This window comes from Corythoichthys intestinalis, chromosome 19 (genome assembly GCF_030265065.1).
Source record: "Corythoichthys intestinalis isolate RoL2023-P3 chromosome 19, ASM3026506v1, whole genome shotgun sequence".
NCBI classification, from domain to species: domain Eukaryota; kingdom Metazoa; phylum Chordata; class Actinopteri; order Syngnathiformes; family Syngnathidae; genus Corythoichthys; species Corythoichthys intestinalis.
The window spans coordinates 4,366,637-4,483,763 of NC_080413.1; the positions used below are offsets into that span (position 1 = coordinate 4,366,637).

Below are 117,127 nucleotides of genomic sequence, written 5' to 3' on the forward strand. Positions count from 1 at the left end.
AATGACTGTCAACAATTTTTCTCTCCAAAAACTTTGAACAGTCATAACTCGGCAGATATACAACATATCTGCGCCAAACTTCCCGTGCTTGTTGAGAGTCATACCCTGAAGGGCCTTGTAGAGATCATTTGCATCAACCCTACAGCGCCAACTAGTGGCAATAGAAAGTCACTCGTTTTTCCAATACATGTCCAGTTCTTTTCAGGTTGGTCATTGTAATTTGAAGACCTATTGTAATACTTATTTACAGCCCATGTCCACGTGTCTCTGTCTGTTGCCGTGACGACCCTTTATTCGCCATTTAAAGGAAATATTTTTTTTCAAAGACTCAGGCAGCTTATATAGCCACAATATTTGGCACACTTCGTCGAATTGGCCCAGTTAGAAGATTAATTTTGGTTTTGAATAAGGGCTTGGCTGCACAGCTCAGTAGTGGCTCCTTTTTTGTAGTACTCTCTCCAATAGGGGTTTTTATCTCTTGGGTGTGGGAATGTAAATAGGCGACTTTCGAGCATGTTATGTTCTAATGAGATGATTAGAGAGGAGCATCTGCCAACACCCTGACCTGCACACAGTCCGAGTTGCGTGACGTCCGAGTTGCGCTAGATTGCGAGGGCCCGTTCAGTCCTGCTTGCAGGCCTAGTTAAGTATTGTTTTAGCATTAACTAGTGGCCAATAAGAGTACTACCATATTCATTTTCAAACGATACATTTACAGTGCAATTTCTGCAACAACCTTTCCATGTCAGTTCCACATTCTACATGTAAACTTCCTAACTTACCTCCATATTAACATCATGTACAACCGTTGTTGCATAATTGTCCGTATTTGTGTGTAAAACTTTGGCAAGACAATCATCTCTGTAGGATGAATACACGTATAAACTTGGATCAACGAGTAAGATCCAAAGTGAATGTTAAAATGTAATACTCTGGTTTAAAAAATGAACGGCGCTAACTGGCAAGTGTGGCTCACTTGAGCAGAAATCCGTCTTTCAGCTGGTCCTCCGTCTCCTGCACAAAACAGGACGCTCCCGTGTAAAAAGCTCTGCCGGCCACCTCCACCACTACCGCTTTAAACTCTCCGCAAGTGGTCTCCTTAAAAGGTAAGAAAACAAACTTTTAAGTCGATCTCTTCCATAGACGCAGCCGATAATATACACAAAGCCGATACCTCCACAGCTTTCCCGGTAAACTTTGACCCTGTGGCGCCGCTCTCGAACGTCCTGGACTGGTTCAAGTGGATCTGCCCTTTGTGGTACTGGAGGGCCACTCGCGCCGTCACGCCGGATCCTGTCGGGCTGCGGTCCACCTGTAAGTTTCATTTCACGTTAAAGTCTGAACAAGCGTGACGCTAAATATTCGAGGCGACCTGGGCTTCGGCGAACACGCAGACGTTAGCGGTAGCGTCTGAGGAGAATTGCTCTTTGCCGTCGGTGAGGATGGTTCCGTACAGGAAGGCCAGGTCGTCACTCACAGGGTGACGCAGCTTTACCTTAGAGGTACAGTTGCTTTTAATGAATGACATCGGGGTTTGCGTACTCGTTAGTACTTATAATTGATGGATAGATCATTGTTTAAGAGACATTGTCAAGCTAAAAATTGTCGAAATCCTCTTTATTTTAGCCTCTTTGTAGAAAATATTCTATTATCATTTATATTTTATCATTAAAAAAAACTAGAAAGGCAAAACTATTTAGTTAAAGCAACACTAGGTAACTTTTCAACCTTTATAAAATATTGTCATAACATTTGTGATATGTCGACTGACAACTAGTTGAATGACAACTCTTCTATATCTTGAAAAGGGTCTGTATCGCTTTCACCATCATTAATTAACTTTGAGGAGGGTGGCAGGAACCCTGCCACACACAAAAAAAAAAACTACAAATGTGCTGACTGCTTTACGGCATACGCCACTACCCCTTTTCCCCATTCCAGCTCGTCTTTCACTTGCTGGCGTGATGCCTCCAACCTTAACCGAAGTCGTCAGCTCTGACGAGTTCAGGTGGGGTGGTGCGGGTGGATTAGCCACACGGTCGCTAAGCGTCATATGCTATTGTTGGGCCAAAACTGGATTTATTACCTTATCACTATTCATCTTACACACAGCCGCTGGGAACTGAAATGTTATTTAATCCATTTGCCGACGACCAGGAGATTGCTTTTTGATTGACTGATGATTTTACGACACGGTCCTCATCGGAAACGGTCTTCCTTAATGCAAAACACTACCACGTTTGTCCACCGGCGTGGCCAAAATTAACCAAAACTGAAACGTTACCAAGTGTTGCTTTAACTCTTGAAAAATAATTAATTCATTTTCTAAAAAATGGTTAAAACAAGTATTTTTATATTTGTAATGTTTTGATTTAAAAAAATAAAAACGGAATTAAAACAGTATTTTCTTTTATGATTAAAAAGTGGTTAAAAAAATTCCGTTAATTTCTATAAAAACTTTTATTGTCTTTAATATAAACAAAAAGAAAAAAATTGCTTTTTTATATTTAAATAAAAAAATAATAATTTATAATCTTAAAAGTCACAGTTTTCTCTTTATATTCTGAAAGCTTTTTATTTACTTTAAAAATACTCAGTTAGCTTAAATGCAACATAATGCTAATGTTTACAACAATTTGCTCATTTGCATCGCAAACGTCCGCTCGCTTAAATGCTATATAATGCTAATGTTTACCAGATGGTTTCTGGTGCGCACTAGAAACAATCTGCTAAACATTAGCATTAAATAGTATTTACGGTAGCTGACTTTTGCGACGCAAGTTAGCCAATAGTTGCATTGTTGCAATTTGCTAACTTGCATAGCAAAACTGCACTAGTCTAAATGCTACATAATGCTGATGTTTACAACAATTGGCTAACTTGGATAGCAAAAGTGTGCTGGCTTAAATGCTATATGATGCTAATGTTTACCAGATAGTTGCTGGTGCGCACTAGAAACAATCTGCAAAACATTAGCATTATATAGCATTTACGCTAGCGAACTTTTGAGATGCAAGTTAGCCAATTGTTGCATTTTTGCAATTGGCTAACTTGCATAGCAAAAGTCCACTAGTTTAAATGCTATATAATTCTAATGTTTACCAGATTGTTTCTGTTTCGCACCGGATTGCTAAAATTTTATTTCTGTCGATGTCCCTTTAGGGGCTTTATAAAAAGCAGTATTTTTTTAATTTTATTTTTTTATATATATATAAAGAAAAAAAGAAACACAATCAAATGTTCTATTTTTATTTTTTTAAATTTATTGTCTAGTGAAAAATGAAGTAAATACTCTTAACAATTTTTTTCTAGCAACACTGTAGTAAGAATTATTTTGTTATTGTTAACCTTTTTTTGATTAAAAAAAAAAACGTTTTTTTTCAAAATTTTAATTGTAATTTTTTTTTTGTGGAAAAAATAACCCAAAAATGTCAATGTTCTCCTTTCATTTCTATTACTTTAAAATTTTATAAAAAATTTAAATGACAAATTACCATAATTTCTACATCAAGCGTACCTGCAATTTGACAGCTTTGGTGACAGCGGTCGCCGCATCTACCAGATCTCTCGTCTTGGACTTCCTAACGTCCAAACCGAATCGTTGCACATCCACGAAGGCGTAAAACGCTCCACCGTAGCTTATGTCCACCACCACGTCTCCGAAGCCTTCAACTGCCACCGTCACATCTGCGAGAAAACACAGGAAGCCGTTCAAATCAACTGTTTTTTTCCAGCTGACGCCAGCGGAAATGACGTCACACACCTGTCGCGAACACAAACGCCGGCACGCTGAGGAACCTGACCGCCCCTGTCTTCCCGTCGGCGTACTCCACGAACGCCCGCACCAGCCCGCACGGGCAGTGAATATTGACGGGCGTCTCTGGCGAACGCGGCGCCCTCACCAGGCCGTAATCGACGGCGAAGCGTCCCAGTGCTACAACGGCGTGGCCACACATGGTGCTGTAGCCTTCATTGTGCATGAACAGGACGCCTAAATCGGCGTCAGGAAGTTCACTAGGCGTCAGCAAAGCGCCGTACATGTCGTAATGCCCGCGCGGCTCTAGCATCAGCGTCCGCCGAAGGTGGTCCAGGTGCTCCCTCGCGTACCGCCGCTTGGACAACAACGTGTGGCCTTTGACCTCTGGGTATCCGCTCACGATGATGCGGAGGGGCTCCCCGCCCGTGTGCATGTCAACCACTGACAGCGTGGCGCCCTCGTGCGGTGGTAGCTTCACATCCATCACTGAACTAATGACGAAAGCTCACATTTAGCTTATGACTGCCGTTTCAATTAGAGCTTATTATTATTTGCATAATTTATAGTACTAATATTTTTTTCTTAAATGTAGCAGAACCTCGTTTTTGTCATAAACAATCTACAAAGTGACTAATAATGAATCATACAAAATTCAAAGCGATATTTCCCATAAAAAATATCTACCGTACCTGTTTTAGGAGTAATTACATTAAAATAACATGAACAACATACCTATTAAAGAATTTAATTTTTTTTAAATATCGTTTTGGAGGGTTTGTTAATTAAGAAAAACGTTTATTTAATACCCAACTTTATCTCCATTCAAGACTTGCTTTACTTAATGTACGTAATAACGTGTTAATTTGCTCTAACGTCTCGTTTTTGCATATATTTCACACTAAATGACGCTTTTACACCTAACAAAACCAGCCTAACTGAGTCTTTGTCAATAATTCGAACATAAAAACGTCAAATATTAAAGTTCACTTGCCCGTTTAACTTTTTGTCGGAGTGCTTTTTCTTCTTCGTCTGTTTTTTTTTTTTCCACCTCGCCGCTTACCAAGTCACTTTAAACGAACTTTACTGCCCTCTGCGGCGCTAGCGTGGTATTACAAAATGTCAAAAGTATGACACAATACAACGTTTTGTATATACATGTAATTGACGTTTCTTGTAATTTTACACATTAAAATTAAATAAATACTATAGGATTGACTTAATTAAATCAACTAAAAAATAAAAAGACAGAACAGCAGTTAATGGACAGGCATCATTGTTTAGCTTTTTACTCCCCGTTTTTCACATCCATGTAGAAAGCTCTGGATACATGCGAGGCCTTTTCCAAATCTACAATATGTACAATGGCGTAACAGAGAGGTCGCATGCTTATAAATAAATTGATTGTCACGCACAGAAAAAAAAAAAAAAAAACAGGAATCTGTACATAATCACTCTGATTTGCATATTATTATTACTTCCTGACGTCCATTCTCGTACTACACAAAAAAATAGATTGGAATTAAATCCACAATTCAAAACTACCTGAGCATTAATTACACTGCATTGCTGCCTCGTGAATAATTAGAATCATAAAAATAACAGCATTCACTTTATTACATCCATATCTCTGGTTTGCATGCATATGGCAACTAATAAGCTTTCTATGAGGTACATCAGGGAAACACTTTATTGCAACATTATTATCGTAGTGCCAGCCCGGGAGCGGGGTTTTCAAAGTTAATGAAAACAATTGAAAAAAATGATTATTGCTAAAACCTTCTTTGTCAGTTTCTTTTTCTCAAGCGTAAGCTTTTTGGTTTTTGTATTAATCTCACATCTGAAAAATACTCAAATAACACAAAAATGTGATAAAACTAACTTAAAAAATCATTTTAAAATATACACGTTCATCAAACCGTGATGAAAAAATAAAAGACTTAAAGCAACACTAGGTAATTTTTCCGTTTTGGACCACTTTAGTGACGCCGCTGGACAAAAGCGGTAGTGTTTTGCCTTAAGGAACACTGTGCTTCCCATGAGGACCAGCGCACACCCGCACAGTGTTGTAAAATCATGATCTAGAATCTAGTTGTGGCTAAGCAATAGCACAGGAGTGCCCAATCCCGGTCCTTGGGAGCCCCCTATCCAGCTTGTTTTCCGTGTCTCCCTCCTTTATCACACCTGAATAAAATGACCAGCTCATCAGCAAGCTCTGATAACGATCCTGATTAGTTGATTCAGGTGTGTTAGAGGAGGGAGACATGGAAAACAAGCTGGATAGGGGCTCTCGACGACCGGGATTGGGCACCCCTGCAATAGCATATGACAGTTAGCAACCGTGTGGCTTAGTGTGGCTAACCCCCCCAACCCCCACCCGAACTCGTCAGCGCCCACTCAGTGTCGTAAAATCCTGATCTTCCGGTCGCCTGCAGATGGATTAAACGACATTTTGGTTTCTAGCGGATGTGTGAAGGGTGAATAGTAATGAGGTATTGAATCCACTTGTGTCTAAACAATAGCATATGATGGTTAGCAACCGTGTGGCTTATTGTGGCTAAACCCCCAACCCCAACTCGTCAGCGCTGATGTGTCACGCCAACGAGTGAAAGCTAGGCCGATGTTTATTCTTGAGTAATCTAGTAGCCTCCCTTTTATTCCACCACGGACAAAACTTTTTGTCTCTTATGTTGCTCTGCCATCTTTGCAGAATTTGCACAAAAGCGTTCACATCGACTTCCGTCTTTATAATAAATGGGGAAAGGGGAAGGTGATGTATGCCGTAAAGCCGACAGCACATTTATGTTTTTTGTATGGCAGGGTTCCTGCCACCCTCCTCAAAGTTAATTAGTGCCGGTGAAAGCGATACAGACCCCCGTAAGATATAAAAAAGGTGTCATTCAGCTAGTTGTCAGTCAACATGTCATCACAAATGTTATGAAAATATTGTATTAAGTTTGAAAAGTTACCTGGTGTTGCTTTAAATTAGCTTAAAGCTCCAAAATATAACATCTTTGGACTGCACACATGGTAATATACTGTATTAATAAGGGTGCTTTAACAAATCATCACTGAGGTGTTAGTAAAGTGTAAGGCACCAATGTTGACTCCAAAGGGAGTTCCAGTTTCTTGTGATGTTTGCGTTTCATTAATAAGCCTGGAAGCGGCAGAGGTAATGCTGCCCTCACAAAATTCCCATCAGGCTCTCAGGTTGTCGAAAACCTTCATAAGCGTATCGTGAGATTGGCTGAGGATGTACACTTCATTGCGAAAAATCTTGGTTTTGGCAAGGATCCAAAAAAATGTTTTCACTTCTATATGGTGGAAGTCCAGCATAACATTTTGCGTGGTTTAGTAACATCAGTTTGTTTGTTTTTTAAACTCTACTTTTTACATTTTGAATTGCGCCAAAATTTGGGGAGTCCCATCTATCTCTTCAGGGCCACGAAAGTCATAACTCATTCACTGCCATTGACAGCCATAGACATTTTAACTAGTGTTTTTAAGTACTGTATCTGCAATGTAAACAAAAGAAACTAGAATTAGCAGCTCTGAATGACTGATTACTCTGCCTCTCGCAAACAGTCCTTTGTGAATATAACTTGTTTTTGGTATGCCTGAGAGTTTTATTTCTTGTCCATGAATATAACCGAGGTGTTTGTAAACAAATGCTAATCTTAATATGCAAGTGAATGGCCTCGTCCATTGTATATTAGCTTTAAGCTAGCAGGCGTTCGTTAAAGAAACTGGTTAGCTTTGCAGTTCAGTTCACCTGGAGTGTAATAAACTGCTTGAATACTCATTTTTGAGGGACTGTTAGCTATGCTGGTCAGCAGTGTTGTTTTTCGCAGCACTTTTAACTTTCCTCTTCATTTTGGTCTTTTGGACGAAAATACTTATTACAGTAATTTTCGCACTATTAGTCGCACCTGACTATAAGTCGCCACCCACCAAATGTGACACGAAAACGGCATTTGTCCATAGATAAGCCAGTGTGGCTTATCTATGGACTATAAACTGCAGCTGTACTCACTGTATTATGGGATCTTTTCAACAAAAGATACAAACCGGTAACGCTTTATTTCACAGTGGCATCATACGATTGTCATAAGACCAAATGAACCACCATGAAGCTTTGAACCAATTGGCTGCAAAGCGTTATTGCTTCAAGAGGCTTCATTTGGCCATCACTGCTCCCTTGGGGGAGACAGGCAACCTCTTCTGCCACCTGCTGTCAACGCTATTTTTGTCCAACATGCCTCCGAGCATGCATTACGGCGCTACAGATGAAAATGAATCAAAATTCATGTTTTGTGCCAATTATTTATTCAATTGCTGTTCCAGTTGTTTCATTAATTGCTAGTTATGGCATTTGGTAACACTTTATTTGACAGTGTCGCCATGACACTGTCATTAGACAATCATAACTATGGCATGACACTATCATGAGCATTAATGAATGCTTATAACAGATGTCATTTAGCATTATTCGGCAAATTATCTCACTTTTGAATGGATGTAAAAGATCCAAACTGGACTTTAATAGAGTTAGTAACATAATTTGCCAGATGACACATAATGCCATCTGTCATAAACATTCAGTAATGTCCATGATAGTGTCATGTCATAGTTATGATGGTCTAATGACAGTCTTATGGTGCCACTGTTAAATGAAGTGTTACCAAATACCATAACTAGCAATTAATGAAACAACTGGAACAGTAACTGAATAAATAATTGGCACAGAACATGAATTTTGATTGTTTTTTACATCTGTAGCACTGCAATACATACAAGGAGGCATGTGTTGCCTATTTACCCAAATAAATCCAGAAATAAGCCCAAAATGAAGGAAAAAAGTAGCGGTTTATAGTCCAAAAATTACGGTAGTCTTAGTCATATTTTAGTCATTTCAAACTGTGTCTTCGTCTCGTTTTAATGATGAAAAGTCATCTAGTTTTAGTCGACTATTACTGAAAATGTCTGTAAAATCAAGAAAATTAACTCCCAAAATAGTTTCCAACTATTTCAAATGAATATTGACAGATATTGTAACATCTACAAGGACAACGCCAACGGCATTAATTTCAATTTATTATGCCCACCTGGACGCCACTAAGTGTATGTAAGAAAAAAAAAAGGTAGCCGTTAGCATTAGTCTAACGCGAATGTGAATGCTATGCTACAGTATGCATCATTTAGTGTGATGATCAGTCAGCACAGACCTTTTAAGGCTAAAGCAACATTGCATATTCTCTCTGGCCAAGATAAGAAAACAAATCTTACCGTGTGCGCAAGCCTGGAGACTGAAGGGCAGCAGCACATCACATGAGTAACACAACCAGACACTACTATGATACAGGCGAACTACACATAAAATGTCACCCGTTGTGAATATGTGACGGAAAATATTGCGCATTTTCGTTTCGTTCTCGTCTCTTCAGAGAAAAACTAGCATTCACCTCGTTAGGTTTTAGTCTCCCAAAACATGTTTTTAGCTCGTTATCGTCTCGTCATCGTAATGAAAAAAAGTTGTTCGTTGACGAAATATTTTCGTTATAGTCATCGTTGAGGAAAACAACACTGCTAGTCAGCTAGCTAGTCAGTTTCCATCTGCAATGGCAGGCAATGTCAATTTGTGACATGACTTTAAAGCCGTTATAACTGTAGAGTGTTTTGATATGCTTCCTGAGTTTTAGCATCGTAAATGGTAATATGACAAAGTTACTCTGTGGTAGGTGTAAAAATGGTTTGTTTGTTTTTTTTGTTCATCAATCACCGTCAATAGCAGCCAATGAGTTGAGTCAAAGGTGGTAAAGTTGTAGTGTCGTCTTTTTTTCATGCAGTGTTTTTGAACATTTCTTTGGCAGGCAAGCTAGCTACTAGCTAACTAGTGTTTGTCTCCAGTTCCATTTCAAAAGGGCCCGTCGTCTTTTCTGGGTCTAACTGAAGCGGCGACAGCATCTTGACTTTTGAACCTGGGCCTCGGTGAAGACGTGGGAGGCAGTGAGAGTCTTCTTTTGACAGTTAGCAACCGGAGAATCTCGCCCACTTGAGCCTCGAGAACAGCAAGCCGGCTGCCGAGCGCCCGAATATCAGCTGTCAGCTCCACCTTGGCGTCGTAAAGCGACGCTTGCAGCAGGTCCCGCTCCTGGCCGAAGGGGTTCCGCTCCATGGGGCTTCGTTCCATGGGGCTGCGTTCGAAGGAGCTCCTGGAGTCTCCGACCCTGTCAATGCGCAAGTCACTTTTAGTGATGCCGCTGTCGCAGGAGTCTGTTTTATGCAGAGCGGTTGCTTCTCCTGCATTCCCAACCTCCCCTTGGTCCTTCTGATTCTTGTCAGTCGCTATCTGCTCGGACGACAGAGATCCTTTTGTCCGAGGCTCCGCCTTCTCTGGTGGCTTTTCTTGCTCGGTCGGAGGTGCGGTCGAGGTAGCGTTTTTAAACTTTGCCCAACCTCTAGCCCCTCCTCTTCGGGCAGCCACGCTCCCGGCTCCCTCTCTGTTGACCCCTAGTCTTGGCGGCTTCTCTACGCAAGCCGTCGGTTGGGAAGCGACGACATCCGCGGTGCAGTTTTGCTCCGACTTCTCCGCTTGGCCATGAGTCGCGTTGGCGTGCGGCGACTCTTCCTGCACGCAGTTGCCGTCGAGATACTCTCCCGCTGTCTGGCCGTCCCTTTGCTGCCGGAATCTCTGGAAAAGCTTCCGGACTGGATGGTCGTCTGGAATGGATAGCGCCACCTCGGTCCGTTGACGCTCTTGCTCTCGCTTCACGTCAGCGATCTTTCGAAAGATTACCTGCCGTGAAAATCAGGGAAAAAGATTAGATTTTTAAAATGTATTTAAGTACAGTATTAACCATTTGGATTTTGTGGCCTCAGTATTGCATCTCTATAGTTGGAACACACCCTCCGATCCCCCTTATTAAAAAGGGGGACCACCAACCCGGTCTGCCATTTCAGAGGCACTGTCCCCGATGTCCATGTGATGTTGTAGAGACGTGTCAGCCACGACAACCCTCAACATCCAGAGCCTTTAGGAATTCCAGGCAGATCTCATCCATCCCCAGGGCATGGCCACCGAGGACCTTTCCAACCACCTCAGTGACTTCGACCCCAGAGATAGGACAGCCCACCTTGGAGTCCCCAGACTCTGTATGCTTAAAGGAAGGCGCGTCGGGGGAATTGAGGAGGTCTTCGAAGTATTCTCCCCACCGACTCACGACGTCCCGAGTCGAGGTCAGCAGTGTATCCCATCTCCACTATACACAGTGTTAATGGTGCACTGCTTTCCTCTCCTCAGATGTCAGATAGTGGACCAGAATTTCTTCGAAGCTGTCCAGAAGTTGTTTTCCATGGCCTTGCCAAACTCTTCCCATGTCAGACTTTTTGCCTCGCCGACCGCTGAAGCTGCATTCCGCTTGGCCAGAAAGTACCTGTTAGCCACCTCCGGAGTCCCACAGGCCAAAAAGGCCCGGTATGCCTCCTTCTTCAGCTTGACGGCATCCCTTACCGCTGTCAGGGATTGCTGCCCTGAAAGGCACCAATCACCTTACGTCCACTGCTCCAATTGGCCTGATCTCTTGATCACACTCCTTAGCCTCCCCAATAAAATCTATTCAGGGGTGCTGGAGAGGAGTTTCTGTCGGGAAGTCGAATCTCGGATTCAGGAGGAGCAGTGCGGTTTTCGTCCCGGCTGTGGAACAGTGGACAAGCTCTTCACCAGGGGTGCCAAGTCCGGTCCTCGACAGCCCCTATCCAGCTTGTTTTCCATGTTGCTCTCCTTCAACACACCTGAATCAAATAATCCGGATCATTCTCAGGCTCCTGCAGCGCTTGCTGATGAGCTGATCATTTGATTCAGTTGTGTTAAAGGAGGGAGACATGGAAACCAAGCCGGATGGGGGCTCTCGAGGACTGGACTTGGGCACCCCTGCTCTACACACTTGGCAGGGTCCTTGAGGGTGCCTGGGAGTTTGCCCAACCAATCTACATGCGTTTTGTAGATTTCGAGAACGCGTTCGACCGTGTGCCCCGGGTAGTCCTGTGGGGGGTGCTCCAGGAGTACGGGGTACAGAGCCCCTTAGTAAGGGCAGTTCGGTTCCTGTATGACCAGTGTCAGAGTTTGGTCTGCATTGCCAGCAGTAAGTCGAATTCATTCCCAGTGAGGGTTGGACTGTTAGTAATTTTTATGGACAGAATTTCTAGGAGTAGCCGAAGCGTTGAGGGGTTCCGGTTTAGTGGCCTCAGCATTGCATCTCTGCTTTTTGCTGATAATGTGGTGCTGTTGGCTTCATCAAGCCGTGATCCCAAACTCCCACTAGAGCAGTTCACAGCCGAGTATGAAGCTTTCGGGATGAAGATCAGCACCTCGAAATCCGAGACCATGGTCCTGAGTTGGAAAAGGGTGACGTGCCCTCTCCGGGTCAGGGATGAGATCTGGCCCCAAGTAGAGGAGTTCAAGTATTTTGGAGTCTTGATCACGAGTGAGGGTAGGAGAGAGTGGGAGATCAAAAGTCGGATTGATGCAGACTCTATACCAGTCCGTTGTGGTGAAGGAGCTGAGCCAAAAGGCCAGTCGATCTACGTTTCTATCCTCACTTATGGTCACGAGCCGCGGGTCGGGTTACGTCGCCAGCCTAGGAAGGGAACTCCTTCATAACCGGGCGACAACCTGTATAATTATTCACTGATACATTGATTGACAAGTACCCCAATTGTCATTTTGTAAAAATAGACCACAAAACCTAAAAAAACAGGAGTCGGCAGAATTCACGGCTACTGTTTGGTGCGTGCTCTCATTTCAGTAATGTGTTTTGAACCAGCACAGCACTTTTGAGCGGGAATGTAGAATTTTTCTGTTGTTGTTGTTAAAAAGCATTAAAGCTAAGCTCAGCATTTGCATTTAGTTGAAATATTAAAGAGCTGAAAGCAGCAATGCCCTGGGGGAGGCCCTAATGGAACAGTGATGCAATCACTGCACAGCTACGCTAGTCTGAAGCCGGAGCCAAAACGTTATTATTTTTATTTTTGGCGCAAAGTCAAATGTTATCGCTAGTTGCTTGTGAATAAATGTTGGCAGTAATTGTACTCTAGAAGGTCATTACGCTAATTAATCAACTTGTCGGATTCTTACACTGCAGGACATTAGTTTAACTCTTTGTCATTAACTTAAGAATACTCAAAACAACCAAAATGTGTTTTTCTTTACCCGTTTGCGTAGGTTGCAAGTGAGGATAAGGTTGCGCGAGAAGGAGTGCGCGAAAGCCGTGTAGAACTCTAGAACCCGCATCAGTGGATCCCGCCGGATCACGTGCAGGTCGCAGTAGGTAAGCGCTCGCACGTTAGCGCAGGCTCGCGCCATGGTGCTCTCTTTCCAGAAGACATCACCGAAAACGTCGCCTTTGCCTGCGTGACAACGCTACTGTCATTACAGTTAGCAAGTGGTACCAACAAAATATGGTTTACCCAATATGGCGATGACTTCGTCGTCCTGGATGACTTCGAGAGAGCCGGAAACGACGAAGCAGAGCGTGTCGACGCTCTCGCCGATGTGGAAGATGAGGTCGCCGGGCGCGCAGTGGGTGGTCTGGAATTCCACGGCTAGCGAACGCAGGCAGCCGTCGCTAGCCAAGCGAAAGGCTGGGTGGTCGTTGAACACCTGACGGTTCAGGTGGACGCAGATGTCCGCCCGCATGTCTTTGGGGCAGATCGACAAAACCTGAAAAAACAGCATATAAATCGCAAAAACAAAGTTGCTAAGTTTTTATGTGCTAGCTAGCATCACACGTCCTTGTTTCATTCCTTTCATTGACTCTTCCATTATTAAGTTTTACAGTATTAATTACTGTATTTTCATTACATGTAAGGGGACTTACATTTACCCCTTTTTCACTTGCTGAATGTGCCGGTCCATTTTTTCCCCCTCAAACGCACGTTTGATTGGCTGATGACTAGAACAAACAAACACGCACACTCACACAACCCAACAGAAATATATATCAACATGCCGCCTCCTCCACCCCCTTTAAAGATGAGGTGTATTAGAATTTTTTTTCGGCCAGCAGTAGCCACTGTAAGTAGAATTTTGCTACTGCAAGTCCGACCTGCATCACAGTTAGCATAACATTAAACTGTGTGAACTTGCTAACCTGCAAAATTCGAGGAGGAAGCAGTTTAAGTGTCCTCCTGTACTGTATGTGTTTTCTACCGTTTAACGTTAATTCAACTGTGCATTTATTCATTAATTAAAATTAGGGCTGTCAAACGATTAAGATTTTTAATCGAGTTAATTACAGCTTAAAAATTAATTAATCGTAATTAATCTCAATTAATCGCAATTCAAACCATCTATAAAATATGCCATATTTTTCTGTAAATTATTGTTGGAATGGAAAGATAAGACACAAGACTGCATACATTCAACATATGGTACATAAGGATTGTATTTGTTTATTATAACAATAAATCAACAAGATGGCATTAACATTATTAACATTCTGTTAAAGCGATCCATGGATAGAGGGACTTGTAGTTCTTAAAATAAAAATGTTAGTACAAGTTAGAGAAATTTTATATTAACACCCCTCTTAATGTTTTCGTTTTGATAAAATTTGTAAAATTTTCAATCAAAAAATAAATTAGTAGCCCGCCATTGTTGATGTCAATAATTACTTACACAATGCTCATAGGTGCCTATAAAATCAGTCGTACCCAAGCGCCAGCAGAGGGCGGCAAAACTCCATAAAACACAACAAGTGAGCGTTTCACGGTACTGTCATTTAAATCTGTCTGAGCAGGGCATCTGCGTTAATTGCGTCAAATATTTTAACGTGATTAATTTAAAAAATTAATTAACGCCCGTTAACGCGATAATTTTGACAGCCCTAATTAAAATATATTTATTTATTTTCTCCAGCATTCATTTAAAAATTATCTTTGCAACCTATACAGATATTTCTTTAACCCCCCCCAAAAAAAACACACACACAAAAACACAACCACTGTAAATTTCGTTTATACGAAGAAAGGGGGATTTCTCCCATTTTCTTACTTGAAAATAACAATTTTACCTTATTTCATTTTTACGTAGACAGCACATCAGCATATTTGTGAGAAACGTAGCCCTGACCGCCGTTCACCCAATCTGTTTAATCTTATTAATGTCACGTCCACAGCAAAAAGTGTCTATGCAGATTATGCTGTTATAGCATCCCTACCAATGTTGAGACCAAACCTACGCCCTTGATTGAATTTAAGTTCAAGTTCAGCTTTACTGTCAAATATGACTATACGTAGAACAAGGGAAAGATCAGAATTTTCCACATAATGCTTCATCTTCGAGTTGGCGGTTAACAAAATTTGCCGGAAGTTACACGTAAGAACACCAAAATTACGATGAATTGACGTGAAATTAACTAATTGCCTGCCATTGACAGCCAGAGGCGTAGCGTCCCATTAGGCATACGCAGGCAATTGCCTAAGGCCCCCACCCAGCAGGGGCCCCCAGAGGGCCAACAGATTTGGCACACAAAGATTTAGCACACTCAGCTTCACCGCACTGTCGTAGCTACAAGTATTGGGAGTGATTCAATACCATGGAATCATTTGGCAGATTATCTAACAATTCTGTTATCAGTCCCAATTGGCATACATCTTTAAGCAAGTCCAATCAGTTTTAACACTGCATGTATGTGCAAAGAGTGATTCACCAAAAACTTTATGATAAGTCCTTGCTATAATATTTTATGTTGGTTTTCACAGGCCACCTCATTATTCATGTGACTACTTAAAGAAATGGTGATTTTTCCAAGAAAGTCTATTAATGGGTCTATCGTATTCCTCGTTGAATACTCTATAAGAAAAATATAACATATATGCATCTAAAGTAATTCTAAACGATTTTATAAGCAATTTTAATACTCCTTTTAGCAAGGGTCCTTGGGTATGCGGTATGCCGCTGCGTACGTTTCCTTGGCAACCAGTCCTGTTATTGTCCTACGTCACAAGCGCTGCATATTCTGAGAACGAGAATAGGCGTAAGCGTAAGGTGCGCATTTCGAGCAGAGGACAGCCACCCCACCTGTTAGATGATTAATCTGTGCGTCCATGAACGAATGTAAGTATTTCCTCTTCATGCCATAAAGTTCTTATGATGAGTTAGAGCCGTTATCAGCGCGACCGTTTCGTGGTTTTCCTGTTACGTCGGCTGGTTGATCCCACTCGTTCTCGCTGCGTCGAGGAGAGCGTTCTTTACATTATTTTCGTATTACATTTGCTTTAAGAGGGAAGGTGTTAGTTTAGCATCTTAAAATGATGTTGTACATCCATATGAGTGTAAAGTGCTTAGTTTTCGCCAATTTTATGGCCAAGATGACCATATGCAGCGCGCACTTGAACCCCCCCACCTTCGTGTTCATTTTACTGCGCAAATATGTATGTATTAATGCAATGGGGGGGGGGGGCACTTTGAGTGTCCTAAAAAGCGCTCTATGAGAGCGAGGCGTTATTAGACTTTTATTAAATATGCTATTGCTCCAAGTCCAACTGTTCCCCTTACTTGCACATGCTCAAAGGGCCCCATGTTGCCTGTTGCCTGGGGCACCCGGGGACCTTTGCTACGCCTCTGCTGACAGTAATAGATGTCCAGTTCGATGAAACTGGCTGTTAATGCTTATTTTCCAGTGCCAATGACACCGTTTGACACCAATTTGACTCCCAGTCAAAATTGACTGGATGTGGACAGCCGTCAATGGCAGCCAGTGAGTTTGACACCCGTGCTATAGATGGCAATGTTACCTTATCTGTGTCTATGCCCTTCGACATGGCCCAAGTGGAGACGATGAAGTCCATGACACGTTCGCTGAGACCTTTAGGGACCTGGTAAAGCTTCAGAAAGTCGCGGACATTGTTCAGCATCTCGTGGTAGCGGTTGGTGTTGGTGTACATCTGCTGGAAGATGGTGGTCACGTTTCCGAAGATGGTGGCGTACAGCAACGCTGCAAAGGTATGCGGACAAATGACATGACATTCTTTAAGTGCACAAGATGCATTGTACTGTATATTATTATTTATAATGCATAGCCGCCATGTGAGCAGCGGTGGCCGCCTGCTTTGACCTCAAAGAGTCAGTCAGCGTCTCTAATGGAGCCAGTGGAGGGGAAAAAGGTTCGGACGCAGATGCGGCGAGATGCGACGCTCCCTTTGTCCGACTTCGCGTAATCAGCGTATCCATAGCAGGACATTTATCGGTGGTAATTGTAGCCCACAATAGCGCGGACCAAGGAGTTGGCGTGATTTCGCAACAGCGCCGCCGGCATGGTAGTGGTGGCGTTGTACTCGAGGGGGGGTGCCAAGCTAGAGGCGCGATTGTCACTTTGCGTTGTCGTCAGTGTTGGGAGTGCATCACTTTACATGATGGTGCACAGGGAGGCGGATAAAGGTTGGCGAGAAGAAGCTGGGGTGTCAAGACGTTTAGGTGATGGCAACAGGATTGGAGGAGTACTTTGGTAATTTCTGGAATGAAATGTACTCTAATGTACTTTGTATTCGCAACAACTACTTATTCTAATACTAATACAGTGGTACCTCTACTTACGAACGTCTCTACATACAGAATTTTCAGGTTAAGACGCCTCAACGGGAAAATTATGCCTCTTGATACGAAAGAAATTTCAGGATACGAAAGATAAGAATAACGGTATGGCTGGTACTCGCAGCTTCCAGAGTTTACTAAATATAACATACTGTACTTAAAGCTGCTATGCCACTGGCTATTGCCCAGCATTCTTTGCATCCAATTGGCTATGAGCGACCTCTACTTAATGTGTATGTATATACAGTGGTATGAAAACGTATCTGAACGTTTTGGAATTTCTCACATTTCTGCATAAAATCGCCATCAAATGTGATTGGATCTTTGTCAAAACCACACAGATGAAGAAGCAATGTCTGCTTTAACCAAAACCACCCAAACATTGATAGATTTTCATATTTTAATGGGGATAGTATGCAAACAATGACAGAAATGGGAAAAATAAGTAAGTGAACCATCACATTTATTATTTTGCCCCCCCCCCCCCCCCCCTTTGGCAGCAATAACTTCAAACTGATGCTCCCTGTAGCTGCAGATTCAAGGCCATTATTATATTTTTCGTACCATGCATGCATTTTGAAACGTGAAAAAAATCAATGAGAGAAATTAGCCGCTACTGCATTGGCATCATAGTTCGCAATATATACATAAAATAAATGCTAGCTGCATTGATTTTTTTTGCTTTCAACCAAGAATTTTACATCCTTATCCTTTAAAAATTTGGGGATTTAAGCATTTATTCACAAGACTTTTCAACGAAAAAAGCTCTTTGTCTGTGATTCCACTCGGTCAGCTTTGACGGCCTCGCCAACAATGCAGGCCCCCTATTTATCGGCCCCGTGTTCAGTCCATACATTATGAAGTCTATGATATACAGTGGGGCAAATAAGTATTTAGTCAACCAATAATTGTGCAAGTTCTCCCACTTGAAAATATTAGAGAGGCCTGTAATTGTCAACATGGGTAAACCTCAACCATGAGAGACAGAATGTGGAAAGAAGAAAAAAAACAGAAAATCACAATGTTTGATTTTTAAAGAATTAATTTCCAAATTAGTGTGCAAAATAAGTATTTGGTCAATACCAAAAGTTCATCTCAATACTTTGTTATGTACCCTTTGTTGGCAATAATGGAGGCCAAACGTTTTCTGTAGCACTTCACAAGCTTTTCACACACTGTTGCTGGTATTTTGGCCCATTTCTCCATGCAGATCTCCTCTAGAGCAGTGATATTTTGGGGCTGTCGTCGGGCAACAAGGACTTTCAACTCCCTCCACAGATTTTCTATGGTGTTGAGATCTGGAGACTGGCTAGGCCACTCCAGGACCTTGAAATACTTCTTACGAAGCCACTCCTTTGTTGCCCTGGCTGTGTGTTTGGGATCATTGTCATGCTGAAAGTCCCAGCCACGTCTCATCTTCAATGCCCTTGCTGATGGAAGGAGATTTTCACTCAAAATCTATCGATACATGGCCCCATTCATTCTTTCCTTTACACAGAGCAGTCGTCCTGGTCCCTTTGCAGACAAACAGCCCCAAAGCATGATGTCTCCACCCCCGTGCTTCACAGCGGGTATGGTGTTCTTCGGATGCAATTCAGTATTCTTTCTCCCCCAAACACAAGAACCTGTGTTTCTACCAAAAAGTTCTATTTTGGTTTCATCTGACACATTCTCCCAGTCCTCTTCTGGATCATCCAAAGCTCTCTAGCGAACCGCAGACAGGCCTGGACGTGTACTGGCTTCAGCAGGGGGGCACGTCTGGCAGTGCAGGATTTGAGTCCCTGGCGGCGCATTGTGTTACTGATAGTAGCCATTGTTACTGTGGTCCCAGCTCTTTGTAGGTCATTCTCTAGGTCCCCCCGTGTGGTTCTGGGATTTTTGCTCACCGTTCTTGTTATCATTTTGACGCCACGGGTTGAGAAGTTGCATGGAGCCCCAGATCGAGGGAGATTATCAGTGGTCTTGTATGTCTTGATTTATTTACACCAAGCGTTTTACCTATTGCAGATTCAGTCTTCCCAGCCTGGTGCAGGTCAACAATTTTGTCTCTGGTGTCCTTCGACAGCTCTTTGATCTTGGCCATAGTGGAGTTTGGCGTGTGACTGACTGAGTTTGTGGACAGGTGTCTTTTATACCGATAATGAGTTAAAACAGGTGCCATTAATACAGGTAAGGAGTGGAGCCTCGTTAGACCTCGTTAGAAGAAGTTAGACCTATTTGACAGCCAGAAATCTTGCTTGTTTGTAGGTGACCAAGTACTTATTTTCCACTCTAATTATGAAATAAATTCTTTAAAAATCAAACTATGTGATTTTCTGTTTTTTTTTCCACATTGTCTCTCATGGTTGAGGTTTACCCATGTTGACAATTACAGGCCTCTCTAATCTTTTCAAGTAGGAGAACTTCCACAATTGGTGGTTGACTCAATACTTATTTGCCCCACTGTAATTTATATTTATTTATATTACAGGAATGGATGTATGAAATCAAATGTTAATAAAAACTAAAATGAATAAACCGGTTATGACCCCCCCCCCCAAAAAAAAAAAGTCGTTTTAAAAAAAAACAAAAACATTTAATTTCATGATTTAAGAGTTAAATTAATTTACGAACATTTTAATTTTTTTTTAATTAATAAAATTTAGTTAAAGCAACACTTGGTAACTTTTCAGTTTGGGTCCATTTTAGCGACACCGGTGGACAAAAGTGGTAGTCTTTTGCCTTAATGAAGACTGCGTTTCCCATGTGGACCAGCGCACACCCGCACAGTGTCGTAAAATCAATCAATCATCAATCAATCAAAAATCAATCCCCCGGTCACCTGCAGATGGATTAAAACAACATTTCTGTTCCCAGCGGCTTTGTGAAGGATGGATAGTAATAAGGTAATGAATCCAGTTGTGGCTAAACAATAGCAAATGATAGTTAGCAACCGTGTGGCTGAGTTCGGTTGGGGGGAGGGGGAGTAAGCCTGTTGTGCCCCTGTAATTTCATAATTTAAGGTGTTAAATTTAATTTATGTACATTTAAAAAATTAATAAATGTATTAAGTTAAATCATTTTGAATCATCTTTAATTTTTATTCATTGTTTACTATTTAATTTCAAATTTTAATGTGGTTTTTTTTTTATTAATTAATTTTTAGTTTTAATCCTTTTAAATGAATTTTCTATTATTAATTCATTTAAAATGAAATTAAATGGACCAGAGTTGCTTTAAAATGTCCTGTTTTGAAATTAACTACTTCATAAATGAACTATCTGACGGTAATAGACGTCCAATCCATTTGGATTGTGAGAGGCTGGCAGCGACACTGAAACACATTCAACTGATTTGAAGTGTATCGCTGTCAATGAGTTAAATGAACATAACATTCTGATATTTTTAAAGATAACCCTTCATTCGGAATGAAGATGTCATACTGTACACTAAGTAGTAGGTGGTGACGTCCGGCCCTCCTGCTGAGAGACCCCCATAGAAGCCACACGTGTGCTCGACATGTCACTTTTCATCAAAGAAGCGCTCTCTTTCTCCACAGTAAACTCCGTGCCTTCAATGGGAACACCAGCCTAGTGTTGCCTATTGTCTATTTTATTACCTAACACTGGCAAGTGGACAAGGGAGGGGGTCGGCTCACTTTCAGTCATGCAAAAGGACCTTCACGTACAGAAATAGAGGAACAAAATGTATGTTTTGGTACAAATCTGGAGTTAATCAGTGGGTTATAGAACAAAAGGAGGAAATAGATATATCCTGCATATATATTTTTTTCATTGATTTTTTTCTTTTTAATCAATTCATTTTTTTTTAAATTTAAACAACAAAATAAAAAGGAGTGAGGAGCATCTAAGAATAAATAAAATGTTTAAATTGATTATTACACTATATATTTTTCTAGAAATTTACTATGGCCTTAATAGAATCCATGAATATTTAGTTTTTATATTTTAATAATCTTAAAATCTCACGAGGCAGCATCCTTTAAAACGATAAAAGTAAATTTAATTTAAAAATAAGGGAATACAAAATTTAAATATAAACTAGAAAAAATGTATTTTTTTAAATAAAAATGTTTTGTTTCGTTTTTATACTTAAATCATATCAAAATCTGATACCATTTAAATAGAAAAAAATAAAATGAAAAATAAATGGATACATAATTAAAATACAACTTTGAATAAAATGAAATAATACAAATAAAAAAATAATTTTTTTTTAGATTTCAATCATATTAAAATCCCAACAACATCTCACTAGGCAACGAGGAAAATAAATACATTAATTAATTCAATTTAATTTCATTTAAAAAAAAAAAAGGATTTTTAAAAAAATAAAATATATTTTGATTTTTTTTTTCTCAAATATTAAAATCTCATTAAAATCTGACTCCCTTTAAATGGAAAAAAAAAGAAAAGAAAATGAAAAATAAATAAATACATTTTTAAAATAAAATTTTTAATGAAATAAAGTAGTAATGAAAATAAAAATATTTTATCAATTTTTAGATTTCAATAATATTAAAATCTCAACAAAATCTCACTAGGCAACACTTTAAAATGACAAAAATAAATACATTAATTAATCCAATTTAATTTAAAAAATAAAGGGACATAAAATTAAAATATAAACTACAATTTTTTTTAAAATAAAATATATTTTGTTGAGTTTTCATACTTAAATATTAAAATCTCATCAAAATTGGACTATTTAAATGGAGAAAAATAAATAAAAAGAAAATAAATGAATACATGATTAAAATAAAAAATTGCATGAAATGAAATAATAATGAAAATTTTGTATTTATGTTTAGATTCCAATAAAATTAAAATCTCAACAAAATTGGACTCTTTTTAAATGGAAAAAAAAAAATTAAATGAAAAATAAATGAACACATAACTAAAATATAAAAATGAATAAAATGAATTAACAATGAAAATAAAATTTGTAGTAATTTTTGGATTTCAATACTAATGAAATCTCAACAAAATCTCACTAGGCAACATTCTTTAAAATGAGAAAAATAGATTAATTAGTTAAATTAAATAGATACATTAATTAAATTAATTAAAAAATAAAGGAATACAAAAGTAAAATGTAAATCAAATATATTCCGTTTTTATAATTAAATATTAAAATCTCATCAAAATCTGACACCCTCTAAATAGAAAAAAAAATTAAATGAAAAATGAATACATGATTAAAATAAAAAATAGAATAAAATGAAATAATAAAAATAAAAATTTGATAATGTTTAGATTTCAAAAGCATTAAAATCTCATCAAACTTTGACTAGGCAACACCTTAATACATAATTAAAAGTAAAATTAAATGAATTCATAAAATTAGCACAAATACAATACCAGTAATTGAAAAAATATAATACTAAAGAAAATATATATAATATTTCAATCCATTTTTTTAATGCTGTTAGCAGATCTAAAACATTATCATTCACTGCCATCCCTTCCATTTAAATGGATTGGACGTCTCTCGGCATCAATGGCAGCCAGTCATTCACTAAACTAAACAATATTTGCACAAGCTAGAGAATTCGTCAAACTGTACTCACATCCCACCATCATCATGGCCACGGAGAAGATCTTCTCCCCATCCGTGGTGGGCGCGATGTTGCCAAATCCGATGGTGGTCAGGCTAGTCATGGTGAAGTACAGCGAGGAAATGTAGAGCGTGTCCTTATTGGGGCCGCCCTCCCACTGCCCCGTGCCGCTAGCGTTGTAGCGGTACGGCGTCCCGATGCTGAGCGCCAGCTGGTAGAGCCAGCTGTCGGTCTTGATGCTGTTGGTGGTCTCGTCGATGACCTCGTGGTCGCCGATGCTGTACCAGATGCACGCCAGCCAGTGGGCCACCAGCCCGAAGACGCACACCAGCAAGACCAGCACGGCGGCGCCGTACTCCAAGTAGTGGTCCAGTTTGCGGGCCACTCGGCCCAAACGTAGGAGACGGATGACTTTCAGTGAGCTGAAGAGGCTGCTGAGACCCTGTGGGAGGAAACAAGTGAGGAAAAGTCTGCACACCCCTGTTTAAAGAGAGCGGGTCAGTCACTTACTGGAAGTACTGAGTCCTCTGTTCTGGTGCCGTTCCTATGGAAGTTGGACGTGTCGCGAATATGACCCGCAGGGGAAGAAGGTGTCATGAAGTCCTTTCAAAGAAAAAAAAGGAAACTCAAGATTATTTATATAGCACTAAATCTACCCCCCAAAACTGATACAAAAATAAATGATAGCTATACTGTATATTAAAAACAGAAAGGAATGATTATCAGGATTGAAAAAATATTTTTTATTAGAGTTAAATGTAAAATGACACTTTAAACTTACTGTAATTAATTCATTGAATGACGCAACCCCAGCCACTACTACTACTTCTATGACTACTGCACCTTATAATGCGGTGTGTGTATATACAGTGGGGCAAATAAGTATTTAGTCAACCACCAATTGGGCAAGTTCTCCTACTTGAAAAGATTAGAGGCCTGTAATTGTCAACATGGGTAAACCTCAACCATGAGAGACACAATGTGGAAAAAAAACGAAAATCACATTGTTTGATTTCTAAAGAATGTATTTCCAAATTACAATGGAAAATAAGTATTTGGTCACCTACAAACAAGCAAGATTTCTGGCTGTCAAAGAGGTCTAACTTCTTCTAACGAGGTCTAACGAGGCTCCACTCGTTACCTGTATTAATGGCACCTGTTTTAACTCATTATTGGTATAAAAGACACCTATCCACAACTTCAGTCAGTCACACTCCAAACTCCACTATGGCCAAGACCAAAGAGATGTCGAAGGACACCAGAGACAAAATTATAGACCTGCACCAGGCTGGGAAGACTGAATCTGCAATAGGTAAAACGCTTGGTGTAAAGAAATCAACTGTGGGAGCAATTATTAGAAAATGGAAGACATACAAGACCACAGATAATCTCCCTCGATCTGGGGCTCCATGCAAGATCTCACCCCGCGGCGTCAAAACGATAACAAGAACGGAGAGCAAAAATCCCAGAACCACACGAGGAGAACCTAGTGAATGACCTACAGGGAGCTGGGACCACAGTAACAAAGGCTACTATCAGTAACACAATGCGCCGCCAGGAACTCAAATCCTGCACTGCCAGATGTGTCTCCCTGCTGAACACGTCCAGGCCCGTCTGCGGTTCGCTAGAGAGCATTTGGATAATCCAGAAGAGGACTGGGAGAATGTGTCAAATGAAACCAAAATAGAACTTTTTGGTAGAAACACAGGTTCTAGTGTTTGGAGGAGAAAGAATACTGAATTGCATCCGAAGAACACCATACCCACTGTGAAGCATGGGGGTGGAAACATCATGCTTTGGGGCTGTTTTTCTGCAAAGGGACCAGGATCTGTGTAAAGAAAAGAATGAATGGGGCCATGTATCGAGAGATTTTGAGTGAAAATCCTTCCATCAGCAAGGGCATTGAAGATGAGACGTGGCTGGGCCTTTCAGCATGAAAATGATCCCAAACACACAGCCAGGGCAACAAAGTAGTGGCTTCATAAGAAGCTTTTCAAGGTTCTGAAGTGGCCTAGCCAGTCTCCAGATCTCAACCCCAAAGAAAATCTGTGGGGGGAGTTGAAAGTCCGTGTTGCCCAACGACAGCCCCAAAACACCACTGCTCTAGAGGAGATCTGCATGGAGGAATGGGCCAAAATACCACCAACAGTGTGTGAAAAGCTTGTGAATAGTTACAGAAAACGTTTGGCCTCCGTTATTGCCAACAAAGGGTACATAACAAAGTATTGAGATGAACTTTTGGTATTGACCAAATACTTATTTCCCACCATGATTTGCAAATAAATTCTTTAAAAATCAAGCAATGTGATTATCTGGTTTTTTTTCCACGTTCTGTCTCTCATGGTTGAGGTTTACCCATGTTGACAATTACAGGCCTCTCTAATATTTTCAAGTGGGAGAACTTGCACAATTAGTGGCTGACTAAATACTTATTTGCCCTACTGTAGGTGTGTATATATAATCGTTGTCTCGCCCACCCGGGCGGTGTGGTCTCTCCTTTCAAGCTCGGGTCCTCTACCAAAGGCCTGGGAGCTTGAGGGTTCTGCGCAGGATCTTATCTGTCCCTAGGATTGCGCTGAACGGAGACGTCGGACGTTGTTCCTGGTATCTGTTGGAGCCATGCACCCAGCTTGGGGGTTACTGCCCCTAATGTCCCGATCACTACTGGCACCACTGTTGCCTTCACTGCCCACATTTTCTCCAACTCTTCCTTCAACCCTTGATATTTCTCCAGCTTTTCGTGTTCTTTTTTCCTGATGTTGCTATTGCTCGAGATTTCTACATCTATCACTACTACTGTCTTCTGATGTTTATCCACCACCTCTATCTCAGGCTGGTTGGCCATCACCAGTTTGTCTGTCTGGATCTGGAAGTCCCACAGGATCTTGGCTCGGTTGTTCTCGACCACCTTTGGAAGTGTTGCCGACTTTGACTCCGGGGTCTCCAGTCTGTACTCGGCACAGATCTTCCTGTACACTATGGCTCCTACCTGATTATGTCGTTCCATGTATGCCTTGCTTGCTAGCATCTCACACCCTGCTTTGATGTGGTCATCACTGGGGGCCATTTTCATGATGTACTCTTGGAGGGATGTAGTTTCCTCCTGGATAGTGGCTCTGATGCTCACTAGTCCTCGGCCTCCCTCTTTCCGCTTTGTGTAGACCCTCAGGATGCTGGACTTAAGCTGAAACCCTCCGTGCATTGTATGGAGCTTCCTTGTCTTGATGTCGGTAGCCTGCATCTCTCCCAGTGGCCAGGATACGATGCCAGCAGGGTATCTGATTACTGGTAGGGCATAGCTGTTAATGGCATGGATCTTATTCTTGCCATTCAGCTGACTTTTGAGGACCTGCCTCACCCTCTGTAAGTATTTGATTGTGGCAGGCCTCCTAGTTGCTTCCTCATGGTTCCCATTTGCCTGTGCAAACACTCAGGATGCCAATTGGAGCAATCCAACCCGGTGGTTTTGCGAGTGTGAATGGGAATGACTAATGCGGACCTCAATGCTCACAAAAGATATGCTGATTGGAGTCAGATGACCCTTCTCTGGTAACAAAAGTGATTTTTATCAACTGATCCACCCTTGGTAGTTCTAGCGTTCACGCCCACAAACAAAGCCTTAAGTCCCGCCCCTGCATCCCAGCTCGTATCGACACCGACCCACCTCGTCGAAATGCTCAAAGGCATTGATGATGTCGTAAGGCAGACACGACAGCAGGTCGATGACGAACCAGGTCTTAACGTAGTTCATGCGGATGAGCCTGGCATCCGATATGACCTCGCCGGCAGGTCCCACGAAGGTGGTGTGGAAGTTGAGTACGATGTCCACCAGGAAGATGACGTCCACGATGCTGTCCAGTACCAACCAAACCAGGTTGTTCTGCCGCGTGCGGAAGGAGACGTTGTAGGGCACCATGATGGCCGTGTAAAAGGTGAGGATGAGGATCACCCAATCCCACGTGGTCTTGAAGGTGCAGTAGTGCAGGATGATGTGGGGCGGGGTTTTGGGGGCTTCCTGCTTGTACTGGGGGAGGATATCCGAGCCCAGCTGGAGGGCCTAAAACCGACCAAACTCGGGATTTAACTCATTCCTCGCCATTGACAGCGACAGATGGTCTTCATTTACTGAAATTGTATGCCAACCTCTGCCAATCTGGACGGTTTGTGGGTGACCTCCGTCTTGCTTAGCGGCGCCATCTGCTGGACCAGGTTGCGATTGTTGGTTAGCGCTCGCGTTAGCCTGGCGAATTTTGTCCAGCCTGGATGAAAATAGTATTAATTTGGAATGATTGGTTAAAAACAATAAAAGGGGACAGGTTTGTTGAGTTGGCGTTACATGTAAATGTAATTGCAGGGCATTCCAGCTGAGGGCAGTAGAGGGTAAAATCATAAATAGGCAGCCAAAAGTGCTTCAAAGAAAATACCATTACACTTATGCAGTTAGATACAGTATGTTAACTGTAATTTGTGATGTTAGCGTTATGCTCCATAATTTAAGCATTTATTCACAAGAATTTTCACCAGAGAAACTCTGTTTACATAAAGCATGCACAAGCTACATTCACGAACAGACTAGCATTGTACTTCGACATATTTACGTAAAATAAATGCTAACTGGATGTTTTTTTTTGTTTTTTTTTTTTGCTTTTAACCAAAAATTGAGACTGTTTTATGTCCATACCTACTGTATAAAGAATTTGGGGATTTAAGCATGTATTCACAAGAATTTTCACCGGAAAAGCTCTGTTTACATTAGGCGGCTGCTAGCTACATTTGCTAACAGACTAGCAGTGTACTTTGACATATTTATGTAAAATAAAGCTGACTGCACAGTTTTTTTTTTTTTTTTGCTTTTAACCAAGAATCAAGACTGTTTTACGTCCACACTTATAAAGAATTTGGGTATTTAAGCATGTATTCACAAGAATTTTCACCGGAAAAGCTCTGTTTACATCCGGTGGCCGCTAAGTACATTCACTAACAGACTAGCATTGTACTTCGACATATTTATATAAAATAAAGCTAACACCACAATTTTTTTTAGTGCTTTTAACCAAGAATCGAGACTGTTTTACGTCCATATCTATAAAGAATTTGGGAATTTAGGCATTTATTCACAAGAGTTTTCACCAGAAAGCGCTGTTTACATCAGGCGGCCACTAAGTACATTCACTAACAGACTAGCATTGTACTTCGACATATTTATGTAATATAAATGCTAACTGCACGTTTTTTTTGCTTTTAACCAAGAATCGAGATTGTTTTACGTCCATATCTACAAAGAATTCAGGGACCTAAGCATTTATTCACAAGAATTTTCACCGGAAAAGCTCTGTTTACATCAGGCGGCCGCTTGCTACATTTGCTAACAGACTAGCATTGTACTTCGACATACTAACGTAAAATAAATGCTAACTGGACATTTTTTTCTGCTTTTAACCAAGAATCGAGACTGTTTTATGTCCATACCTATTAAGAATTTGGGGATTTAAGCATGTATTCAGAAGAATTTTCACCGGAAAAGCTCTGTTTCCATAAGGAGGCTGCTAGCTACATTTACTAACAGACTAGCATTGTACTTCAACATATTTATATAAAATAAAGCTAACACTAGTTTTTTTTTTTTTTGCTTTTAACCAAGAATTGAGACTGTTTTATGTCCATATCTATAAAGAATTTGGGGATTTAAGCATTTATTCACAATAATTTTTACCAGAAAAGCGCTGTTTACATCAGACGGCCGCTAAGTACATTCACTAACAGACTAGCATTGTACTTCGACATATTTGTGTAAAATAAATGCTAACTGCACGTTTTTTTTGCTTTTACCCAAGAAACGAGATTGTTTTACGTCCATATCTACAAAGAATTCAGGGACCTAAGCATTTATTCACAAGAATTTTCACCGGAAAAGCTCTGTTTACATCAGGCGGCCGCTTGCTACATTTGCTAACAGACAAGCATTGTACTTCGACATACTAACGTAAAATAAATGCTAACTGGACTTTTTTTTTTTCTGCTTTTAACCAAGAATCGAGACTGTTTTACGTCCTATCACTAAAGAATTCTGGGATATAAGCATTTATTCACAAGAATTTTCAACGAAAAAAGCTCTTTGTCTGTGATTCCACTCAGCCAGCTTTGACGGCCTCGCCAACTATGCAGGCCCCCTATTAATCAGCCTGTGTCCCGTCAATACATTATGAAATCTATGTCTCGGCTTACAAAATCGGTTTTGGATATCAACAATCAGCATTTGAAAATCCCATAGCAGTCGACCTCTAATAATGTAAATATAATAAAATAATGTATTTTTTACATTTAAGACTCATGAATATCTAGAATATGACATTTTATGCTACAATAATGCCAATATAGTTTCATTAATTCATAACTGAAGCAATTTTTTGAAAATATCCAGATTAAATGTGTATTTCAGTGTTTCAAGTCAAAAACTGAAGTCCTTGACGTGTTTCTGACCGCCTCGCATCAACGCGTGCGACTGTCCTCATGTGTTCCGACTGTCGTTTCTGCTTCATGTATGTAATGAGGACAAAAAAAAAAAAAGACTGAAAAGGTCTTGGTGGCACGCTGGAGGCCCCGAGGACTTTGCGGACGGACTGGCGTCGCTGCTCGCTGACCCGCACTGGCAACACCTGGAGAGCTGGCCGCGCTCTCGTCTGCTCGTGACAGTCTCCTGCCGCCATTGACGGCGATGGATGCTCCCGGTCCAAATGGATCGGACATCCATCGCCGTCGACGGCAGCCACCGTTAAACATTTTTTTCGGTCGACTAACCTCGCGTGGCTTCATCTTCAATAGGCTGCTTGAATAGGGTGATGTCTCGGAAGGTGCATAAGAAAAGCACCACTTTGTTGTTCTCGTTGCGGATGGGCGCCACTTGCATGTATAGCCAGATTGGCGTTCCTATATAGTCACAGACACAAAAAAATGCAAAATGATGAGAAAATGGAGAGCGAGCAAAGGTGGAAAATGGGAGCGTACTGTTTTTCGTGTAGAGGAGGACTTCATAGAAGTTGGACTCGTAGTTGTCGAAGGTTTGTCGAATGTTGTCCATGGTGGTCTTGTCCGTCAAGTCGCCGTACATGAAGCTTCGGGGATGAACATATTAGAAATCAGACAGTTTCTACTGTAATAATCTTATTTCATTTAAAAAAAAAAAAAAAAGAAATATAGAATAAATTCGTAGGCAGTTAATGACAAAGAATATCCACTATTTTTTATATCAATTTTTATTTTATTTTATTTTTTTCAAATGAATTAATACTAAAAGTAATATTTTTTTCCTTAATCTTTTAACTGAAGAAATATGACATTTTTATTTTAAATTTAAATTTTATTAATTGAAAAATAAATAAATAAATAAAAAAGTCATTAAAAGAAATAAACAAATAAAATGTTTGTTTTTTTAAAAACAGCTATTCAAGGGAATATTTACCTTTTTTTTTAACTATAAAAAATGTGTGTAATTATTATTTTGATTTTCTTGTTGTTGCCTTTTCCTATGAAAAATAAATACTAATTAAAAAACAAAAACAAAAAAAGAATTTTGTTCTTTAATGATGTATTTTTAATAAATAAATAAATTATAATGCAATCGATTGATTCAAAATTCATTTGCACTTGGTTTTTAACACTAGGTAACTTTTCAACCTCTATAAAATATTTTCATAACATTTGTAATGATATGCCAACTGACAACTAGTTGAATGACACCTCTTTTACATTTTGAGGGGGCTCTGTATCGGTTTCACCTGCACTAATTAACTTTAATGAGGGTGGCGGGAACCCTGCCACACACACACACAAAAAAACTACAAATGTGTTGACTGCTTTACGGCATACGTCACTTCCCCTTCTCCCCATTCGTTATAAAGACAGAAGTCGATGCATACGCTTTCTCGCAAATTCTGCAAAGATGGCAGAGCAACAAAACAGACAAAAAATTTTGTCCAAGGAGGGAAAAAAAAAGGGAGGCTACCTGGATATACAGAATAAACACTGGCCCGGCTTTCACTCGCTGGCGTGACACCCCCTCTCCTCAACCAAACTCGTCAGCACGAACGAGTTCAGGTGGGGGGGGGATTAGCCACACTATACTTAGCCACAGGTTGCTAACCGTCATATGCTGTTGTTTAGCCACAACTGGATTCATTACCTTGTAACTATTCATCCTTCACACAGCCGCTGAAAACAGAAATGTTGTTTCGTCCATTTGCAGGTGACCATGATGATTTTACGACACTATGCAGGTGTGCGCTAGTCCTCATGGGAAATACAGTCTTTAAGGCAAAACACTACTGCTTTTGTCCACCGCTGTCGCTAAAATCGACCAAAACTCAAAACTTACCAAGTGTTGCTTTAAAAAAAAATTGAAACAATCAATAAAAGAGAATAATTGTTTTCCTTAATTTTTTAACTAAAGAAATGAAATATTTAAATATGGTATTTTTTATTTACTTAAAATGTAAAAAAAATAAAAATTCAAAGAGGAGTGTTTTCAGTTTTATAAAATTATTTTATTTTATTTACTGAAAAACGAATTAATAAATAAAAAAAGTTTGTTTTTTTTTACTGAACAAATAAATGAATGTTTTTTTAAAAAAAAAAAGCTTTTACCTTATATATATTATACATCTATACAATTGTTTTATTTTCACACCACAATTTTTTGTCGATTATTATTTTTATAGTTTTTAACCTTACATCTGCCTTAATGTTTTAATTATATTGTACGGTGATCTTGAGTGCCAGAAAGGTGCCTTCCAATATCAAAATGTATTATTATTATTTACCTTTTTCTTTCTTTTTTAACTATGAAAAAAAATTGTGTAATTATTGTTTTGATTTTCTGGTTTTGCCTTTTCCTATAAAAATAAATACAAATAAAAAATGTTTGCTAATTTTGTTCTTTAATTACGTATATTATTACGTATAATATATTTACATTTAATAAATAAATAAATAAAATTAAAATCCAATCCATTGAAAAATAAATAAAACTAAATATTTGCACTTGGCTTTTACAATGTATAAAAATAAATACAAATAAAAAAATGTTTTCAGTTTAGGTTTCAATTTTATTCTTTGACGATGTATTTTTAATAAATGAATAATTTAAAATGCAATCAAGTCATTGAAAAATAACACTGATAATTTGCACTGTTTTTTAAACAAAAAAATTAAAACTAAATATTATTCAAAAATTTGAAATTGAAGAAGTAAATAGAATATTTTCTATTAAAAGGTTAAGAAAATTAGTTTTTTTGTTTGTTTGTTTACAATTCCTTGGTCAACAATGTCTCCAAACGATGAATCGACTACCAAAAATACCTGTCGGTTAATTTAATAACCGATTTCTTATCGATGACATACTTGCACGTGCTGCTCCTGTGCATGACCTCAGCTCTGTGATAGCCTGACAGCTTGCAGAAACCATCATTGCTATACACCACAGGCCACTCCACGATCTGCGCGTTTCCCAGCAAAAAACTGGTTTCTGCAACAAAAACATCACACAAAAAACATCACACCATCCACTTTAACACAATTTGTTATTTAATCTCCTCCAATCGGTGTGATTATCGATTCTACAACATTAAACATGTATCAAACTGAAAGGAAAAAACATGGAATTGCATTAAATTTTTCAAGCAGCGATAATAGTTGTTGATAAAATGTTCATGTTTCCGCCTCGGCCTTGATTAAAAATGCATGAAGAGCTGCGAAAGTTCTCAAGCGGGCAAATCTTTAGGAGCGAAAAACCTTTTCGCCTAATTACTTTGGACGTTTCAAGGGAGGGGGGGAACACTTTAAACTGGCGTGCCTTTGCTGGAACGACACGGACGACGTCCACGCTAATTCAACAAACGTGTTTTGCTCGGTTTGCATCAGAATAAATGTCAACGAGTTTTAAAACGGCAATTTTTTGGCCAAAAAAATGACTTTAGAATCCAAAAATACTTGATGTTAATACATCTGCAGTGTCATCATGTTGGAGTATTAATAAGCACAGTGCTAATATAGTATAAAGTAATGTGAATGACACTCTGGTTGTAAAGATTTTTTATCACTCAGCACTAATGCAGCCACTACTGAGAGATCAAATAGCAGCAAGCGCATTTAAGGTGGCATAAGCCAACATATAGGAGGGCCTCTTAAAGTAAGTGGAACATCCCTGGAAGCATAATGAGAATGCATTTTTCATCTCCACCTGATGGAAATGTCATTACAGGCGCCAAAGTCTCACTAACTTGAGACTAACAAGGGGGAATTGCTGTAAAACGAGGCAAAAATGTTGTATTTTAAAACATTATTTGAGTAATTTAATTTAAAAATGTTGTATATGCTTGTAAGGAAAATTTTTTGGGAGAAACACAAATAAGTAAGTTATTGAAACTTACCACTGGAGCGTCGGACGATATTCTCCAGAAAGGTATTTTGCGGGGCCACCAGTCCTCTCTTGCCCCCGTGCATGGTGCAGGCTTCAGGGTGGAGAATTGGCGCTGCTCGCTGCTCTGGATGATGATGAAGCTGGCTGGCATCGAGCTTCCACGAACCTCAGCAGTGAAGTGGCAGCAAGAGAGTCTGGCCGGAGAGCAGCGGGCACGTTGGGTGAGTGAGAGTCATTTGCATCCGTGTGGTGCTTTCAAAGTAAAGGTTGTGGCGGAATGCTAATGCAGTAGGGTTGTGATTTTATTTATTTATTTTGGGTGAAGTAAACCTTTTCCGGTTTTGTCATGGCTATCTATATGCATTCATCCATTCAGTCGTGAGTCACCATCCATTAATTCACAAATGATTATCCAAAACTTCATTAATTCATCCATCCCTTCACCGTTCAGTCATTTAGCCATCCACTCACAAATTAATCCATCCATCTATTATTCATTCATTCGTTTAGTCAGTCAAATTTCCACCCATTATACATTCGTCAATCATTTAGTTCATATGGCCACACATCGTTCATCAATTCAGTCATCCTTCAGTCCATTTTAAATTAATCCAATCATCCATTGAATCGGCAATTTCCAATTCATCCATCAATTAATCTGTTCACCCAGCCATGCATCCATTATTTCATTCATCCATCTGCTGTTCATGCATTCATTTGGTCATCCTTCGGTCATTCATCCTTCTATTAATACGTTCATCCAGCTAAGCACTCATCAATACGTCTGTTCATCATTTCATCTACTCATTAATTTATGCATCCATTGTTCATTCATTCATTCAGTCATCCTTTGGTCGTCCGTCCATTCATGAATTCATCCAACTATCATCTGCTCATTCAGTCAACCTTACATCATTTATCTATTCATTCGTCACTTAGTTCATCCGTCCACATCAAATCATTCATTTATCGTCCATCCATCCATCCATCCATCCATCCATCCATCCATCCATCCATCCATCCATCCATCCATCCATCCATCCATCCATCCATCCATCCATCCATCCATCCATCCATCCATCCATCCATCCATCCATTCAACCCATTATTCATCCATTAAATCAGCCATCAATTTTTATTTCATTCATTCACCCATCCATCCACCTATTCACCTATTATTCATCCATTAAATCAGCCATTCATTTTCAATTCATCCATTCATCTGTTGTTCATTTATTCATTCATTTGGTCATCCATCCATAAATGTGTTCATCCAGCCATGCAGTCATCAATTCGTTCAATCATCCTTTCATCCACTCATTAATTCATCCATCCATCTGTTGTTCATTCATTCATTTGGTCATCCTTCGGTCATTCCTCCGTCCATTAATTTGCTCATCTAGCCATGCAGTCATCAATTCGTTCAATCATCCTTTCAGCCCATCATGAATTCATCCATCCATCTGTTGTTCAATCATTCATTTGGTCATCCATCCATCCATTAATTTGTTCATTCAGCCATGCAGTAATCAATTAATTTAATCATCCTTTCACCCCATCATTAATTCATCCATCCATCTGTTGTTCATTAATTCATTTGGTCATCCATCCATCCATCTATTAATTTGTTCATCCAGCCATGCAGTCATCAATTTGTTCAATCGTCCTTTCACCCAATAGTTCATCCATCCGTCCGTCCGTCCGTCCGTCCGTCCATCCGTCCATCCGTTCATCCAGCCACGCAGTCATCAATTTGTTCAATCACCGTTTCATCCAATCATTAATTCATCCATCCATCTGTTGTTCATTCATTTATTTGGTCATCCATCCATCAATTAATTTGTTCATCCAGCCATGCAGTCATCAATTCGTTCAATCATCCTTTCATCTAATCATTAATTCATCCATTCGTTAATCATTCATTTGTTCATCTATCAATCCATTAATTTGTTCATCCAGCCATGCAGTCATCAATTCGTCCAATCATCATTTTATCCACTTATTAATTCATCCATCCATCTGTTGTTCATTCATTCATTAAGTCATCCTTGGCTCATCTATCCATTCGATATTTCGTCCATCAACTATCAATTCATCCATCCATTCGTCCGTCCATCCATCAATTTGTTCATCCATCCATCCATGCATCCATTCATCTTCTAAAATCTAAATCATCCATCAATCCCTGTTTGCGGCCACATCTCTTCAGAGTTTAGCTCGAAATGAACCTTCTGTAATGCCCTGTAGATTCAGCAGAGGGCGCTAGTACACAAACCCTGGATTTGAGAGGAAGCGGAAAGCATCGAAGAAAAAATAACAGTCAACCAACGACGAAGACCGCCTTGGAAAGGTAACGAGCCGATTCGTGACTTGACGCAGTAAAGAGCAGCTTCCGCGAACCGGGCCACGCTCCGTGATGCAACACAGCACTCCACTCTAACGGACTTTGGATGCTGCTCTTCCAAATCTCTTCTATCGTTCTGCTACGGCTCGCCTCTGAATGCGAGCGTCGGCGGTAGTAAAGCGTTGCTAACACACAGTGTAGTTTTCCTTCATCTTCATGGCGACGGACGTCGTCAAAACATTCGTGGAGACGTGTCTGTATCTCCAGGACCCCCGGCTGGTGGCCAGGTTCCAGCACCTCTGCGGGGTCCGGGGGACGTTTCCGGAGAATGCGAGCGAGCCGCGGGAGGACGTCCGCGACGACGGCCCCGGGCTCCGGATGAGGAGCGCCGGGGACGAGGTCGGCAACGGGGCGGCCGTGCACGCCAACGGGACGGTCAGCGACCCCAAGCCCGAGGACCAGCGCACCGCCCGGGCCAAGCCCCTTCGCAGGAACTCGCTGACCGGCGACGTGGGCCAGGAGTTCCTGATCCACAACAAGTTCCTCTTCTATCTGTTCACCTTCGGCACTGAGCTGGGCAACGAGATGTTCTTTATCGTCTTCTTCCCCTTCGTCTTCTGGAACATCGACGCCCTGGTCAGCCGCCGGCTCATCGTGGTGTGGGCCTGGAACTTGATGGTGGGTCAGTCCACCAAGGACATGGTGCGCTGGTCCCGGCCGGCTTCACCTCCCGTGGTCAAGGTGGAGGTCTTCTACAACTCCGAGTACAGCATGCCGTCCACGCACGCCATGACGGGCACCGCCATCCCCTTCTGCCTCTTCATGCTCACTTATGGACGATGGCAGGTAAATCAAAGACCAAAAAGAAAACAACCAAGTGTTTACCGGTGGCGTCAAATCGGCTTATTGCCCTCTTCGTGTGCCCAGTGTTCTGTCAAAATTTAAACCCCACCGGTAATTGCAACTTTGTGTTAAAAATGGCCGAGAATACAGCGACTACAAAGTAAATACTACAATATTTCTTTAATTAATAAAGGACTGTTTACTTATGTTTGATCATGGACTGACATCTAGAAAAGTTCTCCTCAGACACATCCTGCCATGTTAGCTGCACAACAACTGCACCCCGCTTTGTTTACGTCTTTGCCATGTAGTAAAGCATTATTTTACGCCATATTCGTGTTGACCGTGTGGCCGCTACGCGCTCCTCCGACGTCTGTAGGTTTGTCCGGCTGTACTCTCCAGCTGCTTCCCGGCGAGGTCTCCTCTCCGTAGCAAGGGAACGAGCTGTAACTTGCTCGCCGCCGGGCAGACTACCGATCGGCGAAGACAATCGTCAACCTCGCCGCCGTGTGACATGAACCGGGCTAGTTATGTGTTATTTTTCACTTCGAAAAGCAAAAAATAAGACTTTGAGACGTCACTCGGTTCGGGTTAGCATGTTGGCTAGCTGTCATTCCTCTTGGTTTGTTTACATTCTCTGAAGCTGGGGCAGGGAAATGACAAAAGCCTGACCAACTACGGTGGCATAAATTATCGTTCGGGAGGTGCGACAGTAAAGGTGAAGTCGACATTTTTGACCATTATGGAGTAATTTTGCCATGTCGTACTGAATAAATGCATTTTTATGACTTCATATTCTGTTTGGGACAAGACTTTTATTTGTCATGACCGTACCATTTATTTAGCAATTAGGGAAAAATATTTCGATATAAAGAATATCCTGTAAAAATATTGGAGTAGAGAGACTCAAACAATGACATTTTGCGGCCCTCTTCGTCGCATTTTCTTCGTTCTGAATAATTCCCCCTCAATGGGTTGAATTCTAAATCAGATGAAACCATGACCCTGCCGATGTCATCCTCCTGTTGGGGACGCTAGAGCCCTATCATGGTAGGCTTGTTTGAACGACGGATTAAAAGACTATTAATTTCCTGTATATAGTCGAATTGTCTCAAAATAATGATTCTAATTCAGATAATAATGCTATTTAAGACCTGTTTTATCCAGCGTACGCACTTTGAGGCAAAACACTACCGCTTTTGTCCACCGGGGTCGCTAAAATCGAGCAAAACTGAAAAGTTACCTAGTTTTGCTTGAACGGTTAAAAAAAAAATTAGAATTCATTCTTTTCATTTATGAAAGGATTAACTTGTTATTTTGATATATTTATTTTAACTACTAAGGTTCTTTGAGATTTAGGGTAGAACACATTTCTGAATAAGCAGAACTTGAAATGTAAGTTGTGCTTACTTGACATTTTTTTGTGTTTACTTGAAATTTTAAATTGTGCAATAACTCGCAAATGAAATATGTTGACTTGAACTTTCAAATTCTTTTAACAGTGTGTGAACTGTGAATGAGGTCTGGTAGAATGGAGGTCAATCTGACATTGCGGAGTGTGCCTTTTAAATCCTCATAAATCCTACTTTAATATCTAATATCAGCAGTGACCTGATTAACATCGGACTACCTGCTGATAAGGTGTGACTTGAAATGCTTTAGTTTTGTATGCGAATGCAAAAACAAGCGGAGAAGATGACAAAAATAGAGACAAAAATGTCACCGTCATCAAACGCTGTTGACCTTCAACATATTTGGGCTGAGCGAGGAGAAGATAAGAATCTAAGAATGTCAACATTTCAACATGAGAGGGGAAAGAATAACATTTATTGTCTTGTTTTGTGTTTGACAGTACCCGTTTCTGTTGGGTTTGTGCGTGGCTTTGTGCTGGAGCGTCCTGGTTTGTGTGAGCAGAGTCTACATGGGGATGCACTCCGTTCTGGTAAGCGCTAATGCTAGAATTCCGAATTTTGGCTGAAGAACCTCACTTGACTGTCCTGCAAATGACCCCGTACGTGGTTCAGAAAATCAAGAGTGCCGGGGAGGTTGTGCCAGTTTTTCCTGTTGTGATTAGGATCAACGACAAGAAAAAAACAGCACAAAATAAACTTATTTTTTCTCCTGATTCAAATCTAAGTCAAACAGTGTCACAAGTCCCACTGGGGTGTTCATAACTAGTCTGTAGAGCTGAAACGAATACTCGAGCAACTCGAATAACTCGAGTTTAAAAACTGATCCGAGTAATTTTATTCACCTCGTGGAATCGTTTAATTTTGCCAGCTCGAAGCATCACGTTTTGCCCGGACTACTTTTAATGCGGGACAATGCGCTGACGTCACGTGCGTAGAGGAAGAAGCAATTTAAAAAAAAAACTTACTGCAGCCGACGTTGCTAAAAACTACGCCCGCATGATGCTAGTTTGGTAGCAGGTAGTGTCCGATGCGTCTCATAGATATCGCATGCATTTAGGGCTAGATGCGCAATGACAGACTCTGCTGCGTCTGGGCAGCGTTAGTAAACAGCCGCCATCTTTAAGCAGTAGACTTCTCATCGCTAATAAATATAACATTACTGTCACATGCTCACGTAACGTTAGCCCTTCGGAGGGCTAGGTTTCTATTGATTATGACCACTGTCGATGCGTGGCTAACGTGTCTTACATACAGGCTTTATTTAATCTGGAAAAACACAGCGCCGTAGAGTGATGAGGGTGTAAAATTAAAACATAATAAAGCTAACTGTCAGTTTTAGCTCAGTAGCCATTGCTGAATAAATGTGCTCCAATACAGCAGGTATCATACATTTATTTTGAACACTGCAAAAACTCAAAATCCTACCAGTACTTACAGTTTAGGCTAACTTAAAACTTAACTTAAAAATAGCTTGACACAGATGGAAACTAAATTGAAACACGTGGGAAAAACGCGCAGCTTTCAAGTGATATGTCTTATCAAGCGTAATTACATTTTTAGGTCAGAAATTTTTTATTTTATATATATATATATATATATATATATATATATAAGGTCTAGAAGTTTTTTGAGTGAAAGCAGTGAATTTTTTTTTCTAGTCACATCTTAGATGCAATTGTTGGCTGTTTTCAACAATGTACATCGAAAATAAAGACATTGATTGACTGAAAATGGTTCAATATTAGATTAAATGGCTTTTTTTCTCATGTGTATGTATAATTGCTCTTTACCTGAAAAAAAAAAAAAAAGTTTTATCCGATTAATCGATAGAATTTTCAGTCGATTACTCGATTACTAAAATATTTGATAGCTGCAGCCCTAATCGAGATATTGTCACACTCTTACTGACAACACTGCTCATGACAGTGTCATGTCATATTTATTATTGTCTTATAACAGTCTTTTGGCGCCACTGTCAAATAGTGTGTTACCAAATACCATAACTAGCAATGAATGAAACAACTGGAAAAAGTAACTGAAGAAATAATTAGCACAGAACATACATTTTGATTGTTATTTACATCTGTAGTGCTGCAATGCATGCTAGGAAGCATGTTGGACGACAACAGTGTTGACAACAGGTGTTAGCGGAGATTGACTGTCTCCCCCAAGGGAGCAGTGATGGCCAAATGAAGCTTCTTGAAGCAATGAGGCTTTGCAGCCAATTGGTTCAAAGCTTCATATTGGTTCATTTGGTCTTATGACAGTATAATGATACCGCTGCAAAGCTGTTACCGATTAATATCTTTTGATGTGAATTAGTGCTGCAACGATTAATCGATTAACTCGAGTATTCGATTAGAAGAGCATTCGTTTAATTATTGTGGCATTGTAATGGTTTATTTCGAAAGTGTTTGCATTCAGTTTTATTGGTTTGAGTGGATACATTGCCCTCTTGTCTGCCCCATTTTATATAGGTGAATCCAGCTGCTCCATGTTAAGACCAACATAAGCAAATTTTTTTTTGAGCTAATGTTTATTTAATGCATTCATAATTTAGTTTATGAGTAGATTTAGCACTTTTTTGTGGGACTATGTGTCTGAACCATTTGTTAAGAGCATTGTTAAAAAAAAAAGTTAGCGTTTATAGCATTTAAGCTAGCGAAATTTTGCTATGTAAGTTAGACAATTGTTCATTTGTTAAACATAGATCCTTATTTATTTTTTTATACAGTTTGAGGCTCAGCTCAGGTATTTAAATTTTTCATGTTCCTTATCCGATTACTCGATTATTCGACAAACTAGTTCATCGATTAATCGACTACTAAAATAATTGATAGCTGCAGCCCTAATGTGAATATTCCATAATACAGTGAGGACAGCTGCGGCTTATAGTCCACTGCGGCTTATCTATGAACAAATGCCGTTTTCGTGTCAAATTTGGTGGGTGGCGGCTTATAGTCCGAAATTGACGGTATATTTTATCTGCAAAAAATTACTGTATTGGAAAGTCATAGCATGCTCCAACTTTGTCAGTATTTACCAAACATGTCTAGCATGAAATATGGGCTGCAAGTTCAATCATGGAAAGAAAGCAGTTAGCATGTATCAGATGATCAGATAATCTTTTATTATTGATACTTTATTGCTAAGCAACTTGTGTTTGATCGTATCAAGTCCAAACATTGTTTTATCAGTCAACTGTTGCTACCGAATTCACAAACATGACCAAAATATTTTTTTTCACCTCCGTTGCAGGAAGTGATCACCGGATTCCTGTACACGCTCCTCATCCTCGCCTTCTTTTCTCAAACCCTGGACAAAATCGACAACTTCTACATGACGCACGCGTACGCGCCGCTCGTCATCGTGGCCTCGCACGTCAGCCTGGGACTGCTCGCCTTCTCGCTGGACTCGTGGAGCACCTCCCGCGGCGACACTGCGCAGGCGCTAGGCACCGGGGCGGGCGCCGCGCTAGGCACCCACGCTAACTACCAACTGGGCCTGATGGCCGACCCCTCGCCGGCAGAGCTGCCGCTCGCGCTGCCCCCGCTGGGCGCCGGCGTGGTGGCGCACTCGCTATTGCGCTTCGCCGTAGGAATCGCTGTCATTTTGCTAACCCGGATGGTCATGAAGGCCGTTACGATACCGCTGCTGTGTCGGTTGCGCGGGCTTCCCGTCGATGACGTGCGAAGGGCGCGACAGCACATGGCGGTGGAGCTGCCGTACCGATATATCGTGTACAGCGTGCTCGGGTTCACGTGTGTGTGCGTCGTGCCGCTCCTTTTTAGGCTCGTATACCTAGCCTAATTCGCAAAATCTGGTGATATTTCACCCCCAAATTCCTACCTTTTCTCGTGAGTATTATCCAAATTTGAAAATGACAGAAAACTCGGCTGCCATCGACGGCGATTGACGTCTGAACTATTTGAACCATCAGGGGAAAGCAGCAATATCGCCGTTAATGGCAGTGGAAATATAGTATTCAGAAACCAATATTGGAATTCACTTAACAGGGTTTTGAAGGTCTCTCATGACAACGCTGCTGTAAATACAATACTGGAAATAGTCTGGGGAAAAAAATGCACTATTTACAAGTAGGGCTGCCACAATCAATGGCATCGACTTACTTGGGTGCCAGTTGAATGTCAATGGGCTGTAATATTAAGTTTTTGGTCACAAATCACAACTACAAACATTTTTCTGCCATTGGAAATGAATGGGAAATTTAGATATACATGGTCGTCAATGGCATGGACGTGAATGGCTGTCAATGGTATTGACTTACATGAATGGGCTGTCATGGTAAATGGTCTAAAATCACAAGGACCAACAGTATGTTTTCCTGCCATTGAAAATGAATAGAAAATTTGGACGTGCATGGCTGTCAATGGTATCCCATTAGAAGTGAATGGGACAGTTTTTGGTGAATTTTGGGGAGCTATAAGTTTTGGTAAAATTCATTTGAAAACCTTTTTGCCCATAACCGTTATGGAATTTTTTATGTGAAAATTATGCAATTTGGTCAAAAATTGTAGGACTAGATACGTTTTAAAAATATATTTTTTTTCGTCAATAACCCCACGTTTACGGGTGAACGAAAAATTTTAGGAGATCATTCAAAAAAAAAACCTGCGTCGCACGAAAATTTCGGTCATTTTGATATCTGAGCGGTGACGGACGGTCAGACGTTAGGGCTGTGCGGCGTGCCGAAGAAAAGCTATTTAAAAAGAAAAAAAAAACTTTACTATCTGAGCATTCGCATTGCAAAGCCAAATCTTATTATGCCGATCGTTTGTGCTTGTTTGTGCTGTTAAAAACTGTGCTGCTATCATTCTTTAGATGTTTACAATTAATTTAGGTCAGCCATTTTGGTTAAAAATGGCTAAAAATTGTGTCAGTCGTTTGTGCTTTGTATGTGCTGGTTATTGCTGTAAATTTTTTTGTTTGTGCTGCAATTGTTTGGTCGATATGGTTTTAAGTTGTAGTGATGCCGTCATGCAGGGGGCTATGTTGCAAAATATATCCGAAGTTGTGCCATTCGTTTGTGCTATGTTTGTGCTAGTTTGTGCTTCTATCGTTTTATAGATGTTGAGATATTAATTTCGACTGATGATGTCACGCAATCCTTCGATATCCCACGATTGACGGAGCGTACCAACTCTCAATAACTGAGGGGTCACCCAACAAACAAATGGCACCACATCAGGTCCCATTTAGCAGTAAACGGGGGGTACGTGACGTCATCACTTCAAATTAAAAGCATAATATCTACAAAAACGTTACAGTACAAACTAAAATGTTTACAGGACTAACCAGTACAAACGTAGCACAAACAATTCACACTTGTGCCATTTTTGATCAAAATTGGGGGTTTGTTAACCTTAGTGTAAAAGATGAAGATGAAGAAGATAAAATGTAAAAGAAATGTAAATAACTTGAAAAGCAGCGCAAACGAAACTTTTTGCAAACGTAGCACAAACAATTTACCCCATTTTTTTGGCCATTTTTAAACTAAATGGGGGGCTGGTTGACCTTAGATTGACATATAATAGAATAATTAACTCAAAAAGCAGCTCAAACGAAACTTTTTGCAAATGTAGCACAAATGATTGATGTATATAAATTTGCGCCTGATGGGGGGCAAACTTCACAAAGGTCTGGCTAAGCAGCCAATTTTAAAGCATCATTTTTTACCTTTGTGACCTTTGACCCTCTCTTTACACCTACCATGCTAATTTACCTTAAATTGTCTAATCTGTTATTAGGTTATCGTGAAATTCATTTTCTGACATAATTACCCTAAAATTTAATCACAATTAATTACATGCCCTGCAAGTTTGATAACACTGGTCTAAATTTATTGTGCATGTTTCGTTAGCTGATTTATGATCATTTTAATGCGCTGAATCAAGAAATCACATTAGTTTCGCTCAGTCAGGTCAAGTTTCTGAACTACACTAATGTACTTAACTCGACAAATGTCTATTACTTAGTTTACCCAAAATATGTTTTGTAATAGATACTTAAAGATTCTTCTATTCCAAAACCTGCTTTGTATTAGAAATATTAATGAAAATCAACTGATGATGTCACCAAAATGTCATTGATTCAGTCAGAAGATCAGATTAAAAAAAAAAAAAAAAAAATCAAATTAGCATAAAAATCTGACCTGATAGAAACAGTTCTCATTTTGTCGATTCAGTGGTACAAATTGTCCAAAATTCAGTTGAAAAAACACAACTTTCAAAAAATTTTAGTTGTAAATCATTGTAACAATCCCTTTATTCATTCTTGAGTTATCTTGAACACAAACATACAGACAGTATGTTTGTAAATGTGTAATTTTCGCCTCCAAAATGCATAATATTATAGTCCAACTATTCTGAGCACATCGTTTTTGTTCCATTACAGCTAAAATGTAAAGCCCAGAGTGATACAACAGTAAATCAGTCGCAAAAATTCTTGTGGACGGTCACAATATTGGGTTGTGGCAGCCCTATTTACGAGTTTCAATGACAAAACAGCTTAAATGCTAAGAAGCACTTGACAACACACTGGAGGAGGAAGGAAGCCAGAAACAATTGGCTGGTTTCCATCCTTCATAGAGTACGGAAAATATGTTTAACATCCACCGGCAACTCTCCGCTCAATCAAAATTCACTGTTTCATTTCGTATTTCCGATTCATCTTTTGTATTGTTTGATCAACATCACTTTGCTCCGAAGAAACCAAACGAATCGTGTCGGCTAAAACGCGAGTATGTATTCCAAATGATATTTTAAGTATTTGATTGTCGTAAACAGTATTAATTCACCACTATTTTTTGTCACGTTATTTTGTCTTTTTCTCTTTTTGTATCGCTCTCATGTGAATGATGTTTACTGTAATGTCGAGTGCGCGCTGAAGTCGGCACATAAACAAATTTAGAGTTTAAAATACAGTATTTTTAATGTATCATCTTGAATATGACTATATTATTACCAGGATGTTTCAAAGTTCTTGCACTAAAGTGTATTAAAATCTTTACCTTCTTTGTGTTTTCTGGTTTGTGTTGTGTTTTTTGTTGTGTTAATGCATTCTAATGTTCAATTTTGGGATACAGAAACATTTTGAGTGTAAAAGTTGAAATGACATTTTTGGGCTTTTGTTTTTTAATATCCGGTTCAAACGGAAGTGGCGGTGTACTACGGCAATTAACCAAAACAAGGCACCATATGTGTGCACTGTATCGCTCGTGAGGTGAAAGGTAGCACTATGACACTGTCTTCAATCATTTAAATGTGTTTTATTGACAGAAGCCGTAGCTTTAAATGTGTTTATAACATTTTTATTAACGTAATACTGTAAATGCCGTTATTTTTGCGCTACCACACGTTAGGTCACGTCGAAGGTAATTCAACCAGCTAGCTAAATTAGTTAAATGTGATTATTTTTCCACTTTGGCGCCAATGCCTCGCTTCGAGAAGTCAAATGGAAGCAAACCGAAACAAACCAGGTAAGATTTGTCCAAGTTTTCATTGAAGAACAGCACTTTTATTGTTGAATTGGCGTTTCTGTAGACCCAAGTTAGACTGGACGTTCGTGCAGAGGTTCTGCAGTATTCTGAAGGTTCTGTTCCCGTCATGGAGCAGTCCGATTGTCCTCATGTTTGCTACGCTGCTTGGAGTCACTTTAGCAGGTATTGTGAAGGAAATAAACCCTAACCAGGAAGTATGTGACGTCACATGTGAGTGTCACGTGAATATTGTTTTGAGTTAATCATTTTAAGTCTGCCATTGACGGCGATAGACGTCCAGTGAAACATTTACAGGCAGTCCTCCTAGTTAGTATGCCGTCAAATTTGCGATAAAGAATGTAATTGCATGGCAAGAATCATGACAATTTTACGGCACAATAAAAGTTGATACTTATTGAAAAAAGTAACGGTCAATAATCATGAAGGAAAACGCAAATAAAGTCATATGATTACAGGAATAAAGTCACTTTTTTATGCAAAAAAAAATCTTTGGTGAGAATTGCAACATAATGGTGTGATGAAATACAGTTATAAGAAAGGAAACTTTTTTTTTTTTTTTTTTGTATATGGCGCAAAACAGACAAGGCTGAAAAAGCAGTTTCTGGTCTTGCACCCCTCTTTAAAATAAACAGCTGTATTTTCAGCCAAAAGAACTGTTGTGTTTGTTAGAACAATATGTTTATATGCTGCCATAACAAATTCATGGCGCAATAAGCCCCCGAAGTATTTTTAATTTGTCCGTTTTACCCTGGAAACCTCTGTATACAGATGTCGCGCAACCGCTTTAGTTTCAACCTAGCCATAAAAAGTAGTTAAGTAATCGTATTTATTAGGGGTGCAATATATCCATTTTTTGACACGGATATCGATAACTTCCTGCTCCTCAAGGCCGATACCGATACGATAATCGATAATATATTTATAATTTTATATAGTTTTTGAACACCTTCAGGTAGAAAATACTTGTGGTCGATTCAGCATAGATTTGTCTTTGACCAAACCACAATTTTTATGATGACATTAACATTATTATAATGAACAAAACAAAGACAAGAACAGTTTTGACTTCAAAAAAGTGCCCATATTATTTTTTTTCGAATAAATATAATTTGAGTCAGTCACAATCAATCAGTCAATATCATTGACGATGTGTTGCCCTGAACAATGAGCACTGATCTAAAACAAACATAGACCCAACATGTATTGTGCTTTGTCAGCAGATAAAACATTTGGTGCCACAGGAGAGGAGACTTTTGTCGTCTTGGTCCATGAAACAACTTTTTTAACCTGGCAATTATAGAACAGCAAGCCTATCAATAACCAAAAGGCCTCTCAAGAACTTGTAAACATAACACTGTAAAATGCCAACATTAGCTAGTTGCCGTAGTAAGGTTTATAATTCATCGAAATACACTACTCTAGAACACTAATATAATTTTGCATACTTGCAAAACAGGAGTGAAAACAAACGCTCACATCCCAATCCGACACCGCGCCAAAAATATTATCAATAGGCCCGATAATATATAATGTTATTGGAGTTTTTGGGATGACATCATAATTCCTATTATTGGACAGATAATTATCGAACCGATAATTATCGTGCACCTCTAGTAGTTATTATTTGAAATGTCTGTCATTTTTAGCTTAGAATTATTAATTGATGTTAATTGATTTAAAAATTAAAAAACAACTATAAAAAATTATCCACTCGCATATTTTAAACTTTTAAACAAATTACATCACAATGAAAAAAATGGCGTCTATAAAAAAAAATCACGGATATCTACCTCATAACGATCGCTTAATTTTATTTTTTTGTTACTGTCGCATTTTCCCCGATATGTTAGATGATAAATAATCGATCCAAACAAAGAAAAATTGGAGGAAAAAAAACGTTTAAAAGGGTAAATATATGAAAAAGAACATCTCGACCGCTCCTTGATGTCTGCGATTTCTGCATCGCGACCCTTGTTATATGACCATGTTTCACCCATAAAATCCCCCCAAAATCCGGCTGTGGCCATTCACATCTGTGTCTTGACACTCGATGATACATGCTACGTGGAGTTTTTGGATCGAAACAAGGTAAGCACGTGATATCTCGTTAAAATCATGGCGTCGTTTTTTTCTGCTCTCGTGTGCGCTCGCCTCCAGTTAGGGTTTTGCTGTTTAAAAATTTATTTATTTTATTTTTTTTAAATGCCCTCCTGTTCATAATGTTTCTTCCCCTAGAAAATAAAGATTTTAAACTTTCCAATGATGTATCACTCATGCATATAGGACAATTTTGAAATTTGGCCAAATCGGGTGTCTCAGCGGAACTTCAAGTCACCTGAGTGTTTTCCGCCATATACAGTGCCTTGCAAAAGTATTCGGACCCCTTGAATCTTGCAACCTTTCGCCACATTTCAGGCTTCAAACATAAAGATATGAAATTTATCTTTTTTGTCAAGAATCAACAACAAGTGGGACACAATCGTGAAGTGGAACAACATTTATTGGATAATTTAAACTTTTTTAACAAATAAAAAACTGAAAAGTGGGGCGTGCAATATTATTCGTTTGTTGCAGCAAACTCACTCCAGAAGTTCAGTGAGGATCTCTGGATGATCCAATGTTGTCCTAAATGACCGATGATGATAAATAGAATCCACCTATCTGTAATCAAGTCTCCGTATAAATGCACCTGCTCAGTGATAGTCTCAGGGTTCTGTTTAAAGTGCAGAGAGCATTATGAAAACCAAGGAACACACCAGGCAGGTCCGAGATACTGTTGTGGAGAAGTTTAAAGCCGGATTTGGATACAAAAAGATTTCCCAAGCTTTAAACATCTCAAGGAGCACTGTGCAAGCCATCATATTGAAATGGAAGGAGCATCAGACCACTGCAAATCTACCAAGACCCGGCCGTCCTTCCAAACTTTCTTCTCAAACAAGGAGAAAACTGATCAGAGATGCAGCCAAGAGGCCCATGATCACTCTGGATGAACTGCAGAGATCTACAGCTGAGGTGGGAGAGTCTGTCCATAGGACAACAATCAGTCGTACACTGCAGAAATCTGGCCTTTATGGAAGAGTGGCAAGAAGAAAGCCATTTCTCAAAGATATCCATAAAAAGTCTCCTTTAAAGTTTGCCACAAGCCACCTGGGAGACACACCAAACATGTGGAAGAAGGTGCACTTGTCAGATGAAACCAAAATTGAACTTTTTGGCCACAATGCAAAACGATATGTTTGGCATAAAAGCAACACAGCTCATCACCCTGAACACACCATCCCCACTGTCAAACATGGTAGTGGCAGCATCATGGTTTGGGCCTGCTTTTTTTCAGCAGGGACAGGGAAGATGGTTAAATTTGACGGGAAGATGGATGCAGCCAAATACAGGAACATTCTGGAAGAAAATCTGTTGATATCTGCACAAAACCTGAGACTGGGACGGAGATTTATCTTCCAACAGGACAATGATCCAAAACATAAAGCCAAATCTACAATGGAATGGTTCAAAAATAAACGTATCCAGGTGTTAGAATGGCCAAGTCAAAGTCCAGATCTGAATCCAATGGAGAATCTGTGGAAAGAGCTGAAGACTGCTGTTCACAAACACTCTCCATCCAACCTCACTGAGCTCGAGCTGTTTTGCAAGGAAGAATGGGCAAGAATGTCAGTCTCTCGATGTGCAAAACTGATTGAAACATACCCCAAGCGACTTGCAGCTGTAATTGGAGCAAAAGGTGGCGCTCCAAAGTATTAACGCAAGGGGGCCGAATAATATTGCACGCCCCACTTTTCAGTTTTTTATTTGTTAAAAAAGTTTAAATTATCCAATAAATTTTGTTCCACTTCACGATTGTGTCCCACTTGTTGTTGATTCTTGACAAAAAAATTAAAATTTTATATCTTTATGTTTGAAGCCTGAAATGTGGCGAAAGGTTGCAAGGTTCAAGGGGGCCGAATACTTTTGCAAGGCACTGTATATTTTTTTCCCAGGACATCCTGAAATGACGGTAATAATGAGTAAAATTTGCAGGGGAAGTCACAATTTCACCCCGCAAATTATTTTAATTAAAAGAAAAAAAAATAGTTTTATATGAGATTAACTCAAGAAAATATGTGTTCTTGTTACAATTTATTGAACAAAAAGTAATGCTAATCAAACAATTCTATGATGTACAAATTTATACTTTTGTTATAATGTAGTCACAATTTAACAGTAAAATGTGCATATATTCACAAGCAGTGTTGTCAATAACCTGTTACTAAGTAATTACTACTACCAGATTACTTGAAAATCTCAGTTGTTGGTGACGCTTTTGAAAGTTTAGGTTTAAAGAAATTCTAAATATCCATCTTGCCTCCTCAGGTGTAGTTTTGGCTAAGCAAAGCAAAGGACTGTCTCTCAGGTGCTAGTCACATGATCTCTTCGAAAAATAATTTTGACCCATTGGGAAATACTTTGTAGGATTCTTGTTCATTCCGTTCATTTTGGCTGTTTGTTTTATTGCTTTACAACTTTTATAGACACAATTTTAATGGCTAGGTCTTTATTTTAAAGGGGATCTTCAAAATTTTTGACATTAGGCTTGATGTTCGAATTAGTGGGGGTTTAATTAGTAGGTGGAGTTGATTTCAACAAATTCCCTGCATTTTGTCAGTTATTTGTTAGTTTCAGGGCTCCAGAGTGGCTAAGATAGCGCGAGTTAGTTGTGGTTGAAATCAACTCCAGCGACTAATTAAACCCCAGCTAACAGGAAGATCAAGCCTTATGTGAAAAATTCTGATCTTCCCTTTTAAATTCAATTATCGGAAAGTCAGTGACATGCGATGACATTTTTCTGTTGTCATACTTTAAAAAAAAAAGTAACCGATAAACTACTTTTAAAGTAACTTAGTTACTTTGATAATAACATAACCATGCTGTACTATTGTAAAAATTCTATTCCAGGTTGTGAAAGTCATAATTTTATGAGGGGAAAAATGCAATTCTAAAAGAATACTCACCATTTTAGAGAAAAAAAACACTACAATTAAATGGTGAATATGTAAGTGCTCGACTTGTGACCGCCATTGTGCAACCTTAACGCTGATTGTGACCAACAAATGCATCCTCTGCGTGTGACCTTTCACCTCTAGCCTTTGTCAGACTTTGATGAGCTCTCTTTTATTATTTTTGTAACGAGGTGCTAACTCATCCTTTTTTTCCCCCCTCTTCCTCTTCAAACCAGAGCAGCTGATCATTTACCAAGTAGGCGTCCTTCCCAGTCGCTTTTACAACGTGCTGGCCGACAAGGACAACGAGGGCTTCAAGAGCCTTCTGCTCACTGCAGGGCTAGTTATTATACTCAACTCCACTGTAAGTCCAGTCACAAAAAACTACTAAAATTTTACAGCATTGTGTGACGATACATCGAAAAGGTGATATATTGCGATGCATTGAAGCTAGGGCTGTAGCTATCGATTATTTTAGTAGTCACTTAATCTTCCAACTACTTAGTTCGAATAATCGAGTAATCGGATTAGGAACATTCAGTGGGTTGCAGAATAAATTTCAGGAGATGTAAAACAAAGGCTGGCTAAAATTGCACTTTCAAAAGACCATTAAATGTGATTACCGTAATTTTCGGACTATAAGCCGCTGCTTTTTTCCTTCATTTTGAATCCTGAGGCTTATGCTCCGGTGCGGGTAATTTTTTTATTTATTTGGGTTAATAGGTAACACTTTAATTGACAGCGGTGTCATAACAGCATCATAATTATGACAAGACGCTATCATGGGCATTATTGATTGCTTATGACAGTGTTAATAGGTAACACTTTATTTGACAGCGGCGTCATAACAGCATCATAATTATGACAAGACGCTATCATGGGCATTACTGAATGCTTATGACAGATGTCATTAAGTGTCATCCGGCAAATTGTGTCACTAACGCCATTCATGTCCAGCTGGAATCTTTTACATCCATTCAAAAGTGAGATAATTTGCCAGATAACACTAAAGGACATGTGTTATAAGCATTCATTAATGCTCATGACAGTGTCATGTCATAATTATGATTGACTTGGCGCCACTGTCAAATAAAGTGTTACCAAATACCATAACTAGCAATTAATGAAACAACTGGAAGAGTAACTGGAGAAATAATTAGCACAGAACATGAATTTTGATTGTAATTTACATCTGTAACGCTGCAATGCATGCTAGGAGGCATGTTGGACGACAAGAGTGTTGACAGCAGGTGGCAGCAGAGGTTGACCGTCTCCCCCAAGGGAGCAGTGATGGCCAAATGAAGCTTCTTGAAGCAATGAAGCTTTGCAGCAATTGGTTCAAAGCTTCATGGTGGTTCATTTGCTCTATGACAATCGTATGATGCCGCTGTTGAAGTGTTATCGGTTAATATCTTTTGGTGTAAATTTCCCATAATACATTGAGGACAGCTGCGGTGTATCTATGAACAAATGTCGTTTTTGTGTCAAATTTGGTAGGTGGCGGCTTGTAGTAAGGTGTGCCTCATACTGCTAAAATTAGGGTACAAAACAAAATTCCAGAGTGTTTCTTCAAACTATGCAGAAATGCACTTTCATTTAAAAATCAATTAAAATACCTGAGTTTAGCCTCAAACAGTATGAAATAAATGAGGATCTAAGTACAACAAAAGAACAATTGGCCAACTTACAAAGCAAAAGTCTGCTAGCTTAAATGCTATAAAATGCTAACTTTTTTTTTTTTTTTTTTTTTTTTACAATGCTCTGAACAGATCGTTCAAACACATATTCCCACAAAAAAACGGCTAAATATACCAATAAAGTAAATTACGGATGTATAAAAAAACATATTAGCTCAAACCAAAACTTACCTTATATTGGTCTTACCAGGGAGCGGCTGAACTCTGCAATGTTAGATTGTCATATTCTCTGTTGCCACTAGAGGGCAGTGTATCCACCCAAATCAATAAACTAAATGCAAACACTTTATTAACCGTTACAACACTAATCAAATGAATACTCGAAGCAGCAAAATTTGATTTGAAACTTTTTTCTAATCGAATTACTTGAGTTAATCGATTAATCGTTGCAGTACTAATTGTAGCCCAAAAGGTTATCGCTGTGCTCCTGCCAAGAATAAATTTATCGTTTTAAAAAGGTGTCAGTTTTTAATAATAGGAGTCAACAACTTGCGACCAAAATCTTCTATTTCAATACTGGTTACGTTAGCGCACTGGCTGCCATTGACGACTCTAGACATCCAATTCATTTTGACTGGATTGTACGTCTAGCGTAAACTTGCTACCATCCTTCCTAGTTCAAACAGATTAGACTCCTACTTGTGTAAAACTAATTTCAATTCATAGCAGAGGGATAAAAATGTAAGTTTTTCTGTTTATTAGTTGTTTTGTAGAATATCCTAGAAGGATTTGCCGTTAGTTGTATCGATAATTGTTAAATCTTTTTCATTATCGTTCACACCCCTAATAATGACATTAATGTCATGTCAGTCTGGCGTTTTCACAGCATTTTGAACTTCTTAATACAATCAAGTCATGTGTTTTAACAGTTGAAAAGTTTGGACCAGTACATCGCTAGCTTGATGTATGTTAACTGGAGGAAGACGCTAACGGAGAGTCTACACAAGGCCTACTTTCAGGGGCGGGTCTACTACACCCTCAATGTTCTCCGAGAAGACATCGACAACCCGTGAGCGAGTACTTTTTACATAGTTAACCCATTTCCTACCATTGAAGGCTATTCAATGAGGTTTTTTATTTATTTATTTTTTTTGTATAATGATAGCGATCAGCGAATAAGTCAGGATGTGGAAAGGCTGTGCAAGCAGATGAGTGCCATGGCAAGCCGGCTGATTGTGTCACCATTCACGCTGACGTATTATACCTACCACTGTTTCTACAGGTATTGTATCCAGTAACTGTAATTTAGCATTTACTAGCAGTATGACTCATTTATTTTCTTTAAACAAACTAAACAAAAAAATCGAATAAGGATGAGGCAGACTGTGCTGAATCAGTTTTTCCATTAAACTGTTGTTCATAAATGCAATCCAAATCCCATTTCAAAGCACACACTCTTGTGTGACAATACACAGTATGTGTTGGAAGGAGATTCCAAGCTTTTAGATGAATGGGTTTATGTGTGTGGTTTCTTTATCAAAAGAAATCAGAAAACTTGCTTCCCAGCTACGTCACAACTCTCCAGGCCGATCGCTCTTAAGGGGGCAACGCTTAGTTACGGACATTACAATACACAATGAATACGTTGCCGCTGAACCCTTCACTCTAGGCTGTCGCTGGCTTAAAAGTGCCTTTAAAAAAAACAAAACATCTCATTTGCAAGGCGTGGCGGCTTTTATTTTGGTGTGGCGGTGCGCCACAATCTGTTATAGGTAGTGGAAACCCTGGATTATACATTTCCATTTCATATTCATAGTACAAACAGTGCAGTCCAGACAGTTTTTTGTTTGCAATGCACATTTAACGCTAAAATATTGAACCCAATCTCAGAGGATACAGGAAATAACGTGATTTACGCATGAGCCAATCAAAACAATTGTTTGTGGCAAACCTAATAATGATACGTTACCTTTTCAGCACTGGCTGGATGGGCCCAGTAAGCATTTTTGCCTTCTTTGTGGTTGGTACGGTGGCCAACAAAATCCTCATGGGGCCTGTGGTGTCCACTCTGTGCGAGCAAGAGAAACTAGAGGGCGACTTCAGGTACGTTGTCCGTGCATGACCTATACACCGTACATACAACAGTGTTTTAAATTTGCGGAACAATTGATTCTTGTCGGACAGGATGCATCTGTTCAATCTTGGCCGGCGTAGAAACGAGCACAGGATATGAATGCTTTTTCCTCAACGGCAGATCTTGATTGTACATTTCCTAAAAAGCACGTTACTGTAACTGTAGTTGAACTCTGTGCTAACCAGGGAAAGAAAGTTACCGGTACTCAAATTAAATGCAATAAATTTATTAAATGTAGTTTATGTTCCTCCCTCGAGTGCAGATTCAAGCACATGCAGATCCGAGTCAACGCTGAGTCGGCGGCTTTTTACAGGTGAGTTTAACACCACATGGCGATACAACAATCATCGATACCTGGGTCAACAAAACTTAACATAAAAACAAGCTATTTTCATCCTTCCAATGGCAGCTAGTGCGCTTACGTAGACACTGTTCGAACGGAAGATTTTTGTAGCAACCTGTTGGTTTCTTTTCTTTTTTAAACTGTGACACCTTTTTAAAACGATTCTTTGTGGGAGCATACCGATGACCTTTTGGGCTACAAAGTATCGCGATATATGACCTTTTTGATATATTGTCACACTCCTGTTGGCTTCCATTGACGGTGATAAACGTCTCATCCATTTGAGCCTTTTGTGTTGGCAGGGCCGGTATAGTGGAGCACATGAGGACGGACAGACGCCTGCAAACTTTGCTGAAAACTCAGCAAAGTCTAATCAACAATCAGCTGTGGCTCTCTCGTAAGAACACATACGTGAAACACACATTCATATAGTAGATATGACAAGTTCACATGTGTCCAATTTTAGTGGGGGTCAACACTTTTGATTTCATGGGCGGATTCCTCAGCTACATCATCATCGCCATTCCCATTTTCGCCGGACTCTATGACGGTTTAACACCTGGCGAGCTCAGCGCACTCATCAGCAGGGTTGGAAATGCTTTTTTTCAAACATTTTTGTTGTTGTTTGTTCATCTTTGATTCCGTTCTGTGTCAGTTCTATCCTCAAAAGGTAAGCTCGTTTATCCACATATACTCATCTCATACAGAAATTTTGCTAACAAAATAACACAAATATTGGCCCATTTTTTTGATGAAGAATTGATTATATAGGTGTGATGAGGTATGATGCTCTCAGTCCATTCGCTTTTGATGCTTGTCGTTTGCTAGCTTTTAGCCACATATTATGCAGAATGGACTAAGGATGCACCAATACTCGGTTTTATACTGAACCATTCGATACGCCCTCTTCGATTCAATACGCAAAAACATTCGATCTAAATGAAAAGCTCCCAAAATGTATTATTCGAATTTATTTTGTCGTCTCTATCGCTAAAATGTCCGGCACAGCTTTGCCTTGAAAAAACAAACTCTGCCGCTAGCTTTCAAAAGGTGAACTGGTCTTCAGTGTATTCCCACATATAACAAGTACAAAATATAGATACATATATAGGGCTGGAGTTATTGATTGTTTTAGTAGTTGATTATCAATTTTTTAGTACGAATAATCGGATTTGGGATTTAATGTGTTTCAGAATAAATTTTAGGAGATGTAAAACAAAGACTTGTAAGATTGCACTTTCAAATGTGTATTGAATGTGAATGCAAAATAAAATCCCAGGTCTCACTTCAAACTATGCAGAATTGTACTTTCATTTAAAAATAAAATAAAATACCTGATCTTACCCGGATGCTTAAATGCTAAAAAATGTTTTTTGTTATACAATGCTCTTAACCAATCACCTATAAATTAGGAATGCATAAAGAACATATTAGCTTAAACAAAAACTTACCTGATGTTGGTCTTAACAGGGAGCAGACGGATTCAGCCATGTTAAAGGATGTATTTCATATTCACTGTTGCAACTAGAGGGCAGTGTATCCACAAATTATATAAAACTAAATGCAAACATTTTCAAAACCATCACAACACTAATTAAACGAATACTCAAAGCAGCAAAATTTTATTCGAAGCTTTTTCAAATCAAATTACTCAAGTTAATCGGTTAATCGTTGCAGCACTACATACATACTGTACATTATCTTTTATCGAGCAAAAGCCATCTTTTATTTTTCAAACTTTGTAAAATAAATATTGAAATTTAATATTATTATTTTCTTTACTTTGTTTTGATGAAAATGAAAACGTCTTAAATCGTTTTTGTACAGTTTTGATTACAAATTTAAAAGTAATGCATTTTGTCAGAGTAGCAACATAAAAAAAAGGAATGTAAATAACCAAATCTGACACTTTAACACATTTTTAAGAGCAATTTTTCACAAACTTAAATTGCATCTCATCAGCATTTTTTGTAAGATTTGAGCCACTCTTAATAGATAGAAAAAAAGACATTAAATAACTTTAAAAATGCAGTTTCGTATAAATTTACTGTTGGAACTCATTTATCTGTGTAAAAATGTGACCAATAGATGGCAGCACAGGCTTTGTTTCCTGATAAATGTATCCTATGAGAACAACTCAATCACTTCTGATTTCAACGCAGAACGCCTTCGTGTGCATCTACCTGATCAACTGCTTCACGCAACTACTGGACCTTTGCACCACGCTGTCAGACGTAGCTGGTTACACCCACAGGTAGCACCTTACCGCTCCAAACTCGCCGTTCGAGGTATCCCGACGTCACCTGCCTGTTCATTTAGGATCGGCGAGCTGAAGGAAGTGATGGACGACGTCCTACGCGAGCAGTGTGACTACGACCCGGCTTCGGGGGAAAGCTACGACTTCGACAGGTGGGCTTCGATACGCATTTGAGGAGACAATTTGTGAAATTTTTTAAACGTTCGCAGTGACTTCAACATTCACGGTGGCCCCGTTGACACGGCTTTTATTGTGGACCACCTGTCCTACAAGTCCCCCTACTCGGATCAGCGTCTGGTGGAGGACCTGAGCCTGACCGTGAGTGAAGGCATGCATCTTCTGGTGGTGGGCAACACCGGCACGGGCAAGACGTCGCTTTTGAGGGTCCTCAACAGGCTGTGGGAGGCCGAGCAAGGTGAGAACATGATTCCAAAACCCGTGTTTTCTTATAAATTTCATGACGTTCACATTATTTGACAGGTTTCGTCCAAATGACTACATGCTTCGGGCCAAGAGGAACCCTCTTCCTGCCCCAAAAACCATACCTGACGGATGGCACCCTGCGTGAGCAGGTAGTTCACTCATACCCTTCTGCAATATTTAGAATTCACCCAATTAAAAACCTGAATGTTAAATGTGCACTTTTAACAGGTTATATACCCACTCAAGGACATTTACCCTGCATCAGGTATAGTTATATATAACAGTAATGTAATTTAACATATATTAGCTGTGTTGTACATTTGAATGATGGTCTTTTTTTTCTGTCAGGGTCTGTTGATGATGACAGAATAATGAAGTTTCTGGAGCTGGCAGGGGTGGTGTGTAAAGAACTTAAGACCTACAGCGTTTTTTTCCCCTGAAAAACTCGAGTATATTAAAAACCATTATCGTCATGGACATGTTTTTGAGGGAAAACGGCTTATTATTTGTGATCGTGTTTTTGAGGGGAAAAAATTGAACAGTCATGTTCTAGAGAGAAGCAAACGGCTTACTATACATGTTCGTTTTTCAAGGAAAGATCGTGTTTTTGAGGAAAAACGGCTGACTATATATTGTTGTTTTTTCCTTAAAAAAAACCCTTCCTATTCATGGTCGTTTTTTTTTTTTTTTTTGCAAAATTTGCTGAACATATGTGGTCCTTTTTTATTTTCGTTAAAAAAAAACCTGACTATATATATATATATATAATATGGTCGTTTTTTTTTTTTTTTTTTCATTTAAAAACCTGACCATGGTCGTTTTTTGCGAAAAAAAAAAAAGCTTTATGATACATAATCTTTTTTTTGGGGGGGGGGGGGGTAAAAAAGAGCCTAACTTTACGTAGTGATTTTTTTTTTTTTTTTTTAGAATAAAAAGCCTTACTATTCATGGTCGGGGTGTTTTTTTCCTTTTTCGGAAAAAAGCCTTACAATACATAGTCGTTTTTTGTGGGAAAAAAAAGCTTTTACATAGTCATTTTTGTGAAAGAAAAAAAGCTTTATGGTTGTTTTCTCTGGTAAAAAAAAAAGTGTTACTGTACATGGTTGTTTAACTTGACATAGTCTTTTTTTTGCGGAAAAAAAGCTTTAATATACATGATTGTTTTTTGTATTAAAAAAAATAAAGCTGTTTTTTTTTTTTTTCAGAAAAAAAGCTTTACTATACAATAGTCTTTTTTTCATTAAAAAAAAAAACTTTCCATACAAGATGTTTTTTTTTTGTTAATTTTTTTTTTTTTTTTTTTTTGGTTAAAAAAAAAAAAAAGTCTTACTATATATGGTAGTTTTTTTGCGAAAAAAGCTTTACTATCCAGGGTATTTTTTTTGTTAAAAAAAGCTTTACAAAGCCGTTTTTGGCGGAAAAAAAGCTTGACTATACATTGTTGTTAAGCTTTTGTCCACCAAAAACGACTTTGTAAAGCTTTTTTTTTTTAATACATTGTTGTTTTATTTTTAAATAAAAAGCCTTACTACGCATGGTTGTTGTGTTTTTTCGTAAAAAAAAAAAAAAAAAAAAAAGCCGTACTATACATGGTCGTTTTTTTGTTTAAAAAAAAAAGCCTTACTAAACATGGTCGTATTTTTCGTTTAGAAAAAAAATCTTACTATACATGGTCGTGTTTTGCAAAAACGTTTACAGTCGTTTTTTTTTTTTTTTTTTTTCAGAAAAAAAATCAACAAAGATGTATAGTAAAGCTTTTTTTGTAAAAAAAAAAAAAAAAAAAAAGTTTTTTTGCAGAAAAAAGCTTTACTATACGTGGTTGTTTTGTTTTTGTTTTTTTGTAAAAAAAAAAAAAAAAGCCTTACTATACATGCCCGTTTTTTGCGGAAAAAAGCTTTATTTTACATAGTCGTTTTGTTTTTGTTACTATGCATGGTTGTTGTTTTTTTTCGTAAAAAAAAAAAAAGCCTTACTACACATGGTCGTTTTATTCCTGGAAAAAAAGCCTTACTATACATGGTCGTTTTTTTGCGAAAAAACAAAACAAAACTTTACATAGTTGTTTTTTCGTTTAAAAAAAAAAGCCTTACTGTACATGGTCGTATTTTTCGTAAAAAAAGCTTTACTATACATGGTCGTTTTTTTTGTTTCAAAAAAGCCTAAAACAAAAAAACTACATTTTTTGCGGAAAAAAAGCTTTATTATCCATGGTTATTTTTTTGTTTGAAAAAAAAAACCTATAAACCTTACTATACTTGGTCGTATTTTTGTTTTAAAAAAAACCTTACGACTATACATGGTCATGTTTTGCGAAAAAAGCTTTACTTTACATAGTCTTATTTTTTTTCAGAAAAAAAGCAACCACCATGTATAGTAAAGCTTTTTTGTAAAAAAAAAAAAAAAAAAAAAGCTTTTACATAGTTTTTTTTTTTTTTTGCAGAAAAAAGCTTTACAATATGTGTTTTTTTTTGTTTTGTTAAAAAAAGCCTTACTATACATGGTCGTTTTTTTCGTACAAAAAGCCTAACTATACATGGTCGTATTTTTCATTTCAAAAAAGCCTTAAAAAAAAAAAGCTTTACATTTTTTGCGGAAAAAAAGCTTTATTATCCATGGTTATTTTTTTGTAAAAAAAAAAACAAAAAAAAACAGTCGTTTTTTCGTTAAAAAAAAGGCTTACTATACATGGTCGTATTTTTCGTAAAAAAAGCTTTACAATACATGGTCGTTTTTTCATTTCAAAAAAGCCTTAAAAAAAAAAAAAAAAAAAAAACATTTTTTTTGCGGGAAAAAGCTTTATTATCCATGGTTATTTTTTTGTAAAAAATACAAAAATACATAGTCGTTTTTTCGTTCAAAAAAGCCTTACTATACATGGTCGTATTTTTCGTAAAAACTTACTACTATACATGGTCGTGTTTTGCGAAAAAAGCTTTACTTTACAGTCTTTTTTTTTTTTTTTTTTTTTAGAAAAAAAGCAACCACCCTGTAAAGTTTTTTGTAAAAAAAAAAAAAAAAGCTTTACATTTTTTGCGGAAAAAAGCTTTATTATCCATGGTTATTTTTTTGTAAAAAAAAACTTTACATAGTTGTTTTTTTCGTTCAAAAAAGCCTTACTATACATGGTCGTATTTTTCGTTAGAAAAAAAAAACCTCACTACTGTACATGGTCGTGTTTTGCGCAAAAAGCTTTACATACAATTTTTTCAGAAAAAAGCAATCACCATTTAAAGTTTTTTTGTTAAAAAAAAAAAAAAAAAAAGCTTTTACATAGTTTTTTTTGCAGAAAAAAAACTTTCCAATACGTGTTTTTTACTTACTCTTCACGGACGTTTTTTGCGGAAAAAAGCTTTATTTTACATCGTCGCTTTGTTTCGTAAAAAAAAAAAAAGCCTTACAATACATGGTCGTTTTATTCGTAAAAAAAGCCTTACTATACATGGTCGTTTTTTTGCGAAAAAAAAGCTTTACATGTTTTTTTTTTTTTTTTAAAAGCCTTAAAAAAAAAAAAAGCTTTACAGTCATTTTTTGCGGAAAAAAAGCTTTATTATCCATGGTTATTTTTTTGTAAAAAAAAAACAAAAAAAACCAGTCGTTTTTTCGTTTAAAAAAAGGCTTACTATACATGGTCGTATTTTTCGTAAAAAAAGCTTTACAATACATGGTCGTTTTTTCATTTGAAAAAAGCCTTAAAAAAAAAAAAAAAAAAAAAACATTTTTTTGCGGGAAAAAGCTTTATTATCCATGGTTATTTTTTTGTAAAAAATACAAAAATACATAGTCGTTTTTTCGTTCAAAAAAGCCTTACTATACATGGTCGTATTTTTCGTAAAAAAAAAAACCTTACTATACATGTTGCGATACTATGCGTGTTTTGCGAAAAAAGCTTTACAGTCTTTTTTTTTTCAGAAAAAAAGCAACCACCATGTATAGTAAAGCTTTTTTGTTTATTTAAAAAAAAAAAAAAAAAAAAAAGCTTTACATAGTTTTTTTTTTTTTTTTTTTTTTTTTTTTTGGTTAAAAAAAAAAAAAAAACCTTACTCTTCATGGACATTTTTTGCGGGAAAAAGCTTTATTTTACATAGTCGTTTTGTTTCGTAAAAAAAAAAAAAAAAAAAAAAAAAAAAAAAGCCTTACTATACATACTCCATGGTTATTTTTTTTCTAAATGAAATAAAGCTTTACATTGTCGTTTTTTCGTTAAAAAAAAAAAAAAAAAAAAAGCCTTACTGATACACATGGTCGTGTTTTGCGCAAAAAAAAAGCTTTACTTTACGTAGTCTTTTTTTGTGGAATAAAAGCTTTACTGTCCTTGGTTTTTTTGTTAAAAAAAGCTTTACATAGTCGTTTTTGGCTGAAAAAAAGCTTGACTATACATTGTTGTTGTTTTTAAAAAAAAAAAAATAGCCTTACTATAAATGTTCGTTTTTGCGTGAAAAAAGCTTTACTATCCATGGTTCTTTTTTTTTTTTTGTAAAAATGAAAAAGAAGCTTTACATCGTCGTTCTTGCGGGGGGAAAAAAGCTACGTAGTCGTTTTTTGTGGGAAAAAAAGTAAAAATAAAAATTGCTTACATTGTTTTTTTCGTTAAAAAAAAAAAAAAGCCTTACTACTGCTATACATGGTCGTGTTTTGCGAAAAAAAAAACTTTAGTCTTTTGCGGAGTAAAAGTTTTTTTTGTTTAAAAAAAAAAAAGCCTTACTATACATGGTCGTTTTTTGCGTGAAAAAAAGCTTTGCTTTAAATACTCGTTTTTTTGGTGAAAAAAAGCCTTCCTATACATGGTTGTTTTTTGCGGAAAAACGCCTTCCTATACATGATTGTTTTTTTGGTTAAAAATAGAAAAGCCTTACTATAAATTGTCCTTTTTTAATCATTGTGTTTAATTCCAGTCAAGTCTGGTGAAGCGGACAGGTGGTCTGGATAAAGTTGTGGACTGGAACTGGTGGGTACTTTCTCATAGTCAACCACGTATGTTCATTGATCATCAGGACCAGAGTACAAGTCTAATCCTGCAACATATTTATTCAATCCTTTTGCCGATTGCGCAGGTACGACGTTCTGTCTCCTGGTGAGATGCAGCGTCTTTGTTTCGCTCGACTCTTCTACCTGCAGCCCAAATACGCAGGTTTGCAAAAAACATCCATTTTCTCCCTTTTATCCGAGGTTAGGTCGCGGGGGCATCAGCTTCAGCAGGAAAGCCCAGACTCAATTTGTTCTTCTGATGACAGTTCTGGATGAAGCCACCAGCGCCTTGACAGAGGAAGCGGAAGCCAAACTGTATCGCACGTGTAAGCAGCTTGGCATGACGCTCGTCAGCGTGGGACACCGCACAAGTTTGGAGAAGGTCTTTTTTTAAAATTTATTTCATACACATCCACCAAGAGGTTTTTGTGCATTATATCAACAAATAATCGTATTTACATTCAATTATGAGGGTAAAATTGTGCCCATGTCTGCTTCTTCATGTTGTAGCACCACGACTTACAGCTGAAATTATGTGGCGACGGCGCCTGGGAGTTGAAACGGATTAAAGTGAATCCGACAGAGACCGCCATGTGAGCACAAACGCCTGCAGAACATGCTTCCAGTATTCACTGTCATAGAAAGCGATAGACGAACGTTTCACCGGGCGTCTATCGCCGTCTATTTGAGCAACGAGTCTTTAAAAGTGCTTCCAGCGAGACTACAAGTTGATTGTTTACAGTACGTTGTTTTGTTGTCATAAAAAGCAAATAAAACAGTACAAAATGGAAGAAAATGTTCAGTTTCCACAGAGGTCGCGATGACCTTGGATGATCTCCTGCACGGCTGCGGGATCGTCCAACGTGCTGAGGTCACCCAAGTCGCCGACGTCTCGCTCGACCACCTTGCGTAAAACCCGACGCATAATCTTGCCCGAACGCGTCTTCGGGAGACGTTGGACAAACTGTCAGGGGAAAAAAAACACAAAAAGAAATTATTTCATCTCGTAAGTATCTCGTAAATTTACAAGAAAACAGGGACATACCTGGATGTGGTCGGGGCAGGCGTACTTGGCGATCTTACTGGATACGGTGTTGTTGATTTGTGAGGTGAGGTCATCATTTTGGGCGTCTTGTTTGAGGACTACAAAAGCGTAGACGCCTACAAAAACAAACACATTTGACTTCTACAGCTGTCAATGGCAAAGATTGTAAGGAAAAAACGCACACCTTGGCCTTTGATTGGATGTGAGCAGCCGATCACTGCCGACTCGGCCACCGCAGAGCATTGGTTCTGTGACAATAAGTGTTAGCATTAGCTAAATTGCACAGATATACTGTATATTTTAAAGCAATTAGAAAAAAATGGCGTTAATTAAAATCACAACAAACACAGTATATCATTCTAACAACATGGTTTTTGCTAAAGTTTTTTTTAAAGATCATGTATAGTGACAAGAAGTGTTAGCATTAGCTACATGCTAGGAAATGAGAAGCCTTCACAAAATGCTAAAACAACTGACCTAAAATATTGAAACAATCGTTTTTTGCGGAACAATGTCTTACTCTACACTGTCATTTTTTTCTTTGTAAAAAAAACAAACAAACAAACAAAAAAAAAACAGCCTTACTATAAATGCTTGTTTTTTTGCGGGAAAAAAGCTTACTAGATATAGTCGGTTTTTTTTGCAAAAAAACAAAAAAAAAGCCTGACAAGGTGGGCGTTGTTTTTTTGTGGAAAAATGCCTTTCTCTACATGGTCTTTTTTTTAACCTTTTTTGTTAAATAAGCCTTACTATACATACACACATTTGGCGAGGGGAAAAAAGCTTTACAAGTTCAGTTTTTTTTTTTGTTAAAAAAAGCTTTACTGTACGTGGTTGTTTTTTTGCGTTAAAAAAAGGTTTACTCTACATGGTCTTTTTTTTTTTTTTTCCATTAAGAAAAAAAAAAAAGCCTTACGATACATGGTCATTTTTTTTCTTCTTTGTAAAAAAAAAAAAAATTTATAAATGGTCATATTTTTTGCTGGAAAAAAGCTTTATATATACAGTATTGTTTTTTTTAAACAGCTGTACTATACATGGCCGTTTTTTGTTAAAACAGCTGTACTATACATGGCCGTTTTTGCGGAAACAGCATTACTTTACATAGTCGTTTTTTTTTGTAATAAAAAGCCTTACTATACGTACATGTTTGTTTTGTGCGGGGAAAATGCCTTACTATACATGGTCAGTTTGTAAATTTTTTTTTTTTTTAATTGTTCTTTACAGTATTGCACACAAAATAAAGGCTTACTATACAGTCGTTTTTTGCGGGAAAAATCTTTACAATACATGCACGTTTTTTTTTCATAAAAAAAAAAAAAAGGCTTACTATACATGGTCGTTTTTTTGCGGAAAAATGTCTTACTATACGCGGTCATTTTATTTTTGGCAAAAAAAAAAAAAAGCCTTATAATAAATAGTCATATTTTTTGTTGTAAAAAAGCTTTACTATACACGGTCATTTTTTTCGTTAAAAAGCCGTACTATACATTGCCGTTTTTGCGGAAAATGTTTTACATAGTTGTTTTTTTTTCATTAAAAAAAAGCCTTACTATACGTACATGGTTGTTTTTTGGTTTCACCTTCTACATGGTCGTTTTTTTTCGTAAAAGCCTTACTATAAATGATTGTTTTTTTTGCGGAAAAATACCTTACTATACATGGTAATTTTTTTCATTAAAAAAAAGCTTTTTTTTTCGTCAAAACAGCCTTACACATGTTCAGTTTTTCCGTTAAAAAAGCCTTACCATTAAGGTCGTTTTTTGCGGAAAAATGGCTTACTATAGATGGTCGGGGTTTTTTCCCGTTAAAAAAGCTTTACTATACATCTTTGGTTTTTTGTTTTTTTTTTTTCGTAAAAAAAGCCTTACTATACATGGTCGTTTTTTTTTTCCTCGTAAAAAAAAAGCCTTGCTACGCATGTTTTTTTTTTTTTTTTTTTTTTTTTAAAAAGCCTTCCCATACATGGTCGGTTTTTGCGGAAAAATGCCTTACTATAGATGGTCTGGGGGGTTTTTTTGTGTAAAAAAAGTTTTACTACACATCTTTTTTTTTTTTTTTCTTTCTGTAAAAAAAGCCTTACTATACATCTTCAGGTTTTTTTTTTTTTTTACCTTTGACCTCATTACCATTCACACATTATTAGGTTTCGCCTTCTACATGGTTGGGTTTTCACGAAAGCGTTACTATACATGATACATTTTTTGCGGAAAAATACCTTACTAAACATTGTTTTTTTTTTTCATTAAAAAAGCTTTTTTTTTTTCGTCAAAAAAAAAAAAAGGTCGTTTTTGTCGTTAAAAAAGCCTTACAATACATGGTCGTTTTATTTCCGTTAAAAAGAAAAGCTTTACCATACATGTTTGTTTAAAATTTAAATTACTTTTCTGACCTTTGACCTCAGTATCATTCATACATTATTAGGTTTCACCCTCTGTCAGATGTAATAACCCTTTTGTAATTACGTTTTGGGCGCTAACAACGCCATGTAAACATGTTCAAAAATCACACTTCGTTCATGCAGTGAAAGGCTTGAACATTGTCTTACATTACATTACAGTACACGTACAGGAAGAGCAAGTTCCACGAGAAGGCGTGCAACAATTTACGAGTCCGGCGGAATGCGAAGGTTAGCGTTTACTACGTTCTCTCTCGTGATGACACTGAACATGCCAATTGATTTACGGCTCCATACGTTGGCGCATACAAACGTCTAAAACCAAATAGCTGAATGTAAACGTAGCTAATTTTATTTTGTTTTGCTGAATGAGGACGTGAAACTTCTGTAGTGGCAGCATTATATGACACATACTACACAATGTTCATATCTCTTACCACCACATCTTCAATCTCGGCCGTTCCAATCCTGTGTCCGCTCACGTTGATGACATCGTCAAGGCGCCCCGTGATCTGATAGTAACCTTCTTTGGAACAATGGGCGCCATCTCCGGTGAAGAAATAACCTGCATGGGCACGACACTCTAATTAAAATCTTCACTAAAATGATACAAAACCTGACAAGCTCTATATTGTATTCTATTCTAACCGGGGTACGTCTTGAAGTAGGTGTCGATGAATCTCTGGTGGTCGTTGTGGATGCTGCGGGCCATTCCCGGCCAAGGTTTAGCGAGGCACAGCGCTCCGGAAGCGTCGTCGGACGTCACCGGTTTGCCCTGAAACAAGACGAGAGGTGGGTAGGGTACTACTCAAGTAAGGGTAGCATTACTTCAAAATAATATTACAAAAGTAAAAGTCATTGAAAAATATTTACTCAAGCACAAAGGAAAAAAAGTAGTTGAAGTAGAGAGTAACATTGTGAGTAACTGCTTACATTTTTTTTTTTTTTTTTTTTTTTTTTTTTACACAATGGTATATTTTTTCCTCACCACAATGTCATCTATATGAACCATTATTGCACTATATTATATAGTACTATTACTAGGGCTGTCAAAATTATCACGTTAACGGGCAGTAATTATTTTTTAAATGAATCACATTAAAATATGTGATGCAATTAACGCACATGCCCCGCTCAAACAGATTAAAATGACTTGACCAACTTGTTACTTGTGTTTTTGGGAGTTTTGTCGCCCTCTGCTGGCGTTTGGGTGCGACTTGATTTTATGGGCTTAAGCACCCATGAGCATTGTGTAATTATTGACATCAACAATGGCGGGCTACTAGTTTATTTTTTGATTGAAAATTTTACAAATTTTATTAAAACGAAAACATTAAGAGGGGTCTTAATATAAAATTTCTATAACTTGTACTAACATTTATCTTTTAAGAACTACAAGTCTTTCTATCCATGGATCACTTTAACAGAATGTTAATAATGTTAACGCCATCTTTTATTTATTTTACAAATTTTATTAAAACGAAAACATTAAGAGGGGTTTTAATATAAAATTTCTATAACTTGTACTAACATTTATCTTAATTTTTAAGCTGTAATTAACTCGATTAAGAATTTTAATCGTTAGACAGCCCTATTACATGCCCATTTTAGGCCAAAAAATACACCAAAAAAAATCATCAAATTCAAATACAAAACATATCTACATAAATGAAACATCAACAGTCCAAGGAGCATGAGTGCCCTCTAGTGGAGGAAACATTGCCGACCAGGAAATTAAACGAACATATCTCCGGTTTTCCGTGGTTTCTCGATGCCTAATAAAAAACGGGACATCTTGAAATCTGCGCTTGCGAGTAATGTTGACGGCAGCGCTCTATGTCAAATAGTTAAATTTTTCCGGTGCTGTGAAGCTGCCACGTGATGTAACACGCCGGCGTGATCATAGGACTGCAACCTTGTGTTTGATCATGTGACTGTGATGTTACGGCTTATTGGTATCATGGAGTGATTATTGTTGGAACTGGTAAAGCCACTGTGTTACACATGTCTACAATTCACAATTTAGTTTTATTTGCGGCAGGTTTTGAATCTAAAAGCGGAATTTTTGCGGCGAGGGATCAAGCCCCGCCAACTGCGCGCTCGCAGATTTGCGAACGGCTGTTTGGCATGCATTGAGTAAAATGGCTGGGAACCGCCTGGACGGAGGGTCAGATGAGGATTATCAAATAGTCACCAGCTGTGTCACTTTTGATACCCGCCATGTCCCCGTTTGTTACACGTACACACACCTCGGCGTCCATGAGCGTCGGTTTAATGCCAAAGAAAGGTCTCATAGCCATCCCGGGGATGATCTCGGCGTTCGGTTCTGACGGCCGAGGGGCGATGCAGATGCCGCCAGTCTCTGATGAGCAACAAAACATGCAGGTAGGTATTTTATTTTGAAAGAAAATGTGTGGTGACAAAAGCTAGTGCTGTAAAAATCGATGTAATTACAAACAGATTTTCTATTGACGCAACTATTTGAAGTGGACACAAAGTAAATTAGAAACTGGTCGGCTCCAGGCTGGGAGGACTTAACCATAATCCGTAGTTTTTTGTTTTTTTTTGGGTGGCAACGGTGCCAAAGAAGGAGGAGGGGACTTGCTACAAAGTAGGACAAGCTCACAATAGCTGTAACTGTTGCCGCCACAAAATAACGACATATAATAAATATAACTAAAAATAATTGTATTCATGTTAAAAAGAACAACAAAAAAAGTTGATTTAAATGAAAAGAATATACTGTATATAGTACAAAATAAAAATGATGCTGTTGAAAACAAAGAAATAATAATTAATAGACTTGGAAATAAAATTTTAAAAACAAATTTAAATTAGTGTTCCTGTATAGAAGCATTATTGAAAGACAGTCCAGCCAGACACAACGCTGCCATCAGAGGGCTGTGTATCCTCCATCATTAAACAAATTACAGTGGTACCTCTACATACGACATTAATATTTTCCAGGACCTTGTTTGTATGTCAGAATGGTCGTATGTCGAGCAGGATTTTCCTATAAGCAGTGGCGGACTTGGCAATTTTCTTCATGGGTCAGGGTTAAAAAAGTAAGGGTGTGGAAGAAATATGTACCGGTACACTAGGGGTGTCCTAAACGACAAATTTTCTATTTTACAAATAGTTGACTAATCTAATAATTTTCTTTTTTTTTTTTACTAGTTTAGCAATGAAATTTTGTTGACTTATTAATTCACAAAATCATTTTGGAACACTTAAATTCTTTATTAAAGTACAAATAATCATGTAAATAACTAGCCTGGCTCCGCCAGACTATTCTCCCTGTATTTTTCAAACACTGATAGTATAGTCTGGAAACCATCCCATTAACGGCCTTTTCGAGCAGGTACAAAATCAATCGACAAATCAGATTCGTTTATTTGCGTGACGTGTTCTTCACAAGCAACGTCACTCTTGCGCGTCGAAAGTCGTCTCTTCAGCAGCACAGATGGTGAACGGCAGAGCTGAGAATATGTTCCAATCCACGGTAAAATCAGTTTTAAATGACCAAAAACACATCGACACGAGTCATTGACAACAGTCTGTCTCGCGCTAGCCATGTCGAATAAATTCCGCTCTCTTCGTATGTTTACTTCCGTGCGCAAGTCCATCGTCCTGCGGTCGCCATTTTACTAACGTCACGTCTGCCCGTCGCTGATTGGTCCACTCCGCTGTCTGTTTGCTGTGGCTTGCTCCGCCCTGGAAATTGTTTCCGTGGGAATGGTGGCCAGACTCAATAGCTGGAACAGCGTTGAGTCTGGTGTACCAGGCTAGTAAATAACAATAATTAATCACAAATAAACAATGAGGTTAAATGCTGATAGCATTTACTTGTGCCAAAGAATGGAAAGTAAACAGATTCAGAACACCGACTTTGCCTGTCCAACATTATTCAAAACAATTCTTAAAAAAAAATTCTAGCATTATTATTATAGTATACTACTATATATAATAGTAGTATAATAATCATAATAATTATTCATTGCCAATCATATTTGTCATAATGAGTGTCATTTGAAAGCTATTCATAGTGTAGAATCTGTATTCTGTAGTATTTACTCTACATATTATAAAATTAATTCTGAAGTATGTGGGATTAACTCCAGAAATTGTTATTTATATGACGAACATAACGTGCTTTTATTTTGAAATGTTCACCGGAGGTACGGTCGCTAAACCGCTAACCGAAAGTCTTACACTCCGTGAAAAAACATTCTTCGTCATTGCTTCTGGTGTTCTGGTGTCACTAATAGATTTAATTTTTTTTTCGTTATGCTGTTAACCAGCTGTTCAGTTTTATTGTATGACTGATTGGAACTGTACTGCATTGTTTCGCCACAGGGTGTGCTGTGGTGTATTTTATGTTCGGTGTGAAGAAGAAGAAAGTTAAAAGAGGCATTAGTCTCACACAAAAATACACACAGTCCCAGGCTTTAACTGGGACCGTGTGCTTTGCTTTAACCCTTTTAAGGTCTGGGCCTATTTTGTCTGTTTTTGCATGCCTTTGAAGTTGCCTTTATATTTCAAAGAAAGAATTGTTTACGATGACCTGGTTTGGTCCCTTTTTTTGTGACACCTTGAACTTCATGTCCAAACTGTTGTTTCCTTCACTAACCAATTATAAATCATCATTTTGGGCCCAAAAAGACCAAAAATTCCAAAATCGTTTTGTCAAAATTTTTAATATTGATGTCCAATTGACAACCAAACATGCGTAACGAACCGTTTTGAAACTTTGTAATATTTATTCAACATGTTAGGATGAACATTCAACCAAAAAAATTTAGAATAAATAGTCTTATATTTGACAATTCAACATAAACAACAGGTATAGCCATAGGCGTTTTTTGCCTTTATACATGCTCTAGTCAAAACAGGTTATATACAGCAGACCCAACAGTGAAGAACAGTGAAAAAATATATACCATCTAACACAAAAAGTGTTTAGAGGCCATCTCTTTATGAGTTTAGGTATTGCGGCCCATCACCTGATGAAAACTATGTACACACAATCAAGCTTCTTGAACACACATTTATATACACAAATTGAGAATGCTGATTGTGGGGGAAAAAAAATATATATAACATTGGAAAAAAAAGTATTTTCAAAAATATTTACAATAAACAAGTTAAATTTTTGTCAGGCTTGCCACTCTGAAAAGCAGTTTCGTCCTGGAATTAGACACAGGGCTACATCACACAGCTCACACTTCCATGGGGTGTTGGTCCTCTTTCCACCCTTCCATTTTCATTTCACTTTACTTTCATTGTCACTATAAATGTACATGAAAAAAGTCAGTATTTATGAAAATAATAAAGTATAAAATAAAAATATATACAGCAATAAATAATAATGGAAATCTATATGTATGACAATAGAAAGAATACCATAGCTGAATATGTGCTATATCCCTAATCTTCATATAGAAAGTAGAACACCACAAATTATAAATTCCTGCCTGGGATACCCACAGTGCACGTACGACTTTGATCTGATATGCACATTTTATTATTATATTCACAAACACACACTTATATTGCATCAAAATTAACTTTGTCTTGCAATATAAAAAGAAACTTTCAAAAGAAACTTTTTCATCATAAAAAAAAAAAGAGTGAGTTGGCTTACCTCTGCTCGTCGATGGCGTCACCCACGTGTTCAAATCCGTCACTATCTTCACTCGAGGACTCTTCCGAAGAAGACGATGATGACGAATTTGGACCATCCTCTTCCTCAAGTTGATCAAAAAGCACAATTTCTTGCGCTAAATTTAGTTTTCCGTTCATTGTCAAAGTCACACAAAGTCGCTGCTCGAACCAAACGGCCGTCGCTCGCCACCTCTGCTTCAGAACACTCCTCCCCTCTCGTTCGGTAGAACCTCGCGCGGCAGTTATATTTATTTAAAAAAAAAAAAAAACGCATTTTGTGCTTCCACTGTAACTTCGAAAGGGTTCGTTTGATTTGTGTTTTTTTCATGGAGCTTCCGTTTTGAAAAAGGACAAGAAATGATGGAAATATAGACATAAACAAATGATCCATGCAGCGTTTTAATGTTTTTTTGAGAGGACAATAAAACTATAAAACTTAAATGACAATATCTCACGTTCTAGTTGGTCGATTGACTTCAAATAATAACGAGAGTAAACCGCAACTTCCGCACTTTAAAACGAGACCAACCAAAGGCATAAGGGTGACGTAATTAAAACGTGAGGGCGCTTCAAAGACGACGTGCGCTGAGGACGCGCCGGCGCGTCCTTCGACTCTCAAGGGTTAACTGGGACCGTGTGCTTTGGTCAGATGTGACCAAGATTGAGCTTTTTGGCAAGAAACACTCTAAGTGGGTCTGGCGTGCCACGAAAGATGTGCATGCTGAAAAGCACCTCATACCCACTGTGAAGTATGGGGGTGGGTCAGTGATGCTATGGGGCTGGCCCTGGGAACGAATGCTTTGAAATACCAGGACATTTTCAATCAAAATCTGCTGCCCTCTGCCCGAAAGCTGAAGATGGGTCGTCACTGGGTCTTTCAGCAAGACAATGACGCTAAACATATGGCCAAATCTACATAGAAATGGTTCACCAGACACAAAATCAAGTTCCTCCCACGGCCATCTCAGTCCCCAGACCTTGTTTTGCTGGCAAAAGGGGGTTGTACAAAGTATTAACACCAGGGGTGCTAATAATTGTGACACACATTATTTGATGTCAAATCATTTTTTCTTTGTGTGGGATTTTTTCCCCACTGAATGAATGCACTTGTATTGAAGGTTGGATTTTTCTCTTTTTTTCCATTAAGGTCCCATATTATTTGAATAAGAAAAAATTATTAGAAGCTAAAAAACACATCTTTTTAAAGGGGGGGGGGGGGCAATGATTATGGAGGGCACTGTATTTCTTTCAACAGCTATCCCTCTAGGTAATGAAATGAAAAACTGATTTGTTCAGTGGGCGGTTGACTCGTACTGGGTATGAGGAAGTACAGCAGATTTACGGTCAGCGTGGACTCAAATTTTGACCTATTTAAAAACATACTTTCAAAATGTGACAAAATCTGAAGAAGAATTCCCTCAGTTATTAGATTTCTAACTTAGATATAACAGGTTTAGAATTGTATTTTTTTAATTGCTTTGTTACTAGTTCTGAAGTGTTTAGTGAATGGACTTGTGAAACTCGTTGGATTCGGTACCTTAAGCAAGGTTAAGAAACAGTGATTTAGACAATAATAATCTCAAATCCATTGTAAAAATTAAGGAATCAATGAATGAAATTTGTACAATACTGCCCATACTTAGCTAGTAAGTAAGACTTGAAAGAAAATAACCCTGACAGCGTGAAACTCAGATTACACCAGATTGGTGCATAAAAATTATAGCTTGAATAAATAAATAAACTAGCTGAGCAGTCTAATATAGTGGACCTCCGCTAAGCAGCTCTTGAACACAAACGGAACCGAACCTATTGAGGTAATGATACAAAAAAAAAAAAGATTAAATTACTCATCCTTTATGACCCTACGTAGCCCGCCATACGCCAGCATCCGATTAAAATGAAGTATTCCATCCGAACCGGCTAACTTTCTCGCTCATCCACCAAATGTCGACCATGAATCAAGCCACTTACTCATAATTGGAAACATTAGTGTGGGAAAACAACAACAACATGCTTTCCACCTGACTATTTAGCTCTCTATCTATAATTCCATAATTCCCCAGCTCCACATGTGCTAATGTTTAGATTAGCGTTCATTAATTTGCGCTATTGGCCATTTGGTGACTACTCAATCTAATTTAGGGATGAAAGACATCATCTTTACGCTCAGCTGTTCTATTATTAGCAAAATCGCATTATTTTCAAATCATGTTATGTTATTACAGGACATCGTATGCTAATTTGTATGCTAAAGCATTTACCTGTTTGCCACCAAGTGTCCACCACAGGACAGCGCCCTTCACCCACAACAGTGTGGTACCACTCCCACGCCTCTGTGTTGATTGGCTCGCCCACTGCACACATCATAATTGTTGTTAACGCCTTACTGGCCATTGACGGCGATTGACGTCTAATTCATTTAGAATAAAAGCGATCATCAACTGCGCTAAAACATAATCATTCCTACCGGATCCGAGCGTCTTGAGACTGGAACGGTCGTACTTGCGCACCCATTCGTCTCCGTACTTCAGAAGCAAGCGAATTGCCGTGGGGGCGCCGTAGAACTGATTAATTTTCAGTCTCTCCACCATCTCCCAGTAACGTCCTATGGAAACAACAACAGAAACTTCCAGGAATTTTTTTTGAAGCGTTGACAGCTGTGTAACATGCTTCATCTGACATGTGAGCACACGCAAGCTAATTTTAGCTCATGTTGGTGTCTGGCTGAAAACAGTTACTCACACATTTAAGGCACTAGCAATTTCATGCTAGTCGTTTGCACTGTAGAAGCAACAAAAAGATAGCTATCATACCCGGGTCGGGATAAACGGGTGTGCTCTCAAACAGGACGCTAGTACCGCCATTAGCTAAAGGTCCGTACACGGCGTAACTGTGTCCGGTGATCCAACCGATGTCGGCCACGCAGCCAAACACGTCGCCGTCGTTGTAGTCGAAGACGTACTGGAACGGGATGGACAAAATGTAAGAAACTCAGCTGGTGTTCCACAAGGCTCTATGCTAAGGATATACATTTTTTTATCATTGTCTAGATAAATGTCAGAATTGCTTCCCGCTAGAGTTGTAATGAGTCCATATATTTTTTACAATATAGCCTACTCAACATCAGGGGTGCTGAAATACAGATTTTGAAAGGGCGGTAAATAATTTACTCATCTATTGACATTAAATCTGACAAGCATTTGAATGAATAACAATCATTTATATGATATGCGGTACTAACCAATGATATCTATGTCAAAAAGACATTTTCAATATTTAAAAAAGGAACTAGATTAGGCAGATAAATACAGTGCTTGCTCATCTTTGACTCATTAAGTGTTTCAAAAAGTTAAAAGAAAAAAAAAACACCTACTACAAAAACAACGGCGCCCTTAAAGGGACATCGACAGAAATAAAATAAATTTAAGCAATCTGGTGCGCACCAGAAACTATCTGGTAAACATTAGCATTATATAGCATTTAATTTAGTGAACTTTTGCTAAGCAAGTTAGCTAATGGTTGTAAACATTTGCATTATATAGCATTAAAGCAAGCGGACTTTTGCTATGCAAGTTAGACAGTTGCAACAATGCAACAATTGGCTAGCTTGCATAGCAAAAGTCCGCTAGCTTAAATGCTATATAATGCTAATGTTTACCAGATAGTTTCTGGTGCGCATTTAAATATGGATATCAAAATTGCGACTCACAGAACCATTTTTTGTGGCCCCCAATTTAACATAAAATGTTTGCGTTACTGTAGCCTGTGCTAAAATATAAATATTTGTATAAAAAAGGGAAAACATGTAGAAAATGAAAACATTACAAAATAAAAACAAATAAAAAATAAAACAAATTCTAATACATGTAAAATAACAAATAATAAATAATTAAAGAGTTTGGGACCCCTGCATTAGCATAATAATAACAAAATAAATAAATAAAACTATATTATACTGATGAATACTAGGATTGCTCAATTTACAATACAAGTCTTAGGGAGCTTTCACACTAGACCAAGAGACCAGGGTACGGTTGGAGAGCTACCTCACAGCAACACTTGCAAATGGGTTGTTGAACAGGTTTAGCATTCACACTGCGCCAATCGAACTTTCCGTGTGGCATCATGTGGATGAAAGGCGTACTTATGTATTGGACAAATAGAAGAGGAAATACCTCCCTCCTGGGAGGGGAGGGAGCGTTGAGCATCACAGTGTGGTGCTGTGAGACTACACGTAACCTAGCATAGCATAGAATGTCGCCTCTCGGCCAGCGGCGGGGTCACACCCCCTCGTCTCAATGCCGAGCGAACTCAAGAATATAAAAAACGCATAAGGGAATCGCATGTTACCCCATGTTACACAGGCGCACTATCGCTCTTACTTTCATGCCTTTTTGGACTGTCAAATTGTCGCCACTTCCAGGAGAGCGAGACTCACGAAACGGCTGCCCCGAGAGGCTCCGCCTGTATGCCACTGTCACACTCACATGGTACATTCAGCAAGAGCATGCAAAACACAACCGCCACAGTAGAACCCGATTCTGTGTATCAAATGCAACTGCTTCCAAGGATGGCCTGCATGTACCGTCACAACATCCCTGATCCAGTTGCATTCACAAGTGAAGTAAGGTGCGCTTAAAGCGGACCGAAACCCAAGATTTTTGAGCGGACCAGAGTTCGTTTGTATGGTTCGATCTAAAGTTTGGATGCATGTTCACTTTTACAAAACTAAGCGGACTATCTGAGAAAAAGAACTCTGGTCCGTTTAAAACGGACCAAACTGCGAGTGTGAAAGCGCCCTTACACAATTCCAAGTGTACCTAACATCTTACCTTATGTGTAAGCGAGGTGTACAAAAGGTACCCGGCTTGCGTGTGCACTAAACCTTTGGGCTTTCCAGTGCTCCCCGACGTGTAGAGCAGGAAAAGAACGTCCTCGCTGTCCATTGTGACCGGCTCGCACACGGTGTCCTCTGACATCATCTCCTAAAACAATCCCTTTAAGTCCAAGCTCATTTCAGTTAAAAGTGAATTGTCTCACCTCTTCCATGGCGACATCTTTGGGCGTCATGGCAACCGGCGCGTCAGTGCGCATGACGACAAACACCTGGCGCACAGTCGGACAGTTACGCACCGCCGCGTCCACAGTGGACTTCAAGGGTGTCACTTTGCCGCCTCGTACGCTTTCATTGACGGTGATTACTGTACTGGAGCGCGCTAAAAAAGATTTAAAGCTGTAATGTGAAGTAATTTCACAACATGCCAAATAGGGTCACAATTAAAGTAATTAAACATTGTCCAACAAATAAAGCATGAAAAAATAATTTATATGTTGTATATTTGACAAAATAATCGCGTTTCCGAAGTTCGAGCCTGAAAGGGGACGAACCCGGAAGTGATACGTCACACCGAGAACAGCGAAGGCAGCGCTCCATACGGCCGCCATACAAAGCCCTTCAAACAATGATTCACACCGATATAAGCAATAGATCGAGCGCAAGGGAGGAGATCCAAGTTTTTGAAGAGTTGGAGGAAGAAGAGGAGCTTGGAATTTTATGTTGGACCTAACATGTATGAGCCAGACGCTAATCAGGATGCAAACAATGTGCCTCGACTACCTGACATGGAATGGAGACAAGACCCATCGAGATTACAAGGTTGGTAAGATATATGCTGTTATTATTTTCATGATTTGAAGATGCAGGCATTTGCACATCATTTTATGTTTTTGTCTATCTGATGACATTGTTTAAAAAAATAATAATCAGACTGCATGTTCATTTTGGCAGATCCTGCAGCTCTCGTGCATATAAAATAATAATATAAAAACGGGGGGAAAGAAGGAGATGAGTCGTTGATGGCTTTCTCCACTTTATCGTGGCAACAATAAGAAAACAAAATAATAGCGGACTGCCGCCACATTCGACCGCGAAGTTTTGCTTCTCGCTCATCTCCGCCTCGCCTCGTACTACCAGCTACTACTACTTCCTGGGGCTATCGGCAGGAAGTGGCGTCTAATGGCGTGAGGAAATGTAGTCTTTTCACACAAGCGAACAGATTACAAAGCACCACTTCAGTGTTGTCCCAAGACTACATTTCCCATGATTCACTGCGGGACTTGAGCTGTCAACGTTCACATTTGACAGCATTCTGCCGCGGTCCTCCTCGCCAGCTGTTTGCTCGCCATTCACGCTCGTTTGCATTTGATCGCTAGTCTGATACACTCCCGCTTTTTCGGTGAGGTCTTTTGTGTTTATTCGTTATTGGATCGTTTTTGTTCACCACTGTAAATAAGAGCACTGAAGCAAGAAGGGGTAAGTCGCCATTTCTGTTCAACCCGTTTTCTCCTGTTTTTTTTTGCGTAAGAAGCTAGGTTAGTGGCTGTCTTTTCTTCGTTCTTTTTCATGATTAGGGTTTAGCTAGCGGTTGGGATTCAAGAGTAGATTCCTTTTGTTTGTTGTTTTGGCCTGGGCTTACCCTGAAGCCGCGCTTCATCTACATTTTGTACATATTCATTGCGAGTTTGATTGTTGTGTAAATTTTGTGCCACTTGTGAAATTGTGTGGCTCGTTTTATGTTACGCCCTTCGCGAGCCGTCCTTGGGACGTAACACTAGCGAAAACAACAACAACTATGCCACGACTATTGCCACGAGTTGGCTTTCGGCTAACGTCGCTAGCTTCTACAGTACATTCCACAACAGTTGGCACCTCTGCTTTGACAAAGTCATCAGTCATCTATCCAAAAATCACACTTACTTTCTGGCAAATCCTTGATCATAAGCAGACCGGTTAAGAAAGCAGGCGTCTTCGAAGTGTTTGCAGCAGAGAACACTACTCGATGATGGCGTGAAATTCATTCGCTTCGTGCGAACGAAAGATGTCCATTTACGTGCCCTGCTATCCTTTGGCCACTCATACAACTTTTCGTTTGAGTGAGAACAAAACATCGCCACACACCGCTGTGGCATCTTACCGAGAAGCAATGCAACAAACAATACTGTTCTATAGCGGACTTCCCTCGCACTTCCCGGTGTGACGTAATTTCCGAAGATTGCCGAAGAAAAGCATTTTCGTAGTCAAGGGCGTTGCTATGGGTTAAACAAAGAATCTGGAAGGGTTGCGTTAAAAAAAATAACGAAAATATGCTTATAAATGTTTAGCCATTGATATTATTCAAAAACATGGTTGGCCAACCTTACTTCACATTACTGCTTTAATTAAATTATCATTGAGGTTAGCTCACTAGCTGCTATTGACGGGGCTTGACGTCCGATTCATTTTGACCGGAAGGGGCGAATAAATTAAATTCGGCTCGCGTCGCCAGCGTAGGAACGGAATTGTTCGTAACCCGGGGACTAATTAGCGCAAAATATTGATCATGTCACCATAAAGAGGAGTTTAAAATACTTTACTGTAGAGATTTATAGCGACTCTGACCTGGAGTAACCTCTGGACTCAGTCAAGGCATGTGTGCCCTCATCGCTCTTATTTCCAACACATTGGCCCACATGCTTGGAAACGGGCTGCCAAAACTCCCTTATAAGTAGCTTTTGCGATCAAAACAGTTTTTTTTATTTAATTGGCATGAACATTTTTTTATTATTTCACAATCTCCACTTCCTAATAAGTACAGAGACGGGGTACTTTGACCATTTAGGCATATTAAGAAACTAATGCTAGCCTAGCATTGAGAAAACCTATAAATACGTCGTCATTCGAAGCTATGTACATAAAACATAATACGTTGCTCTTTGCCCTTTGCTGCGTTCAAACCCTTGAATTCACTCGGCCGTGGCCACAATAAAGGATTATCTTATCTTCCGAAACTGTCAAGGGAAGGAAATAGTGAGCTATTAAGTCCCTGAGGGGCCATTAAAACCACAGTTTTTCACCGCAAACACGTTGTTTCTGTAAGAATATAATTGTGAGTTTTGTTGAATATATTAATAGATTAATCGATTACTAAAATAATCAATAGCTGCAGCCCTGGCTAACAAAGTGGTATGAAAAAGTATTTGAACCTTTTGGAATTTCTCACATTTTTGTATAAAATCACCATCAAATGCGACCTGATCTTTGTCAAAATCACACAGATGTAAAAACAGTCTGCTTTAATCGAAACCACCCAAACATTTATAGGTTTTCGTATTTTAATGAGGGTAGTATGCAAACAATGACAGAAGGGGGAAAAATAAGTAAGTGAACCATCGCATGTAATATTTTGTGGCTCCCCCTTTGGCAGCAATAACTTCAACCAGACGCTTGCTGTAGCTGCAGATCAGTCTGGCACATGGATCAAGACTAACCTTGGCCCATTCTTCTCTACAAAACTGCTGTCGTTTTGTATTTGATTCCTGGGATGTCTGGCATGAATCACTGTCTTTAGGTCATGCCACAGCATCTCAATGGGGTTCAAGTCTGGACGTTGACTTGGCCACTCCAGAACGTGTATTTTGCTCTTCTGAAACCATTCTGAAGTTGATTTACTTCTGTGTTTTGGATCATTGTCTTGGTTGGCTACAACTGTCTGATAGACATTCTCAGGTTTTCCTGCAAAACATCCTTTTGAATTCATTCTTCCATTAATGATTGCAAGTTGTCCAGGCCCTGTGGGAGCAAAACGACCTCAAATCATGATGCTCCCTCCACCATGCTTCACACATGATGTTGTGTGTTACTCCCAAACAATTCAACTTTGGTTTCATCAGTCCAAAAAATACTTTGTCAAAACTCCTGTGGAGTGTCCAAGTACCTTTTCGCAAACATTTAATGAGCAACAATGTTTTTTTTTTAGACAGCAGTGGCTTCTTCCGTGCAGTCCTTCCATGAACAGCATTCTTGGCCATAGTTTGTTATATAATTGATGCCTGCACAGAGATATTTGACTGTGCCGATGATTTCTGTAAGTCTTTAGCGAACACACTAGGGTTCTTTTTCTAATCTAAACTTGGCCCATTCTTCTCTACAAAACTGCTGTAGTTCAGTCAGATTCCTGGGATTTCTGGCATGAATTGCTGTCTTTAGGTCATGCCACAGCATCTCAATGGGGTTCAAGTCTGGACTTTGACCTGGCCACTCTAGAACGTGTATTTTGTTCTTCGGAAACCATTCTGAAGTTGATTTACTTCTGTGTTTTTGATCATTGTCTTGCTGTCGCATCCATCCCCTTTTAGTTTCAACTGTTTGACAGATGGCATCAGGTTTTCCTGCAAAACTTTGAATTCATTCTTCCATTAATAATTGCAAGTTGTCCAGGCCCTGAGGGAGCAATACAACCCCAAATCATGATGCCCCCTCCACCATGCTTCACGGTGAGGATGAGGTGTTGATGTTGGTGAGCTGTTCCATTTTTCCTCCACACATGACGTTTTGTGTTACTCCCAAACAACTCAACTTTGGTTTCATCAGTCCATCAAATATTTTGCCAAAACTTCTGTGGAGGGTCCAAGTGCCTCTTTGCGAACATTAAGCAATGGCTTCCTCCGTGGAGTTCTCCCATTCTTGGCCATAGCTTTACATATAGTTGATGTGTGCACAAAGATATTGGACCGTGTCAGTGATTTCTGTAAGTCTTTAGCGAACACACTAGGGTTCTTTTTTACCTTTCTGAGTATTCAGCGCTGAACTTTTCGCGTCACCTTTGGTGGATGGCCACTCCTAGGGAGAGAAGCAACAGTGCCAAACTCTCTCCATTTGTAGACAACTTCTCTGACTGTCGATGGATGGACATCCAGACTTTTAGAAATGGTTTTGTATCCTTTCCGAGCTTTATATAAATCAACGATCCTTGATCGCAGGTCTTCAGTAAGCTTGAGAACGATAAACCGATACGACCAGATATCCAGTTTTACAGGCGAGAGATACAGCTGTATCGATAGTAAAGTTATCATTCGACAGTAATCAGACATTAAATATTCAATGAAGCGATAGTAGAGATAGAATTCGGCTATCGCGAGCACAAGAATCTGCTTCTAATGCATTGTTTAATATGATAATAATTTAGCTTTTACCTCACATGCTGCGCTTGTGTCATTCACCACACAGCGCACTTAGATAGTGACCGCCGTCGTGGTTGCCTCAACTTCCCATTCATTTCGGCAGAACCGCTAGAAGTCGCCGTCATTACCCGATCGTCACGGGCGTGTCATAACAACGCGAGAGCTAACAAAAGCACTGTAACGCACGCTCCATAGCGTTTTCTTCACAACCCAAAACGAAACTAGTAGTGGCAACGAAGCAACATCCTCGCCAGCGACGTGCAGCGATTGATTTTCAACGCACCCAGGAAAACAAAAGTTGCTCTTTGAAGTGACGAAGGCAGCCAGATCTGTTCGCACGGGACAGAGCTAGTGTGAAGCGGTACAGAGATCGTGAGTTTTTAATTCTGAAAAATAACCCACTACAATGGTCGAAAGGGCAGCACGATCTGCTGGAGATATTGTTTCCACGAAACGTAGTCTACTTTAACATGAACATGTGGATGAGTTGATCTTCCTCAAGAAAAATCTGCCCTTCAAAAGAGATATAGACAGTGATGAGGAATAAAAAAAATGTGAAAGCACAGGCATAAGTGAATGACTTTGCTGTGTATAAGGTTAAAGCAGTATTTCTCAAATAGTGGGGGCGCAGAGCGATGCCAGGGGTGGCGTGTGTGACCTCGGGGAACATGCTTTTTTTTTTTTTTTTTTGCCGTACTAGAATAAAGTGTACTTGCACATCCACTCAGTGGGTGGCAGTGGCGCTGTCATTTTCAAAGTGCGCGCAGTATTTTTGAAGTAAGCAAGAGCACTCAGCACACGGAAGAGACTCATGGAGAGCTGTGCGCTGTTTTCGAAAGCCATTTTCCAGCCGGACTCACGCAGCGACCCACTGTCTTCTCCGGTTCTCACGTGTCCACCCGAGAAGTGCCATTTTCGGCTTGGGATCGTCACGACGACCGCCCTCACCTAAGGTTATCCTTCGGCTGCCGAGAATGCGCTTTTTTCGGGCCGTTTGCCTTTTGGCTTTGACATTTAATACAGTGGTAGACGAGGAAAGACCACTGTTTACTGTGTCTAAAAATGGTTGTTTTTCAGCGAAAATGTGCCGAATATTGCCAACAATCGTCCCGCTTTGTCAGTGTTATATCAGTAAACCAGTGAGCATTGTTAGCATGATCAGTGCAAAATAACCCCACATCATTGCAAACTGGAGGTGATACAGGGAGCAGCGAAAATAAAAACTATCCTTTTGTCCAAAGCCACTTTTTTTTCTTCTTCTTCTATTCAGTTTTTTTTTTGGGGTCAAATTTTTTGGCATATTGTCCTCATGAGTTAATGTTTCTAATCAATTTGAATTTGTTATTATTTACTGATTTTATTTTTCAGTATCAAATGGTCAAAAATGTACCTTGAGTGTATTTTTAGTTTGGATGTGACTTTTTTTTTTTTTTTTTTTAATTCAGGCAAATTGATGCACGTTAAGTCTTTTCTGTTACAAACAAAATAATGTTAATAAAGTTATACTTTATAAGTTCATCTCTTATCTTCTCTAATAGAAAAAAAGGATACAATGTGAGGCAGAGGCGTACTTATAATAGTAATATCGTAGACAAATGATACTATTTACAGTGGCGGCAGAGTTTGGGGGGGCGCGAAACATTTATGTCTTCCTTGGGGGGGGGGCGTAACAAAATAATTGAGAAGCACTGGGTTAAAGTAATGATTATAGACCTGTCTGTCAAAAATGCCATGTTTTTATTCCCCCAGTTATACCAGTGGTAAAGCATAATTTATTATTTATTTATGATAACACTAACAGGTTTAATTCTTTTTTTCAAGAGCTGCTGCATATAATATTTTTTGCTTGTAAGATGTATACGTTGAAAGTTTGCACTTAAATTACTTACCTATTGTGTTCAAAACACCAGGAAATACAGTAATTAAATTACTGCACTTTATTGTTGTCTGTGACTGGAGTTTTATTCTATTATCAATCCCATCCAACAAAATGACGGTCATATAGTAAGCCTTATTTTTTTTTCTCATAAAAAAAATAAAACATAACATGACAAATTTCGTTGTTTAATTTTGCTATTAAAAAATGTGGTCTTTTTTTATATTTTTAAAATACTGTACGAACACACACAACAATTGTTTACTATTGTATCGTTTTCACTCTGTATCGAACCGTATTGTTCTTAAACTGTATCGAATCGTATCGAATCGCTCGGCCTAAAAAATGTATCGTTTTGTAATCGAATCGTAACCTGTGTATCTAGATACATATCGAATCGGCTTCATGCCAGAGATTCCCAACCCTAGTCTTCAGACAACTCTTTTGACCGAGCCATGATGCGCAACAGACAATGTTTCTCATCATGACATTTCTTACCAGGTGTGTGTTTTATAGTGGGCAGTGCAGCCTTAAACCACTCATCAGTGATTGGGCACACACCTGACTTCAATTGTTTGGTAAAAATTGGTTTCAATTGCTTTTTAAGTCTCCTTAGGCAGAGGGTTTACTTACTCTTTTTTTCTCTTCTGTCATTGTTTGCATGCTATCCTCATTAAAATATGAAAACCTAAAAATGTTTGGGTGGTTTAAGTTAAAGCAGACACTGTTTTTACATCTATGTGATTTTGACAAAGATCACATTTGACAGTGATTTTATGCAGAGATGTGAGAAATTCCTCAAGGTTCAGATACTTTTTCATACCACTGTAATTCACTGTTGCAGTAGATATTTGTATTTAAAAAAAAATACTTAAAGGGCTAAACTCATTAGTTGCCTTTGACAGTGATGAACTATTTTTAACATGGAGGACTGGCAGCGAATGACCTCCTAGTTTAAATGGATTGGACGTCAAGCACCATCAATGGCAGTGGGTTATTGAAGTATTAAAAAAAATTGAATGGCCATGCCAACTCACCGTCTCTAATTCGCTCGGCGAGAGCTTCAGCGCTGAACCCCGCAAACACTACGTTGTGCGCGGCGCCCACACGAGCGCAAGCTAGCATGGACGCTACGGCGAGCGGGCACGGCGGCATGTAGATGGTGACGCAGTCACCCTTCTTAACGCTGCGTCGCCTTAACAGGTTGCCAGCGCGACAGGTCATCTCCAGGAGCTCCCTGTTGGAAAATGCATAAATAGGATGGAGTATCGTAGAAACGAGAAGCCTACTTTTTTTGGACTGGTTTTGAGATTTTTGATGTGTTTTGGTCTTATCTTGACGAGTGCTGTTTACGCGACAACGGCAACAGGGGTGACAAGACCTGGGTGACCAAACATCCTCTTTTACCCGGATATGTCCACTTTTCACATCCTGTCCGTGGCGTCCGTCAGGGTTTTATAAATTCATGAGTAGTCACAGACCGGCTTTATAATGGTGTCAACTGTCAATTCTCATTCACAAATAAACCGTCACGACATGAGCTCACACGCTATCGGTATGTACACTTGCTAAACTTACTTTTCGGCAACTGATGACTTCTGTCGGAGTTTTGTACTTGTGTGCCGATGATTGTAAACTTTTATAGCAATGTTTGAGTTTTCCTCAGCTACTCGCTAATAGGGTAGCTGTCAGTGAGCTAAGCCACGCTAGGTAGTATGGGAAATGTAGTTTTAAACTGCTGCGTTTGGTAAAATGCTGGTTGAATCGTTTGTCAGTTTATTTCGGTTATTGTTTGCGTTCAATCTAGAACATTGAATGAGAATAACAATTGAGTGGGAATAACAATTTGTCAATGACAATTGTTGTGATAGTAATTTATAAAAATGTTTAGTTGTCACATAGCCTACTGTGTGTGTGTGTATTGAATGGACTACATTTCTATTGTATTATTATAATTATTCTATCACCAAATTATTATTATTTTATCACATACCAAATTTGGCAAGAAAATTGTTTTTTTTTTTCACACATAAGCCGCACTGACTATAAACCGCAGCTGTCCCCACTGTATTATGGGATATTTACACCAAAAGATATTAACTGGTAGCAATTTGACAGCGGAATCATACGACTGTCATAAAACCAAATGAACCACCGTGAAGCTTTGAACCAACTGGCTCCAAAGCTTCGTTGCTTCAAGAAGCTTCTTTCGGCCATCACTGCTCCCTTGGGCGAGACAGTCAACCTCTGCTCCCACCTTCTGTCAACACTGTTGTTGTCCAACATGCCTCCTAGCATGCATTGCAGCGCTACAGATTTAAATAACAATCAAAATTCATGTTCTGTGCTAATTATGTCTTCAGTTACTGTTCCAGTTGTTTCATTCATTGCTAGTTATAGTATTTGGTAACACTTTGACAGTGGCGCCATAAAACTGTCATTAGATAACCATAATCCAGCAAATTATCTTACATTTGAATGGATGTAAAAGATCCAAGCTGGATATAATTGGAGTTCGTGACATAAATTGACACTTAATGACATGTCATGAGCATTCAGTAATGCCCATGATTGTGTCATATCATGATTATGATAGTCTTATGACGCCGCTGTCAAATAAAATGTTACCTACTAACCCAAATAAATCAACAAATAAGCCGTACTGCACTATAAGCCACAGGATTCAAAATGCAGTGGCGCCTCTAGAAATTTTTCATAGGGGTGGCCAGATGGGGCCACTTAAAATCTTGGGGTGGCCAAAACTAAACCATAATTTCAGGTTTTAATTATATTATTGCAGTAAAAAGGTCAGGGGAAAACTATCAGAAAGACTTAAGGGCACGGCTACTGATATACTTTGGTGTATTGTGTAATATTTGATGTTACTAATGATTTAATGTGCATAGTCCATAACTGTCCAGTCAACATTTTGAGTTCCACAACAATTCTGTTTTATTGTGTTATGTACACATTAGGCATAAGGTGTACATTTAACTAGGGCTGTCAAAGGATGAAAATGTTTTAATCGAGTTAATCACAGCTTAAAAATGAATTAATCGTAATTAATCGCAATTCAAACCATCTCTAAAATATGCCATATTTTTCTGTGAATTATTGTTGGAATGGAAAGATAAGACGGATATATACATTCAACATACTGTACATAAGTACTGTATTTGTTTATTATAACAGTAAATCCACAAGATGGCATTAACTTTATTAACATTCTTTCTGTAAAAGGGATCCACAGATAGAAAGACTTATAATTCTTAAAGGATAAATGTGAGTTTGTATATTGTGACAAAATATTGCCATCTAGCGTATTTGTTGAGCTTTCAGTAAATGATACTGTAGCGACTTAACTGTTCTGGCCAAATGCATGACGGGAAGTGGTGCGACCATGACTGTGTGTGGTGGCTGCAAATGCTATATCTTCTCTGCGTTGGGTACACTATAGGGTGTTAAGAAAAAGATCGACTCCTGTCATTCTTCCCCATGTCGCTTCCCACAATATTGATAGTTGCTGTGGGAGAGATGACAAAGCTTTTGCCAATTAAAGCACAGCCCCAATGAATGCTTGTATCTACTCCACTCTGCCTCTTATCTCTGTATATAAGTAAAACGGCGCCATTGTAGGCTGTTTGCGGCAATGGGTAAATGAGCCGTACCGCGAATGCGTTAATTGCGATAAATATTTTCACGTGATTAATTTTAAAAAATTAATTACCGCCCGTTAATGTGATAAATTTGACAGCCCTACTTTTAACAATACAAAATAAATGCATTCATTTGGAAAGAAATGCATAACTGATGCTACAACAATCTAACGTGAACTGGCAAGCGGGGTGGCCAGTCGGGAGGCCAACCAATTTATAGGGGTGGCGCCACTGTCAAAATGGAAGGGAAAAAGTAGCGTCTTATAGTCCGAAATTACGGTAGGTAGAAAGTTTTCGGTCTTGTGCAGATGAGCGAGGTATTGCCTGTGTTGCGTTTAAGAACTGCTCGGATTTCTAGCGATCAGCCACCTTGCTGTCCGCGACAATGTGGACCCCAGCACGTCTACTGTACATCATTTGATTAGACATGCACAAGTTTTCTCCACACGTAATAGTCGTGCAAACGCGGAATTAAAATAAAGGCAAAACGCCGCTTTTGCGTGATTATGTAACATTGTTGCCGTGTAAACGTGGCCTCCGTCTTGGACAGTGACTGACCTGTAGGTGACCTTGACTTCCGATCCGGGCTCATCCCGCTCCCAGATGAGCGCCACCTTGTCCGGATTGCTGTGCGCATGACGATCCAGGCAATTTACTGCAGAGTAAACGTTGATTGGACTGATACAAGTTTTCCATGCAACGGATTGAAAAACTCCAGTGCTTATGCAACTGGTTATCCACAGGAAAGCTTTTTGCAGGATATGCTTTTTTTTTTTTTTTTTTTTTTTAAATGCTGACTTTAGTCTTTTTTTAAGTACTTTTAGACAAAAAAATATTATTTCTGAAAAGTTTTAGTATAGTTATTAGTTCTTGTAAAAAATTACTGTGCCAAGTTCCAACTCACCGGAGACATTGAGCTGCCCTCCCTGGAACCAGCGCACCTTGCCCCGCTCCATGTCATAGTCGAGAACGTCGCTAAACGGGGTGATCCATTCGAGCCGTCGCCGAGCCACGGCGGCCCAAAAACTCTCCGTCTGACTTATAGAAAATTCCTGGAGCCCTCCGTGGTCCCGCACGCCTAGAAAGCCCGCAGCCTCCGGCATGAACGCAGACGCCGCGTGGCTCTTCTTCCTCCTGCCGGCAACCGCACGCGATAAGCGGCGACCGACGCACGACGCGGCGGCTTTTACGCATCCGTGCGAGAGCCACATTTCGGCTTCGGAGTTGTGGAAAAAAATTCAAGCTAAATAGAAATATGGCGGTGAAGCATTCCCTCGCCGTACGTGGCTTTAGCTTATGGAAATAAGAGACTCTATAAGAAGAGGGTTGGACTTATTTTGCCTCAAGGGCGGTACAAGTGAACCCGAACATTGATTTTTTTGTTCTTCCCTTGAACGCAGCACAATAACGAAAAGTGAGAACAAGCTTTTCAATCCTGTTGTTAAATATCCCATTTTAATCAGACTGCATACATATATACAAAGACAAACACAGAAAATGTAACTATGATACACTTTTGAGGAGGTTGTTTTTCACATTGAAGTTTAGTGAGCTTGCCAGCAAATGAGGTCCAAGTCACAGCGTGACCAATTCTTTGTGGTGGCTCTCACAAAGTGTGGAGAACAAAACATTGAACATACAGTAAACCCTTGCCAATTCAGAAAGTCGCCAAATTGATCACTTTTTGAGCTGTTTTGCAGTTTTATGTTCGCTGGATTACCAGAAGATGGCGACAAAATGATGGCGAAGAAGCAAGTAGTAGCTAAATCTTTGTTTTTCTTCAGAATCAAATGAACTAGTGATTTTGGACTTATTCGCTGTCATTGCAAGGTTTTAGTGTGAGTAATTTGGCTTCCACATTTGGCTCAGGTTGGTCTTTTTTGTTTCATGAGTTACCGTAATTTTAGCACTATAAGGCGCACCTGACTATAAGCCGCCACTCATCAAGTTTGACACGAAAACGACATTTTTTCATAGATAAGCCACAGCTGTTCTCGCCGTATTATATTTACACCAAAACATAAGACTGTCAAAAGACCAAATGAACCACCATGAAGCTTTGAACTAGGGTTGTTCTGATCATGTTTTTTTTTTGCTCCCGATCCTATCCCGATCGTTTTAGTTCGAGTATCTGCCGATCCCGATATTTCCCGATCCGATTGCTTTTTTTGCTACCGATTCAATTCCAATCATTCCCGAGAATTTTTCCCCGATCATATACATTTCGGCAATGCATTAAGAGAAAAATGAATAAAACTCGGACGAATATATACATTCAACATACAGTGCATAAGTACTGTATTTGTTTATTATGACAATAAATCCTCAAGATGCCATTTACATGATTAACATTCTTTCCGTGAGAGGGATCCACGGATAGAAAGACTTGTAATTCTCAAAGGATAAATGTGACTTTGTATATTGTGACTAAATATTGCCATCTAGTGTATTTGTTGAGTTTCAGTAAATGATACTGTAGCCATTTAACTGTTCTGCTCAAATGCATGATGGGAAGTGCAACCATGACTGTGCGTAGTGGCACCAATTAATATATATATCTTCTCCGCGTTGGGAAATAACATAGGGTGTTAAGAAAAATAACTACTATATTTCTACCCCACATTGCTTCCCACGATATTTCTAATTGTTGAGAGAGGGATTGTAAGGCTTTAGCCAATTAAAAAAAGGCTCCAAAGGCTGCCAAAATTCACTCTACTCAATTTGCGCTGCCTTTTAGCTGTATATATATGTAAAACGGCGCCATTATAGATTGAACGCGACAATGCGTGAGTGGGTCGTGCAGCGCATGCGTTTATTGCGTTAAATATTTTAACGTGATTGATTAAAAAAAAATTAATTACCGCCGTTAACGCGATAAATTTGATAGCCCTATTTTAAGCCAAAACTAAAGACTCTGGATGAGTGTAAGACATTTTGTCTGCAACGTTAAATACAATTAGAAAACGATTTAATATAAACAATATGTATTTATTAAAAAAAGGCATGTCCGATATTTTTTTGCCGATGCCGATACTTTGAAAATGACGTGATCGGACCCTTTACTTTGAACCAATTGGATTCAAAGCTTCAAGAAGCTTCAATTTGGCCATCACAATTCTCTTGGGGAAGACCGTCAACCTCTAATGCCACCTGCTGTCAACACTGTTGTCGTCCAAAATGCCTCCTAGCATGTATTGCAGCGCTTCAGATGTAAATAACAAATCAAAATTGATGTTCTGTGCTAATTATTTCTTCAGTTACTGTTCTAGTTGTTTCATTCATTGCTAGTTATGGAATTTGGTAACACTTGGCGCCATAAGACTGTCATAAGACCATCTGAATTATGACATGACACTGTCATGAGCATTAATGAATGCTTCTGACCGATGTCATTTTGTGTCATCCAGCAAATTATCTCGCTTTTGAACGGGTGTAAAAGATCCGAACTGGACATAATGGAGTTAGTGACATAATTTGCCGGATGACACTTAATGACATCTGTCATAAGCATTCATTAATGCTCATGATAATGTCATGTCATAATTATGACCGTCTTATGGCAGTATTATGATGCCGCCGTCAAATAAAGTGTTACCTATTAACCCAAATAAATCAACAAATAAGCCGCACTGGACTATAAAGCAATTCAAAATGAGGGAAAAAAGTAGCAACTTATAGTCCGAAAATTACGGTGCTAGCAATGTAACTTTTTTCTATATTATTGTAAAAAGAATAATAATTTTAAAAAATAATAATAATGCCAAGTCCTTAAAAAAGATTTCAGAGCTTTGTATTGTTTTGGCAAACGTGGAAGTAAAATGTAAAGCTTACTACATGGATTTTTTTTCTTTAACAAGAAATTTCTCAAGAAAAATGCATTTTAACATTAAATTCTTCACGTTAAAAATGTCAAAACTTCCCAAGTTAAGGCAACAACAGGTAACTTTTCAGTTTTGGTTGATTTTAGCGACAACGGTGGACAAAAGCGGTATTGTTTTGCTTTAGGGAAGACTGCGTTTCTGATGAGGACCTGCGCACATCCGCAAAGTGTCGTAAAATCATGATTTCCCGGTCGCCTGCTGATGTATTAAACGACATTTCTGTTTCCAGCGGCAGTGGAAGGATGAATAGTAATTAGATAATGAATCCAGTTTTGGCTAAACAATAGCATATGACGGTGAGAAACTGTGGCTAACCCCCACCACCAGAACTCGTCAGCATTGACTCCAGTGAGTGAAAGCAGGTCCAAAGTTTATTCTTGAGTATCCTGGTAGCCTCCCTTTTTTTCCCTCATCAGAAAAAACTTTTTGTCTCTTTTGTTGCTCTGCCGTCTTTGAAGAATTTGCGCGAAAGTGTTGGCGTTGACATTTGTAGTTTGTTTTGTGTGGCAGGGTTCTTGCCACCCTCCCCAAAGTTATAAAAGAGGTGTCATTCAACTAGTTGTCAGTCGACATATTAAATGTTATGAATATATTTTATAAAGGTTGAAAAGTTTCCTATTGTTGCTTTAAAACATGAAACATCACATTTTAACATGAAATTTATCACGATGAAATGCGAAACGTTTCACGATTAAACATTGCACTTTTACCTTAAATTTATTACATTATAGTGCAATAATGAAGTTTTTTTTTTTTCCGTCAAAACAGTATAAGAAATGTAAATTAGACGAATTGGAGGGTTCACCGCATAAATTCAATGTCTTGTATTTTAGTTTTAAGCCTGCAGAGGAGGTAAGAAGAACGTCCCCCGCCCCCAAAAAAACATTCTTAGTTGTCCGTCTCATCCTCGGTTTTGTCCTCACACTTGCTGAGTATCTTGGCGTTGTGCTCCTGCGCTTTGGCTCGCAGCACAGCGATACTGTGCACCCGTAGTTCGTCTCTGTTGCCGTCCGTACGCCCCTTTTCCTCGGGCCCCTCCGCTTTCTCCCGTATCGGCGGCGTGGGGGCGCCCCCGTTCCTCTCGTCCAGGGGGGAGTGCGGCGTTTCCACAGACTTCTTGTGCATACCTATAGGAGAGAATGCCTTCTTTTATTGCTGCGTTTCCTGAACGGGAAGACTGCGGCAAACGGATGCCTCTTAACTCCTTCTTAATCAATTACGAGCCGCCTAATAGATTTCATCTAATCAATTGACACGAGGCCAACAGGAGATATGGCTCTAATCTGTCGTAATGAAGTGGGATTATCACGCAATTGACTGCTGCCGTTTTATCGACCGCTATGACACTTTGTGGCCTTTACTGTCTCTCCTGTGGGAATCCATGCTTACACTTGGACGGGACGGAAATAAGACACAAGCAGCAATACTAGAATGAAGAACATTTTTCTTTGTAAAAAAGAAAGCAAATTTCATTTTAAATGACATGATTGTATTATTGTTTGTATTAGTCATGCATTACTGTTCCCACAATGGTGAATTTCACTTTTCAGTTATTACTAGCCTAAGAAAACTACAACGAGGTCCATCAGCGTTCACTACGTGCGCCTGAATTCCTTAGGTGGAAAAGGGAAAACAAGAGGGTGGCTTAGGAAAACAAAACAAACACACATATTATGAAAATGAGTGGCCTTTTTCCATTTTCACAAACCTCTTTTGCCAGGGCATGATGGAAAAGGTAAAACAAGGGTGTATGAGGGAAAACACAAAACAAGAAGGTATATGAGAGGGAAAAAAACGCAGGGGAAAAATGGAACATAATTATGATAATGACTGGACTTTTTCCCTCTTCACAAACCTCTATTGACAGATTTAAAAAAATATGGAAAAGGTAAAACAAGATGGTGTATGAGGGAAAAACAGAAAACAATGAAGGTATATGAGAGAAAAACACACATTCAGGGGAAAAAAATGGGACATAATTATGATCATGCAGACTTTTTCCATTTTCACAAACCTCTGTCGCCAGGGCATGGAAAGTGGAAAAGGTAAAACGATGGTGTACGAGGGCACAACACAAAACAAGAAGGTACATGAGGGAAAAACCACAAACTTGGGGAAGATACAAAGTGGACTTTTTCCAATTTCACAAACTTTTGCCAGGTCATGGAACACGGAAAAGGTAAAACGAGGGTGTATAAGGGAAAACAAGAAGGTATATGAGGGGAAAAACACAAACGCAGGGGAAAAAAATGGAACATAATTATGATAATGACTGGACTTTTTCCATTTTCACAAACCTCTATTGCCAGATAAAAAAAAAGATGGAAAAGGTAAAACAAGATGGTGTATGAGAGAAAAATAGAAAATAATGAAAGTATATGAGAGAAAAACACATTCAGGGGAAAAAAATGGGACATAATTATGATAATGTGGACTTTTTCCATTTTCACAAACCTCTGTCGCCAGGGCATGGAAAGTGGAAAAGGTAAAACGATGGTGTATGAGGTAACAACACAAAACAAGAAGGTATATGAGGGAAAAACCACAAACTCGGGGAAGATACAAAGTGGACTTTTTCCAATTTCACAAACTTCTTTTGCCAGGTCATGGAACACGGAAAAGGTAAAATGAGGGTGTATGAGGGAAAACACAAAACAAGAAGGTAAATGAGGGGAAAAACACAAACGCAGGGGGAAAAAATGGAACATAATTATGATAATGACTGGACTTTTTCCATTTTCACAAACCTCTATTGCCAGATAAAAAAAAAAGATGGAAAAGGTAAAACAAGATGGTGTATGAGAAAAAAAAACAGAAAACAATGAAGGTATATGAGAGAAAAACAAATTCAGGGGGAAAAAAATGGGACAAAATGATAATGATGTGGACTTTTTCCATTTTCACAAGCCTCTTTCGACAGGTCGTGAAAGACGGAAAAGGTAAACGAGGGGAAAAACAAAACAAGAAGGTATATGAGGAGAAAAACACAAACTCAGAAAAAAACTGGAACATAATTATAATAATGAGTGGACTTTCTCCATATTCACAATCTTCTTTTGCAAGGTCATGGAACATGAAAAAGGTAAAATGAGGATGTATGAGGGAAAACACAAAACAAGAAGGTATAGTAGGGAGAATCACAGATCCATGAAAAAAATAGAGACAAACTACATGACACGGGTGGAACTTTTACAAATTTCATTAACACTTTCTACTGCCAGGTCACGGAGGATGGAAAAGGGAAAACTACAGGGTGGGTAAGGGAAAAACAAATTTAGAAAAAAAGCTTAGGGATATTACATATGATAATGGGGGTCCTTTCCTAGTTTCTCAAAACTACTACTCCACCAGATCACAGAGGACAGAAAAGGGAAAACGAGGGTGGTTAATGTAAAAAAAGAAATAACTTAGGGAACATAATTAGTTTAATAAAAAAAAAAAAAAACACCCAATAAATGCTGTCCCTATACTATTACTTGCCTTGAATCACAATTATGTTACTCCAGATAATTAAAAAAAAAAAAATTAATGTGGAGTACAATCTAAAGAGGACTCAGCATAGAAGCTTGTGGAACGCCTTTACTTTACACTCTTTATGCCATGTCATCATGTATTCTTACGTCGCCTAATGAAATAGCCCCTAAATTAAGCCGTATGGTATTACCACTTACCTAGTAACCAGGGCGCGTACGACTCGGTGACGCCCTCCTTGGCCGACTTGAGGATGGACTCCGGTAGCGGGATGGAGTGTCGCACCATGGCGCCGTATAAGCCGTACTCGGCCATCACGCTGCTGCGCCCCCAGCACTTTTCCCTCTTCCGCCACTTGGCCCGCCGATTCTGGAACCACACCTGGGAAAACATTCCACATGGCCGATTATTCCCAAAACGCCCCTCCAAGTAAAAATAGATTGGACATCTATCGGCGTCAATAGTCAGGAATGCCATCCTGTTGTCTTCTATTAGAAACAAATCCAGTTGAGGTTCCAATGTCTTCCCATTTTAGCATTTTTTTGGCAACACGTGCTTATTCACACACGTTCTTTTCTCCTCCCCTAGCCGAGATTGATTTTTCAGCCTCGTAATAGCCTCGGCAAGCTCATGAATATGTACGAGCATCATAAAACGGCCGCGAGGTGGAATGAGATTGGCGGGATGGCGCGCTCGTGTGAGTGTGTGTGTGTGTGCGAGGACAGGATTAAAAACGATCAAAGCGGGAAAGCTATTCAGGTAGATCTGATGATAACCTCCATCTCATAAAAAGATGGGCCTCAGATGAGCAATCACGCTTTTGACAGCAGCCAGCGTGTACGTGAGCGGGTGACATAGAGGTGACCCCAAGGGCATGGGGGCTGATTGAAAAATAAGTTAATTTCCAGGCCCAACGGATGGGTGACAGGCTACCAAATATCCCGGGAAATTAAAAAAAAGAGTAAGCATGGCAACCAGAAGGGGGCGGCGATTAGATGCTAATTAATTTCAGGTACGTTTTTATAAAAGGAAATTCACGATTTAAGAAAAATCATTTTTACTTGTTTAAATGAATGGAAATACCATTAATCCATCAGCCTTAATGGGAAATTTGCATGGAAAACGCGTCTCTACTTACAGAATTTTCAGTTTAGGACACTAATTCCAGAACCAATTAATTTGGTAAGTAGTGGTACCACTGTACAATCCTGCCATGCAGGCACAAATAAAGAAGACTCACAAGTAGGGTTGTTCCGATCATGTTTTTTTGCTCCCGATCCGATCCCGATCGTTTTAGTTTGAGTATCTGCCGATCCCGATATTTCCCGATCCGATTGTTGTTTTTTTTTGCTCCCGATTCAATTCCAATCATTCCCGATAATTTTTCCCGATCATATACATTTTGGCAACGCATTAAGAAAAAAAATGAACAAAACTCGGACGAATATATACATTCAACATACAGTACATAAGTACTGTATTTGTTTATTATGACAATAAATCCTCAAGATGGCATTTACATTATTAACATTCTTTCTGTGAGAGGGATCCACGGATAGAAAGACTTGTAATTCTTAAAGAATAAATGTGACTTTGTATATTGTGACTAAATATTGCCATCTAGTGTATTTGTTGAGCTTTCAGTAAATGATACTCTAGCCATTTAAATGTTCTGCCCAAATGCACGATGGGAAGTGCAACCATGACTGTGCGTAGTGGTACCAATTGATATATCTCCTCTGCGTTGGGAAATAACATAGGGTGTTAAGAAAAAGATCAATTACTACCTTTCTTCCCCACATTGCTTCCCACGATATTTCTAATCATAGGGAGAGGGACTGTAAGGCTTTAGCCAATTTAAAAAAAGGCTCCAAAGGCTGCCAAAATTCGATCTACTCATTTTACACTGCCTTTTAGCTCTATATATAGGTAAAACGGCACCATTACAGATTGAACGCGACAATGCGTGAGTGGATCGTGCAGCGCATGCGTTAATTGCGTTAAATATTTTAACATGATAAATTTTTTAAAAAATTAATTACCGCCGTTAACGGGATAAATTTGATAACCCTACCTTAAACCTAAACTAAAGACTGGATGAGTGTAACATATCATGTCTGTAACGTTAAATACAATTAGAAAACAATTTAATAAAAAAAAAAAAAAAAAAAAGTTTTAAAAAGGCATGTCCGATATTTTTTTGCCGATTCCGATACTTTGAAAATGATGTGATCGGACCCGATCGATCGGCATCTCTACTCACAAGTATTTATCCTTCTCTCCAGAGGATAAAGAATGCATACCAATGAATATTGCTATATTGTGTTTTCTGCGCTTCCTCTCATATTCCAAAATTTTGATTTAAAGGAAAACTACAATTTAGTTTAATTTGGCTCCCAAACAATTTGGGTCAATAATCAACAGTTTATAGTGTATATATATGGCGGAAAACACAAACAAGGCTGAAAAAGCAGTTTCTGCTCTTGCACCCCTCTTTAATATAAACTGCTATATTTTAACCCAATAAAACTGTTGTGTTTGATAGAACAATATGTCGATATGCTGCCATAGCAGATTCATGGCGCATTAAGCCCCTGAAATATTTTTAATTTGTCCGTTTTACCCTGGAGACCCCCGTTTACAGACATCACGCAACCACTTTGGTTTCAACCCAGTCATAAAAAGGTCAGTCATTATATTTATTATTCGAAATGTCTGTCATTTTTAGCTTAGAATCATTAATTGATGTCTAATATTTAGTTTTAAAAAATGACTTAAAAATTATTCACTCACATATTTTAAACTTTTAAACAAATTAAGTCACAATAAAAAAAATAGTGTCTGTAAATTAGGGCTGTCAAACGATTAGAATTTTTAATCGAGTTCATTACAGCTTAAAAATTAATTAATCGTAATTAATCGCAATTCAAACCATCTATAAAATATGTCATATTTTTCTCTAAATGATTGTTGGAATGGAAAGATAAGACACAATATGGATATATACATTCAACATACGGTACATAAGTACTGTATTTGTTTATTATAACAATAAATCAACAAGATGGCATTAACATTATTAACATTCTGTTAAAGCGATCCATGGATAGAAAGACTTGTAGTTCTTAAAAGATAAATGTTAGTACAAGTTATAGAAATTTTGTATTAAAACCCCTCTTAATGTTTTTGTTTTAATAAAATTTGGTAAATTTTCAATCAAAAAATAAACTTGTAGCCCGCCATTGTTGATGTCAATAATTACACAATGCTCATGGGTGCTTAAGAACATAAAATCAGTCGCACCCAAGCGCCAGCAGAGGGCGACAAAACTCCCAAAAACACAAGTAACAAGTAACATTGCACTGTGCTGTCATTTTAATAATTTTGAGCGGGGCATGTGCGTTAATTGCATCAAATATCTTAACGTGATTAATTTAAATAATTAATTATCGCGCTTTAACGCGATAATTTTGACAGCTCTACTGTAAATACATCACGGATATCTACCTCATAACTATCGCTTAATTGTATTTTTTTTGTTACTGTTGCATTTTCCCCAATATTTTAGATGATAAATAATTGATCCAAACAAAGGAAAATTGAAAAAAAAAAAAAAAAAAAACCTTAAAAAGGGTAAATATAGGAAAAAGAAAATCTCGACCACTCCTTGATGTCTGCAATTTCTGCATCGCGACCCTTATTATATGACCATGTTTCACCCATAAAATCACCCCAAAAAATCCAGCTGTGGCCATTCACAGCAGTGTCTTGCCACTCGGTGATACATGGAGTTTTTGGATCGAAAAGAAGTGCGATAATATCTCGTTGAAATCATGGCGACTTTAATTATGCTCTCTCATGCTCTGAGACGGATCTGCTGTTTATTTTTTTTTTTAATTTAAATGCCCTCCTGTTCAAAATGTTTCTTCACCCAGAAAATTGAGATTTTAAGCTTTCCAGTGATGAATCACACATGCATATAGGACAATTTTGAAATTTGGCCAAATTGGGGGGTCTCAGAGCGGAACTTCAAGTCACCTAAGTGTTTTCCGCTATATATATTTCAATGAGAAAATATTAAAAGTAAATGTCACCAGTATATATGGATCAACATTAGTGCTGCAACGATGAATCGATTAACTGAGCAAAGCTTTGAATCAAATTATGCTGTTGGTTTTGAAAGTGTTGCATTTAGTTTTATTGATTTGGGTGGATACACTGCTCTCTAGTGGCAACAGTGAATATGCCATAACTCGTCTAACATGGCTGAATCCAGCTGCTCCCTGTTAAGACCTACATAAGATATGTTTTTGTTTGAGCTAATAAGCATGTTTATGCATTTGTTATTTAGTTTAAAAGTATATTTAGCAGTTTTTTTTTTGTGGGAATATGTGTTTGAACAATTTTATAGCATTTAAGCTAGCCAGCTAACAGACTTTTGCAGTGTTCTTTTGCTGTACTTAGATCCTCCTTTATTTTTATTTTTTTTGCATATCGTTTGAGGCTAAGCTCAGTTATCCTAATTTTAAATGCATTTATTGCTCTTGTGAAATGAAAGTGCAATTCCGCATAGTTTGAAGAAACAGTCAGGAATTTTATTTTGTATGCGCATTTAATCTTTTGAAAGTGTAATCTTAGCTAGCCAATATAAAGTATCTTGCAAGCATAAACACTTATTTGTTTTACATATTCTAAAATTAATTTTGCAAAGCATTAAATGTTCGCAATCCGATTACTCTTACTTATTCAGACAAACTAATTGATAGATTAATCGATTACTTAAATACTCGATAGCTGGAGCCCTAATCAACATAATCGGTCAGCATAAAAAAAAAAAAACAGGAACTTTTTAACAATCCAATGAAACCAAGAGCGATGGACGAAAAACATTTTATTCATAGTAAGTGAAACCTTAAAACTAAAGCTAGACCGATTATCAGTGCCGATATTTGAAAATTTAACATACAGTATGTCAGTATCGGCCTTTTTTTTTTTTTTTTTTTATCTGACCGGCCGATATGAAAAAAAAAAACATTAAAAACTGGGTTGTTTTGGCTCAGATGCAGCTGCGCCTCTCTCCTGCACTAGTACTCACCCCATCCTATGATCGGTTAAATAGTGACAGTAAATGGAGTTACATTGTATTGGACCTTTCCACCTTTTTAAGGCCCTCAAAGCGCTTCACTCAATATTCTCATCTACTTACTGGTGACGTGGCATCAGGAGCAACATGGTGTTTAGTAATTTGCTCAAGGATACTTAGACGAAGTAATCAGGGCGGAGAATTGAACCCGCATCCTCTGGGTTCGGAAACCACTGAACCACGACCTCAGTTTAGTCCCAAATGGTAAAAAAAATAAATGAGGATCTAAGTACAACACGAGAACAATTGGCTAACATGCGTAGCAAAAGTCTACTAGCTTAAATGCTATGAAATGCTAATGCTTTTTTTTTTTTTTTTAAACAAATTGTTCAAACACATATTCCCACAAAAACATATTATTCAAAAATAAATATAACTATACTTATAAACTAAAATATGAAAGCATAATAAAACATATTAGCGCAAACAAATCTTACCTTATGTTGGTCTCAACAGGGAGCAGCTGGATTGAGCCATGTCAAATCAGTTACATCATATTCACTGTTGCCACTAGAGGGCAGTGTATCCACCCAAATGAATACATCTAAATGCAAGCACTTTAAAAACAGACCATTATAACGCCACTAAAATTAAACGAATACTCTAGGCAGCAAAATTTGATTCAAAGCTTTTTTCTAATCGAATTACTCGAGTTATTCGATTAATCGTTGCAGCACTGAAATTGCTCAGATTCCAAAAATACACTCGTACAAGAGAACGTCATTTCTGATTAATGAAAATTCCATCATAGTTACTTAAATTGCACGTTTTAAGCTTTCCATTACAATAAATATGATTTTTTTCTTCCATCACTTTTGCTTTTATTGGATTGTTAAGAAGTTCCCGTTTTTTTTTTGTTTTTTTTTTGTCACCCTGTATTTGTCTTTACTCCAGTAATGACAATAGACGTCCAATTCTTGTGCACACTCACCTGTATCCTATCTTCAGGCAGCTCAGTCTTCATGGAGAGCATCTCCCTTGCGTACACGTCCGGGTAGTGGGCCTCATTGAAGGCTTTTTCCAATTCTTCCAACTGATAGGAGGTGAAAATTGTTCTGCATGCACCAATAAAAAAAAAACAAAATAGAAATCTTTATATTATGCTTAATAATCCGAAAAAGCAATGAAAAAAAATGAGTACTCATTTGTTAAGATGTCTTCAGATAGTCATATAAAACAATATTAAATTGCTTGCCATATATGTAAAGATGAAATGACAATGGGATGATTTAATACAATAATTGAAAATATTTTAGATTTTTTTTTTACCTGTGTCGTCTTTTTTTCCTTTTCTTGCTTTGGCTCAATGAGGTTTTGGAGAACTTCTTATCATTCGAGGGAAGACTCATGTCATCAGAATCTGGAAGTAATAAATAGATGTTTTTTTTTTTTTTTTTTTTTTTTGCACAAGTTAAAATTTGTATTATTGAAGTGATATGAAATCTGATAACATATTTCAGGCTCATTTTTGCTGGATGTTCTAATGCAAATCGCTTGTGTTAAACGTTGGGAGTCATTATTAAACACGTCACGCGAAAAAATATGGAATAAAAATATTAAACATTGTAAAAAAAAATTATAATCTGTGATTCCTATTGAGTTTGCAAATTCATTAATCGTCTTATCTTTCATTTTATTTAAACGCAATTGCTACTGCATTTTTAAAACGGGGGAAATTATTTAATATGTGGTTTTTAATTCAACAAACAGTAAAATAGCGAAAAACAAATGTTAGAAACGGAAAAAATGAGAAAATGTGCACATTTTAACGCGCGACAAAATGCGTCTTTTGCGTCATTTTTGACGTCTCACCCGAGCTGGTCGAATTGTGCCCGTCCAAACGCGCGTTGGCCCTGGCGTGCAACGGCTGCAGGTGCACGTTCTGCGCTTCGGACAGCACCTCCAGGAAAGCGGGCTGGCTATAAAACGAGTGGATGCCCTCGGGGCCCAACAGGCCGACGCCCAGCGCGCCGTGGCCGAGCGCCGAACGGGCCGCCAGGACGTGGCCCCGGTGCGGCAGGGCCTCCAGGGGCCGCCTGAGCGCGGCGGCCGCGGCCGGCGACAGCAGCGAGGGCGGCGGCGGAGGCTCCTTGTTCAGCCCGAGGAGCTCCTGAATCCCGAAGCCGGTCCGACGGTGCGCCGCGGGGGGCATCTTGCAAACGAGAGGCGGCTGCTGCTGCGGTCCTCCGTGGCCGCCGGTTGTCTGCTTATTCTCGGCGTCGGATAGCACGGATCCGTCCTTGCCGGTCATGATGCTCGGATTTCACTTTTTAGTTTGCTGTCGGGCGGGATGCTCCTCTTTATCCGACTCCCGCCCCCACCGCGTTGGGCAACAGGCTGCAGCCAATCATGAGAACGCACCGACTCCACATTGAACTTTCAGCCACGGGCCGGCATTAAAAATAACGCTTTTCATGATTCATTCCTAAACAAAACAACGATCATTTTTAATCTTCGTTACATGTTTTTTAAGAAAATAATTAGGCAAAGAGGAGCTTAAACTTTCCCCTCTTGATGCTTCTGTCCCTGCTCATCATCATTGAGCTTGTCTGATGGATCCAATGAGGCGGAATAATCCATTTTCAAATCATTTTGAAAATGAAGCCTTCATTTTGCGTATTTTATACATTTTCAGGAAATACACCCATAGCTTCATTGCTCATTTTTAAAAATTTTTTAATTAATTTTTTTTAACTTTAATGTGCGAATTAAACAGCAGGGTTTATAACTGTGCAAACATATCAACTCAAAATATCTTGTTTTTTAATAGAAAATATTAATTAAAAAAAAAAATCCTAACTAAAATGATCATTTCGATGATTGATAAATCACGTTATTACGTGATATTTACCTATTTTCCACATAATTTTTCACCCACAAACCATAATATTCTCAATTCAGTCACTACCATTGACAGCGATAGACGTCCAATTTCAGTGTATTAGTCGTCTATCGCCGTCCAGGGCAGCCAATATACCAAGGGACTTAATATTGGTAGGGACGATAAAACAGCATAACCTAGATGTACGCTTTTTGCTGGGGACGGGACATTAACAAGACAGACCAAACATATTTGGTGAATGGGGGTCAGGGCTACATTTCTCACCAACATGAACCTAATTAATTGATAGACTAAATGATTAATGCAAAATAAATCTGTATTGACCTATATTAACTTTCACACTGCATATTTATAACGTCTTAATCCGATAATTTTCTCTTTTTTGGGTGTTAAAGGCTAGTTAACAGATTAATGCGTCAGATTCTTCCACTTAAGTAAATATTACTATTAGCTCGTATTGAGCCCATACATTTAAAAGTTGGTCATTTTTCACCTAAATCAAGAAAAACATTTCTTTTGAATAATGTTTTGAACAATATTCTTGGATTAATAACATTTCAGACAAACAAGTTTTTCATTTAAGATTAAATAAACAAAGTTTTTGCTTAAAATAAGTCTGTTAAGCTTATTTTCAAGCAAATATAAGTGAGTAAAATGGACTTGAAGCACTGTAGCAGTAGCAAAATTAGTGGAGTGTTCCCCACCTCCACAACATTGACGTCTTTTTACATTACTTTCAGTGGCAGCTGCTGGTGGAAAAAAACCTTCTAATATCCCTCGTCTTATCATGTTGTATTTCTGTCGGGCAGTGAATTAAGCGAGTGAAAAGGGGTCAGTGTACATAAGGGGTCTGAACATAATGAAAGTACTGTAATTCACTTAATAATGGTTGGATCACTTCTATGCTTACAAAATATAGGAAGACAATATAAATGACCTATATATCTGAAGTCATTATATAATGCAAATAAGGTTGCTTAAAAGTTGATGGGGATAATTTGAGCATCCTTGTATCCCTACCGTCCCTATGCAAACCTACGCCCTTGCAATTTACGTTAAAACAACTATAATGGCAATTTTCGATGTTAATGACGCCATTGAACAGCCCATTGATCCGTTAGACTCTCGACCTCGCGCGTGCTCATTTGCATATTCTAATTAGGCTCGCGCAATAAAAACGTTTTGTCTTCCAGTGCTCGCATCTGTTGATATGTTTATTAAGCTGCCCCCACCAGCAGCAGCAACTCCCTTTATAATCGGCCTCGTGATTAAACTACCATGCACGTCCTACTTTAGGGTATTGAGGACACAGCAGTTTTGGATAATGAGCGTTTATGTTGGATATTTCATACTGTACGTACACTGTAAAATATTATAAGTTGACTTTACTAAAAAAAAATATGCAAACTTGCTGCCTTAAAAAATTTAATTTATGTTGACTTAGATGAATTAGATTTGATTAACTTAATTATTTTGAGTTGGCAGTACTCAAATTAACTTAAAAATTTTGGATTATAGTCACTTGTTTATTGTGAGTTGGCAGTACTCAAATTAACTTAAAAAAATTGGATTATAGTCACTTGTTTATTTTGAGTTGGCAGTACTCAAACTAACTTAAATAACTGGATTACAGTAACTTGCTTATTTTGAGTGTACAATACTCAAATTAACTCAAATAATTGGATTGTAGTAACTTTTTTTTTTTTTTGAGTGCAGTATTCAAGTGATAATTGTGTATTAATTATCTTTAGTTTTCCATTTCATCCATCATATTCAGGTCAACTTAATTTTCTTGACCTAAAAGAATTCCACAATAGAAATTACAACTGCACATACTAATTTTATTAAAAACACATTATCTAATAGTAATGACCCCCAAAACACAATAAATGGAGAACACTCATTGGATTAACTCAGTGGAATTAAAGTTTACTTTAAAATGCTCAAAAGTGCATTTAATGGGAGACACTGGCTCCTGGCAGGCTGAACAGTGTTTGGTTAATTCTCAGTATCAATGAACAATCAGTGGATTAATTATAAACCCACTTTTGCCAACATTTTGCACTTCATACAAAGTACAGTATAAGTACCTAAGATAACCTTTTGCGACAGAAATGACTGAATAATACCTGAACTGCATCAATGTTCACTCCTATCCTGTGATTTCCAAAGACTAACAGGAGAGATCCTATTTTCATAATTTCAGGACATTAACTTAGCATTGAATACATGGCAACAAACTAGTTGCCCATTATTTTTATTTATTTATTTAATAGGGACAGTGCACATTGATGAACATCTAAAAAGATGTAAATATGCCAGATTGTAGCAAGTATATGCTAATTTACATCTGTAGTCCCTAAACAGGTGACACAAAGATACAAAAAGGAAAGAAATAACAAAAGATTACAATAAAACAACAATACAATACGTTACTAAGAACTTAAAAGTCAGTGATTGCAAGACTGATTTGCTTTCAACCACTGCTTGAGCTGAGTTTGAAAGTTCGTATTGTGGGACATTGCCTGATGGCCCATTACAACATGAGCTTGAGCTCTGGTAAAGCTAACAGTTCTGATTTCTTCAACAATATTAGTGATCACAACGAACTACAATCAACATTGCCCCATGGTTTAAACTGTGCAGCAGTGATAAAATAAATATAAAAATACAGAACTCTTTTTAAAACACACAACTCAGTTCAAATTCAAATTTCACTTTAACACCTGAAACAGTGAACAAGATACCTTGTTTTTTTCACATCACCAGAAGAGTACATGCAAAACGTGTACTGGAGTTATACACCTCAGAAACCTAAAATCTTACCAAGAATATGTGTCTTATTTTTATTCAAATTCTAATTTCATATTAAGCTCTATCGTCTAAAAAAAAAAGTCTAATTTCTAGTCAAAAGTATGTCATTAGTAGATATATATTTTTTTTCAATCGAAGAAAAAGTAACTTTAAAAAAATCAATTGTAGAAAAAAAGGTTTAAATGTGAAAAAATATTTGAGACTCAGAAATTCACATTTCAACACTTTATTTTTCATTGAAACTGTTTTCTTTGATCGAAGCAATCCTTTTTGTGTTTGAGCCATATTATGGGTAGAGGACATTTGTGTCCAAATCATTCAATCCCAATAAAAGTTGCTTCAATCAAAAAAACTATTTTTAATCAAAGAGAAAAAAATCTTTTGCAAAATTTTTTTTAATTTAAATATATATTTTTTTATTGACGTGTCACTTTTTTTGAAAAGCAAAACGTTTTAAACGCCCTTTTTTTTTTTTTTTCTGAAGTGGAAAAAGTTTTGAAGGCACTTTTTTTCGGTTGAATCATTTTGACACGAAGATACAACTTCAACGCTACTTCCGACATGTTTGAGTGGCAGGTGATTACGCCAATGGCATAAAAGCAGGCAGCAAGAATAATGGCCACCAGGGCTCCATCCAGCCATCGGACTCTGCTCGAGTCCAAGCCAAAAATAGGGCACCGGTAGGGGGGTGTGACATCGGCATCTCACCGGAGTGTCCGCGATGGTACGGTGCCCTGTCTCGGCACACTGGCGGACCCCGATATCACCCCCCCTCCCCGGCGCGGAGGCCGGCTGTTGAGTGGACGGCCCACGAGTGACACAACACTCATTCAAAGCTGAAGCGACGGTGCTCCCGAAGGGGGCTCCCGGCGCGGATGCCGGCGACTCGCCGGTAGTCCACTCGCTTACTGGGCAGGCTAGTGTCGGGCCACTCGTCAGCCACTCACGTACCGGTGCGTCGCGACACTGCGGTAGGACCACGATTGCCAACTATCACGTCAGGGCAGCGGGTGAAGTTCCCTTTGTTGAATGACATTAAGCAGCAGCGCACCATACCATCGCAGGCACTCCGGTGAGATGCCGATTTCACACCCACGTACCAGTGCCCTATTTTCGGCTTGGACTCAAGCAGAGTCCAATGGCTCGATGGAGCTCTGGTGGCCATTATTCTTGCTGCATGCTTTTATGCCATTGGCGTAGTCACCTGCCACTCAAACATGTCGGAAGTAGCGTTGAAATCGTATCTTTGTGTCAAAATGATTCAATCGAAAAAAAGTGCCTTCAAAAACTTTTTCCACTTTAAAAAAAAAAAAAGTTTAAAACTTCATGCTTTGCAAAAAAAGTGACACGTCAATAAAAAAATATATATATTTCAAAAAAAATATATTTTCAAAAAAACATTTTAGCAAGAGGTTCTTTTTCTTTCATTAAAAATATTTTTTTTGATTGAAGCAACTTTTATTGGGATTGAATGATTTAGACACAAATGTCCTACCCATACTATGGTTCAAACTCATTTCACATTTCTGCTTTTGTGTGCAGTGAAGGTAGAATAAACAGTGCTCTGAAAGTTACAGTCTTGATATATGCAAGTAACCATTTGCCTCAGCTTAAGATGTCTTCGCAAATGGGTAAAGAAGTCTGCTTCTTAACAAGGCTCCACAAAGTTGCACAACTGACAGTCAAATGCAGTTTCTCCACTTTTGTCTGCATCTTTTTGAGAGTGGCATGTCGATAGGTGTACTTTGAGTGCATTAAAAGATTTAAATGTGCAGAGGCAGTCCTTATGAAGACATGGGGAGTAGGGATGTCCGAGTGTGGTATCCATGTTTTAAGCGGTAATGCTTAAGCAAGTAGCCTCTCTTTCCAGCAGAAAATGTGCAGTACTTACAAGTCCACTGCATTAGAGAATACTGCTCTGGTTGACCTGAAAAGACATAATAATTTCAGCATTGAGAACTTGTTAGAAAAAAAAGTTACATTTTTTCTTAACAGTTACAAATTAAAATGTCCAATTATTTTTAATCACAAATTAAAATCTGCAATGAATTAGTTTAATATTCACAAACTGTGTAATAATGAGTTATTTTTAAATTAATGTAATTGATTATTTTTTTAACATTCAAATTGAGATGTACAATTAATTTCTTAATCCATCTGTAAAAACATTAATGCATGTTTGTTATCCCAACCCAACAAATACAAATATTAAATAATTCATTGATCAGTGTATGAGACATACCTGTAATTGCAGAGACTGAGGTATGTGTGGACTTCTGACCATTTGCTTCAGCCTGATTGGGGGACGGTGAAAAAGAACACAAAATTAAGGCAACAATTTCAAAATATAGGCACATAAATGACCAACCTTCAACACACCAGGTTGTTATAGCATCGACTGTGATCTCTGCACTCTGAAATGTGATCTAGTCCTCCGTTTTTGCGATTAATGCATTTTAAAACAATTTCAAATTATCAGTGCAGTTTGATCAAACATGGAGGGGGAGCACTGCACATGAAGAAAAGCAAATGGAAGTGCAGATGACAAACACTCTAAAGCAGGGGTCCCCAAACTTTTTCCTGTGAGGGCCACATGACTTTCCCTTCTTTGATGAGGGGCCGGGTCAGTTTGTAACAGAAACAGTGTGACGATTGCAGCAGTGCCTAAATGTAAAAATGTATTGTTTTTCAGAAAGCCACAATTAAATTACCCTTTCTGGATTCTTCACGCAACAAAATAAAATAAAAATAATAACATAATATAATATGATATAATATCATATAATAATGAATAATAATAACACTATTAATTAAAGAGATAATAACCAAATAACCCTGTTTGGGTTCTTCACAGAAAAAAAGCCAGGAAATAGATAACACTATTTGGGGGGGGGGGGGTTCAGGAGGCCGGACCAAATGTGGAGGCGGGCCGGAAACGGCCCGCGGGCCGTAGTTTGGGGACCACTGCTCTAACGCAAGAACCGATTACGTTGGCGTACATAAAGTCTGAGTGTGCATTTAGCTCTTACCTGAGCCGAAATAGACAGGCTGAAGCTGACTTAATTCTAGCACTAACTCTGTAAATAAATCACTTTATCGACATTTCTAACATTTTTACGTGAGAAAGTAGCCGTTTAGATCCACAACGTGGAAATTCGGCGCTACTCAAGCTGGCCGTAGTGACTAAGGCACTTCCTGTTATTTTCACAAAATAAAACACCCACTAACGATAGAATTACTGTTTTTATTTTGAAAACAGGAAGCGAACCTCCTCTCGGTCTAGCTAACTTAACTGCTCGGTAACACAGGAAGCGAACCTCCCCTCGGTCCAGCTAACTTAAAACCGCTCGGTAACTGTTTTAAATCGGTTTTAAAAACCTCTCCCATCGCCTAAAAAACGTTACGAGCCCTGTCTGTCAACTTAATCACCAAGAATTCAAAACGCCGGCATAAATGGTAGTCTACCATAAACTGTAGTCTACATTTGTTTCTGAAAATTATGAGGTTACTGTCACGGTCATATAGCATGCTTGCTAGCGGTGATATTTGATGTAATTGACACTTTTCCTCCCTGGCAGCACACAGGCTACTACACTACAACAAGACAAATAGACGGTTTACAAAAGAGTAAAATATTTACTTACCAAATCAGTGTGCTGAGGACAAATAAACCCACAATAGCGAAAATAAATGAGAAAGGTGTTGGAAAGAGCGCGAAAGTAGGCAGGGCAGATCTGCGCATGTCTGATAGAACGCGCAAAGGACACTGGGTACAATAAATTATTTTTTCTAATTTGACTTAACTGGGATATATCAAGTTAAGCAAGTTCTCCAACCCCAAATTACTACTTACTTATTTAAAAGTAGTGTTCACAACAGGTTGATGAAAACTGAGTTTAGTTCACTTATCAAATTTAATTAATTTGAATGTTAGCATTTACAGTGTACATATATTAAATCTTGGATGATTGTTTTTAAACGTCATCTAATAGGCTATTTAATCAATTAGTGCACCACTTGATTTGTGGTCGTCACGTGCTGCACGCGCGCGTTTTTGAACAATAAAGTAAGGTTCCTAAGGGACGTCAACACGTTTGGAGATGCTGCCTGATAAGAGATGACGCCGTGTTTGCCATCTGGAGGCCTTCGCGGATGCGTACAACCTCCCATGTTGCAATATTCGTTTGGACTAAATGAATGAAAATTTTGCAGAAAGACTAAGAAATATAGTGATACATAATATGTTAAGGAGCTTTTTAAGGTGATGCTCGTACTAGTGCAGACACGCTTGGTGTGACGTCACACTTGAGAAAGAATTTTGTACATCTCTTTTTTTTTTTTCAATAAAACGTAAAGTATTGGCACCCTGCAATTCTGTCAGATAGTGCTCAATTTCTCCCAGAAAATGATTGCAATTACAAATGCGTTGGTAGTAATATCTTCATATATTTTGCTTGCAATGAAAAAAAATACATAAATAAATCCCTTTCATTTTACACAAAACTCCAAAAATGGGCCGGACAAAAGTACTGGCAACCTTTGAAATATCATGTTTGATGCGTCTCTAATTCGTGTAATTAACAACACCTGTTACCTGTGGCACATAACAGGTGGTGGCAACAACTAAATCACATTTGCAGCCAGTTAAAATGGATTAAAGTTGATTCAACCTCTGTCCTGTGTCCTTGTGTCTACCATATTGAGCATGGAGAAAAGAAAGAAGACCAAAGAAATGTCTGAGGACTGGCATGGCACGGGCAATCTCAAGGCTACAAGTCCATCTCCAAAGACCTGAGTGTTCCTATGTCTACCGTGCGCAATGTCATTAATAAGTGTAAAGCCCATGGCACTGTGGCTAACCTCCGTAGATGTGGACGGAAAAGAAAAATTGACGAGAGATTTCAAACAAAGATTGTTCGGATGGTGGATAAAGAACCTCGACTAACATCCAAACAAGTTCAAGCTGTCCTGCAGTCCGAGGGTACAACGGTGTCAACCCGTACTATCCGTCGGCGTCTGAATGAAAAGGGACTCTATGGTAGGGTACCCAGGATGGCCCCCACTTTTTACCCAGAGACATAAAAAAGCCAGGCTGGAGTTTGCCAAAACCTATACCTGAGAAAGCCAAAAACCTTTTGGAAGAATGTTCTCTGGTCAGATGAGACAAAAGTAGAGCTTTTTGAGAAAAGGCATCAACATAAGAATTTACAGGAAAAAAACAAGGCCTTTAAAGAAAAGAACAATGTCCCCACAGTCAAAAATGACGGAGGTTCCCTGATGTTTTGGGGTAGCTTTGCTGCCTCTGGCACTGGACTGCTTGACCGTGTGCATGGCATTTTGAAGTCTGAAGACTACCAACAAATTTTGCAGCATAATGTAGGGTCCAGTGTGAGAAAGCTGGGTCACCCTCAAGGTCATGGGTCTTCCAGCAGGACAATGACCCAAAACACACTAGAAAATGGTTTGAGAGAAAGCACTGGAGACTTCTAAAGTGGCCAGCAATGAATCCAGACCTGAATCCTATAGAACACCTGTGGAGAGGTCTGAAAATGGCAGTCTGGAGAAAGCACCCTTCAAATCTCAAGAGACCTGGAGCAGTTGGCCAAAGAAGAATGGTCTAAAATTCCAGCAGAGCATTGTAAGAAACTGATGGATACTGGAAGCGGTTGTTTGCTGTTATTTTGTCTAAAAGTCATGCTATCAAGTATTAGGCTGAGGGTGCCAATACTTTTGCCCAGCCCATGTTTGGAGTTTTTTGTAAAATGATAATGATTTTTTTTTTTTCATTCTCTTTTGTGTTTTTTCATTGCAAGCAAAATAAATGAAAATATTACTACCAAAGCATTTGTAATTGCAATCATTTTTTGGGAGAAATTGAGCATTATCTGACATAATTGCAAGGGTGCCAATACTTTTGGCCAGAACTGTATAAGTATTTTATGAGCTTTATAGTATAAGTATAGGCCCATGTATGTATAAGTGTGTGGGTTTTAGGTGTGACTCACATTTACTCTTGAGATTCAAGTTCAACCGAAAGACAACATAGTGTAAATGACACTCACTCAGAAAAGTTGCTCAAAGTATTTAAAGCAACACTTCACAGTCCAAACATTGAAAAATACATTAAGTACTTGGGTGATCTGAATTTCTTCCTGTTTCCATTTTTCTTGATTAGTCATCAAATGACGCCATTTAAAAAACAATGTTATAGAATGTTACAGAATATAGAACGTTACAAAATAGAACTGTCATTGTACAGTTAGTTACGACATACCCAACTTACGTGATTTCTACTTTACTACGCCGGAATCTCGTCAGCCATTTTGTCTTCAGTCGTTTTTTTTTTTCTTAAATAATTTTTTAAGTCGCGTAACTGTCTCATCCACCACCTTTCAGCAGTGATTGAGTAACAGATCTTATTTTTTACTTTATTTTATTAATATGACATATAATACATGTTTTTGGATAGTTATTTTGAGATTTAGGGAGTGTTCGGGGGTACTTAAAGATTTAATTCCGACCTACGCCAAAATTCGGGTTGCGTCGCCAGCGCAGAAACGGAACTCGTTCGTAACCTGGGCACTACCTGCACTATAGAGTGCAATGAGATTTAAACATTCCCTATCATCCTGTTTTACGGTTCCCTCTTTAGACCATCAGTCACTGACCCCTCTGAGGCTAAGTGGTTCCGAAAATGTAGCATCTCCTCCCCCTTTTCAACAAGATGTCCGCCGCGCTGTCACGGCACGTTAAAACAAGTTGTCTTGAGGTTTTCGGGGGGCGTCCCAACATTAAACGTCCCGAGCGAGTCAAGTCCAATTTCTCCCGTCCGGCGAGACGAGGACAAGGCTCACGGCGGGAGGCCGGGCCCGGGCGACCCGAGTGAATCCGGGGAGGACAATTAGGGGCCGGCCGGGGTGTTCCTCACGGGGCGTCCGCTCGCCGCCGTGGCTCAAAACAGTCAGGGGCATTGTCTCACCTAATTACGCTGAAACCGGGGGCCCCCTTTTTTTTTGTCGCCGCCGCCACGCCTGTCCGATTCCCTTCCCCTGCCGGGCCGCTGGTCCCCGTCCGCCGCGGGAGTGTGCTAATTACACTCGAAATGGGCCCGAGTAATTATGTCACTCGCGATTACGCCCGAGCCAGTGATTTTTTTGGTGGAAAGTTGCCGTTTTCGGGGGCCTCTCTCCCATGAAAGTATCCGCCTCATCATGCTCTGAACACATCTGCACTCGGCCCCGACCGACCGGAGAGTCGGGCTCCCAGAAATGGAGACCGGAGAAAGGCAACGGCACGAAGTTATTGCCCTAATTAATGCGCCCGATCGCATCGTGGGAAGCTTTTGTGTGCGCGCCCTAATGGGATGTTTTGATCAACGGCTGTTTGCTGACCCGACGCTGGGAAACGGCAATTAGCTGGATGAGGGGAGCCCTTTCGAGGCCCCGCCGACAAAGGTTAAAAAACACAACCTGTATAGGCACGTAATTTTACGTCCCATCGTGACGTTTCGCGGTATTTCCAAAACATCACTGGAAAAAATATCCTTTTAGCTCGTCCGCTAACCATTTTAACTGGGTTCTGCTAGCTCTCTCTGTCAAAACGGCTCAGACGTCTATCGTCGACAAACGGAAACCAATAATCGGCACATGTCTACCTGCAGCCAATTCCAGGTCATCAGCGGTGTCTTTTAAACCGATCCTAGGCGGCTTGCCGACGTATTGACTTACTGCCATTTGACACTTTGTATTTTTGACCCCTTCGTTGCGAGTTGCATTATTGACTTGTTTTTTGTTCGTCTGCCTCTCACGAGTTTTTTTTTTTTTTTTTTTTTTTTTGATTCCGACCTACTGTCACGGACCCTTTTGTTTTCTCTATTTTCGCAATTGCGTGTTTTTTGTGTGTTCAGTAGGGCTGCAGCTATTGATTATTTTAGTGGGTTGATTAATCGATGAACTAGTTAGTTTGGATCGGATAAGGAACATAAATTAAAATACCTGAACCTAGCCTCAAACGTAATATAAAAAATTAAATAAATGAGGATCTAAGTACAACCAAAAGAACAACTGTCTAACTTATATAGCAAAAGTCCGCTAGCTAAAATGTTATAAAACACTAACCTGGTTTTATCATTTTTTTTACATTGCTCTTAATAAATGGTTCAAACATCTATCATCGTCAAACGGAAACCGGTAATCGGGACATGTCTACCTGCATCCAATTCCAGCTCATCAGCAGTGTCTTTTAAACCGATCCTAGGCGACTTGCCAAGGTATTGACTTGCTGCCATTTGACAGTTTGTATTCTTGAACCCTTCATTGTGAGTTGTACTGTATCCTTGCCTTGGTTGTTTTCATTCGACTACCTCTCATTGCTGTTTTCCCTTGGGGTTTTTAAAAAATTGATTCCGACCTACTGTCACAGACCCTTTTTTGTCTCCCTTTTCGCGATTGCATGTTTTTTCTGTGTTCAATAGGGCTGCAGCTATCGATTATTTTAGTAGTCGATTATTCGATGAACTAGTTATTTCGAATAATCGAGTAATGGGATAATTAACATAAAAAATTATACTTGAGCTGAGCCTCCAACGCAATATAAAAAATATATATAAATGATGATCCAAGTACGACCAAAAGAACAATTGGCTAACTTACATAGCAAAAGTCCGTTTGCTTAAATGCTAACCTTGTTTTGTTTTTTAACAATGCTCTTAACAAGTGGTTCAAACACATATTCCCACAAAAACGGTTAAATATACCTATAAACTAAATTACGAATGCATTAAAAAAAATATTAGCTCAAACAAAAACTCACCTTATGTTGGTCTTAACAGGTAGCAGCTGGATTTAGCCATGTGAAACGAATTATGTCATATTCACTGGTGCCACTAGGAGGCAGTATATCCACCCAAATCAATAAAACTAAATGCAAACACTTTCAAAACAAACCATTACAACGCCACTTTAATAAAACAAATATTTGAAACAGCAAAATTTCAGTTGAATCTTATTTCCAATCGAATTACTCGAGTTAGTCAATTAATCGTTGCAGCCCTAGTGTTCAATAAACCCTTTTACGGAATGCGTCTTTTACAGTTGTCTGCTTGCTTCCGCATTCGCGGACCGTAACAGATTTGTTGGTTTTCATTTGAGGACTTGTTACTGATGCAGCTAATAGATCGTTAAACAAAACCCATACTATCGATGTAGAAAAAAATAACATGGTCCTTGTGGTGTTAGTTAATGTTACTAAACAGTGTGGTCTTGAACGCGTCCTGCATGCAGTGACAGTGCGGAGTCCGTTGCTGTCATTGTCACTAGACAAACTTGTCACATGAACACTACCGGTGTTCTGCAATTCCTTCTACACATGCGGCGAGTACTTACCATTTGTGTTTTTATTGAGTCTTTTATTACCATTTCATTACCTCAAAATACTTTTTGCAGTTGTTTCCCTCTCATACCTTTAAGCATTGTGTTTTCTTGTGGTAGCTTTAAAGCAGATTGTTGATCTGTTGACCACATTAGTCAGTAGCGTATTTAAACCACCCTTATTTGATATAACTGCGTTTAAGTATTTTCTTAAGGCATTTTTAGTACGTTCTGACTTTATGCTTCCAAACAAAAGCTGAAAGCGCACGGTAGTACTTTGGGGGTCAAATTCGCATAAATGTCGATAATTTTCCAACATTGTTGCAGTAAATGTAACATAATTGCTCAGTGGTGCCCCCTTGAAATTTTCAAAAAGGCCTCTCTATTTAGGTTTCTTCAACGTAGAGCGATGAAATTTGGGGAGTCGATACCTTGTGCAAAAGTGCTCCAAGAAGTCAGGAAATTGGGTATTTTGGATTGAACGTTGAAAAAAAAGCAAATTTTAGTCGATAAACAGCGTGTACGTTTCAGACCATTGCGCCTAGGCAATTAGTTGGATCCTCCTCAAAATTGGTGAGACTGTTCATGAGACATATGAGATGTTAAGTAATAGAGGTGCGCAAAATTTCCGATTCTTAGATTATTCGCGATTCGGCCGTGGAAGATTCGAGAACGATTCACAAACATCCAAATTCCGATTATTGAAATATGCGAAGTAAAGCAGAAGTACACAACACAGCGCGCCGCGCGGTCTTCGCGTTACCCGACCCCTCGGGTAATGCCAATGCTCAACTCACGGCTCTAGCTCAACTCATGCAACGAGATAAAAAAACACAACAACATACCTGACTGCTGCCGAAAAGCTGCGACAAAGTACATCCAGATAATGTTACGGTGGATATCATTTATATAGGACTAGATGCAATATAGATTTGGTAGTGTTAGCAGCACATCTACAAAAAGCTAGATGCGGGTGTTATAAACGGCCGCCATCTTAAAGCAGTACACTTCCCTGCAAGGCTGTTGTAGCGAACCTTCCAAGCAAACCTAATTAACTTTTTATCTAAAATCCTCCTAAATCGGTAAAATATTGACTTGAATCTATCTTTAAAATAGTTTTAAAACTATCACATGTCGAAAGTAGACAAAAGAGAAATTATGGAATAACGGGAGCAATTTTAACAAATTTAACGGTTGATTCACAACATTAAATTAATTGAATGTAGTTTAAAGCTGCTGATACAGAATGGGGACTGGAGTTTTTTATTTAATGTTATTTTTGTATATTTGTTTACTGCTATATGTTAACTTGATACTGAAATAGTAGTGTGGTTTAGCCTCAGAGTATTTTTGAACAATTTTGGAACTAATGTACAAAACATAAAAAAAAAAAAATTAAAAAAAAGAGAAAAAAAAAGGAGGGGGGGTGCATCAATAATCGTTTTATAATCGAATCGGAACCTCTGAATCGTAATCGAATCGTTAGGTGCCCAAAGATTCCCAGCTCTATTAAGTAATCAAAATGGTGAGTTTTTATTCACGGGCCTGACCTGGGTGGGGTACCAAAGTCGGGCATTTTTTTGTCAACACGCCAAATTCAGTAAATGACTAATAAATTACTGATAAAAGGTCCAATTTTTTTCATATCTGGCAAGCATGAGAGATATCCCAGCCTGTACACGACTGCATTTAAATGTTACCCATCAAGCCTGGCGCCGCCTAGTGGGAACAGGAAACGCCCTCAATTGACCTAAAACCTGCATCAGGCAAGCCTGAAGATGTGTTCAAGTATCTGATGAAAAATATTGAGTTTTCATTGAAGCGGTGGGGTCCAAACAGGAAAGTGAAAAGACCCTCACAACAAATTTTGAACAGTAAAAACTTGGCAGATATAGAACATATCTGCGCCAAACTTCCCGTGGTTGTTGAGAGTCACACCCTGAAGGCTCCTGTGCATAAACTCTGTAGCGCCAACTAATCGTAACAGAAAGTCCCTTATTTTACTTATACATGTCCAGTTGTTTTCAGGTTAATCATTGTAGTTTGAAGACCTTTGGTAATACTACATTGTAAGGCCCATGTCCACATGTCTCTGTCTGTTGCCGTGACCACCCTTTGTTCGCCATAAAGAGGAATTATATTTTTTTCCAGAGACTTAGGCAGATTACAGAACCACAGAATTTGGCACACTTTGTCGAATTGGCCCAGTTACGTCCGAGTTGCGCCAAACTGCGAGGGCCCGTCCAGTCCTGCTTGCAGGGCTAGTTTTGCTTTTGCTGTTCGTTTTGTGAAACATCGACAGTGCTGTCATGCTCATTAATGTTCCTCTCAGGTATAAATCGAGATGTTAGGAGTGGGAACCTCTTGGTACCTCACGATACGATACGATTTGCGATACAAAGCTCATGATAACGATGATCTGACAATATAGCGATACGATTTTCGATACATTGGTCAGGAAATGCTTCTAGGATATTCTACAAAAAACTAATAAACAGAAAAACAAGCTTCTGCTGTGAATTGGAATGAGTTTATCACTAGTAGACATCCAATCCATTTGAACTGGGAGGGTTCATTCGCTGCCATCCCTCCCACTTCAAACGGATTGAACGTCTATGGCGGTCAGTGGCAGTCAATGCCAGGCAATGAGTAATTTTGGGCCGTTTAAGGTGATTTACCTGTTGATTTTCAGTTACTTCCTGTTAATTTTGGGATATTTTATGGGTCACTTGCTGTTTACTTTCCGTTACAGAACAGAAAGTGACCTGGGAATCACCCAAATGAAT

At 38.7% G+C, this 117,127-nt stretch overlaps 6 protein-coding genes and 1 long non-coding RNA gene across 8 annotated transcripts; 2 read left to right on the plus strand and 5 right to left on the minus strand.

Moving 5' to 3' along the window:
• Positions 1-495: 495 nt before the first annotated feature.
• Positions 496-4,791, minus strand: LOC130907300 (trans-L-3-hydroxyproline dehydratase). Its single transcript, XM_057822201.1, has 6 exons — positions 4,749-4,791; positions 3,764-4,248; positions 3,518-3,687; positions 1,373-1,495; positions 1,175-1,312; positions 496-1,098 (listed from the first exon to the last, which is right to left on the minus strand). Exons 2-6 carry the CDS (start codon positions 4,239-4,241, stop codon positions 973-975), a joined length of 1,035 nt encoding a protein of 344 aa, XP_057678184.1. The 5' UTR covers positions 4,242-4,248; positions 4,749-4,791; the 3' UTR covers positions 496-972.
• A 3,709-nt stretch (positions 4,792-8,500) lies between these two features.
• On the minus strand, positions 8,501-33,441 carry kcnh5a (potassium voltage-gated channel, subfamily H (eag-related), member 5a). Its single transcript, XM_057822187.1, has 12 exons — positions 33,327-33,441; positions 32,299-32,422; positions 29,908-30,014; positions 29,701-29,829; positions 27,046-27,161; positions 26,567-26,959; positions 23,413-23,505; positions 22,915-23,344; positions 16,550-16,749; positions 13,220-13,472; positions 12,963-13,159; positions 8,501-10,550 (listed from the first exon to the last, which is right to left on the minus strand). The coding sequence occupies exons 1-12, from the start codon at positions 33,397-33,399 to the stop codon at positions 9,669-9,671; spliced, it is 2,997 nt and encodes a 998-aa protein (XP_057678170.1). The 5' UTR covers positions 33,400-33,441; the 3' UTR covers positions 8,501-9,668.
• Positions 33,442-35,639: 2,198 nt separating this feature from the next.
• LOC130907297 (sphingosine-1-phosphate phosphatase 1-like) lies at positions 35,640-44,958 on the plus strand. The gene is made up of 3 exons (XM_057822198.1): positions 35,640-36,506; positions 38,356-38,445; positions 41,174-44,958. The coding sequence occupies exons 1-3, from the start codon at positions 35,877-35,879 to the stop codon at positions 41,723-41,725; spliced, it is 1,272 nt and encodes a 423-aa protein (XP_057678181.1). The 5' UTR covers positions 35,640-35,876; the 3' UTR covers positions 41,726-44,958.
• A 144-nt stretch (positions 44,959-45,102) lies between these two features.
• Positions 45,103-63,178, plus strand: abcd4 (ATP-binding cassette, sub-family D (ALD), member 4). Of its 2 annotated transcripts, XM_057822193.1 has the most exons (19): positions 45,103-45,413; positions 45,478-45,596; positions 50,662-50,789; positions 52,992-53,131; positions 53,228-53,344; positions 54,040-54,165; positions 54,459-54,509; positions 54,842-54,936; positions 55,006-55,127; positions 56,702-56,793; positions 56,859-56,948; positions 57,006-57,211; positions 57,277-57,368; positions 57,448-57,484; positions 57,568-57,617; positions 62,112-62,164; positions 62,271-62,347; positions 62,451-62,566; positions 62,695-63,174. In XM_057822193.1, the coding sequence occupies exons 1-19, from the start codon at positions 45,367-45,369 to the stop codon at positions 62,779-62,781; spliced, it is 1,845 nt and encodes a 614-aa protein (XP_057678176.1). In that variant the 5' UTR covers positions 45,103-45,366; the 3' UTR covers positions 62,782-63,174. The 2 variants fall into 2 exon arrangements, with proteins under 2 accessions (XP_057678176.1, XP_057678178.1); XM_057822195.1 differs by lacking the exon at positions 45,103-45,413 and having other exon boundaries at positions 50,667-50,789; positions 62,695-63,178.
• acss1 (acyl-CoA synthetase short chain family member 1) lies at positions 61,994-88,179 on the minus strand. Its single transcript, XM_057822192.1, has 14 exons — positions 87,727-88,179; positions 87,381-87,477; positions 84,204-84,403; positions 76,332-76,507; positions 76,124-76,276; positions 74,105-74,252; positions 73,759-73,896; positions 73,553-73,645; positions 67,877-67,989; positions 66,276-66,402; positions 66,065-66,192; positions 63,414-63,477; positions 63,230-63,345; positions 61,994-63,148 (listed from the first exon to the last, which is right to left on the minus strand). Exons 1-14 carry the CDS (start codon positions 88,031-88,033, stop codon positions 62,984-62,986), a joined length of 2,025 nt encoding a protein of 674 aa, XP_057678175.1. The 5' UTR covers positions 88,034-88,179; the 3' UTR covers positions 61,994-62,983.
• A 35-nt stretch (positions 88,180-88,214) lies between these two features.
• Positions 88,215-101,936, minus strand: LOC130907299 (visual system homeobox 2-like). Its single transcript, XM_057822200.1, has 5 exons — positions 101,130-101,936; positions 100,587-100,677; positions 100,249-100,372; positions 94,375-94,555; positions 88,215-91,830 (listed from the first exon to the last, which is right to left on the minus strand). Exons 1-5 carry the CDS (start codon positions 101,566-101,568, stop codon positions 91,592-91,594), a joined length of 1,074 nt encoding a protein of 357 aa, XP_057678183.1. The 5' UTR covers positions 101,569-101,936; the 3' UTR covers positions 88,215-91,591.
• A 4,336-nt stretch (positions 101,937-106,272) lies between these two features.
• LOC130907304 (uncharacterized) lies at positions 106,273-109,265 on the minus strand. Its single transcript, XR_009061441.1, has 3 exons — positions 108,618-109,265; positions 107,216-107,267; positions 106,273-106,900 (listed from the first exon to the last, which is right to left on the minus strand). It is a non-coding gene; the product is annotated as an uncharacterized LOC130907304 (long non-coding RNA).
• Between the last annotated feature and the right edge of the window lie 7,862 nt (positions 109,266-117,127).

Coding starts and splice junctions, on each gene's coding strand:
- LOC130907300 (XM_057822201.1), bottom strand. CDS start 4,241: ATGGATGTGAAGCTACCACCGCACGAGGGCGCCACGCTGTCAGTGGTT. Junction 3,688..3,763: donor GGCGTTTGTGTTCGCGACAG/GTGTGTGACGTC, acceptor GTTTTCTCGCAG/ATGTGACGGTGGCAGTTGAA. Junction 1,496..3,517: donor CCAAAGCTGTCAAATTGCAG/GTACGCTTGATG, acceptor TGTACCTCTAAG/GTAAAGCTGCGTCACCCTGT.
- kcnh5a (XM_057822187.1), bottom strand. CDS start 33,399: ATGCACGGGGGCAAGAGAGGACTGGTGGCCCCGCAAAATACCTTTCTG. Junction 30,015..32,298: donor CACAGGAGCAGCACGTGCAA/GTATGTCATCGA, acceptor TCATCCCCGAAG/CTTCATGTACGGCGACTTGA. Junction 26,960..27,045: donor AACCGTCCAGATTGGCAGAG/GTTGGCATACAA, acceptor GGTCGGTTTTAG/GCCCTCCAGCTGGGCTCGGA.
- LOC130907297 (XM_057822198.1), top strand. CDS start 35,877: ATGGCGACGGACGTCGTCAAAACATTCGTGGAGACGTGTCTGTATCTC. Junction 36,507..38,355: donor TCACTTATGGACGATGGCAG/GTAAATCAAAGA, acceptor TGTGTTTGACAG/TACCCGTTTCTGTTGGGTTT. Junction 38,446..41,173: donor TGGGGATGCACTCCGTTCTG/GTAAGCGCTAAT, acceptor CCTCCGTTGCAG/GAAGTGATCACCGGATTCCT.
- abcd4 (XM_057822193.1), top strand. CDS start 45,367: ATGCCTCGCTTCGAGAAGTCAAATGGAAGCAAACCGAAACAAACCAG. Junction 45,597..50,661: donor GCTTGGAGTCACTTTAGCAG/GTATTGTGAAGG, acceptor TCTTCAAACCAG/AGCAGCTGATCATTTACCAA. Junction 57,369..57,447: donor ATGGCACCCTGCGTGAGCAG/GTAGTTCACTCA, acceptor CACTTTTAACAG/GTTATATACCCACTCAAGGA.
- acss1 (XM_057822192.1), bottom strand. CDS start 88,033: ATGTGGCTCTCGCACGGATGCGTAAAAGCCGCCGCGTCGTGCGTCGGT. Junction 84,404..87,380: donor GAAGTCAAGGTCACCTACAG/GTCAGTCACTGT, acceptor ATTTTCCAACAG/GGAGCTCCTGGAGATGACCT. Junction 67,990..73,552: donor GGACACTTGGTGGCAAACAG/GTAAATGCTTTA, acceptor GTTGCTCATCAG/AGACTGGCGGCATCTGCATC.
- LOC130907299 (XM_057822200.1), bottom strand. CDS start 101,568: ATGACCGGCAAGGACGGATCCGTGCTATCCGACGCCGAGAATAAGCAG. Junction 100,373..100,586: donor AGGAAAAAAAGACGACACAG/GTAAAAAAAAAA, acceptor TGGTGCATGCAG/AACAATTTTCACCTCCTATC. Junction 91,831..94,374: donor GTACGCGCCCTGGTTACTAG/GTAAGTGGTAAT, acceptor TCTCTCCTATAG/GTATGCACAAGAAGTCTGTG.